The sequence below is a fragment of the Sapajus apella genome, unplaced genomic scaffold, assembly GCF_009761245.1.
Source record: "Sapajus apella isolate SASKATOON/1434 unplaced genomic scaffold, GSC_monkey_1.0 scaffold135, whole genome shotgun sequence".
NCBI classification, from domain to species: domain Eukaryota; kingdom Metazoa; phylum Chordata; class Mammalia; order Primates; family Cebidae; genus Sapajus; species Sapajus apella.
The window spans coordinates 902,241-1,034,740 of NW_022437075.1; the positions used below are offsets into that span (position 1 = coordinate 902,241).

The 132,500-nt window shown below is 44.6% G+C and overlaps 3 protein-coding genes and 2 long non-coding RNA genes across 9 annotated transcripts in view; 1 reads left to right on the forward strand and 4 right to left on the reverse strand.

Annotated features, from left to right (window-relative positions):
• The window catches only part of LOC116539966 (zinc finger protein 211), a 13,480-nt gene extending 7,771 nt beyond the window's left edge, over positions 1 to 5,709 (reverse strand). Inside the window, exons 1-2 of the mRNA XM_032263249.1 lie at positions 5,426 to 5,709; positions 4,121 to 4,247 (exon numbers count right to left, since the gene is read on the reverse strand). Coding sequence (XP_032119140.1) covers positions 4,121 to 4,247; positions 5,426 to 5,584 — 286 coding nt within the window. The 5' untranslated portion in view covers positions 5,585 to 5,709. The remainder of the gene's footprint in view (positions 1 to 4,120; positions 4,248 to 5,425) is intronic.
• A 38,137-nt stretch (positions 5,710 to 43,846) lies between these two features.
• On the reverse strand, positions 43,847 to 110,454 carry ZNF134 (zinc finger protein 134). 4 transcript variants are annotated; one of them, XR_004264244.1, is made up of 5 exons: positions 110,228 to 110,454; positions 88,244 to 88,349; positions 47,940 to 48,041; positions 45,456 to 47,268; positions 43,847 to 44,805 (listed from the first exon to the last, which is right to left on the reverse strand). XR_004264244.1 is itself a non-coding variant. In XM_032263252.1 (3 exons), exons 1-3 carry the CDS (start codon positions 93,580 to 93,582, stop codon positions 86,312 to 86,314), a joined length of 1,671 nt encoding a protein of 556 aa, XP_032119143.1. In that variant the 5' UTR covers positions 93,583 to 93,597; the 3' UTR covers positions 85,792 to 86,311. The 4 variants fall into 4 exon arrangements, 1 of the variants encoding a protein (XP_032119143.1); XR_004264243.1 differs by lacking the exons at positions 88,244 to 88,349; positions 110,228 to 110,454 and adding an exon at positions 93,258 to 93,597; XR_004264242.1 differs by lacking the exons at positions 47,940 to 48,041; positions 110,228 to 110,454 and adding an exon at positions 93,258 to 93,597 and having other exon boundaries at positions 88,244 to 88,345.
• LOC116539988 lies at positions 53,115 to 72,608 on the reverse strand. The gene is made up of 3 exons (XR_004264254.1): positions 71,753 to 72,608; positions 53,801 to 55,150; positions 53,115 to 53,490 (listed from the first exon to the last, which is right to left on the reverse strand). It is a non-coding gene; the product is annotated as an uncharacterized LOC116539988 (long non-coding RNA).
• LOC116539991 lies at positions 100,028 to 100,518 on the forward strand. The gene is made up of 2 exons (XR_004264257.1): positions 100,028 to 100,111; positions 100,445 to 100,518. It is a non-coding gene; the product is annotated as an uncharacterized LOC116539991 (long non-coding RNA).
• A 5,395-nt stretch (positions 110,455 to 115,849) lies between the features above and the next one.
• ZIK1 (zinc finger protein interacting with K protein 1) lies at positions 115,850 to 123,963 on the reverse strand. Of its 2 annotated transcripts, XM_032263277.1 has the most exons (4): positions 123,720 to 123,963; positions 123,109 to 123,147; positions 118,923 to 119,049; positions 115,850 to 117,667 (listed from the first exon to the last, which is right to left on the reverse strand). In XM_032263277.1, the coding sequence occupies exons 1-4, from the start codon at positions 123,750 to 123,752 to the stop codon at positions 116,403 to 116,405; spliced, it is 1,464 nt and encodes a 487-aa protein (XP_032119168.1). In that variant the 5' UTR covers positions 123,753 to 123,963; the 3' UTR covers positions 115,850 to 116,402. The 2 variants fall into 2 exon arrangements, with proteins under 2 accessions (XP_032119168.1, XP_032119169.1); XM_032263278.1 differs by lacking the exons at positions 123,109 to 123,147; positions 123,720 to 123,963 and adding an exon at positions 119,971 to 120,691 and having other exon boundaries at positions 118,923 to 119,659.
• Positions 123,964 to 132,500: the final 8,537 nt, after the last annotated feature.

Sequence of the window (132,500 nt, forward strand, 5' to 3'; positions counted from 1 at the left end):
AAAAAAAAAAAAAAAAAAAAAAAAAAAAAAAAGAAAATAAAGAAAGCTACAGACCAATATCCTTGATGATTATTAACGCAAAAACCATCAATCAGGCTGGGTGCGGTAGCTCATGCCTATAATCCCAGCATTTTGGGAGGCCAAGGTGGGTGGATCACGAGGTCAAGAGATCGAGACCATCCTGGTCAACAAGGTGAAACCCTGTCTCTACTAAAAATACAAAAATTAGCTATGCATGGTGGCGCATGCCTGTAGTCCCAGCTACTCAGGAGGCTGAGGCAGGAGAATTGCTTGAACCCAGGAGACGGAGGTTGCGGTGAGCTGAGATTGCACCATTGCACTCCAGCCTGGGTAACAAGAGCGAAACTCCGTCTCAAAAAAAAAAAAAAAAAAAAAAAAAAAAACCATCAATCAAATATTAGTAAATTGAATTCAACAGCATATTAAAAAGATTTTGTACTAAGAACAACTAGAATTTATTTCTGGAATGCATGGATAGTTCAACAAACAAAAACTGATCAAAGTGGTGGCTTGCACCAGTAATCCCAGCTACTTGAGATTCTGAGGCAGGAGGATCACTTGAGGTCAGGAGCTTAAGACCAACCTGTGTAACACAGCAAGACCCCATCTTTAAAAAAATTAAAACAATCACCTCAGCTGATGCACTAAAAGCATTAGACAATATGCAACACTTTTTTGTGAGGAAAACACTCAGCAAACCAGGAGTAGAGTGAATTTACCTAAACATAATAAAAGTCATATGCAAAAACAAAACAAAACACACAGCTAAAATTACACTCAACAATTAAAGACTGAAAGCTTCTCCTCTAAGATAAGGAACAATATAAGGATGCCCACTTTTAGCACTTCTGTTCAATGTAGCAATTAGGCAAGAAAAAGCAAGAAAAGGGACCAAAATGGGAAAATAGGAGTGAAATTATCCCTGTTCACAGATGATAAACATGAAATACCATAAAGATTCCACCAAAAAACTGTTACAATAAACAAACTCAGCAAATAGGAGAATACAAATACAACACGCAAAAATCAGTTACGTTTTATACATTAATGATGAACAATTTGAAAGTATACAATTCCACTTATAATTATACCAAAAATAATAAAACATTAAAGATTAACTTATCCAAACAAGTAAAAGCCTTGTGCACTGGAAACTACAAAATATTGCTAAAATGAGGGCTGAATGCGGTGCCTCACACCTGTGATCTCAGCACTTTGGGAGGCCAAGGTGGGCAGATCATGAGGTCAGGAGTTCAAGACCAGCCTGACCAGCATGGTGAAACCCTGTCTCTACAAAAAATACAAAAATTAGCTGGGCATGGTGGCACATGCCTCTAATCCCAGCTACTCAGGAGACTGAGGCAGGAGAATTGCTTGAACCCGGGAGGTGGAAGTTGCAAAGAACAGAGATTGTGCCACTGCATTCCAGACTGGGTGACAGAGTGAAATTCCATCTCAAAAATAAAATAAAATAGCTAAAATGAATTAAAGAAAACATTAATAAATGAAAATACATTACGTGCATGTTCATGGACTAGAGGACTCAATATTGTTACGATGTCTATACTAGCCAAAGTAATCTATAGAAAATATGATACCTATCAAAATCCCAATGACATAATTTTGCAGAAATAGAAAAATCCATCCTAAAATTTATGTGAAATATCAAGTAACACAGAATAGCTAAAACAATCTTGAAAAAGATGGAAGTTGGAAGATTCACACTTCATAATTTCAAAACTTATTGCAAAACTATGGAAATTAAAACAGTGTGTTAGTCCCATAAAGATACACACATAGACCAATGAACTAGAAGAAACCCCAGAAATGCCAGGCACGGTGGCTCACACCTGAAATCCTAGCACTATGGGAGGCTGTGGTGGGTGGATCACCTGAGGTCAGGAGTTCAAGACCAGCCTGGCCATCATGGTGAAACCCCATCTTTAAAAAAAAAAAAAAAAAAAAAAAAAAAGAAACCCCAGAAATAAACCCTCAAATATCTGGCCAAATGATTTTTGAACAGGAGGCTAAGACCACTCAATGGGGAAAGAAGACAGATTTTTCTTTTCTTTTTTTTTTTCAGATGGAGTCTTGCTCTGTCACCAGGTTGGTGAACAGTGGTGTGATCTCGGCTCACTGCAACCTCTGCCTCTTGGGTTCAAGCGATTCTCCTGCCTCAACCTTCAGAGTAGTTAGGATTACAGGCGCGCGCCACCATGCCCAGTTAAGTTTTGAATTTTTAGTAGAGATGGGGTTTCACCATGTTGGCCAGGATGGTCTCAATCGCTTGACCTTAATATTCGCCTACCTCAGCCTACCAAAGAGTTGGGTTTACAGGCGTGAACCACTGCACCTGGCGAAGACAGATTTTTCAACATATGCTAGGAAAACTGGGTATCTACATGCGAAAGAATGAAGTTGGACCCTTAGCTGATACCACATATAAAAGTTAAATCAAAAAGAATCAAAGATCTGAACTTAAGCACTAAAACCATAAAACTCTTAAAGAACGCAAAGAAAAAGCTTCATGACCTGTCAACGATTCCTTGGATATGATATAAAAAGCACAGACAATAAAAGTAAAGCAGTAAAACTGAATTCATCTAAATGAGAAATGTGTGCATCGAAGGATCCTATTAACACACTAAAAAGGCAACTCACAGAATAAGAGAAAACATTTGCAAATCATACATCTAATAAAGGAATATGCAGAACACACAGATAACTCTTACAGCTCAATAAAAAGTTATATTTAATACTTCTAATTGATTATAATTAATAAAACCCAATTTAAAAATAGGCAAAGGACTTGAATAAACAACATCATTTGAAGATATACAAACAGCCAATCAGCATATGAACAGATGCTCAGTATCAGTAACCTGCAAATCACAACCACAATGAGATATCACTTCACACCCACTTGGATGACTTATCTGTACACCCATGTTCATAGTAACATTATTCACAACAGCCAGAAGGTGAAAACAACCTGTGTCTACTGATGAAGAAATGGATAAACAAACTGTAATACATATAAAAGAGTATCATTCAGCCTTAAAAAGAAGCAGTTCTGATACATGTTACAACATGGATGAACCCTGAAGATATTATGCTAAGTGAAGTAAGCCAGAAAAAAAAGAACAAATACTGTGTGATCCCACTCATATGAGGTAAATAGACAAATTCATACAGACCAAAAGCAAAATGGTGGTTGCCAGGGGATGGGAGGGGTTATTGTTCAATGGGTACAAAGTTTCAGTTTTATAAGATGAAAAACTTCTATAGAAGGATGGTGATGATGACTGCATAACAATGTAAATGTACTAAATGCTAGTGAACCGTATACTTGAAAATGATTGAAATGGTAAATTTTATTATATATACTTTACAATTAAAAACAAACACCTTGGAGGAGATTTCTATAAGAACAGTCTGTGTGGGCCGGGCGCGGTGGCTCAAGCCTGTAATCCCAGCACTTTGGGAAGCCGAGGCGGGTGGATCACAAGGTCAAGAGATCGAGACCATCCTGGTCAACATGGTGAAACCCCGTCTCTACTAAAACTACAAAAAATTAGCTGGGCATGGTGGCGCGTGCCTGTAGTCCCAGCTACTCAGGAGGCTGAGGCAGGAGAATTGCCTGAACCCAGGAGGCGGAGGTTGCGGTGAGCCGAGATTGCGCCACTGCACTCCAGCCTGGGTAACAAGAGCAAAACTCCGCCTCAAAAAAAAAAAAAAAAAAAAAAAAAACAGTCTGTGTAAACAGTGACAATGACAGTAACTACATTTCATGTCACAGTCAAGCACAAATAAATGTCAGGTACACAAAGCGGGGGAAACCCGGGTGCCATAGACCTAGAAAGTCACCAGACAGGGAGAAGGCAAGTCAGGTGGGATCTATTAGGTTTACTTTAAGACTACTAATCCCAAATCCTTACCCAAGACGCTTTTGGGCTGGGACGATAAGGGAAGTAGGCTTGCACTCAGTCTACAACATCCACCCAGGGAACTGGGGAAAGAAGCAGAGGACAGAGCTGCTCCTGAGGAAAGAAGCACAGATCCTAGTCCAGAGCACAAGGGTTGAGTATGAGGGCCTTACCCATGGAGGACGTAAGTACAAAGTTCTCCAACATCACATCGAAGTACAGGTGTTTCTGAGTCTCATCAAGGAGATCCCATTCCTCCCAGGAGAAGTACACAGCCACATCTTCAAAGGTCACACTTCCCTAGCATAATAGGGATTGATGAAACCATGAACAGTCTCACTTTGAAAGACTCAAAATCCACGTCCCCACACCTTCTCCTCCCAAGCTCCCCAAGTCAGAAGAGACATCAGATCTTGGTGTCATTGATCCCTGCTATCTCTTCACATTCCCATTGGTCATTGTGTTTTCCACTCTGCATCCTACCAACACTTGCATTAGAAAAACTGCCCTCCTCTGATCCCAAACTCCAACTTCCTCACAACAGATGCCAAATTTCACAGAAATAAAGGAAACCTGCAATTCCCTGAACCAGCTCAGCCTTATCTCCAAGGAGTTCCAAAAGCTGGCACCTACCTGTTCCTATCATAAGCTTTCACACCTCTTTCCATGGGCTGCCCCAAATGGAAACACTGGCCTGGACTCAGGACCCTGGGCTCAGATTCTCCAGGGTTCCCAAACCAACGGCTGAGAGAATGGTAGTTAAGTCCCATGACAACACAAATCTAAAGAAAAATATCTGTGTTTGGGGAGGGAGGGACATTCCAGACCAGTGAGGGGGTGAGATACCTCCACTTACCTATGTAGGTTCCGAAAGCACGTCTGTAGCTATGGGAACATGTGGAAAGACGCAAGCTTCAGAGGAATGTGATCATGGCAGTGCTCTACGGACACAGGCCTTCCCTGTACCCTTGTCCCGGCCCAGAGACATGTAACTTTGGGTTGACTGTCTAACCTGTGTGCCTCAGTCCTTAGTGCTGCCTCTTACCAGTTTTTGTGGCCTTAGAAAAATACTCAACCTCCCTCTGCCTCAACGTTCTCATACATCTCTAGTCTTTTCTTCCACTGAAGAGCCCGCAGAGGATTTTTCAAATCCTAACTCAGATGGTATCTCCCATTTGCCCAAGCTCTCTATGGCTCCCGCGGCCTAAGAATAAAGGTAGATCTCTCTCAAACGCTGTTCCCTGCAGTAACGACGTGGAGTCCAGGTCCCTGAATGGCCCCTTCTCGGTCGCCCATCTAAGATCTGGACGCGCTGGTCCTATCCCCTGTCCCCCTGCCCACCACATCGGGTGTCAGAAACAGGGGCCCCACCCGCGAGCCTCAGTGTCCCCGACTCTGAGCTAGAGACATGAACAGATGCCCCTCACTTGGGACTTAAGCATATCGGTCTCGGGAGGCCCGGAGGTCGCTGTGCTCACCGGAGCTGGGTCCGTCAGTGCGGTCGCCATCCGGGTCGGCGGGCGGAACTGGACCGGACGCTGCGGGCGACCGGGCGGGAGCCCGAGCACCGCTATCCCAAGGCCGGCCTCGCGGGCGGCTCTGCCCCCGACTCTCAGACCTGACTCTCGCGCCTTCATTGTCCGTCACTTCGGTCCTGATGCGGCGCACGGCTGACGGAGAGAACGGAACGGAGGGCAGCCAAAATGACTGCTGCGAATACGCCAGCAGTCCCGCTCCGAGGAGTACGCCCACACGGAAAACTCCCCGTCTTGGACTTGCGTTGGATCGTCGTACTGCCGCTCGACGCAAGGCTTTCTGGGTAATGTAGTCTCCTTAAGGCTGCGGCGGAGGGCGCCCTGCGAGCAGACGGCTGGGAATGCTTGGGAAACTGCGTCTCCCGCCCTCCAGGGCGACTGAGGCGCTTCGGGTTTTGAAGTCTTAAGTACGCTGACGTTTGAACAACACAGGTTTGAACTGTGCTTAGGTACAGATCTAACAAAATATGTACAAGATCTATATGAGAAAAACTACAAGACTGATGCAATAAATAAAAAATGAACTAAATAAATGGAGAGACATTCATATTTATACATAGGATGACTTGGTATTGTCATTGTCATTGATCTACAGATTCAATGCAATCCCAATCAAAATCCCAGCAAGTTAGTGAATACTGACAACGTGATTTTAAAATTTACATGGAAAAGCAAAAGATCTAGAAAAGCCAACTCAATACTGAAGATGAACAAAGTCAGACGACTAACACTGCCTGACTTCTAGACTTACTATAAAGTTACAGTAATGAAGACAGTATGGCATTGGAAGAATAGACAAATAGAACCATGAAACAGAATAAAGATCCCAGAAGTAGACCCACAAAAATACAGTCAAATAATCTTTGACAAATAAGCAAAGAAAAAACAATGGAGAAAAGATGATCTTTTTAACAAATGCTACTAGAACAATTAGACATCCACATACAAAAGACTGCATGAGCCTAGACAGATTATATGTCCTTTATAAAAGTTAACTCAAAATGGATCATAAACCTAAATGTAAAATGCAAAACTATAAAACTCAAAAGATAACATAGGAGAAAATTACGATGACCTCAGAAATGGTGATGACTTTTGAGATATAACACCAAAGGCATGATCTATGAAAGAAATAATTGATAAAAAAAAAAAAAAGAAAAAAAAAAAAACAAAAAAAAAAAAAAGAAACAGCCGGGCGCGGTGGCTCAAGCCTGTAATCCCAGCACTTTGGGAGGCCGAGGTGGGTGGATCACGAGGTCAAGAGATCGAGACCATCCTGGTCGACATGGTGAAACCCCATCTCTACTAAAAATACAAAAAAAATCAGCTGGGCATGGTGGCGCGTGCCTGTAATCCCAGCTACTCAGGAGGCTGAGGCAGGAGAATTGCCTGAACCCAGGAGGTGGAGGTTGCGGTGAGCCGAGATCGCGCCATTGCACTCCAGCCTGGGTAACAAGAGCGAAACTCCGTCCCAAAAAAAAAAAAAAAAAAAAAGAAACAAATAATTGATAAGCTTGGCTCAATTAAAATAAAAAACTTCTGTTCCATGAAATACACTGTCAAGATAATGAGAAAACAAGCTGGGAGAAAATATCTGCAAAAGACATATCTGATAACGAACTGTTACCCTAAAGATACAGAAAAAAAAAAAAAACTTTCATAAAACTCAACAATAAGAAAACAACCAAATTTTAAAATGGGCAAAAGATCTGGACCCTTTCCTAACGATATGCAGATGGTAAGTAAGCAGTTGAAAGGATGTTCAACATCACTATACCGTTAAGGTAATGCAAATTAAAGCAATGAGATACCACTACACACCTATTAGAGTGGCCAAAATTTAAAATACTGAAAGCACCACATGCTGCCAAGGATATGGAGCAACAGGAATTCTCCTTCATTGTTGGTGGGAATGTAAAATGGTACAACCACTTTGAAAGACGGTTTAACAGTTTCTCACAAAATGAAACACATATAATCCAGCAATTATGCTCTTGGTATTTATCCAATTGAGTTGAAAATTTATGTTTCACGGAAAACCCTGTAAATGAATTTTACAGCAACTTTGTTCATCATTAGCAGAGCCTGGAGGGAAACCAAATGTCCTTGTAGTAGGTGAATGGGTAAATTAATTATGGTACATCCAGACAATGGAATGTTGTTCAGCACTACAAAGAAAAATCTATCAAGTCATGAAGACATAGTGGAACCTTAAATGCATATACTGAGTGAAAGAAGCCAATTTGAAAAAGCTATATGATGTTTGATTTCTACTATATGGCATTCTGGAAAAGGCAAAAGTATGGAGATAGTAAAATGGTCAGTGGTTGCTCGTGGGTAGGCATAAAGGAGGGATGAATAGGTAGAACTAAGAGGATCTCTAGGGAAGTGAAACTATTCTGTGCATACCGTAATGGATAAGTCATACTTTTGCGAAAACCCATAGAATGTACAGTGAGAGTGAACTTTAATGTAAACTATGGACATTGGGTGATGACAATGTGTCAGTGCAGATTCACTGATTATAACAAATGTGCCACTCTGTTTGGAGATGTTAATAGTGGGGGACGTTGAATGTATTGTGGAGAAATGGGGTATATGGAAACTCTGTTACCTTCTGCTCACTGTTGCTGTGAACCTAAAACTGCTTTTACAAAATACTTTTATTTAATACTGGGAAATTGGTGGCGGGGAGGGAGATGGGTATCTTACCAAATAATTGTGACGGAGGCCTGTAAAGGAATGCATGGGGTAGAACAGGAAGGAAGGGAAAAGGGAAAGAGAGGGAAAGGGGACACAAGAGAGAACCTTGGCTACATGAAGGGATAATAGAACACTCAAGACAGGAAAGGACACTTTCTGAGAGAGCGGCTCCTGCAGCCGCGCAGGCGGTGAATCCCTCAAGCATACCTGCAGGACCTCCCCAGCATGGGCCGGGCGGAGACGACTTTCTGAAAATGTGCCTCTATCCAGAAGGTGACGCGCATTCTTCCTTTGAATGTTCCACAGAAGGGGTCCAGGAGAGCAAGGGGGTGGCAGGGGGCAAGTTTTGGGGGGATTACACCTTCAGGATCTGTAGGGGAGAGAAACTGAGACCTCAGGCCTACAACCATATGGAACTTAATTCTGTCAACAAACCAAATGAGAGGAATCTGATGCCATAGAGCCCCCTGAAAGTAACAGCTTCCCAGCATCGGGAATAGCTGGGGCCACAGGGACTTTCAGGTATGAAGGCGCTGGGGCTGGCCGGACCTAGGTGTCTTGGCGGGGGTCGGGTGCCAAGGGATGGGCACCCAGTTGGTGAGTCTGAGAGAGCTCTGGAGCCACCGGCCCATCCCTATGGGCTTTCTGGCCTCCCGGAGCCAGGTCAGCAGCCCAGCTCCTGGGATATTCACCGCGTAGCTGGCGCCGCCTGGGCGTTCCCTTCGCACCTGGTGGGTTTTCAGAGGTCTCATCCAATTCCCGGGCTGCCCCCACGTCTCACCCAGCCTCCAGCCCTAACCCGCGCATTTGTGGGCACAACCCCAGCAGAGTCCAGGGCTCCTCTGCCCCGTGCGCCTCCCCGCACACTGGCCTGCACCGCATCTCGGGCTCCCGGGCCCCCACGACTCACCTGACGCCGGTGCCCAAAGTTTCTTGGCTGCTCCCCAACCCCGCTGTAAAATTCCCGCCTACCCCGAGGGTACAGGCTGGCGCTGCCCTCCTGAAACGCTTTCCAGTCCGTTTTGAAACCCAGCCTCGGCGGCAGCTTCCGCTGAGCCCATGGGAAAGCGGAGGAGCCCTGAACTCTGCTGGGGCTGCGCCCACAAATGCGCGCGTTGGGGCGTGAGCCACAGCGCCCGGCCCCATCCTGTTATCCTTAAAGTTCCTTTTCTCAAATTGTCACCAACTCTCACATCCTGAGAACATTCTTATGACTGATTCTTTGCTATGTTTGACACACATTCTTGGTGGGACTCCTCCCTCCCACCAGATTGAACCTGCACTTCATCCAAATTTCGCTCTTTTCAGGCTGTTTGTATGGAGCAGAGTATGAGGAAGCACCTTCTGCAGAGAGTGTTTCTGTGGAAGGACTCTCACAGGTCAGGACTCCAAAGGCAAGGCCGTGCACCCGTAAGAGTGACTCCTGTGTGATTTGTATCCCAGTCCTGAGAGATACTTTACACTTTTGCTGAGCTCCAAGCCACATACCCTGGACAGAAATTACACTTGGTTGGGGCATCAGGAAGTTTCTGGTTGAGAGCAAATCTTCATCAGCTTCAGAAGATTGATAGTGGAGAGAAACTCTAAAATAGATGGAGTTCAAGCCTCATTTGTGCCGAACTGCAGATTCCATTTATCAGGAAAGCCCTTCAACGTTGGGGAAGTTGTGAGGGACTTCCCAGCCACCTCAGGGCTTCTCCAGCATCAGGCCACTCCCAGCAGTGAGAGACCACACAGCAGCATACGACACTGCAGAGTTCTCACCGGACAAAGGCCTTTCAAATACATTGAGTCTGGGAAGTATTTTAGCAAGAAATTTCTACTCAATTCAACACCAAAGAGTTTGCTCTGCAGAAAGGCCCTATGAGTGTAGTTAATGTGGGAAATCCTTCAGCCGCGTCGTAACCTCTCACCACAGGAGATCTCACCCTGGAACAAGGTCTTACGAGTACAGTGACTGTGGAAAGTCTTTTAGCCAAAATTTCTGCTTATTTCAACACAGTTGGATGGATACTAGAGCAAGGACTTGTGACCGCAGTGAACGTGGGAAATCATTTAGTGGTAAAACTAAACTCATTCAAGAGTTCACACTGGAGAAAGGCCTTATGAGTACAGTGAATGCAGCAAATACTTTCACCAGGAAGAGTTCACACTGAAAAAGACCTTATGAGTGCACTGAATGTGGGAAATTTTTTAGCTGCTGCAATAACCTTTCTCGTCACAGGAGAACTCACATTAGAACAAGACCTTTTGAGTGCAAAGAATGGGGGAAAGTATTTGGTTGCAATAATGACCTCATTCACCACCAAAGTGTCACACTGGAGAAAGGCCTTATGAGTGCAGTGAATGTGGGAAAGTTTTTAGTTACAGCTCCCGCCTGATTCAACACAGGAAGACTCACACTAGTGTGTGACCTTATGAGCGCACTGAATGTGGGAAATCATTTAGTTGCAAAACTGTTCTCATTTGACACGACAGTTCATAATGAATAAGGCCTTATGGGTGCAACGAATACGGGAAATCCTTTATCTGTAAAATTCACCTTATGCAACACCAGAGAGTTCACACTGGAGAAAGGCCTTATGCGTGCAGCAAATGTGGGACGTCCTTTGGCCAAAGCTCTGCTCTCCTTCAGCACCTGAGAGTTCACACTGGAGAAAGACCTTATGAGTGCAGGAAACGTGGGAAGTCTTTTAGCCAAAGCTCTGCTCTCCTTCAGCATCTGAGAGTGCACAATGGAGAAAGGCCTTATGAGTGCAGTGAATGTGCGAAATCCTTTCGGCAGGTATTAAGTTTTCATTTGACATCAAAGTGTTCACTCTGAGGAAAGGCTTTGTGAGTGCAGTGAATGTGGAAAATCTTTTACTCGCAAATACTCCCTCATTCAGCACAAGACAGTTCACGCTGAAGAAAGGTCTTACAGTTAAGGTGGGAAATGTTTTTACTGTCTTTATTATGTATTTATTTTTGAGACAGGACCTTACCCTTTCACCCAGGCTGCAATGCAGTGGCACAATCTTGGCTCACTGCAGCCTGGATCTCTCAGGCTTAGGAATCCTCCTACATCAGCCTTTCAAGTAGCTGGGACCACAAGTGCACACCACCATACCCAGCCAATTTTTGTATTTTTAGTAGAGACAAGGGTTTCACCGTGTTGCCCAGGCTGGTCTTGAACACCTGGGCTCGAGCAATTCACACACCTTGGTCTCCCAAAGTGCTGGAATTACCGGCATGAGCCACCATATTTAGCCATAAATCTTTTAGCCCAAGCTCTGGCCTCTTTCATCACAGGAAGACTCACGTGCAGTGAATATAGCAGATTCTTTAGTTGCATTTAAAGTGTTTCCATAGGACAAAACCCTTAAATATGCAGCAAATATGCTTTTTCCTTAGTATGATGATGCTAGAAGCTAGTCCTTGAGAAGAGCCTCCTCCCAATTTAAATCTCATGTATACAAACATCTATGGATTTCCCATAAGTTTGAGGTATCTGAGAAGCATGTGCAGCTGTTTTACTCTCTAAACCTGCCCAGGGATCTTACCAGATTGATGTCACTGCCAGTTTCTATAGCTGAAGCCATTTCATCTCTACTACCTGGGTGATCCACAGAGTATGTGTCAGTCACTGTCCCAACGTGTTCAGGGAGGCAGACTTCTATTAGTTGGAAGAAATCACGAGTAGTCTGAGCTCTTAGGGGGTACTCATTCCCTCCTTTCTGATACTTAGGGCATGATTGTACCTCAGTTTTGGCCCTGGGACCTAATCTGAGTTCTGCTAGTGGTTGGTAGAGTAGGCCTGCCTTTTTCAGAGACATTGTTTGCCTCAGGTGATGATTTTCATGAAGTATTTTCAAATTCCAAGTCATCAAATCAGGATTTGCCTATTGTACATTGCATTGCTCTGCAGTGATAAAGTCCTTTTTCTTTAAGTACCTTTAATTTTGTAAGTTCCGTTCACTATGGAGTAGTTTGGAAGCGTAATAGGACTCTGCCAGGTTAAAGGGGTAAGTAACTTTTGTGGGGATCCAAACATTGTATGCCTCAGAGAGGACAGTATGGGGAAAGTATAGCCGTTGTTTCATTTGGGGCCTATTTTGCTACTCTGTGAAAATAGAAAATTAATTTGTATCTCAAATCATGCAGAAAACATTTCATCCCCAAAGCTGCCAATATCTGAGGAATTCCTCTACAGAGAAGAACCAAACAGTTGGCTAAAATCAGGTTCTTGAGAATCCAATCCATGGGCTTTAACCTCCAACCACTGCAAGAAATGAAGACTTAGCAACAGAAGAGCAAGGTGTTGTCCAGTTGATCCCAACTCTTGTCTGAGATAAAGATGATTCCCATTGTCAGGTCTGTGGACAGCATTCAGTCACAGCAATGACATTTTCATTCAGAGTCAGAAAATCCTGGAAATAAAGGCCGGTGGTGTATTTTATCAAGGCAATTTCTCACTGCAATATTCTTTGTATTTGGGCCGGGCGCGGTGGCTCACGCCTGTAATCCCAGCACTTTGGGAGGCCGAGGCGGGTGGATCACGAGGTTAAGAGATCGAGACCATCCTGGTCAACATGGTGAAACCCCGTCTGTACTAACAATACAAAAAATCAGCTGGGCATGGTGGCGCGTGCCTGTAATCCCAGCTGCTCAGGAGGCTGAGGTAGGAGAATTGCCTGAACCCAGGAGGCGGAGGTTGCGGTGAGCCGAGATCGCGCCATTGCACTCCAGCCTGGGTAACAAGAGCGAAACTCCTTACCAAAAAAAAAAAAAAAAAAAAAAAAAAAAAATATATATATATATATATATATATTCTTTGTATTTCTCTAAGGTTCAATTTAAATGTGTGTGTGTGTGTGTGTGTTTGTTTGTTTGTTGTTGTTTAGGGTTTTCTAATTATATGTACCCATATTAACATCCTTATAAAATGTACCATTTTCTAGTCTACCTATGTACCAATATATTTCTGCACAGTGCTCAAATATTTATTTGCCAACTAAGTAATATGCCATAGGGCAGTCTCCTGTTGGTATGAAAATGCAGCAATACAAATTACAGTATGGATAGCCTATAGTAGAATAGAGAACAATTCACCGTGATCAAATTGGATTATTCATTGTAAATGCAGTCCCATGTTAGGATGGTGAAGCCAACGATTCACTTTTATTTCACTTAGGTGCAAATCTACAATGACCACTATCACAGAAAATATTCAAAAACTTTACAGTCTACCCCAAACGATAGAGCATGAAAATTATTTTTTAAGGCTAGTTAAGTGAAGCAGTAGGAATGGAGAGGGAACGAAGAGAGCTGTAACTAATTGTGATCAATTAGTTGTAAACACCACTGCCTGGGCATGAAAATTAAAGTATGAAACACTGTCAAGGAAAAACACAAAATAATTTTATTTATAGAGGATATAATTACCTTTTTTATCTATGTAGAGGATTAATTCAAAATTTAGTAGAATGATACATAAATGAAAGAAAAATGTTTCATGTAAAATCAATGGTTTTCATATGTATCTCAGCAGCCATTAGTATAAAAATGTATTTAAAATACTTACTTCACAACTTCCTTAAATTGCCACGAAACCCTTGAATAATGATTAAGAAGTGTGGATTACAGGAATAGTGAAAATGTAGTTCTAAAGGCATTAACAGAATCCATAAATAAACAGAGACACCCTCTGTCCCTGGGTATGACTGTTGGAAAGAGCTCTAATGTCACATGATGAATCTATAACATCATCACAATTTTGATTAGTTTTCATGGTTTAGAAAACTAACCATTTTCTAAATGTTTATTTTTATATTATTCAAAGGATAATTTGACCAACAAATGTGAACTGGAAAATTATACTAAAATATTGAAAGAGTAATTAGAAAACTAAATGTGAAAAATGATTGTGCTCTACTATTAATCAAATTATTGCATAAAATTTATATATCAAAATTTAGGGGTGGGCGTGGTGGCTCATACCTGTAATCCCAGCACTTTGGAAGGTCGAGGCGGATGGATCACAAGGTCAGGAATTCAAGACTAGCCTGGCCAACACGGCAAAACCCCATCTCTACTAAAAATACAAAAATTTAGCTGGCCGTGGTGGCAGGCACCTGTAATCCCAGCTACTTGTTAGGCTGAGGCAGGAGAATCGCCTGAACCTGGGAGCAGAGGTTGCAGTGAGCTGAGACCATACCACAGCGCTCCAGCCTGGGCAACAGAGTGAGATTCCATCTAAAAAAAAAACAAAAAAACTTGGCATTTATACAAAACATATATTATTATACTAAATAAAGAGTCCCTGAATGGGAGTTACTGTTGTAGCCTTCAAGAAATAAAACAAATTCTGGTTATATTAACCAACACATAATGTAGCAGTGTCCAATCTCAGCAATGTCCCCTTGGAAGTATCATGTCAGATGAGGGCAGGATGTTTTGAGGCTGCTCCAGTAGTGCTACGGAATGTGGCAGAGCTTTGGATTGAGGTAATGACAACTGAAATGTTAAAAGAAACATACATTTTACCAGTTATTCAGAGGAGCATTGTCAAACCCCTCTACATCACAGGTTACTTATGCTGGCATCAAGCTAAGCAGGGCTCACACTCACCCACACAAGTGGCAATTTGATAAACTCTAGACAAAACTATGGAATCTTGTTGTCAAAATATCAGTGAATTGTGTAGGAGTCCCAGTTTATCAACAGTTAGCTGAACAGTCATGTTATGTCAATTTGTATTTTTTCCCTCCTTGCTAAATTGGAGGGTTTAGCTTCCCAGCCTACTCATATCATTAACTGTGGCATGTATCAGTAGATATCTCTCCCCTTCTCTGCTATGAAATTTAAATGTGTCCTCCCTAGCAAGACACATACACACACACACGCACATATGTGCACACGCACATACACATAGACACACACCAAATTCAGCTCTTCACCAAATCAACTGTTAAGAAGATGCTGGGAGGATTTCCTGATAAAAAATGGTACTCATTGTCCCTAAACTGCTTTTGCAGACAGCATAGTTTTTTGCTTTTTTTTTTTTTTTTTTTTTAAGACAGAGTCTCGCTTTGTTGCCCAGGCTGGAGTGCAGTGGCACAGTCTTGGCTCACTGCAAACTCTGCTTTTCAGGTTCAAGCGATTCTCCTGCCTCAGCCTCCCTAGTAGCTGACACTACAGTCTCAGGCTTCCACACTTCACTGATTTTTGTATTTTTTATAGAGATGGGTTTCACCATGTTAGTCAGGCTGGTCTCGAACTCCTGACCTCAAATGATCTGCCCACCTTGGCCTCTAAAATTGTTGGGATTACAGGTGTGAGCCACTGCACCCAGCCTTGCAGACAGCACAGTTTATGCTGAACACCTGTTTTCCTTTTAGGCATCTGGAATTTTGTTATATGCTCGGCAGAGGACACCTAGGTTGTCAGCTCTCAATAAAAACTCTGGGCCCCGAGCATCAGATGACATTCCCTGGTAGACAGCATATCACATGTGTTTTCACAACTTGCTGGAAGAATTAAATGCATACTGTGTGACTCCACTTCGAGAGGATTCTTGGAAGTTTGGCTGCAGGTGCCTTTTCCCTTTGCTGATTGTCCTTATATCCTTTCACTGTAATAAATTAATTATAACTATGTAATAGTTACAATGGTAATTATGACTATATGCTGACTCCTGTGATTACTACTGAATTACTGAACCTGGGTTAGGCTCTGACATCCCACCTTTCCTTGTGGACATCACTGTCCTTCTCACATTGGGGTCATTGAACACTGCCACTTTCCCTGGTTTCCTGGAGTACGTGCTGACTGTGCCAGGGCTGGGGTGTGTGTGCTGGTGTGTGTGCTGTTTCCTCTTCCTCCCAAGAATTTCCCAACACCTGCTGCCCTGCAGCTTCAAATAGACCCACAGAGAGTAGCCTCTTCCTACTTGGCTGGCTTGGTCCACACCATGGCTAGTCTGTGACCAGTATCTACCTCTTTATTCTGACATTTCTTGAGGCCTGACTGTTCAGAATCACAGACACTGACAAGGGTACTACTGGTGGGGACTATAATGCCATTTCTGCAAAACACTACCCCAAGATCTTGTAATGTTTATTGTTTTCCCTGTGATTTGTCATGGAGTGGGTCACCCTGATGGAGTGATGACCACTCACCTGCCCTATCTTTCCTGGAGGATCTTCATCTCCTATGCCCCGTGTAGTTGCCCAATTAGAGATGGGGGACAGTCCTAGCAGCCAGACTTGACGTTAGTCACAGAAAGGATGTTTGGAGGGCCCAAGTCCCCTGTGAGTGGCAGTTGACACTGGGGGTGGGTTCAAATCATACCAGGATTTGTCCTGTGCCCACCATTGTGTGAGGCCAGGGCCAGAGGCTATACCGGATTTCTACCTTCAGCCTCTTCCATTTTCCCTACTTGTTGATTTTCCTCTGATTTCTGGAAAAAGCTACCTCACACCTCGCTGGCCTCCATGTCTCACCATTCCTCTCCACTTGTTCTCTCTGTAGTGCTCTGTGAAATTGCCATACACTTACTATGGCATGAGATGTGAACATATCCTTAGGGTGGCCTTGACCCCACCTACATAGTGCATAGTGATCAGATATTCATTTCATTTCTACCATTGATGGCTCCCTGTCCTATTATCTCATGAAAGTATGTATTTTCTCTCTTCTGACATATCCAATAGTTTGTACAGCATTTAGAATGTAAACAGATTATAATATGTCCCAAATATTTTTTGTACACAAGTCACATGTGAGATACAAAATAAGGTATAAATTTCATAAAGATCCTTTCATTGAAAGGCTTCTATTTTTGAGAAAGCATATAAAAGAACTGATTGATTTGAAAGTACCAATTTTTTTTTTTTTTAAAGATGGGGTTTCACCATGTTGGCCAGGCTGGTCTTGAGCTCCTGACCTCAGGTGATCCACCCACCTCCGCCTCCCAAAGTGCTATGATTACAGGCGTGAGCCACCACGTCCAGCCTAAAGTATCATTTTATGAGTTTTTTTTTTTTTTTTTTAATTAATGAGACATGGTCTCACTCTGTCGCCCAGGCTGGAGTATAATGGTGCAATCATGGCTTACTGAAATCTCGACCAATTTTATGAGCATATTTTAAAGAAAAAAGAAAGAACCGTATCAGGAGAGCTGTGAATGCAAGTGGTCACATGTAACAGAGTAAAGAATATCATAGACAATGTTATGTTAATAAATTTGAAAATTTGAATGAAATGAACATATTTATCTTATAAAGTAGCTGTTCTTCTTGTATGTCTTTTTTTTTTTTTTTTTTTTTTGAGACAGAGTTTCACTCATATTACCCAGGCTGGAGTGCAATGGCGCCATCTCGGCTCACCGCAACCTGCGCCTCCTGGGTTCAGGCAATTCTCCTGCCTCAGCCTCCTGAGTAGCTGGGATTACAGGCACGCACCACCATGCCCAGCTAATTTTTTGTATTTTTAGTAGAGACGGGGTTTCACCATGTTGACCAGGATGGTCTCGATCTCTTGACCTCGTGATCCACCCACCTTGGCCTCCCAAAGTGCTGGGATTACAGGCTTGAGCCACCGCGCCCGGCCTTTTTTTGTTTGTTTGTTTGTTTTAAATTCTATTTTTTATTTTATTTTATTTTATTTATTTTTTATTTTTTTTGAGACAGAGTTTCACTCATGTTACCCAGGCTGGAGTGCAATGGCGTGATCTCGGCTCACTGCAACCTCCGCCTCCTGGGTTCAGGCAATTCTCCTGCCTCAGCCTTGATTACAGGCTTGAGCCACCACGCCCGGCCTTCTTGTATGTCTAATTTTAATATCACTGTTACATTTTTGAGAACCTCTGTCCTGTCAATGTGGTTACTTACCATTGAGATGTTGATTCACATTTCAACCATTACTGGGATTCCCAAGGTCTACTTTTTGAGGGTGATCAACTTCAACCTAATTTTCATACATACTCTATCCTTTGTTCAACAATTACAGACTCTGATACATTCTGTTTGTTAGAGATAAATTTCCCTTCATCGAGTGAAATTATCTAGGAAACCATCACTTCTCCCAGCTACTGTAAGTTAGCAAAATCTGTAGCACTTGAATGATGTTGTTACCAACCATAGGTTCTTAGGGTCTGGATGCAATTGAAATTGTCATGAGGCCAAAGGAGTTTTCCCAGACAAGGCTTTTATTGGAGCTTATGTGTAGCATAAGGGATGGGATACAACAGGAGAGAGAGAGAGAGAGAGAGAGGGAGAGAGAGAGGGAGAGAGATATGACCCTGGTAGGCTGAACTGGGCAAAACATGTGAAGGGTAGGGAATGCAAGTCAGCATCTCTGGTTGTAACAGCTATCCTGAGTACACAGCACAGGCCCAGTGTGCAGAACCAGAGCTTTTGGTTGGGCCCCCATTTCCGATACCTGGTGTGATGGGCGGGGGAACCAGTGAGTGCAGAATTTGCAGTGCGACTGAGCGGGAGGGCGGGAGGATACTCAGGAAACCTGGCGTCTGTCTTGTGTTCACAGGGAACAGGGAGTCTGAGGCTGAGCCACACTAGCACTGGTGGGCTGTGAACTTGTACCTTCATTCTGAGGGCTTTGGGGGCCAGAGATGGTTGTGAACAGAAGAGGGACACGGTCTGAGTTAGGGTTTTCAAAGTTTTCCAAGAGGCACTCGGAGAACAGATTGGAATGGGGTGATGCAGACAGTGAGGCACAGGAACGCTGGGCCCTTATCCAAGACAGAGGCTGGGAAGAGGCAGCAGAGTTTAGTCATTCAGCCCAAGGTCACCTGGCCTCTGGGGCTGGGCAGAAGTACAGGGGAGGTGTGAGCACATTGAAAGAGGTCCCAGCTTCTATGGCCTGCTTCTGCCCACAGGCCCCCATGGCTGAAGAAGCACTCACAGAGCATACACAGGGATCTGGAGGGTGTTCTAGGCTCATACGGGTTCCAGCCCCACCCATGTGGTCTTTGGGACTCTGTGTCCTGGAATTCTTTGCCTGCCATTCTCTCAGCCCTTGGATTTGGGAACCTGGAAGAAACTCCAAGTCCAGAGAGAAATACCCTAGACTCCTCCTGAGTCCAGGCCCAGGGGTTGCATGGAGGGGTTTCTATTTCTAGCAACAAATGGAAGACGTATGGAAGGTTATCTCAATAAAAGGTACCAGCATGTGGAATTACATGGAGATGTAGCTGAGTGGGGAATAGGGTACAGTAGATCTCCATTCTTATTTTATTTATTTATTTATTTTTTGTTTGTTTTTTTTTTTTTTTGAGACGGAGTTTCACTCTTGTTACCCAGGCTGGAGTACAATGGCGCGATCTCGGCTCACCGCAACCTCCGCCTCCTGGGTTCAGGTAATTCTCCTGCCTGAGCCTCCTGAGTAGCTGGGATTACAGGCACGCGCCACCATGCCCAGCTAATTTTTGTATTGTTAGTAGAGACGGGGTTTCACCATGTTGACCAGGATGGTCTCGAGCTCTTGACCTCGTGATCCACCCGCCTCGGCCTCCCACAGTGCTGGGATTACAGGCTTGAGCCACCGCGCCCGGCCCATTCTTCTTTTAAAATCAAAGAACATGGGGCAAGAGTCAGTCCTGGAATGTGACTGCCTGAGAAGTTGGATGTCTATTAGGTTTGGATCAGAGGAAGCAGGTGATCTGAATTAGGTCTAAACAGGTACCACCTGGATTTAGAGTGGAGAACAGACTTTGGGAGTGATAGAGAAAGAAGGATGACCTTGGAGGAAACTACTGCAGTAGTATACGTGAGTGTTGATAGTGTGGACTGGTGTGGTGGGGATAGTGGGGTGAGAAGTGGTTAGATTCTGGATCCATTTTTTTAAGGAGGGCTGCCTGGATTTTCTGATTTTGAGGATGAGAGAAAAGGGGTTAGGAATGACACTAAAGTTTTAATCTTATCGCATGGTAGAAGGGGGAAAATAAATATTTTAATCTTAGTTCCGTCAACTGAGATGGGATAGTCAGTAGTAGGAGTGATTTTCATTGGAGTTATCTGCAGTTTTGGGGTTTTTTGCCATGTTAATAGTCTTACATATTTCAGAGAGCAAAAGATGTGGTGGCATCAAGTGAGCAGATGGACACACAGGCCTGGAAAACTGGAGAGGGGTTCAGGATGGTGTCATCCAGAAGTGGTGGCTATTGTGTGGACAGGGGTGGAGCTGTGGATCACATGTAGAAGGGTGATTCAGGTCATGATGGTGCTACTAGAAAGCCAAAAGAAAGAAGAGATCCAAGGACTAGGTCTCCTGCTTGGGCACCTGGCTGGGGATGGTGGGCATCACAGACATCGATGCAGAAGAGAAGCAGCCGTGAAGGGACTGTGTGTGGGGAAGATGGTCTGGCAGGTGGGAGGCCTTCCAAGGGAAGAGTAGAAAGGTACAGAGATGCTCTTTAGTAGAAAGATCTTATCTTACTTATCTGTCTACTCTTATCTTTCTAGCTTACTAAAGAGTAGAAAGAGTAGACGGATACAAAGGCACAAAAGTAATTGAGACAAGATGACACTCAGATGGTGCGGCTGCTTATTCACTGTTCTACAGATTTGCTGGAATTTTGTAGAGATTTGGTGATGTCTGGGGTGTTTCGTTCTTGCTGGTGGATAAGGTCAGGGGCATTTATGATAGTTATCATGCCTGTCACAGAGACTGATGGGGCTGGGCTTTTAATGAGAATTTAGTGGGAGAGGAAGGGTATGGCTGCTGAGGGGTCAGCAAGTGCAGCACAGAAGTGGAAGAGGGAAGAGTCTTTGAAACTTTTTTTTTTTTTTTTTGAGTGTTTGAAACTTACATGTGGTTCTGGTTAGCTAATGTTGAAACAAGAGTCAGAGATAGGCAGGAAGGCTTTCACAGCAGCATTTGGGGCTGTCCCTGGTGGTGGGATGCATGAGAGGTCTTGGGTAGTACTGAATCCTGTTTGAATTTGCCAGATACCCTCTGGATGCCTTGTGCTGAGTAACATGGAGTAAGTCTAGGGAGATTACTATGATATGGGGCAGGGAGGTGGCAGAGCTGTGGGAGTGCAACTATGGGGTCCAGAGACATGAGAGAGGTGCAGTCTAAGGAATGACGTGCCTGTGGAAAGGGAGTATGAACTGATGGCCCCAGGGCCCCAGTACTGGGGACTTAAGGATGATAGGTGATCCAAGTTGTGTTGTAAGGCTTGATAGGGAGGACCCCAGGGAAGTTGCCTGGCAGGAAGGAGCAAGGCCTTGCAGTACAGTTCCTGAGCCCAGGTGGCATCTATCTGCCACCTGCCTGTAGTTGCTGAGGACCAGGCACAGGGATTAATTGAACCATGAGACAACAGCATCCATGATCTCTCTGTGACATTGGGAGTTTGGGAGGAGGATAGGCACGGAGTAGATGTGTGGGGAGATAGATTGTGGGTCCTTGAAAGACAGACTGTGAGCTGGGTGTGGTGGCTCATGCCTGTAATCCCAGCACTTTGGGAGGCCGAGGCGGATCACAAGGTCAGGAGTTCGAGACCAGCCTGACCAACATGGTGAAACCCTGTATCTACTGAAAATACAAAAGTTAGCCAGGCAGGTGGCACACATCTGTAATCCTAGCTACTCAGGAGGCTGAGGCAGGAGAATCGCTTGAACTTGGGAGGCAGAGGCTGCAGTGAGTCAAGATTGTGCCATTGCACTCCAGCCTGGGCAACAGAACAAGACATGAGATGCCATCAAAAAAGAGAGAGAAAAAGAGAGAAAGAAAGAAAGAAGGAATGAAAGAAAAAAAAAAGGAAAGAAAAGAAAGAAAAAGAAGAGAGAGAAAGACCGTGGTTTCATCTGTCTCCATCATGACAGGGCAATGTAGTCTTTGAGGACGTGGCTGTATAATTCTCCAGGACGAATGGGGTCTCCTTGATGAGGCTTAAGAAACACCTGTACCACAATGTGATGCTGGAGCACTTTGTACTTACATCCTTATTGGGTAAGGCTCTCACACTCACCTCACTGCCATGGGCTTGAATTTATCTTTCTGTTCTTCCCCAGGGCTACTCTGTCTTCCCATCTGAGCTGTGGGTGCTGCTTTCTTCCTCAGTTCCCAGAGCAGGTGCTGTTGATGATAGGGCTGGGTTGTTTGCACTCCCCTCTTTTCTCCTCTACAGCTCCAAAACCTGCTGCCCCAGTCTTGTAGGGAAGAATGGGGGTCAGCACTCTCGTAGTGAGACTAATGGAATCCCTCTTGCTTGCCCTCTTCCTGACTGGGTGACTATGTTGAGGTCACCGTATCTTTGTGTCCCAAGGGTTGCTCTCTTCTTCTAGCTGACAGTTCTTCATGCCTGCCTGTACTAGAATTGCAGTCATTGATGCATATAGGTGCTAGTTATGTGTGCTGAGACAAATTCTTGTGCAACCCTCATCTGAAGTTCTTTTTTGGTAACATCTAGTTTTCTGTGGTTTGTCATGTGATAAGATGTTCTGGCCTAGTGCTGGTCACTTAACCTGTCCTGTCTTTTCCTTAGGACTTGCATTATCCAAGATCCATGTAATTGCAGAACTGGGGTCAAGCAGAGAGTCCTTTGTGCATCACGGGATGGACATAACTCCAGCCATGGCAACATGGGCTCAGAGAGGGCCTGGCCCTGCTGAATGGCAGCCGGGAAAGGGCTGACATCAGGGCTGTGTTCACATCATACTAGGAACCTGTTCAAACAAGTATTTTGATGCTAGTGCTGGTGGCCACACCTAATTTCTGCCTTTCTTCCCCATTCTTGATACTTTGCCAGCTTGTGTTTACTCTTGACTTCTGCCACCTGGCTTTCCTGCCAACTTTCTGCCTCCATGTGCCACCCATGTCTCTCCTAATTCCCCTGGATAAGGTCAGGGGCAAAGGTGGTCATCTGTGAGAGTCACTATGCCTGGCACAGGAACTAATGGGGCTGGGCTTTTAATGAAGATTTAGTGGGGAAACAAGGATATGGTGGCTGTGATCTGCAACTTTGGCCCACACGTCATGTTTCAAATGGTATACAAATATCCTTAAACAGTCCTTGAATACCAGCTACTCATTTGCAATTGGATTTTTCTGCTCTTGGATAAAATCTTCGGCACAGAATTCACGTCACCAACAACTAAGGCCCTGCTGGAAATAACTCTCAGAGGAGTAAGGTGGAAGCCATGTCTGCTTCTTCTCATTTATTTTGCACCCATCCTTATGTACTTCTTTTTTTTGTTTGTTTGTTTGTTTTTAGGTGGAGTCTTGCTCTGTTGCCCAGGCTGGAGTGCAGTGGCGCGATCTCGGCTCATTGCAACCTCCGCCTTCCGGGTTCAAGCGATTCTCCTGCCTCAACCTCCTAAGTGGCTGGGATTACAGATGTGCACCATCATGCCTGGCTAATTTTCGTATTTTTAGTAGAGATGGAGTTTCACCATGTTGGTCAGGCTGGTCTCGAACTTCTGACCTCATGATCCACCCGCCTCAGCCTCCCAAAGTGCTGGGATTACAGGCATGAGCCACCGTGTCTGGCTGTATATCCTCCTTCTTGTGAGGCCTCTTGACTTCTGTGACCTATAAAGTCCCAGTACTGCAAAGCAGCCCCTTCCTCAATCTGATTCCAGCTCCATTCTGAAAACAATTCCATGTACCCATAGTGACCTTATGCAATTCCACGTATACAAGGTTATGGCCTTTGGTGTGTCAGACCCATTTGTGATATGGCTGCCTCCTTCCTACAAAGACAGCATGTACTTCACCAGTATTTGCTTTCAGGTTATTGGGGTGGAGTGTATAATGAGGCACCTTCTCAGCAGTGTGATTCTGTGGACTCCAAAAGCACATTCATCAGCCCACAAGGCTTGTCTCTGTGAGATGTGTGTCCCTATTACGGAAGGTGTTCTATACCAGGCAGAGCACCAAGGAATACATAGTGGGCAGAAAATGTACACATGTGGGGCATGTGAGAAACAATTCTGTTTCAGTACAAATCTTTACCAACACCAGAGAGAGCACAGTGGAGAGAAATTTTACAGCAAAGACATGGACAGGGCCTCCTTTGGGAAGAGCTACAGAATCTATGCATCAGGAAAGCCCTTCACATGTGGAGAGGTTGGGAATGGCTCCCTGGCTTATGAGGGCCTTCCTCAGCACCAGGCCACTGCCAAAGAAGTGAAGCCACACTGTGGTGTACTGAGTGTGAGGAGGCCTTTCAGAGTGACAAATGTGAATGTGGGAAAGCCTTTCACCACAAACATACACTTGTTCAGCACCAGAGAATCCACACTGGAGAAGGGTGGTGTGAGTGCAGTGAATGTGGGAAAGCCTGCAGCTACAAGCACACATTTGTTCAGCACAAGACAGTCCACAATGCTCTGAGAGAGGCCTTTTGAGTGCAGTGAATGTGGGAAGGCCTTTAGATTAAAATATAAATTAGCACCAGTGTACTCACACTGGAGAAAGGCCAAAAGAGTGTATCGAATGTGAGGAAACTTTCAGGTACAAACCCAAACTTGTTTGGCACCAGAGAATTCACATGGAGCAAGATCTTTTTTTTCTTTTTTTACTTTTTTTTTTTTTTAAAGACAGGGTTTCACCATGTTGGTCAGGCTGGTCTTGAACTCCCAACCTCAGGTGATCCACTCGCCTTGGCCTCCAAAGTGCTTGGATTACAGGCGTGAGCCACCATGCCCAGCCGCAAGATCTTATAAATGTGCCAAATGTGGGAAATTCTTTTTTTTTTTTTTTTTTTTTGAGACGGAGTTTCGCTCTTGTTACCCAGGCTGGAGTGCAATGGTGTGATCTCGGCTCACCACAACTTCCACCTTCTGGGTTCAAACAATTCTCCTGCCTCAGCCTCCCAAGTAGGTGGGACTACAGGCATGTGCCACCATGCCCAGCTAATTTTTGTGTTTTTAGTACAGACAGGGTTTCACCTTGTTGACCAGGATGGTCTCGATCTCTTGACCTTGTGATCCACCCACCTTGGCCTCCCAAAATGCTGGGATTATAGGCATGAGCCACAGCGCCCAGCCAAATGTAGGAAACAGAGCTCAAGCTTTGTTCAACACCAGAGAATTCTTACTGCGTCAAGGCCTTACAAATATGAATGTGGGAAATCCTTTAGCCAAAGCTCCATCCTCAGTCAACACCAGAGAGTTTACACTGGAGAAAGGCCTTATGAATGCAGCAAATGTGGGAAATGCTTTAGCCAAACCACGGCCTGATTCAACACCATAAACTACACCAGATAAAGGCTTCATCAATACAGCCAATCCAGTTTGCAGTCTACTCTAATTCAACGCCAAAAACTTTACAACCCAGATATTTTCATGAATTTAGTGAATGCATGAAAGCTTTTAGCCAAAGATCTGGCCTTATTCAACACAAGAAATTCCACACGAGAATGGCTTTAGGCCTTCTGGGAATGTGCGCCGTTTTGTCAATATGACAGCACTAGACAGCCTTTGTGATGGAGTCATCTGCTTGAATTTGAACTTCATACATCTGAACAGCCATTTTCAGGAGATTCTCCATTAATTCCAGGTATGTGAGATGTTTTCAGGAGTTGCATTCTGCACTTCAACCTGTCCAGGAGGACTCTTGCCAGAATCATGTGATTGCTAGGTTCTGTCGCAGAAGCCATCTTACCTGTATCACCTGGCAGGTCTACACATCAGTCACCAGAGCATGCTTAGAGAAGACTAATGTTTGTGTTCTCTCTCCCATTGTCTGGAGGATATCATAGTTTGATCCCTCAGTGGACTCTTACTCTCTTATCTCTCACTAGTTTTGGCCCAAAGGACCTAGTCAAGGTACTCCTGGTGGCTTATAAAATGTTACCTTCTTCATGGTATTGTTTATCTCACATGGTACTTTTTTATGGACTTTCTACCCTCCAAGTCATAGACCAACAAACCGTGCCTCACATTGTTCTGGTCTGTGCAGTAATAAAAATCTTATTAAATCATGTTTAATCTTTTTTTTTTGAGATGGAGTCTCACTCTGACGCCCAGGGCTGGAGTGTGGTGGTGCAATCTTGGCTCACCGTAACCTCTGCCTCCCGGGTTCAAGCAATTTCCTGCCTTACCCTCCCAAGCAGCTGTGATTATGGGTATCTGCCACCACGCCCGGCTAAGTTTTGTATTTTTAGTAGAGACCGGTTTCACCATCTTGGCCAGGCCGGTCATCCAGTCACCTGACCTAAGTCATGTTTAAGAGTTCTTGGCTAGGCGCAGTGGCTCACACCTGTAATCCCAGCACTTTGGGAGGCCGAGGCGGGCGGAACATGAGATCAGGAGATTGAGACCATCCTGGCCAACATGGTGAAACCCTGTCTCTACTGAAAATATAAAAGTTAGCCAGGTGTGATGGTGCACGCCTGTAATCTCAGCTACTAGGGAGGCTGGGGTGGGAGAATCACTTGAACCCGGGAAGTAAAGGTTGCGATGAGCCGAGATAATGCCACTGAACTCCAGCCTTGTGACAGAGTGAGACTGTCTTAGAAAAAAAAAAATCGGTTCTATTCACTGTATGTGATGGGTTGAAAATATAACTAGGTTCCGCCAGTGTGAAGCGGTGAGCAACTTTTTTGAGAGCCTCAACTTTATGTGCCTCTGAGGGAACAATATGATGTCTTTCCAACCTTGGAGTAAGGGAAGGTACTGAAGAGTGAGTTCAACCACCAGTGACCAATTATTTAGCCAGTTAAGTCTACATAAAAAAGCCTGAATTAAAAACCCTTAAACTCATGGTTTGGGAAGCTTCTGGGTTGGTGAGCATATCCATGTACTAGGAGGAGGCTGCATACCAACTGTATGGAAACAAGGGCTTCTAAATATGGGATTCTCCCTGACCTCATCTTCCTCTGGCTGCTTGTTTGTATTCTTTTATAAAAAGCTAATAGTAAAAATGGCAGTTTTGAGTTCTGTGAATTATTCCAACAAATTATTAGACTTGGTGGCGGTGGGGGGTGGATCATGAGAACAATTTGTAGTTCACCTGGCAGAAATGTAGGTAGCATGGAGACCTCATTTGCAGCTGGTATCTGAAGCGAGGACAGTCCTGTGGGATTAAATTCTTAACCTTGTGAGGTCTGTGCTACTGGGTAATTCGTGCCAGAACTGAATTAAATTTGTAGGTTACCCAATTTTGTCAGATAATTGATGTAGAAATGGCAAATTTGGTGTCAGAAAAAAACACATTTGGTGTCAGAAAATGTGGGAATTTGTAGAAGGGCCCTGACTCATATAAACTTGGTTTTGAAAGAGAAAGGATGACAGGGGAAATGAGGAACCTTTAGTTCCTGGATGGCCATCTAATTATCCATGGTATGAAACTGAATCTTCTCTGTGATCAGTTACTAAAGGCAAAAATTACCAGTAGATTTTAGAAATAGTTATAGATCCAACTTTCAAGTAGATGGCTCATTGGATATATAAGGAAATGCAAAGGAAACCTGCCAAACATACAATCCTGTATTTACTGTTACCCAAAATAGCTATTTTTTTTTTTTTTTTTTTGAGACAGTTTCACTCTTGTTGCCCAGGCTGGAGTGCAATGACGCAATCTCAGCTCACTCCAACCTCCACCTCCAGGGTTCAAGTGATTCTCCTGCCTCAGCCTCCTGAGTAGCTGGGATTACAGACATGCACCATCACACCTGGCTAATTTTGTATTTTTAGTAGATGGGGTTTTTCAATGTTGGTCAGGCTGGTCTCAAACTTCTGACCTCAGGTGATCCTCCCACCTTGGGCTCCCAAAGTGCTGGGATTACAGGCATGAGTCACTGTGCCCAGCCAAAATAGCTAAAATTTAAACAGAGTGCCAAGTCAGACCATGATGCTTGACCAGGCTCAGATTTTCATTTGTCTGAGCTTTGGCTACTAGGTTCAGAGCCACCCACAAAGGGAAAAAATATACTGGGATAACAGACTACCTCTAAGACCTAACTGATAACAAGAAGGTAGTCCACGTGAAGGAAGAACAAAACCAAGAAACCACTGAAACCAGAGGGTATAATGAGAAGGGGTTGTCTTGTTTTTTGGAACAGTATTATCAGTTTGAAGAACCTTTACTAAAATGAAGTGTGAGAGTGACTAAATTAGGAATGGTATCTTTGGCTTTGAATGCTGCAGAATGGAAAAACAGGTTTGGTTTGATATTGGACCCACTGCTAGCTTGAACAATCACAGGGAGCTTCACATCACACTGCAAATGGCTATACATGATCCACACATACAGTGGTTTATTTATGTGGCAATGACCTGCTGATGAACTGGATAAAGTCACTGTCAAGTATGTTTACTCTGAGAAGGGACACTTCAGACTCCCCTATAAATGCCAAAGTGGAATACCCCAGTGCAAGCAGCTGATACACTTTCTATGCAGGGCCTGTAGGACTGGCTTTATGATAACCAGGACATTCACCCATTGAAAATGTCTGTTTCTCAGATTATAGCAAATGCTGTGATGAAAGAGGTCCCCTTTGCCTGGGTACCCATTGTAATCTTAATTGCTACAAAACTGACCAGTCTGAGAAGCCTCATTGGGTTTGTCTCAGGTTCCCTGTGTGTGTCTTATGGATATCAACACCACTAATTAACATAATAGGGAGAGAAGGGGGCAGGGTAGGGGGAGCAAAGTCAAGAGACGTGACTTTCAAGTGCAGCAGGATTTCAGTAGTTTCTTGGGTTTGTCCTCCTCTCACATGGACTACCTTTTTATTGACCAGAGAGGTCTTAGACTTGCTCTCTGTTGAACCCAGGATATTTTTTTCCCTTTGCAGGTGGCTTTAAATCTAGTAGGTTTCAACAGCGAAAAGTCTTTTATTTTGATTTCTTTTCTTTTTTTTTGGGTGGGGACACAGCCAAAGCGAAAAGTCTTTAGAAGATTATTGGGTAATGGAATGTATATAGTAAAAATTGATGGGATTTAAACAAAGATTTGATCCGGAACTGCTGATATAGGTTGGGTGGACCTATATGGGCTCTGTGCTAACTGAGTAGTGTCAGAATTGAATCTTAGGACACCCACTTAGTTTGGAAAATTGAATTGGTGTTGTAACAACATATGGGGTATCAGAAGCAGTCACACTCTGCAGATGGCTTTGTAGGAAAGACTGCAGGGGTTTGTGGTCCTACTTAAAGGCCTTGATACCAGGATTTTTTTGTCGTCCCAAAGATCACCCTGAGGAGGGTATAATTGTTCTGACAACCTACAGTGATTCTGGGAGAAGCATGCATTGGTTTGTTTTCATAGGATGTCACATAATGCCCAACATTGTTAAAAAGAAGCTATTTCTCACGTCCTGCAACAGAGACATGTGTCCTGATTTCCAGAATTCAGTTGGCCATTTTTTTTTTTTTTTTTTTTTTTTTTTTAGGCAGAGTCTTGCTCTGTCACCCAGGATGGAGTGCAGTGGTGTGATCTCAGCTCACTCTGACCTCCGCCTCCTGGGTTCAAGTGATTCTCCTGCCTCAGCCTCCCGAGTAGCTGGGACTATAGGCACCTGCCACCACACCCAGCTACTTTTTGTATTTTTAGTAGAGACAGGGTTTCACCATGTTGGCCAGGCTGGTCTTGAACTCCTGTCCTTGTGATCTACCCGACTCAGCCTCCAAAAGTGCTGGGATTACAGGCATGGGCCACCGCGCCCAGCCCAGTTGGCTATTTCTAAGACTACAGGTGCCAAAGGAAACTGTAATATCTACAGATACTTTGCATTAATAAGCAGTGGAGGAGACTGGAGGAGACTGCAGTAAACTAGACGGAACATCGCTCTTCCAAAAGTGCATCCACAAATATTTCAGTGACTATGGCTGTGCAGGAGGAGCAAGCAGAGACGTTCTTAGGACCTCTGTACCTGCATTTTCTACAGCTGAGGTAACTGTCAGAGCTAATGAACTGAAAGTTTTGTGGACTCCTATAACCTCTGCATTTCACCGTAAGGTCATTGCTACATTGTCAAGAAAATGATGGCAGATGCCTTTAGTTTAGGAATATGGGTTTTGTGACCAACCAGCATTCCTGTTGACTGAGAAATGATCATCTTTGGTCACCAGTATTTTCTGCTACTGATGCAGGACTGCTCTTTCTAGGGCAACAAGAGAGAGATAATGGAGTAAATATAGGGTTGTCAAACTTTCTGGTTTTCTGAAGAGTGGGATAATCTAGACTTATTTTAAACCACCTGCATTTTAAAAAACTTTGAGGTTCAATTAGCCTGCAAAAAACTGCACATAAAGTGCAAAAACTCATGAAACTACTACGATAATGAACAAGTTCATCGTCTTCATAATTATCCTGTACCCTTCTATAATCTATCCTGTCTCTGACCTTCCCAGCCCTCCAGGTATTTATTTACTTTCACTTTGTTTGCATTTCCTCTTTTTTTTTTCTTTCTATTCTTCTTTTAATATAATATAAACAATTGTTTGCATTTCCTAAATTTTTTTTTTTTTTGAGACGGAGTTTCGCTCTTGTTACCCAGGCTGGAGTGCAATGGCGCGATCTCGGCTCACCGCAACCTCCGCCTCCTGGGTTCAGGCAATTCTCCTGCCTCAGCCTCCCGAGTAGCTGGGATTACAGGCACACGCCACCATGCCCAGCTCATTTTTTGTATTTTTAGTAGAGACGGGGTTTCACCATGTTGACCAGGATGGTCTCGATCTCTTGACCTCGTGATCCACCCGCCTCGGCCTCCCAAAGTGCTGGGATTACAGGCTTGAGCCACCGCGCCCGGCCAAGAAAACATATTTAATTAAATAACAGATGAAAAATTCTCAGGTCTAGCAAGAGATTCAGATAACCAGATATAGGAGGCCCAGAGATTCCTAAAAAGATACAGTGCAAAAAAAAGTCTTCACCACAGCACACTATAAGCCCTCTAAAGTCAAAGACAGAGAAAACTCCAAACACAGCAGGAGAATGGTGCCTAGTCATCCAGGAAGGAATTCCTGTGAGACTAACAGCAAATTTCTCAACAGAGAACTTACAGGCCAAGAAAGAATAGGATGATATATTCAAAGTGCTGGAAGGGAAAAAAACCTACCAGGCAAGGATATTATATCCAGCAAAAATTATCCTTCATAAAAGAAGGAGAAAATCATCCCCAGACAGGCAAAAGCTGAGGGAATTCATTACTACTGCACCAATCCAACAAAAAATGCTCAAGGGAGTCCTAAACCTGGAAACAAAAGGTTGACATTTCCCATGATGAAAACACTGGACTCACTGATAAAGCAAATACACAAATGAGGAAGAGAAAAGACACAAATGGTAGCATTACAGAAAACTACCAAACCACAATGACAAACAATAAGAGAGAAAGGAAAAAAGAATATACAAAATAATAAAACGGGAGCAAAAACTCACGTATCAGTCATAATGTTGAATGTAAATAAATTATGCACTTAAATGACAGAGACTGGCTGAATTGATTTTTTTAATGATCAAACTATATGCTGCTTACAAGAAAAACTTAACCTGTGAAGATACATATAGACAGAGTAAAGGGATGTAAAAAGATATTCTACACAAAGAGAAACCAAAAGCAAGCAGGAGTAACTATACTTAATAAAAGAGACTTTAAGTAAGTAAAGAACAATTTATTTTTTATTTTTTATTTTTTTTGAGACGGAGTTTCGCTCTTGTTACCCAGGCTGGAGTGCAATGGCGCGATCTCGGCTCACTGCAACCTCCGCCTCCTGGGTTCAGGCAATTCTCCTGCCTCAGCCTCCTGAGTAGCTGGGAATACAGGCATGCGCCACCATGCCCAGCTGATTTTTTGTATTTTTAGTAGAGACAGGGTTTCACCGTGTTGACCAGGATGGGCTCAATCTCTTGACCTCGTGATCCACCCGCCTCAGCCTCCCAAAGTGCTGGGATTACAGGCGTGAGCCACTGCGCCCGGCCCCAAGAACAATTTAAAAAGGACAAGGAAGGTCATTATACATAACGAAAAAATAGCAAGAGAATATAAGAATTCTAAATATATATGCATCCAACACTGAAACATTCAGATTCATACAACAATATTACTAAATTTAAAGAGAGACACAGACTCCCAATACAATAGTAATGGGAACTTCAACACCCTAATCTCAGCATTAAAACAGATCATCTAGATGGAAATATCAATAAAACATTAGATTTACACAGCACTTTAGACCAAGGTGATTTAACATAAATTTATAGAACATTTTATCCAATCATTGCAGAATAGATGTTCTTCCTCTCAGCACAGGGAACGTTCTCCTGGATAGATCATATTTTAGGCCACAAACCAGTCCTCAAAAAATGTAAAAATATAAAAATCTTATCAAACATTTCAGACCACAATGGAGTAAAACTGGAAATCAATACCAAGAACAACTTTGGAAACTATATAAATAAATGCAAATTAAACATGCTTCTAAACAACCATTGGGTCAATAAATAAATTAAGGTGGAAATGAAAAAAATTATTAAATGAAAATGGAAACATAACATACCCAAACCTATGGGTTCAGCAAAAGCAAGGCTAACAGGGATGTTTACAGCAATAAACACATCAAAAAAAAAATTAAAAGATCTCAAGACAAACCCACAAAATAATGATGCACCTCAAGGAACTCAAAGAGCATTTTAAAAACCCAAAAATTAGAAGAAAAAAAGAAATAATCAGAGCAGAACTAAATGAAATGGAGACTTTATTTGTTCTTGTTTTTTTTTTTTTTTTTAAGAGATGGGGTTTCACCATGTTGGCCAGGCTGGTCTCAAACTCCTGACCTCAAGTGATCCACCAGCCTTAACCTCCCAAAGTGCGGGGATTACAGGCATGAACCACCGCACCTGGCCGAAATGGGGACTTTAAAAAGCAAAACAAAGGATAAGAAAAATGAAAAACTGGTTATTTGAAAAGCTAAACAAAGTTGTTAAACCACTAGCAAGACCAGCCAAAAGAAGAGAGAAGACCCAAATTTAAAAATCCAAAATAAAAAAGGAAACATTAAAACTAATACCAAAGTTTATAAAAAACTATTATGAACAACTATATGCTCACAAACTGGTAAACAGAGGAAATGGATGAATTCCTGGACACATACAACCTATCAAGATTGAATCAGGTAGAAAAAGAAAACCTAAAAAGATGAATAAGTAGTATGCAGATTGAATCAGTAATTTAAAAATTACCTAATAAAGAAAAACCCAGAACTAGAGAGCTTTACTACTGAATTTTATCAAACTTATAAAGAAGAACTAATACCAATTTTTCTCAAACTATTTCAAAAACTTGAAGAGGAGGGAATGCTTCCTAACATTCTACCAAATTACTCTGATACCAAAACCAGAGAAGAAAAACGACGACAACAAAACAAAACAAAAACTACAGGCCAATATCCCTGATGAACATACATGCAAAAATTCTAAAAAAAAAAAAAAGAAAGAAACCACACAAGTTAACTGATGAATTCATCAACAACACATCAAAAGATAATACACTATGATCAAATGGGATCTATTCCAAAGATGCAAGAATGTTTCAATATATGCAAATTAATAAACATGACACAGTGCATCAACAGAATAAAAGATAACCATATGAGCTTCTCAATGTACACAGAAAAGCATCTGATAAAGTTCACCATCCCTTTATGATAAAATATCCCAACAAATTAGGTACAGGAGGGACATACCTCAAAATAATAAAGGCCATTTAATGACAAATCCACAGCTAATATACTAAATGGGGAATAGCTGAAAGCCTTTCCTCTTAAGCCCTGGAACAAGATAAAGATTTTCACTTTCACTACTCCTATTCAAGACAATACTGAAAGTCATAGCTACAGCAATCAGGAGACAGAGAATGAAAAGGCATACAAATTGAAAAATAAAAAAATTAAATAGCCTCTCTTTGCAAAAACTCTTAGATTTTATAAAGAAATTCAGCAAAGTTGCAGGATACAAAGTTATAAAAAATTCTGCAATGTTTCACACATCAATAATGACATAGCTAAAAAAGAAATCAAGAAAGCAATCTCATTTACAATAGCTACAAAACTAATAGGATAAAAATTTAACCAATGATTTTAAAAAAATAAAATCTCTGCAAAGAAAACTACAAAACACTGATGAAAGAAGAGGACACAAACAAATAGAAAGATACCCACACTCATGAATTGGAAGAATTAATATTCCTAAAATATCTGTACTACACAAAGTGGTCTACAGATTCAATACAATCTCTATCAAATTCTAATGTCATTTTTCACAAAAATGGAAAAAGAAATCATAAAATTTCTATGGAAACCAAACAGACCCTGAATAGCGAATGCAATCCTGAACAAAAAGAACAAACATGGAGGCATCACATTAACTGATTTTAAAATATATTACAAAGCCACAGTAACCACAACAACGTGGTATTGATATGATACACAGAACAGACACATAAAACAATGGAGCCCAGAAAAAAATCCATATTTACAGATGACTGATTTTGAACACAACCATAAAGAATGTACATTGGGGAAATGACATTTCCTCAATAAATGGGCTGGAAAAACTAGATAACCACATGCAGAAGAAAGAACCTGGACTTCTATGTCTCCCTGCACACAAAAATCAACTCAAGATTGATTAAAGACTTAAACAATAGACCCAAAATTATTAAACCACTAGGATAAACATAAAGAAAACTCTTCTGAACATTATTCTAGGCAAATATTTTATGACTAAGACCTCAAAAGCAAGGGCAACAAAAACAAAAAATAGACAAATGAGACCACATGAAACTTGAAAGCTTCTGCACAGCAAAAGAAACAAGAGAGTGAATGGAGAGAGCCTCTTGAATGAGAGAAAATGTTTGGAAACTACTCATCCAGCAGGGGATAGTCCTAGAATATATAAGAACTCAAACATCTCAACAGCAAAAAAAAACACACAAACTATCTCATTTAAAAATGGGTATTGACATGAACAGGTATTTCTCAATTCAAGACAAACAAATAGCCAACAAGTATATGAAGAATGCCAACATCACTAATTATCAGAGAGAAATATAAATGAAAACCAGGAGATATTATCTTACCCTAGTTAGAATGGTTTTTATTTAAAATGACAAAAATTAACAGATGTTGGTGAAGATGTGAAAAAAGGGAACTCCTGTACACTGTTAATCAGTACAATCACTTTGGGAAACATTATAAAGACTTCCCAATAAACTAAAAATATAATTCTCATCTGATCGGGCAATCCCACTACTGCATATTTACCCAAAGCAAAATAAATCACTGTATCAAAATGATACATGATTCTTATGTTTATTGCAATGCTATTCACAATAGCCAAGATATGGAATCAATCTAAGTGTCCATCATCAGATGAATGGATAAAGAAAATGAGGTATATATATACAATGGGATACTACTCGGCCACAAAAAGAATGAAATTATGTCACCTGCAGCAACATAAATGGAACTGGAGGTAATTAAGCCCGGCAAAGAAAGACAAATATCACATATTCTCATTCATATGTGGGAACTAATAACACAGATCACATGGCGATAGAGAGTGGAATGACAGATACCAAAGACTGGGAAGGCCATATTGGGGAAGGTAGGAGAGGATGAAAGGACAGTTAATGGGTATAAACACATAGTTAGATAAAAAGAAAAATTTTAATATTTGATAGCAGAGTACAGTAACTATAGTTAACAATGTAGTGTATTTTTAAAAAATACTAGGAAACCCGAAATATACCCAACCCATCAAAATAATAAATATTTAGGAGATGATACTCTAAATACCTTATCATTACACATTCTGTGCATGTAACAAAATTTCACAGGTACCCCATAAATATGTAAAAATATAATGTATAAAAAATATTTTTATAATTTAAAAAATGACAAAGTTTTTTTTGGACAATTGTTCTGTTCTTTTTTTTTGAGATGGAGTTTCACTCTTGTTACCCAGGCTGGAGTGCAATGGCGTGATCTCAGCTCACCGCTACCCCTGTCTCCTAGGTTCAAGCAATTCTCCTGCCTCAGCCTCCTGAGTAGCTGGGACTACAGGCGTGCGCCACCATGCTCAGCTAATTTTTGTATTTTTAGTAGAGACGGGGTTTCACCATGTTGACCAGGATGGTCTCGATCTCTTGACCTCGTGATCCACCCGTCTCGGCCTCCCAAAGTGCTGGGATTATAGGCGTGAGCCACCGCACCCGGCCAATGGTTCTGTTCTTAATAGATAGTAAAATGTTTTCTTTTTTACCTTTTAAATAATATATCTAGAAAACAAAGATTCTGCATCTTACCGGAATAATTTCCTGTTTTATGTTAACCTTAACTATGTCATTGGTCATTTAAGAAAATGTGACATCTTACTTTAAAAAAAGATAAAATTGTTTTGTTTTTACATTTTTGATAATTTTGCCTTCCCCAAATCAACATCTAAATAAAAATCCCGTTCTCAAACTGACCCTAAGATTTCCCAAAGCACCCCTGGAAAATCTCAAAAAGATTTATTCATTCACCCTGTAAAAAGAAAAATGTTAAACAAAAAGCTTTGATTATTTCTTCCCCATGTTCAGTTGTATGGGAACTATTGTGAAATAAATGATGCTTAACCTCTCCTAGGTTATATTTGTATAAGTAAATGTTGTTATTATAAATATTTCAGAAATTATATGAAATTCTTAGAAAGTTTTCAATGTCCTTGTTGTCCATGACCAATGTTGGTATGATGTTGTATCATAAATCTATTTTTAAAATATTGTATGTCAAAGAAACAACCAAATTTTCTTGTCAAATGAACTCTCATCAGATCTTTAACTTCAACCATTTAAAGCCTTTTATCATTCAGTTATTGTTTTACCTGATGCTTTCCTAAAAGTTCTTGCAATCAGCTACAGGCCAGAATGCTTCATAATGGCTTTGCTTAAGAAACTTTTGGGACAATACCACTGACTTGAGTAAGGATTTCCAGAATTCTAGTGCATAATTTGAGCACCTAATGGGTTCATGAAATGACAAACACAAGATTCGTCTGAACAAAAATAAATTACATAGATGTAATGACTTGACCAAATATAATTATTGTTTTTGTTTGGAACATTAGTGGTTCTTTAGTGTTCTATTTTTCAGATATAAGTAAACCCTTTCCATTCTCTTATCTACACTCATGACATTTGGTAGATTATACTTTTCTAAACAGAAATGAAACATTTATTTTTCCTTCTTGCCTGATTCCCCCAAAATTTGGAACTCCTGTTGAATATATATTTTTCAAGACAGGGTCTTGCTCTGTCACCCAGGCTGGAGTGCAGTGGCACCATCTTGGCTCACTGCAACCTCTGCTTCCCGGGTTCAAACAATTTTCCTGCCTCAGCCTCCAGGTAGCTGGGATTACAGGAACATGCCACCACACCCAGCTAATTTTTGCATTTTTAGTAGAGACAGGTTTCACCATGTTGGCCAGGCTGGTCTTGAACTCCTGACCTAAGGTGATCTGCCTGCATCAGCCTCCCAAAATGCTGGGATTACAGGTGTGAGCCACAGTGTCTAGCCTAAATATTGTTATTTTCACAGCAGTATGAACATTTGTGTAAGTTGAAAAAGAATCTGTTCTCCTTGTGACAGGACATAATGGGAAATATTGGTTATACTGCCAAGGCTTTGAATAGAATGTCATTTTTGAAAATGATGACCAGTTTTAATGAATTAAGGTGAGTTTATGGAGCCAATGCTTAGAAATGTCTCTTGGAAAACTGGCCTGGTTCCTGGCTTACAGGGTTACCAGTCCTACAGGTAAGAAAGGGGATTTTTCTGGCAGGCTGGTGATGTGCTTTAGCTCTGTGTTCCCACCCAAATCTCACCTTGAATTGTAATAATTCCCATGTGTCAAGGGCGGGACTAGGTGGAGATAACTGAGTCACAGGGGCAGTTTCCCCCATACTGTTCTCCTGACAGTGAGTGAGTTCTCATAAGATCTGGTATCTTGAGAGAATCCCTCTCTCCTGCTGCCCTGTGAAGAGGTGCCTTTTGCTGTGATTATAAGTTTCCTGAGGCTTCTCCAGTCTTTGCAACTCAGTCTTAGGTATTTCCTTATACCAATGTCTGAATGAACGAATACACCAGGAAACGTAGAGTATTTGGAGGATCTTGAGAATAGAGGAATCCACCCAAATCTACAGACACTGAAGGCAACATCTGGTGGCAAGTTCTTGGCTCAGCTTCCAAGCCTTGAGAGTCTTAAAAAGTCTAATCTGAGATTCTTTATCAAACATTCTAGCAAAGCAAACTTTAAAAGGCCTATGTAGTTAATAATCATTCTTGCTGCACTAATGTAAATAACTCAACCAAACATAATGAAGCCAGACAAATTTTACAAACAAGAATCAAAAGTTGGTAATTGTAGATAAAAATTGTATGTTTAAATAGAAAACTATACTGGACCCCTGTGGGTTCTCAATTCTTATTTCTCCAGTATCTGGCTATGACTCTCCAAACTAACACTTCCAATTTTGTCCCACCCTTCGGAACTGGCATCACTGATCATTAAAACTGACCTTTCCCTGAAGCCCTGGAAGTGAAAGCGGAACAACTTGATAGAAACTTAAAAGAAATTATTTCAACAGTCCATGTATGATAAGCCTTCATACCTACTGTGTGGGTCATGGCCATAGGGTCATTAGGAAAGTTTATCAGAACACCTGATGCCATAACATAAAACATCCGACAACTTTGATATTAGGTTGACTTCAATATCTAATCAAATTATTGAGCCCTGACCATCCTGCAGGTGATGGCTGACCAACCTCGCAAACCTTCAGCAGGAATCCTATTAGATCCTTTTATAAGAATTTCCCAGCCAGGCGAGGTGGCTCATGCCTGTACTCCCAGCACTTTGGAAGGTCGAGGCGGGCGGATTACAAGGTCAAGAGTTCCAGATGAGCCTGGCCAACATGGTGAAACCCCACCTCTACTAAAAATACAAAATTTAGCCGGGTTTAGTGGCCGGTGCCTGGAATCCCAGCTACTTGGGAGGCTGAGGCTGGAGAATTGCTTGAACCCGAATGCAGGAGGCGGAGGTTGCAGTGAGCCAAGACCACCACTGCACTCCAGCCCGGGCAACAGAGAGAGACTCTGTCTCAAAAACACCAAAAACAACAAAAAAGAATTTCCTGAGCAGGCTTACTCCTGTAATCCCAGCCCTTTGGGAGGTTGCGGTGGACGGATCATTTGAGATCAGGAGTTCTAACCAGCCTGGCCAACATTGTGAAACACTGCCTCTACTAAAATACAAAAATGGTCTGGGTGTGTTGGTGGGCGCCTGTAATCCCAGCTACTCGGGAGGCTGAGGCAAGAGAATTGCTTGAGCCTGGGTGGGGGAGGTTGCAGTGAGCAGTGAGAGAGACAGACTTTTTTTAAAAATAAGAATCTCCCTTGGCCGGGCGCAGTGGCTCAAGCCTGTAATCCCAGCACTTTGGGAGGCCGAGGCGGGTGGATCACGAGGTCAAGAGATCGAGACCATCCTGGTCAACACGGTGAAACCCCGTCTCTACTAAAAATACAAAAAATTAGCTGGGCATGGTGGCACGTGCCTGTAATCCCAGCTACTCAGGAGGCTGAGGCAGGAGAATTGCCTGAACCCAGGAGGCGGAGGTTGCGGTGAGCCGAGATCGAGCCATTGCACTCCAGCCTGGGTAACATGAGTGAAACTCCGTCTCAAAAAAAAAAAAAAAAAAAAAAAAAAAAAATCTTCCTTTAGCTCTGCTGTTTCCTCTTAGTAATTAACCATGAGCTGACTATATACTCAGTCTGTTTACTGGCTAGAAATTCCCTGTTGTCTATGCTGTATTCAGAATTGAGCCTAGTTTCATGAGGTCGCTTTCTCTCTATTCCAATAGGTCCTAATTGAAATCGCTTTTACCACTTTAGATAGTATCCAGTGCTGGTTTCTTGAAATACATCTTAGAAACTGTCATTTTAAAAAATAAAAGTAACTTTTAGAACATGTGGCAGTCATTGTCACTTAAAGATAACTTTAAGGGTTTCATTTTCATTCACCTTTGTTCAATTTTAAAGAAATCATTTAATTTGGTTGCCACTTATTTATTTTTATTTTCTGAGACAGAGTCTCACTCTGTTGCCCAGGCTGGAGTGCAATGGTGTGATCTTGGTTCACTGCAAACTCCGCCTCCCAGGTTCAAGAGATGCTCCTGTCTCAGCCTCCTGAGTACTTGGGATTACAGGTGTCCGCCACCACACCCAGCTAATTTTTCTGTTTTTTTTTTTTTTTTTTTGAGACGGAGTTTCGCTCGTTACCCAGGCTGGAGTGCAATGGCGCGATCTCGGCTCACCGCAACCTCCACCTCCTGGGTTCAGGCAATTCTCCTGCCTCAGCCTCCTTAGTAGCTGGGATTACAGGCACGTGCCACCATGCCCAGCTAATTTTTTGTATTTTTTTAGTAGAGACGGGGTTTCACCATGTTGACTAGGATGGTCTCGATCTCTTGACCTTGTGATCCACCCACCTCGGCCTCCCAAAGTGCTGGGATTACAGGCTTGAGCCACCGCGCCCGGCCTAATTTTTCTGTTTTTAGTAGAGACGAGGTTTCACCATGTTGTCCAGGATGGTCTTGATCTCTTGATCTTGTGATCTGCCCGCCTCAGCCTCCCAAAGTGCTGGGATTACAAGCATGAGCTACTGCGCCCGGTCGCCACTTATTTTTTGAGACAGAGATTTGCTCCTGTTGTCCAGGCTGGAGTGTAATGGCGTGATCTCCCGGATTCAAGCCATTCTCCTGCCTTAGCACCTCAAGTAGCTAGGATTACAGGAATGCGCCCCCACGCCTGGCTAATATTTTATATTCTTACTAGAGATGGGATTTCACCATGTTGGGCAGGCTGGTCTTGAACTCTGCACCTCAGGTGCTCCAACCACCTCCGCCTCCCAAAGTGCTGGGATTACAGGAGTGAGCCACTACACCCAGCCTTGCCAGTAATTTTATGGCCATAATTCTTGGTCCTTAAAAAATATATGTTGCTGGCCAGGCAAACTGGCTCATTCCTGTAATCCCAGCACTTTCGGAAGCTGAGGCGGGCAGACTGTCTGAGGTGAGGAGTTTGAGACTAGCCCGGCTAACATGGTAAAACTCCATCTATACTAAAATCACAAAAATTAGCTGGATGCGATGGCAGGCACCTGTAATCCCAGCTACTCAGGAGGCTGAGGCAGGAGAAGCTTTGCAGGCTCTTATGTGATGTTCATGTAATCAAAATTGTATTGAAAAATTATCTTTTGTTATTTAAAAAAATTGAATCATATAAAATACTGTTTAATGTATATAAATATAAAATCTGTATCTAAATTCTCTAATATAATTTAAATTCGATGCATTTCGGAAAAGTGATTGCTATAAATGATAAATTAATGATGAAGAAATACATAAATTGCTGGCTTCTAATAAACTCAAAACATATCTCATAGAAAGAGCCTTTTTGGCCAGGCGCAGTGGCTCACGCCTGTAATCCTAGCACTTTGGGAGGCTGCGGTGGGTGGATCACCTGAGGTCAGGAATTCAAGACCAGCCTGGCCACCATGGTGAAACCCGCTCTTTAAAAAAAAAAAAAAAAAAAAGCTTTTTTTTCCCCCCAATTGTTTAATTGAAAATCTGTCTGTTTAAGGGGTTTAACTGGTGTTAATATTTGTCAAGGGTCTGGAGTTTTTACATAAGCACTCAGTGACTTACCATGGATGAGGCTCTATAATATAGGATTGAGAGTCATTTAAATGCTTCCTGAACAAAATTCTGAGCTTAAAACCTTGCCTAAATCAGTAGCCCCTAAATTCAATGTGCACATCTTATAATTTCCAAGAACACACATATTAACTAATATTTTTATATCCATAATTGTGGAACGGTCTGTTCAGGGCCCTCATTCCTCAACCTTTTTTTTTCAACCACTATGTCATTAAGGAAGCTTATGTATTAATCATGGTTTTTCTTTTTTGTATTTTATGTCTTGACATCTTAAAATTCTTGCTGGCTATGGGGGGACTTTCCCTACCAGAGACAGCTACTTTCTAAAAATAGTAAACGATGATTTGGGAGCAAGCAAGCCAACCACCCTCTTTATCTAACTCTTACCAAGCCAATTCTTTCCCCGCACTAAATCATCCCAGTGTTACTGCCAGTGAGTTTGCAGCAGTCTGCAGCAACTTTGGTCATTGCCTCCTCAGAAGAAAGAATTAAACTGCGGCAGAGTTAGGTTTAAGGCAGAGGACGAGACCAAGGCAGGTTTTTTAGCAGGAGCGAGAGTTTATTAAAATGTTTTAGAGTAGGAGTGAAAGGAATCAAAGTACACTTGGAAAAGGGCCAAGTAGATGACTTGAGAGGTCAAGTGCCCCACTTGATCTTTGACTTGGGACTTTATAACTTTGCTCATTTCCCAGGCTCTTTTTTCTCCTCTGGATTCCTCCCTTGGGTAGGCTGTTGCTTGACCACTGCATGCACAGTAGTCTGCCAGCACTTGGGAGGGGCCGCATGCACTGTTTGTTTACTGAAGTCAGGCACGTACTCATTTGGGGTGATTTTCCCTTATGAGTCAAGCACCCCCAGAGGAAGGTCAAATACCAGTCAAATTCTGCCATCTTGCCACATTTTGTGCATGCTTGCCCCATTTTGTGCAGGGATTGCGGGTGACTGGTTCCAGGTGTCTTTTATCTGTTGAAAAACTCTTTTCCCTCCCAGTACCAATCGTGGCCACTTAGCATCTCAGAGGGATAGTTTTATGCTCTCCTGTCCTTCAGCCAATGAGAGCTGGACATCTCTGGGGTTCCTCTCTTGTTATGTTTATTATCTCAGAGGAAAAGATTTATGATTGCCTGTCCTTGACTCCAAAATTGCCTGACAGGGCTGGGCGCGGTGGCTCACGCCTGTAATCCCAGCACTTTGGGAGGCCGAGGCGGGTGGATCACGAGGTCAAGAGATTGAGACCATCCTGGTCAACATGGTGAAACCCCGTCTCTACTAAAAATACAAAAACTTAGCTGGGCATGGTGGTGCATGCCTGTAATCCCAGCTACTCAGGAGGCTGAGGCAGGAGAATTGCCTGAACCCAGGAGGCCGAGGTTGCAGTGAGCCGAGATAGTGCCATTGCACTCCAGCCTGGGCAACAAGAGCGAAGCTCCGTCTCAAAAAAAGAAAAGAAAATTGCCTGACATTCCTGGGGTCCCTCTCTCCTGCCCTATTCATATCTAACTACCTACTGTAACACCAGGGCCAGGTAGGAGGCAACTAGAGAACACTCCTGTAAATCAAAGCCAACCAGAATTATTCAGACTAGCCAGTACTCAGATGTTGGCTCTGATCTGCCTTGCCTTTCCCATGGAAAACACAATAAAGGATCTGGTCTAGGCTTTCCCCTAGCTCTTGCCTCTTCTTTCACACTAAAACCTGTTCCTCCTGTGGCCCTGCATGGCATACTGTAGTTCTGATTTCTAGGGAAATTTTGAAAAACGCTGAACTTTAATTTCAGTGGCATTGAGCTCTCCATGTCCTTTTCCAATAAAGATCCATCCACAAATTGGCCTTTCTTGGCTATGATATGTAATGATATTACATATCATTCCAGCATGTCTCAGTGCCTTCACCTTCTCTTTTATCCATTATGCCTGCCACATTCAAAGACTCCATATAATTCAGGATTTTTTTTTCATATTTCCTCCTCTTTCTTGAGTACAATGTAAGCTACTGGGGTCTGTCTCTTGTTTTGCAAATGTTTCATGCAGTAAAGACAGTGCCTGAAATACAGCAGGTGTTTATTGAACATCTGTTAGAACTATGAATAAGCATGAATACTACAGCATCCCTGTTCACCTTCACATTCTGATAGCGCTTTCTAAATGTTTTCTTTAGTTGTCCCTCCAGGTATTACTCACAGTCACCAGAAACTCTAGCTGGTCACAAAAGGTACTTCCTTGGCCCATCACACCTCTTTACCCCCAGGGTTAGTGAATGTGCAGCAAAGGCCCTAAAGTAGCAAAGACATTAGGTATAGAGCCTAGGGAGGTACAGGAATCCAGGAAAACTACATTCATTGCTGCTCCAGGGACCTTGTCCGTAACAGTAACACAGTACGGGAGATCCTGAGATTTCTGAATACCCTGATCCCATTCAGCCATAGTGCCTGGGCTGTCTGTGGTGTTTTTACAATGGTCACTCCCCCTCTAGTTTGCCTCGATCTCCCCAAGCCCAATCATTCACACCTAATATTTATCAATTTTGTTTCCATACTGGATGCTTTAGATCTTACCAAGTGGCCTGTGTACCAGATTCCGGTTTTCAGAAAACATGGCCACTCAGCAGGTCCTAAGGAATAGGTTTACCTCAATAGTGTTGGGGAACATGAGACATATGCTAGAAACAAGACGCCCAATCCATGCTGTTTCAAAACACTACAGACTGTCACAGCAGCAGCGCCCTCCTGAAAGTGACATATGGGCTCTCAAATAACTCTAAAATCCGGACAAATCAGGCCTACAAAGAATTGTTACTTAACAAGCTTTGTCAGCTATGGAAGTTCAGTTAGTCTAGTCCAAAACTGGACTAAGAACTGTTCTCCCTCAACCCACTGCCCCATTTGAGGCACACAAAGTTGGAGGCCCTTAAATTAGTTCAACCATTGTGGAAGACAGTGTGGCGATTCCTCAAGGACCTAGAAATAGAAATTCCATTTGACCCAGCAATCCCATTACTGGGTATATATCCAAAGGATTATAAATCATTCTACTATAAGGACACGTGTACACGAATGTTCATTGCGGCACTGTTTACAATAGCAAAGACCAGGAACCAACCCAAATGCCCATCGATGATAGACTGGACAGGGAAAATGTGGCACATATACACCATGGAATATTATGCAGCCATCAAAAATGATGAGTTTGTGTCCTTTGTAGGGACATGGATGAACCTGGAAACCATCATTCTCAGCAAACTGACAGAAGAGCAGAAGATCAAACACCGCATGTTCTCACTCATAGGCGGGTGTTGAACAATGAGAACACATGGACACAGGGAGGGGAGCACTACACACTGGGGTCAGTTGGGGGGAAATAGGGGAGGGACGGTGGGGGGTGGGAAGCTGGGGAGAGATAGCAAGGGGAGAAATGCCAGATGTAGGTGATGGGGAGGAAGGCAGCAAATCACACTGCCACGTGTGTACCTATGCAACAATCTTGCATGTTCTTCACATGTACCCCAAAACCTAAAATGCAATAAAATAAATGGAAAAAAAAAAAAAAGTTGGAGGACCCCACAAAGGCTGTCTTCTGTTTCGCAGGGCCTGTTCTCAATCTAATCCAGTGAAAAGAACCCCCAAGATTAAAAGTGGCTTAAACTGTAAGGCCTTTATTATCGCAAACCAGAGCAACTTGAGGCAAGTACTTTCCCAGATCAGGTGACTTGGAGGCTGGAAAAATTCATTACAAGTATGTGAGACCAAGACTATCCATGAAGAAAGTAAACCTTTTGTATAAGCCACCAACAGATATAGCTCAGACCTTCTTGGCTAATGATGGGTCATGTCCATATCTATACCTGTCACACAGAAGGGAATGAGGACCCCCAATGAACTCAGGCATTTCATGATTTTCTCCAGGGACTGGAGAATATAAAACCCTGCCTTCCCTGATGCTGGGGTATGTAAGCTGGTAGAGTTAAGATGGTTTTGGCCACAGGTACTGACAGGCAAAAAACCTGAGCAGGTCAGAAAGTGCAACACATCCCTAGAAGCTTCCCACATACCTGGCACCATAAGGTATCTCCCTTGAGTCAATGTTCAGATATATGAAGTTCAATATCTGACTGATGAGTTCTGTTGTATTCAGAGCAGTCCTAGAGCCTGCCTGCAGTGTGAACTTTCTGGTGCCGATTCGAGGTGAAGGCTTAAGCGGTAGGCCTTCCCACATTCACTGCCTTTCTCCAGTGTGAAGTCTTTGGTGCCGAACAAGGTGGGAGGTTCTGATAAAATCTTTCCCACATGTACTGCATACAAAAGGCCTTTCACCAGTGTGAACCCTCTGGTGTGCAATAAACTCAAAACTTCGACTAAAGAATTTCCCACATTCAATGCACTCAAAACGCTTTGACTCAGTGTGAATACTCTCATGTTGAACAAGTGTAGATTGGTGTCTGAAGACTTTCCCACAATCACTGCACTTATAAGGCCTTGCTCCAGTGTGAACTCTCTGGTGTACAATTAGATTGGAGTGATGGCTAAAATATTTCCCACATTCATTGCACTTATAAGGCATTTCTCCAGTGTGGATTCTCTTGTGCTGAGTAAGGTTGTCTTTTTGACTGAAGGTTTTTCCACATTCGCTGCACTCATAAGGCCTTTCTCCACTATGGATTCTCTTGTGCTGGACAAGTGTAGCTTTGCGGCTGAAGGTTTTTCGACATTCACTGCACTCATAAGGCCTTTCTCCAGTATGGATTGTCTGGTGCTGGACAAGTGTAGCTTTGCGGCAGAAGGCTTTTCCACATTCATTGCATTCATAAGGTTTCTCTCCACTATGGATTCTCTGGTGTTGGACCAGTGTGTCTTTGCGGCGGAAAGCCTTCTCACATTCACTGCACTTGTAATGCATTTGTTCACCATGAAATGCATCCTTATTCTCAGTGCTTCTGTGTGTCTTCCTCTTGCTTTGGGTGGCCTTTTGTTGGCAAGCACCCAAAGTAGCCTGGAAGTTTTTCTGCTCCTCCTTACAGGCAAAGGGCTTTTCTGATGGGTGAGGTTCTTTGCTAACTGTGCAGTTATTCACAAATGAGGCCTCACCTTCATCTCTTCTTAAGGGTTTCTCTATACTGTAACACTTCTGGTTCTGGTGAAGGTTTACACTGAACCCAAATTGTCTCCCACAAGCCTCACATGTGTGAAGTTTTAGTCCAAGGTGTTTACCCTGGTGTTCATCCAGGTGCAAAATATCTTTCAAGATAGGGTAACATATGTCACAAAAGTGAGCCGCCTGTGTGGGTGAACCTGCCTTGGAAGTATTAATATGTGACATATTAGTATGGCTCTGTTCAGAAGATGCCTCTTCATCCTTCACTCCATGCCAACAACCTGAAGGCAGAAAAGTACTATTGAAGTACATGGTGACTATGGTGAGTGGGGCAACTCCATCACAAATGAGAATCTGGTGTACCCAGGACTGAGCACCTAAGTTTCCTGGTGGAACAGAACTATGATCAGGTTGAAGAAAGGGCTGCTATACAGTACTAGAATCTAAGGTCACCCAGAATGGAGATGGCCTCACAAGAAACAAAGACACATGGATGGGGTGTAGTGCAGGGAGAAGTGCAAGGTCTCCAACTTCATCCTCTGCAATGACTTTTAGCTGGACCTTGGCTGACTGTGGGTGACAGGCGAGTGCTATGCAGAAATGCATGTCCAGGCCCATGAAAATGTGATTAAAAGTGAGTAATGTGTTCAGGGACTATTTCAGAATATGTACGTGTCTTACGACACATTAGTGTTTAAGTATAGTCCAATATTGGACAGCACTGAAGAGAGTCCTATTGCTCTACTAGAGCCCCTCTGGTAGAGAGTAGGAGAGAACAGCCCTGGGTGAGAAGTCAGATTACAAATGACAAGCGTGTACAGAACATGAAGACAGGTAAATATAAGTTAGGGCCTCTGGCCTTGGCACCAGTGACGGGTACAACATAGGTTTCTGGAACTATAGGAACCCAGCCCTGAGGTTATGCCCTCCCTCAGCCTCAGCTCCCACTCACCAGGGCCTGCCCAAGCCTCTCCTGCTGTGACTAGAGTCATGCCCTCTTCATTTAGGCACCTGGAGTTCTCTCTCTTGTTACAGTTCAGCAACGACAGAGGACCTGGAAGATACAAAGCATAGACAGGGGAAAGATGAAACAGGCTCAGTGAGAAAGCACTAGCTCAGGGTAGCCCACCCATGCAAAGTCACAAGAAAACAAACTACAAAATGAACCCCAGAAAACTGTCCTGCAGGAACAGTCCAGTGGGCCCACAAGTGGTGACCATGATGACTGAAACTGATGACATGGGCAGACTCAAGGAAAATGCAATTAGAGGAAGGGAGTGGAGTCTGGAGGTGTCATGAGTGTGGACAGTCACCTGGCCAGGGAGAGGCTAAGCAGGATTCAGTGGTTTACCTTAGGACCCCTGACCCCTAAACCATTCCTGGCAAGGCTTCAGGGCAGCAGGAGCTGAGGGACACAGGGAACAGAGGCGGCAATGCATCTAGCTGAGCCTTGACACCAGAGGACCTACGTGAGGGAATCAGGGAAGACAGCAGTGACGATGCGCTAGCCATGGAAAGGCAAGAGCCATCCCTAGGGCAGAAAGGAAGAGCAGAGCCCAGCCCACAAAAATGGGACACTGGGGCCTTACCTAGGGAGACTGTAAATGCAAAGCACAGAAACCATTATTTCATCATAGAAGTCTCTCTGAGCCTTATCAAGCAGCTCCCATTCCTCCTAAGAGAAGCACACAAGTAAGTCCTCAAAGGTCACACACTCCTGCACGAGGTGGTGGACAACTGAGCCTAAGGTCAGCCTCTCTCCCCAGGATTCCTTGTCGCATCTAACTATAATGAGATAACAGGCCCTAGTTTGACTGATGCCTGTTCTCTCCTCGTATTCCATTGTTCATTTTGACCAGCGCATAACAGGCAAGTGGACAGATAAAACACCATGGCCTGGCTTCTCCTATCAGCCTTCTCCTATCAGCCAGCTCCCCTAGGATCAACCGATTATGCCTCATACAGAACCTGAGCTCAGCATTCTCTCAGAAACCCTCAGTAGCAAAGCTCTGGGCCCATGAATTCACACTCCATCTACATGTGCACACCACCCTTTTGGCCATATCTCCTTTACATCTATGGACACCCACTACGTAGGTACCACCCTGGCTTCCCCATATGCAAATCTACATACAGCATCCAGAGAATGCTTGGATAATGCATTGAGGACCACATCTGTTCCTGGTGAATGGCTCCACTGCCATGGATTCACCTGAATCCAGCTATTAAATCCTCCACTCCTGGTTCTATTTCATGGGTCAATTCAGCAATTGAGAACCACATGCAGATCTCAGATAAACTCAGCATTTTTCTCCTTTGCTGTTGTACTACTGAGTTCAGTCACAGACTTCATCTCAACATTTTTTTTTTTTTTTTGAGACGGAGTTTTATTCATGTTACCCAGGCTGGAGTGCAATGGCGCGATCTCGGCTCACTGCAACCTCCGCCTCCTGGGTTCAGGCAATTCTCTTGCCTCAGCCTCCTGAGTAGCTGGGATTACAGGCACGCACCACCATGCCCAGCTAATTTTTTGTATTTTTAGTAGAGACGGGGTTTCACCATGTTGACCAGGATGGTCTCGATCTCTTGACCTCGTGATCCACCCGCCTCAGCCTCCCAAAGTGCTGGGATTACAGGCTTGAGCCACCGCGCCCGGAAACCATCTCAACATTTAACTCATTCAAAACCCACACCCGCTGAGCACCTACCCCAAGCACAGTGATTCTGCCTACTGACTCAATCTGTCCCTGGGCTAATTCACTAGCTTAAAACTCCACAGGGGCCACCACGGAAGCCTTAGGACACATAAAGAGCTGAATAAGCACTGGCTCTGGTCTCACTGCCACCTCACTTCTATTACTACAGTACTTCACCTCACATCCACTCTCTCCCTGAAACTTTGCCACCTGCCTGAACCTATTATTCCCCTTCCTCCCAAGAACACTTCCCTCCCTCTTCTAGCCTCTAAGATGGCCCCTACCCCCACCCTGCTGTGCCTGCCCTTACATTGTGCTCTCTGATGGCACTGCCACCATGACCTAAAGATTCTCCCTCTAAACTAAAAGCAAAACTCTATCCTGATCCACATGTCAGCTGCCACCCTGTGGATAGCTCCAACCTGAGTCCCTTCTCTGAACTTCAGATCTCTGTGTCCAGCTGTCTACTTGACACCTGCACTCAAGTGTCTTTGGAACATGGCAGATTCCACGTAGCCAAACTACACTGGTGATATAACCTCTGAAAGGTACTCCTACCACCAACTTTGTCCCCCTCAGATGATGGCATCCTTGTATCTTCTCAGAATAAAAAAAATGCAGGATCATCCTTTACCCCTCCCCTTTTCTATCTCATCTTCCAAAATCTGGTTGGTCCCTCCTTTTTTTTTTTTTTTTTTTTAAATACAGATGGGGTTTCACCATGTTAGCCAGGCTGGTCTTGAACTCCTGACCTCAGGTGATCCACCCACTTCGGCCTCCGAAAGTGTTAGGATTACAGGCGTGAGCCACCACACCCAGCCTGGTTGGTCCCTCTTTAAGGAAAATGATTCAGAATCCATCCACATCTCCCACCTCTACAGCCACCACTCTGGTCCAACTTAAACTGTTACGTTAAGCTCCTCAGTGGTATTCCTTCCCTCATCCTCACTCCCACAGTCTTTTCTTCACTGGACAGTGAAGAGAAAGCTGGTTAAGACCAAAGTCAGATCATTCCCTCCTAGATCCAAACCTGCAGTGGCTCCTACCTCTCTCAGCATGGAAACCCAGATCCTCAGGCTGCCTACCACTCCTGGGCTGAATCCTGTCCCTGCTGTCTGATCCCACCAGACATAATGGAGACCTGAGGCCAAACACTCCTAGTTTAGCCTCAAGTCAAGTAATTGCATGTGCTGGTTCCTGTGCCTGAGACAGTGTTCCACACTTCATTCTACTGCTTGCCAGAAATGGAAACCCTTCCACATAATTCCAAAACAGAATTTACAACACAGGGCTTTGGGTGACTGCAGGACCTCTCCAAACGGTAGGTAGAAGGGACACTGAAGAGTCCCAGAACATTCTAATTTCCTATACTGAGTTGCTGAGATAATGGGGGTGTGTTGGGATAAGTGAGTGCCTGAGACAATCTGGACTCATTCTAGGTAGGAATCACAAGCTTCTGCCACTATGGCAACCTCACAAGAAGAGGGAAGCTGAGAGTGGCAGGTTCCCACAGTCGGATCTCATGGACTGAACTGTTTCCCTAACCCCTGCCAACCCTGCCCTTTGGCAGGGATGATTTTGGGTTACCTCTCTAACTTCAGATACTCAGACCTCAGTGCTGGCTCCTGCCAGCTGTGTGGACATAAAGAAAGACTGGTGTCTCAGTGTCCTCATCTTAAAAGTGGGGATAATAATGGCACCCACCTCACAGAGCTACTGTTTCTATCAGTCTTGTCTGTACACGTCAAGTGCCTCTGAAACAGCTACTACTATCCATGCAAATGAACTGATAAGTTTTTGAAAAATTAGGTTTGTTTTGCTTGCTTTAAAAATTTTTCAGAAAATTTGGTAAGATTTCCCATTGTAATAAAATACTTTAGGCAAATTAATATTTTGACCAATCATTAAGTGCTGGTATCAATTTAACTTATATTATATACACATTTTTTAGTTCCCTACTTCTGTGTACTTGCAAGGTATACGCTAGCCTTTGCACTAAACCAGCCTACCTGATACATATTCCTCTGAAGGGGAGCTGCATGATCCTTCATTAGAGACGTTCATCATTTCTGCTTACTCGAGGGTTTGCGTAACTGAGACACCAGTGCACTGGCTGGGGATGGGACTGTTCCACAGGCAGTGCCCGTGAGAGCGTGGTGAGACTTTCGGGTGGCAAATCTACTGCATCCCATACCTTGGTCTCCAGTGCAGGCCACACTACTTATGCTCTGCAGCCCTCTCCACTTACTGACACCATACAGAATCCTCCCTGCAAGATTCTTTGAACTGGCTGCACCATGGACTATACCATGGTTACTCCTGTGATCCACACGTACACCTCCAGAAGGCCTCCTGGAGCCAGAAATTCTGAAGTAAAGGGAAAACCACAGAAGAAGAAGCATGGCTAGTTCCTGCAGTGCCTAATTAACCAACCTTCCATTTTGCCATTGTTCTTGCCTCAACCATTCCTGCCTTACATGATAACTCAACCTTGTGAAACTAGACCTTGCGACACTACCCTCTCCTCCCAGCAAACCCAGTGCCCCCCCCACAGGCTTCCAGCTTGCAAAAAGCACACTGAATTGTAACTTTCCACTGCCTACCCCAACCTATAAAACCAACTCTTATTCCACCACCCTCCACTGACTCTCTTTCAGACTCAGCGCACTTGCACCTGAGTGAATAAACAGCTTTGTTGCTCACACAAAGCCTGTTTTGGTGGTCTCATTCAGAGCACGCCTAACATCTGGTGTTGAAACCCAGGACAGGGATACTCCTGTGGGAGACCAGCCCCTGGCCCTGCTCTTCCTCTGTGAAGAAACCCACCTGTCACCTCAGCACATCAGACCAGCCTGACAACCTTCTCACCACCTTCAGATCAGGTAAGCAGTCTCTCCCTCTCTCTTTTCCTTTAAATCCTTCTCCTTTTAAGTACAGAAAAGGAGACACGTCTCAGGGACAAGTCTTCCCCCCAACCCCCTTGGCTCCCCCACTCTTTTCCTTTAACTCCTTCTGCTTCTTCTTTTTTTTTTTTTAATTTTTATTTATTTTATTTTATTTTATTTTTTTTTTTGAGACGGAGTTTCACTCATGTTACCCAGGCTGGAGTGCAATGGCGCGATCTCGGCTCACCGCAACCTCCGCCTCCTGGGTTCAGGCAATTCTCCTGCCTCAGCCTCCTGAGTAACTGGGATTACAGGCACGCACCACCATGCCCAGCTAATTTTTTGTATTTTTAGTAGAGACGGGGTTTCACCATGTTGACCAGGATGGTCTCAATCTCTTGACCTCGTGATCCACCCACCTCGGCCTCCCAAAGTGCTGGGATTACAGGCTTGAGCCACCGCACCCGGCCCTTTTTAAATTTTTATTTATTTATTTATTTATTTAAAAGACGGGGTGGTTTCACCACTGGTCTTGAACTCCCGACCTCAGGTGATCCACCTGCCTTGGCCTCCGAAGTGCTTGGATTACAGACGTGAGCCACCACGCCTGGCCTAACTCCTTCTGCTTCTTAGAGGCAAAGGAGACACTCTTTATCCGCAACGTTAGTTATGAACTCCACTAGGTCAGACGGTCTTCCCTTGGTGTCTGGTCACTCGAAGGGATGCCTGCTTTGATCACTAACCCATGTTACAGCCCAGGACTCTGTCAGGAATGCCTACTGAAAATCCTGGTAGCTGCTCACTCCATCTCCTTGTCTCTTCTCTAGTTCTTTCTTTAAAACTTATCGCCTTTGCTATAAGCAGTGTTCTGCCCTCTTTTCCTCAGTCTTCGCCTCTAGTCTGCATCCTAAAAACCTAAAACCTCTTCTTTTTTTTTTTTTTTGGGACGGAGTTTTGCTCTTGTTACCCAGGCTGGAGTGCAATGGCGCGATCTCGGCTCACCGCAACCTCCGCCTCCTGGGTTCAGGCAATTCTCCTGCCTCAGCCTCCTGAGTAGCTGGGATTACAGGCACACGCCACCATGCCCAGCTAATTTTTTGTATTTTCAGTAGAGACGGGTTTTCACTGTGTTGACCAGGATGGTCTCGATCTCTTGACCTCGTGATCCACCCGCCTTGGCCTCCCAAAGTGCTGGGATTACAGGCTTGAGCCACCGCGCCCGGCCTTAAAACCTCTTCAACTACAGCCCAATCTGAAACTTAAACGTCTTTTTTTCTGCAATACAGCCTGATCCCAGTACATATTAGACAACGGTTCCAAATGGTCAGAAAACAACACTTTCAATTTTTCTATTCTGTGAGACCTAGGCAATTTTCACAAATGAATGGGGAAATGCTTAAGGTGCCTGACGTCCAAGCATTTTTTTACACCCCAATCCCTCCCTAATTTCTGCTTTCAATGCAACCAATCCCAAATTTTCTTCTCTCTCCTCTGTCCACCACTCTTGCCTCCGCCAGTAACTCAGAATCTTCCTTGTCCATCAACCCTTCCAATCTTTCTCCTCCTCACCTGTCCAAACCAGGCCCTAACCCCCCCCCCCCCAAAGCCTCCCTCCTCTTCCTCTGCCCACAACCCACCTCCTTATACCTCCCGTCACCTCCCCACCTCATATCTGGTCCAGCTTACAGTTTAGTCCCAAGGCTAACTCCTCTGCCTTTGCCCAACAATTCCCCCTTCCAAAGATGACTGGAGCCAAAGGCAAAGTTAGGGTGCACATTTCTTTCTTTATCCAATCTTTCCCAAATCGGCCAATGGTTAGAATCATTTTCATCAGATTCTCCAATACTTAACCTAGTCCTATAATCTCACGTGGAGTGGCTTAAATATCATCCTTACTTCTACTCTCCCAAAAAATGTTTATCACTCAGTCAGCCCCCGACATTACAAAAAAGCTACAGAAATTTAAATCTGGCCCTCAAATGCCACAACAGGAATTAACCAACCCAGTCTTCAAGGTGTTCAATAATAGGGAAGAAGCTGCTGCCCACTGATGCTTGCCTCTGCCATAAGACAAACCTCAGCCACATTACCAGCTCACAAAGACTTCAAAGTGCCGGGGATGCAGCATCCACTGCCCCTCCCAGATCATGCTTCAAGTGTCGGAAACCTGGCGACTGGGCCAAGGAATGTCCGAAGCCAGGGATTCCTCCTAAGCCCTGCCCTGTCTGTGGAGCGCCCCCACTGGAAGTCGGACTGACTCACATTGCTGCTCCTCGGCTTGGCAGCTAAAGACTGATGCTGCCTGAACATCTTGGAGGACCCCTGGACCGTCATGGATGCCGAGCTTTGGTTAACTCTTACAGTGGAGGTTAAGTCCATCCCCTTCTTAATCAATACAGGGGCCACCCACTCCATGCTGCCTTCTTTTCAAGGTCGTCTCCTTGGCCTCCGTAACTGTTGTGGGAGTTGACGGCAAGGCTTCCAAAACTCCCGAAGTCTGGTGTCAATTAGGCCAGCAATCATTTCCACATTCTTTCCTGATCATCCCCACTTGTCCAGTTCCCCTGTTAGGCCAAGATATCCTAAAAAAATTGTCTGCCTGAACTATTTGTGGACTACAGCCACACCTCATTACCGCCCTCCTCCCCAAACCCGCACCTCCCTCAATAGCTCCCCTTATGTCCCCCTACCTTCACCCTATGGTGTCCCTTCCAATCCCTTGCTCACTCATCGATTGTCATCCCCTTAGAACCTGACCACCCTTATCCTGCCCAGCACTAGTACCCCATCCCAGCACAAGCCTTAAAAGGCCTAAAACCTGTTATAACTCACTTACTAAAACATGGCCTTTTAGTTCTCACTAACTCTCCCTATAAGACCCCCATCCTACCCGTCCAAAATACCAGACAAATCCTACAGGCCAGTCCAAAACCTTCACCTTATTAATCAGCTAGTGCTCCCCAACCATCCTGTAGTACCAAACCCCGATATGCTCCCCAACTTCTCTAAAACTCACCCGCATTCCTAAGGAAACTTAAATGCCCTGCTCCTGTCTGTCTTGCCGCTTCACCCTCTTCCTCCATTCTGTGTGCCAAAACATTTCCTGGTTCGACCTCTGGCTGCCACCCTTAACTCTCTTCTAAAGTGAATAACCTTCATTTCCAAGGTACCCCATGTGACTTCTCCCCCAATGAAGTACAACTACTTACTTTCCTCTCCATTCGTTGTCTGCCTGTTCCTCCTGCTCCCTTGGCTGCCCCACATAATTGCACCTATTATTTCCATTACCTCAACAAAACCCTTAACTTAACCCATCCTTTGCTAAACCAATCCAACCCAACCCTAAGAAAAGGTTGCTGGCTTTGCATCTCTCTATCAGCTACAACTTATATTGCCACTCCCATCTCTGCAAAAACATAGGTTCTTACTTGCCTAACTTATCATCCTCGCTACGAAGGAAAAAGCCCCTTTCAACTCTTAAATATGCAGTCATTAGCTGAGTTCTCCATCACTGACATAACCGAACACACCCTAACAGGACACGCAGTACAGCTTCTGCACGCCTGCATTTCCAGCCTCACTCCATATACAGGTAATAAACCCACTCAAACCCTACCTCTCACTTCAGAGACCACATAAAATAACACGGTTCTGTAACCACAGATACTGTGTAAAGGTCTTCTGCAAACAGCAGTGTTAGGAAAAAGATGTCAGTCTCCTTTATGCTTCCAACGCAACCTAGCCTCCAGCCTATCTCTTGGCCACCTACTCCCCCATGAATGCAACTTTACCTTACAACTCCAAGCCCCAAGAGACTATCAAAACTTTCTAGTTACCCAAACTGCTTCATTTAGCCTTCCTGTCCGCTTTACAGGACCCCCAAAAGTCAGCACCACCTCTTTGCTTAACAGTCAGGGTTTTGTGTTGGCAGACATACCCCTTGCATGACTATTCACCCCTGGAACCATTATAATAACACAGCTCCCACTTCTCTTAAAACTCGCCCACAACTGCGAAGTGGAATCATCTTTTTCTTAACATTACTATTTGTGAAAGGCCTTTACACAGTCGCCCCCGTTACTTAAACCACACCTCAGAAAGTCTCTGTTTCCGTAATTTTCTGTCTAACTGTGCTCAGATTCACTGTACTCATTTAATTTTACATGCCCTGCTTTTGTTTAAGTTTCCTCCAGGCAACTACAGCTAATATTTCACGGTTTTACCCTCAAGCTGCCAACCTTAACTCTCTCTTAGAGTGAATAGATAACCTTCAGTGGCAGGGAACTCTCCAACTCTTCCACCCCAATAGTTATTTTCTTTTCTTTTATACTCACTCTTAACCTCACTCCTGTTCTCCTGCTATCCTCTACCCCTCCCTAATTACCTCCAACAGACCATCAATCTAACCCATTCTCTCCTATTTCAAATCCTTCCTTAGCCAGTGATTGTTGGCTACCTATATCCCTCTCCCTCCTACACAGCCATCCCTGCCCTACCAGCAGCCTGGGCAAACTCTCCCATCTCTTTGTATCTCCAAACTTCCTTCAACAACCCCTACCTGTACCCACCCCCAAAGAACTCCTCTACTTCTTAGATTCAACAGAAACACTCCAGGTATCTCATACCAACAGGCCACTGCTCTTCTTTGCACCTACCTATGTAACCTCTCACTATATACCAACTCCACAACGCCTGTTTTTGGACCACTAACCACACAACTATCCCTATCACCTCCCTCATGTATTTCCTGACAATCAACCTACTACAATTCCCCTAGGAAACCTCCCACCCTCTTTGTGCTCCTTTACACTCCACCTTGAAAGCCTTGCCACCCACATTAACCAAGAAACAGAATCAGGCCAGCTTCACTTCGCATTACAAAAGGGCCCTCCCTCATTACTAGCACTCTTAAAAATGTCAATAGCAAGTTGTGCCTAGGTAGGCATTTACCACTCTCTCACTCTACCCTTGGCTGCCCTCTCCTTGTTCATCAGACTCTCCTCCAGACCCTTCTTCCTGTCTGCTCATACCTAGCTTTGTTAACAAAAGCAGATGATTACTTACAGATACCAAACACTTTCTCATACACCATGAAAATAAAACCTCTCCCTCCAACCAGTTACCTTATGAAACCCCACTACAACCTCTAACAGCTGCAGCCCTTGCTGGTTCCCTTGGTATCTGGATGAAAAATCCTAACTCCTCTGTAAGTAAGCAGCCGTGTTATAAGTAAAAAAAGAAAAAAAAAAAAAAAAAAACCCAGCTCCTTCAGAACACTTTCTCACCTTTTTAGTCTACACTTCCAGTTCTGCCTGAGCCAAGGACTTTTCTTTCTCTGTGGCTCTTCCACCTACATCTGCCTTCCTACCAACTGGACAGGCACTTGTACCTTAATATTCCTTACTCCCAAAATCCAGTTTGTCAACGGAAATAAGCATCTCCCTGTCCCCCTTGTAATCCCCACACGGCCAAAAAGAGTCATTCCATTAATTCCCTTACTTGTAGGATTGGGTATAGCAGGTCTCACTACTTCTATTGCCACATTTCGCAGTCTCTCTAATGATTTCTCCGCCAGCATTACAGACATAACTCAAACACTATCTGTCTTCAAGCCCAATTCCCTGGCTGCAGGTGTCCTGCAAAATCACCAAGGCCTCGATCTACTAACTGCTAAAAAAAGGAGGACTCTGCCTATTCCTAAATGAAGAATGCTGCTTTCATCTAAACCAATCCGCCCTTGTATATGACACCATCAAAAGACTTAAAGACAGGGTCCAAAAGCTCACTAATCAGGCAAATAATTATTCTGGACCTAGCTGGCCACTCTCTAGCTGGGTATCATGGCTCCTTCCATTAGCAGGCCCCCTCATACCCATTTTTCTCCTTCTCTTATTTGGATCTTGCCTCTTCCGACTAGTCTTTCAATTCCTACGAAACCATATCCAGGCTATAACAGATCAGTCAACGTGGCAAATGCTCCTCCTAACAAACCCACAGTATCAACCTTTGCCTCAAAACTTCTTGGCAGTCTAAATTCTCTCCCATTTTTAGGCTTCCATGCCATCTCCAATCTTGCTCGAAGATGCCCTGAGAAACATCACCCACTACCCCTCTATACTGCCCCCAAAATATTCACTGCCTCCTGTTTTCTAGTTTTTACTTTTCTCCTTTATGTTATTAATATAAAAAAGACAGGAATGAAAGATTTTTGAACTGGCTGCACCATGGACTACACCATGGTGACCCGTGACCCACACGTACACCTCCAGAAGGCCTCCCAGAGCCAGAAAGTCTGCAGTAATAGAAAAGCCACAGAAGAATGGCTAGTTCCTGCAGTGCCTAATTAACTGACCTTGCAACATTTTGCCATTGTTCTTGCCACAGCTGTTCCTGCCTTAACAGATAACCCGACCTCGTGACACCGGACCTTGTGACACCCCCTTATCCCCCAGCAAACCCCGCTCCCGGCTTGCAGCTTGCAAAAAACTGCCTTGAACTGTAACTTTCCACTGCCTACCCCAAACCTATAAAACCAACTTCGATCCCACCGCCCTCTGCTGACTCTCTTTTCGGACTCAGCCCACTTGCACCCAGGTCAATAAACAGCTTTGTTGCTTAGACAAAGCCTGTTTAGGTGGTCTCTTCATTCAGAGCATGCCTAAGACTTTCACCTGTCAGGACCCCTCCTTTCTGGAAGGAATCTTAAGTGTCCACCCCTTCTTCCCTGGCCTCCCACTCTAACCCTACCTCTCACTTCAGAGACCACATAAAATGACATCCTTAATATCCCACCCTCTAAATCTCATCTACAGGCTTTGACCTTATGCCTCACCCATTGAAGGTCTCTAGCACCACTCCCTCTCCAGAACTACAGGCCTGCATGTTCAGGTACCCATGTGAACCTCCAATGCAGAACACCTTAGATTCACCAGGTCCAAAACCCAATTCCTGATCCCCCTGAAAGGTGCTCCCTGCTCTGACTTACCAATTTCCATTCTTCCACATGTTCAAGAAGGAAAACAAACCAACAAAAAAGAAACCCTGGATAGCCTTCCCTCCGTACATTCACTCACAACCACATCTGATGCAGCAGATCTGTTGGTTCCATCTTTTAAAATCTATCCAGAAGCTAACGACTTCCTCTCCCCAGTCAGACCTCCAAGTCCAAGCCTGGCCCTTAGATGCTTGATGACCTGCACATACACCTCCAAATGGTCTCCAGGAGCCAGAAAGTCTGAAGCAACTGGATGGTCATAAAGAGAAGTGAAACAACTAGTCCTTGCCTCAACTTATTGCTCTCCCCCTGCAATATCTGACCATTGTTCCTGCTCAGTCTTGCGAAATTTCCTCTTAGACATTAGGTTTCTCAAGACCCCCATCCCTATAACTATGTAATTTACCACACTCTCCCCTCTATTTGCAACCAATAACCCCCACCCTTGTGACCATGCATCCTGTGATGCCCTTCCCCTCCCTAAAATAGATTTTCACCTTTAAATGATCATTTGCCCCAACCTATATAATCAGTCCCCTTTCCTACTCCACTTGCCTAACTCCTTTCTTGGACTTGGCTCACTTGCACCAAAGTGCTAAATAAAACGGCCTTGTTGCCCACACGAAGCCTGCCTGGTGATCTCTTTTTGTGAGCGATGCGCTCAACATTTGGTGCTGAAACCCAGAACACGGGAACTCTTACGGGAGCTGAAACCCTGTCCCTGCTCTCCTGTGCTCCCTCCAGGAAGAGGATAGGCCCATCAGACAAGCCCACGGATCCACACAGCATTTTCAGATCAGGTAAGCCGTTTGCCTCAACTCTCTTCTTTAGCCCTTCTCTCTGTAACTGTAACAGCCTTCTCCTTTCAGTTTCATTTTCCTCTCCCTTTCGGCAGAGACAAGAGAGATAGGACTTTCCGTGAGTTTCATGACCAGAAAAAAATCCTACATAGGTCATGGAACCAGGAAGACAGTCTTCCCTTGGTGGCTGATCATTGCAGAGACGTCTGTTCCAGTCACTTACTCGCACTCGTAGGTGATGGATTAATGCAGAGGATGCCCCTTTCCACCAATTCACCCCAGGTACAGACCAAGGTTTAGTCTGGGATGTCTGTTAAACTGCTTGGTCGTGCACTCACTTTCCTCGTGTCCACCGCTCTTCTTAAACTATAGCCAGCCTCCCCTGCTCCATTCCTCCCTCTTCTCCCTTAGCCTGTGTTCTAAAAAAATCTCAAACCCTTCAACTATCACCTGACCTAAAACCTAAGTGTCTTATTTTCTTCTGCAATACCACTTGGCCACAATATAAAGTGGACAATGGCTCTAGACGGCCAGAGAACGGAACCTTCGATTTTTCTATCCTGTAGGATCTAGGCACTTTTGTCATAAAATGGGCAAATGATCTGAAATTCCCTAAGTCCAGGCATTTTTCACACTTCGCTCCCTTCCCAGCCTCTGTTCCCAATGTGACCCCTTTCAAATTCTCCTTCTTCCTCTACCATCTGCATCCCCTGTTCCTACCACCGATGCAGATTCTTCACTCTCAATAGACCCTTCTAACCTTCCCCTCCGCCCCCCTACCCCGTCGAGCTATCCCTCATCAGGCCGAACCCAACCCTAACCTCCCCACTGCCCCATCCCCTCCCTCTTATACCTCTTCTGTCACTTCTCCATCCCACACCTGCTCCAGGGCACAATTCAGTCTTAAAACTAGCTCTCCCTCCCCAATCCAACAGTTTCCCCTTCAAGAGGTGGTTGGAGCCAAGGGCATAGTCAGGGTGTATGTTCCTTGTTCTCCATCCAATCTGTCCCAAATTGGTCAGTGCTTAGGATCCTTCTCATCAGATTCCACTAAATATATCCAAGAGTTCCAATACTTAACTCAGTCCTACAATTTAACCTGAATGACTTAAATGTCATTCTGACCTCTACTCTCTTCCCAGATGAAGGAAATAGGGTATATACTGTGGCTCAATATTATGCTGATACCCACAGATGCCACGAGCCAGCCCTCCAAGAGGGCATCAGGGCAGTGCCTAGCGAAGAACCCCAATGGCAATACCAGGTGGGCTTGCCTGATGTCACCAAGCGTTACTATGTGGTCTCTTGCTTAGTTGAACTTGAGCAGGCATCTTACAAAACCGTGAATTATGACAAACTTAAACAATCCAGGGCAAACATGAAAATCCTGCCCAATTGATGGCCCACCTAGCAGAAACTCTTAGACGCTTCACAGTGCTAGATCCAGAGGGGCAGAGTCACCTTATTCTCAATATGCAAGTTTTATTACCCAATATGCCCCAGACAATAGGAAGAAACTTCAAAAACCAGACTCAGGCCCTCAAACTCCACAACAGGTTCTAATTAATCTCACCTTTAAGGTGTTTAACAATAGGAAGGAAGCAGCCAAGCAGCAACGCATTTCAGAACTGCAACTGCTTGCCTCTGCCGTAAGACAAACCCCAGCTATGGTTTCAATGACAAGAAACTTCCAGGGACCAAGGTGACCACCATCGGGTGCTCTGTCAAGCTGTCCTCCTCCACAGCCTTGCTTCAAATGCCAAAAAACCGGCCACTGGGCCAGGGAATGCCCACAGCCTGGGGCTCCATCTTGCTTCAAATGCCAAAAACTTGGACACTGGGCTAACGAATCCTCCCAGCCCAAGGCCCCCTCTAAGCCATGTACTGTCTGTGTGGGACCTCACTGGAAATCGGACTGGTGTGGCCACTCCCAAGGCTTCTGGAGTTCAAAGCCAATACTTTCCAGCTGACTCCTTTCCAGAACCTCTAGGTTTAGCAACTGAAGATTGACGCTGCCCGACTGCTTCAGAAGCCCTCTGGACCAACACAGACACCGAGCTTTGGGTAACTTGCCATGAAGGGTAAGTCCATCCCCTTTTTAGTCGATATGGGGGCAACCTACTCCACTTTGCCTTCTTCCCATGAGCCTGTTTCCTTAGCTCCTATAACTGTTTTGGGAATTGACGTCCAGGCTTCAAAGCCTCTCAAAAGCCCCCCAACTCTGGTGTCAGCTCAGGGAACACTCCTTTACTCACTTCTTCCTAGTCATCCCCATGTGGCCCATCCCCTGACTGTGTGAGGTTTTTTAACTAAATTATCTACTACCCTGACTATTCCAGGACTACAGCTACATCTCACAGCTGCCCTCTTACCTGACCCAAAGCCTACTGCACAGCCTCCCACCACATCTCCTTATCTTAACCCACAGGTGTGGAAAACCTCTCCCCTGTCCTTAGCAGCCAACCAAGCACCTATCACTATCCCCCAAAACCCAATCATCCCCACTCTGCCCAGTGCCAATATCCCATTCCCCAATATGCTCTAAAAGGACTAAAACCTGTTATCATCTGCTTGTTACAACACGGTCTCCTAAAGCCCACCTATCTTGCCTGTCCAGAAATCAGAGAAATCTTCCCGGCTGGTCCAAGACCTTCACCTTATCAATCAAATTGTCCTTCCTATACATCCTGTAGTGCCAAACCCATATACTCTCCTGTCCTCAAGTCCTCCCTCCACAAACCCACTATTCGGTACTTGATCTCAAAGATGCCTTTTTTACCACCCCCTTACAACCCTCCTCCCAACCTCTATTTGCCTTCACTTGGACTGACCCTGACATCCACCACTCACGACAATTAACCTAGACTATCTTGCCTCAGGGCTTCAGGAACAGCCCATACTACTTCACTGAGGCCCTCACTCAAAACCTGCTCTCTTTTTGTCCTTCTGCTTCTTACGTTATTCAATATGTGGATGACTTCCTCCTGTGCAGCCCCTCTTATAAAGCTTTTCAGCAAGATACCCTCCTGCTTCTTAATCACCTATCCTTTTTTTTTTTTTTTTTTTTTTTTTTTTTCTGAGACAGTGTCTCGCTCTGTTGCCAGGCACCAGGCTGGAGTGCAGTGGCACAATCTCGGCTCACTGCAACCTCCACCTCCTGGGTTCAAGCAATTCTCCTGCCTCAGCCTCCCAAGCAGCTGGGAATACAGGCGAGCGTCACCATGCCCAGCTCATTTTTGTATTTTTAGTAGAGACGAGGTTTCACCATGTTGGCTAGGATGGTCTCGATCTCTTGACCTCGTGATCCGCCTGCCTCGGCCTCCCAAAGCACTGGGATTACAGGCATGAGCCACCACTCCTGGCCAGCACCTATTCTTAAAGGGGTATTTTGCTTATAGCCATTACTGGAAGTAGTGAGAAAAAAAAAAAAAAAGGGATATTGTGTGTCTACTTCTAAGGCTCAGACTTCTTCTCCATCTGTCACCTATCTGGGCATCATCCTCCAATAAAACACCAACGCTCTCCCCACTGTATCCAGTTAATCTCTTCAACCCCAACTCCCTCTACAAAACAACAGCTCCTTTCCTTCCTAGGTGTAGTCAGATACTTTTGTCTTTGGATACCAGGTTTTGCCATTCTGACCAAACCACTACATAAGCTCACCAAGGGAAACTTACTCAATCCCAAAGATTCTAAATCCTTTTCTCATTCCTGCTTTCACTCTTTAAAAACAGCTCTAGATACTGAAGGCCAGGTAGTACAAAACAAACAAACAAACAAACAAAAAACAGCTCTGGAAACCGCTCGCACACTGGCCTGCCCCAACTTGCCCCAACCCTTTTCCTTATACACTGCTGAAATTCAGGATTGTGCATTTGGAGTTCCTACACAAGAGCCAGGCCCACGTCCTGTTGCCTTCCTCTCTAAACAACTTGACTTCACTTCTTAGGATGGCTCTTGTGGCCACGTGCAGCAGCTGCCTCTGATCTACTTCTTGAGGCTTTCAAAATCACAAGCTATGCCTCACTCTATACAGCTCTCACAATCTTCAACCTTTAGTATCCTCTTCGCTTCTTCCACATCTGTTATCTGCCCTACATCTTACTCAACTCTATTCTCTCTTTATTGAAACTCCAACTGTGACTACTGCACATGATCCCAATTTTAATCCAGCCTCTCATCTAATACCAAACACAAATGCAAAACCCATACCACACGACTATATCTCCCTCATCCACATTGCTATCTCCCCTTTTTCCCACATCTCTCTTTTCCCTATCCGAGACTGATCACACATGCTTTATTAATAGCAGTTCTTCAAAACCTAACCAGTCCTCTCTAGGACAGGCTGGCTGTGCTGCTGTCTCCCACAATTCTATCATTGATGTTGCCATCCTTCCTCTGTCTACTATTTCTCAACAAGCTGAACGGATAGCACTCACATGTGCCCTCACCCTGGCAAAAGGGCTAAAAGTCAACATCTACATGACTCCAAATATGCTTTCCACATCTTCCATCACCATGCTGTCATCTGGGCAGAAAGGTGCTTTCTCACTACACAGTGATCTTCCATTATCAATTCTTCTTTAATAAGAACTCTCCTTAAAGCTGCCCTTCTCCCAGCCAAGGCCGGAGTCGTCCACTGTAAAGGACACCAAAAAACTTTAGATCCCATTGCCCAAGGAAATGCTTATGCCAATGAGACAGCCAAGAAGGCAGCAAACACACCAATGTCCCCCCTAGCGGACAATATTTTTCTTTTTCCTCAATTACTCCTACTTACTCTCCTTCTGAATCCTTAACCCACCAGTTGCTGCTCCCCACTCAAGATAGTTGGTTTTTCGATCAAGGAAAATTCATTCTTTCTGCCTTGCAAGCCCAGTCTATCTTCTTTTCCTTTCATAACCACTTTCATGTAGGATATAAGCCTTTGGCCCATCTCTTAGAACCTCTTAACTCCTTCCCTTCGTGGAAATCCATCCATAAAACAATTACATCTCGTGTTCCATCTGCCACTCTACCAAACCCCAGGGACTTTTAAGACCTCCCTTCCTTTCCCATTCACCAAGCCCGGGGATTTATCCACATGCAAGATTGGCAAATTGACTTTATTCATATGCCTTGCGTCCAAAAATTCAAATATCTTCTTGTATGGGTAGATATCTTTAGAGAGTGGATTGAAGCCTTCCCTTCTGGAACAAAAAAAGCCACTGCTGTTATTTCTTGTCTGTTAAATGATATCATTCCCCTATTTGGCCTGCTGACTTCCATATAATTTGACAATGGTCCCATTTTCATTAGCCAAATCACCCAAGCAGTCTCTCCAGGCCCTTAGCATTCAATGGAATCTCCATGCCCCTTAGCACCCTCAGTCATCAGGAAAAGTAGAAAAAGCTAATCGCCTACTAAAAACAAATCTTAGCGGCCGGGCGCGGTGGCTCAAGCCTGTAATCCCAGCACTTTGGGAGGCCGAGGCGGGTGGATCACGAGGTCAAGAGATCGAGACCATCCTGGTCAACATGGTGAAACCCCGTCTCTACTAAAAATACAAAAAATTAGCTGGGCATGGTGGTGCGTGCCTGTAATCCCAGCTACTCAGGAGGCTGAGGCAGGAGAATTGCCTGAACCCAGGAGGTGGAGGTTGCGGTGAGCCGAGATCGCGCCATTGCACTCCAGCCTGGGTAACATGAGTGAAACTCCATCTCAAAAAAAAAAAAAAAAAAACAAGATACAGCCCCTTGGAACTCTTTTTTTTTCTTTTTTGAGATGGAGTCTTGCTCTGTCACCAGGCTGGAATGCAATGGCGCAATCTTGGCTCACTGCAACCTCCGACTCCTGGGTTCAAGCAATTCTTCCGCCTCAGCCTCCCGAGTAGCTGGGACCACAGGTGCATGCGACCACACCCGGCTAATTTTTGTATTTTTAGTAGAGACGGGGTTTCACCATGTTAGCCAGGATGGTCTCGATCTCTTGACCTTGTGATTTGCCCACCTCCGCCTCCCAAAGTGCTGGGATTACAGGCGTGAGCCACCACGCCCAGCCTCCCTTCGAACTCTTACATGGCTGCACCTTTTTGCTTGGGCCTAACCTTCTCCCAGACTCTAGCCCTCCTGGAGACTATCTTCCCATTTTACAACAAAATAGGCAGGAAATTCATCAAGCTGCTAACCTCCTCCCTACTCCAGATACACGGCCTTATAAGGACACCTTAACTGGATGATAAATGCTGGTCAACGATCTAACCTTTCCAGCTCTACAGCCTCAGTGGAAGGGCCCCTACCTGGTTGTCTACAGTACTCCAACTGCTGTTCATCTACAAAACCCTCCCCACTGGGTTCACCGGTTCAGGATTAAACTGTGCCCATCAGACAACCAGCCTAGCCCATCCACCTCCTCTTGAAAGTCACAAGTACTCTCTCCTGCTTCTCTTAAGCTTACTCAAATTCCTGAAGAGTAGACACAAACCACACGAGTTTAGTTTATATTTCAACATCAACAGGAATCCTTCTCTTAATTTGCAGCAGGACTCTACACAGTCACCCCTGAAGCTTGGTCTATACCTCACAAGCTCTCTATTTCTGTTGCTTTCTGTCTAACTATACTTCTTTTTTTTTTTTTTTTTTTTTTTTTGAGACGGAGTTTCGCTCTTGTTACCCAGGCTGGAGTGCAATGGCACGATCTCGGCTCACCGCAACCTCCGCCTCCTGGGTTCAGGCAATTCTCCTGCCTCAGCCTCCTGAGTAGCTGGGATTACAGGCACGCACCACCATGCCCAGCTAATTTTTTGTATTTTTTAGTAGAGACGGGGTTTCACCATGTTGACCAGGATGGTCTCGATCTCTTGACCTCGTGATCCACCCGCCTCGGCCTCCCAAAGTGCTGGGATTACAGGCTTGAGCCACCGCGCCCGGCGTCTAACTATACTTCTAATCACCCTTCTCATCTACATTTAAATGCCCTATGCCTGCTTGCCTTGCTGGTTTACTGTTTTCCTCGAGAGCATTTTAGCTGACATCTCCTGATTCTACCCATAAACTCTCACCCTTGACTCCTTCCTTGAATGGATAGATAACCTTATGTGGCAAGGGACACTCCAATTCTTTTCCCCTAATGAAGTCCTCTTCTTTACTCTTCTACTCACTCTTATTCTCAGTCCCATTCTGTAACTCCCTATCCCTTCCTAATTACCTTCAACACACCATCAATCTAACCCATTTCCTTCTCACTAATTTCAACCCATTGTTGGCGAAAAATTGCTGGCTCTTCATCTCCCTTTGTTCTTCCTCTTATCCCGCTATTCCTGCCCTGCAGCCGACTGGGCTACCTCTTCCATCTCCCTATACCTCTGCATCTCTTTTAACAGTCCCCATCTCTACCCTCCCAGGGAGCCTCTCTTTTTCTTAGACAAGTTTAGGAAAACCTCCTCAGACATTTCATACCAACAAGCTGCCATACTTGTCCTCAACTATCTACAGCAACTCTTACCTCATATGAACTCCACTCCGCCCATATTAGGAACCCTTACTACACAGACACGAATCCCCACTCTTGCTCCTCTAAGCATTTCCCATCAACGAACCATTGTAATTCCCTTGTGTAACCTTCCCCTTTCCAAGTGCTCCTTTACTCTCCATCTCCAAGGCCCTGACTCACATGGTAATATGGCTGCAGGAGCATACTCACTTCACTTTACTGACAAACCCTTTATCACTAATAACCTCAAAAATGTTAACAGTCATTACTGTCCAGGTCAGCACCTTCCTTGTCTCTCACTCCATCCTTGGATACTGTCTCCTTGTTCCTCAGATTCTCCTCTTAGACCCTTTTTATGCTTACTCATACATGGCCCTACAAATGTTAGTAGCAGACTATTTGTTGATACTACGTGCTTCCTCATACATTATGAAAATCAGACCACTCCCACTACACGATTCCCCCATCAATCTCCCTTTCAACCTCTAAAGGCTACTGTCCTTACTGGATCTTTAGGACTTTGAGTATATCTGACTCCCCTTTCAAAGCTCCCTCCCACCGTTTCACCCTACATTTTCAATTCTGCCTTGCCCCAGGCCTCTTCTTATATGGATCCTCCACCTATATGTGTTTACCTACTAACTGTACAGGCACCTGTGCCTTAGTCTTCCTTATTCCTAAAATATAATTTGCCAGTGGTAATAAACAACTGCCTGTCCCCCTAATGACACCCACTAGACAAAAAAGATTCATCCAGCTAATTCCATTACTCCTAGGAACAGGGTTTGCAACCTCCATTGTGGGCCTCAGAACTGGCATAGTGGGGGTCACCCCCTCTGTCACAACATTCTGTAGTCTATTGATTTCTCTGCTAGCATTACTGACATATATAATACTTTATCTGTCCTTCAGGCTCAAATTAATTCTTTAGCTGCAGCTGTCCTCCAGAACCTTCATGGCCTCGACTTACTTACTTCAGAAAAGAAAGGATTCTGTATATTTCTAAATGAGGAATGCTGCTTTTACTTAAATCAGTCCAGCTTAGTTTATGGTAATATCAGAAGGCTCAAAGACAGAGCCCAGAAATTTACTAACCCGGCAAATAACTATGCCAAACCCACCTGGCTGTTTTCTTGCTGGATGTCATGGCTTTCTCCGATCCTTACTCTCCTAATAACCATCTTCCTTCACCTCCTATTCAAACCTTGCATTTTCCACTTAGTCTCTCAATTCCTACAAAACCATATCCAGGCCATTACTAATCACTCCATATGGCAAATGCTACTTTTAACAACCCGACAATATCAACCCCTGTCCCAGGACCTCTCAGCAGCTTAAGACAAGACGCCTTACCAATCCTTCTGGCTCATTTGCCTGCCTTGTCTCCAGTCCTATTTCATAGCCTTCACTCTTCTAGGATCAACCACAAACACCAGTTCACCACTCATGAATTCCTGGCAGCTGGGCGCGGTGGCTCATGCCTGTAATCCTAGCACTTTGGAAGGCCAAGGTGGATGGATCACCTGAGGTCAGGAGTTCAAGACTAGCCTGGCCATCATGGTGAAACCCCATCTTTTTTTAAAAAAATAATAATAATAAATAATAAAAAATAAATTAAAAAAGAATTCCAGGCAACACCTGGCTAAGGTCAAGATGCAGTTTAATACCTCTCCAGAACCCACACATATCCCTTTCAATCCAAGTCTTCTAGGATCAACTCCCCATAATAGTATTCTATTCTCAAGAATCTTCCCTACCCATGAATTGAAAAGCCTCTGAGAAAAAAATCCTAAGACGTAATGGGGTGGCAGCCATCAGACACTTGCCCATGGTGTCCCCAGGCCCAAGCTTATGAAGATAAACTGCAGTACACATATACAGAGCCTGCACCCCACATTTGGCAGCCAAACCAACATCCAGGTCACCACAAAGTGTACCAATGGCTATTAGAGGGCTTGGGACACTTTTCCTTTTGCCAGCCTCAGCTCAACTCAGGAGATAAAGAGTATTACTTATCTCTCTTGCATAGGGTCAGCAATCAGAACTATTGAACTCCTCCATTCAGAACACCACTTAAACTTATGGGAAAAGGGTAATATAACAGATTACTGGCTTGACGACAAGCAGCCTTATTCATATGATTGAAAATGGGGACAAAAAGCATTGGTAGACTGGACACTATTCCAACCTTGGCCCAAGGCTTCATCACTACCCCCTTAAAACTATTATGTTTAAAGGCTATTTTTAGAAAATTCAACCTATTAGGAAAATTTCAAGCTCAAAAATATGATAATTGGCACCTTGTTAAATACATAAAATGGTGCCCTAAACCAAAGACTTAACTAAACACTTACTAAACTACAAAAATCAAAGACTTTTATTTTATATACGCAGGTATACACGCAGCCCCCTGTCATGCTTAAAGAAGCCTTGAGAGACATCGCCCCTACTCCCTTCTCTTTTTTTTTTTTTTTTGAGACGGAGTTTCGCTCTTGTTACCCAGGCTGGAGTGCAATGGCACGATCTCGGCTCACCGCAACCTCCGCCTCCTGGGTTCAGGCAATTCTCCTGCCTCAGCCTCCTGAGTAGCTGGGATTACAGGCACGCACCACCATGCCCAGCTAATTTTTTTGTATTTTTAGTAGAGACGGAGTTTCACCATGTTGACCAGGATGGTCTCGATCTCTTGACCTCGTGATCCACCCGCCTCGGCCTCCCAAAGTGCTGGGATTACAGGCTTGAGCCACCGCGCCCGGCCTCCCCTCTCTTTTTAAACCTTTTCTTTATACATATATAAGAAGACAGGAATGTCAGGCCTCCATGTCCAAGCCTGGCCATTATATCCTTGGTGACCTGCACATACACCTCCAAATGGTCTCCAAGAGCCAGAAAGTCTGAAGCAACCGGATGGCCATAAAGAGAAGTGAAACGAGTTCTTGCCTCAACTGATTGCTCTCCCCCTACAATGTCTGACCCTTGTTCCTGCTCAGCCTTGCGAAATTTTCCCCTAGACATCAGGTTTCTCAAGATCGCCACCACTGTTTGTAATTTACCACATCCTCCCCTCTGCTAGCAACAGACAACCCCCACCCTTATGACTATGCCAGCTAGTAATAGATAACCCCCACCCTTGTGACCATGCATCCCGTGACGCCCTTCCCCTCCCTAAAATAAATTACCATCTTTGACCATTTGCACCAACCTATAAAATCAGTCCCCTTTCCTACTCCCCTTGCCTAACTCCTATCTTGGACTTGGCCCGCTTGCACCCAAGCGCTAAATAAAACAGCCTCGTGGCGGACACGAAGCCTGCCTGGGGGTCTCTTTACCAAGCAACGCGCTAAACAACCCCAACCCCAACCCCTCCTGTCACTACTCAGGCCCAGCCACCACCGCAACACTCCTGGAGTTTGTTGCAGGGCCTTTCTTAAAGGTCTCCCTGCCTCCATCCTCACCGTTTCTTTTTCAATTTATTTATTTTTATTTTTTTACAGTCCCTTTCCCCCAATCCCATCCTCACCGTTTCTAACTCACTCTAGTCTGTTTCCTCCTTAGTGAACCTATGAATACTTTAAAAATGCTTTATCGGACTTCCCTCCACCCTTCAAAACGCGCCGTGACGCCTATCGTCCTCACAATGAAGGCGCAACTTCTCCCCGCGCTACTGCAGGCGTGACTACCGCTCACACACGCTCCCGACTGCTCTGGGGTCAGTCCGGCTCCGAGCCTCTGCTCAGCCTGCCCCTCTATCCGTCACAATCGCCCCCACCTTAAACGCCGGATTTAGGAAGGGGGCCCCACCAGCGCCCCGCTGCCCCGGACACTAGCGCCTGCGGCTGCAGCGACTCAGATGTCCGCTCCTGAATTGGGACTTCAGGATTCCCCGCGGGCGAAAGTCTGGGGAACACAGCACCCACCTGCACCAGGCCCATCACCGCGGCTGCCGCCATTAGGTTCGTAGGCCGCTATAACCCGGCCCCGGGGGGCGGAGGCGGGGTCTTCGCTGGCGAGCCACTCTGCAGGGCGAACAGCGCCTCCTCCCCACCCTCCCGCTTCCGTTTCCGTCACCTCGAAACCCCGCAACAACCCAAGCCTTCTAGTCGAATGCTTCTATCTCAGAGCCCGCAAAATTACCGAGGCGAGGAAGATGCCGGAAGTCCCGCCCAGAGAGCTTTCGCTCGCAGGGAAACGCCCGCATCATTGCCGCCACCACGCGGCACAGAGGTTTCTGGGCAATGTAGTTCCCATGTGCACTTGGCCGAGACGACTTCTAACTCCACTGCGCGCTGGGCAAAGGCTAAATGGTATTGTGAGGGGCGCTGGGAAATTATGCCCTGAGACTCTGATGGCAGGGCGTAGCTTCGCTCCTCTTAAAGGACCTTCATTCAGATCCTGTGAAGTCTCTAGGGATCCCCGAAATATTGAGAGGTATATTCTTACAGATGTTCCCCAAAGCCACAAAACCAGATGGACGCACAACATCCAATGTCACTCTGAGTCCACTCATAGTTCACTTGGATTGCCTTCATTTCAAAAATATGTGTACTGTAAAGAAAAGTTTTGGATTTTGTGAGCCTCAGTTGTGTCAGGATTCACCAAGAATTGTCCCCAGGCAGGGCCATGGAGTGGAAGAAGAATGGTCTCCAGACAGTGGCTATGGAGGGACGCTGGAGCTCCCTGAAGCAAGTGGACTAATGTAGTTAGTTCCTCTGGTTTCCTCAGAAACAGATACCTGGGAGAACCAAGGCAGGCAAAAGAAGGTGGTCAAGAAAGGTACCTTTCCTGCCTATATAGTCACTAATGTCCAAACAAAGGAACAATACTGTTATCAAAATGAGAGTTCCTAGTCCACAAGTTTAGATATATGTATTTCCTTTTGGGAATGTTTCTTATCTGAAAAGAAGAACCATTATAAATGCCTTTATGTGCCAAAACAGGGGCTGACGTAGTGCTAATGAAAAGGTGGTATCTGTACCAAGAAATAAAGATTTGGAAAACTGGAATCACATTTCTTGGCTGGGAGATGATTCTCATTTCACCTGCAATTACAGGGACAGTGTCTCAATCAAAACTTGAGATTTATCTGTGGTTAGAAAAATGAAAGATGGGGTCAAAATGTATGGAAAAAGAAAGAAAAAAACATTTGCAAATTGTTTAAATTACTGATAATAATAATTCTGTAGTTATTCATAGGTACATGAAGAAATGGATCTGGACAAACATCTGTGATAAGTGAAAACAATTGACAGCAAAATTCAAGCAGGAGATACTGAAGTCTGAGAAGTGGGCAAATGAAGCTGAGCACACAGCTGTGATAGAACTACACAGGGTATACTCTCCAAAATGTAATTTTATTTATTTATTTAATTTTGGAAGACAGAATCTTGCTATGTTGCACAGGCTGAAGAGTAGTGACATGATCATGGCTTGCTGCAGCCTCAAACTCTTGGGCTCAAGGGATCCTCCCACCTCAACCTCCCAAAAAGTTGGGATTACAGATGTGAGCCATCATGCCACACTTCCTTTCATTCTTGAAAACACTAATATCTGGAAAGAAAACTAAAGAAAACATTTAGAAAGCACTATCGGAATGTGAAAGTGAACAGGGATGCTGTAGTATTCATGCTTATTCATAGTTCTAACAAATGTTGAATAAACACCTACTGTATTTCAGGCACTATCTTAACTGCATGAAGCATTTACAAAACAAGAGAGAGACCCCAGTAGCTTACACTGTACTCAAGAAAGACAGAGGAGGAAATATGAAAAAAAAAATGCTGAATTATATGGAATGTTAGAATGTGGCAGGCATAATGGATAAAAGAGAAGGTGAAGGCACCGAGACGTGCTGGAATGATATGTAATATTACATAGCCAAGAAAGGCCAATTTGTGGATGGATCTTTATTAGAAAAGGACATGGAGAGCTCAATGCCACTGAAATAAAAGTTCAACATTACTCAGAATTTCCCTAGAAATCAGAAGTACAGTATGCCATGCAGGGCCACAGGAGGAACAGGTTTTAGTGTGAAGGAAGAGGCAAGAGCTAGGGGAAAGCCTAGACCAGATCCATTATTGTGTTTTCCATGGGAAAGGCAAGGCAGATCAGAGCCGACATCTGAGTACTGACTAGTCTGAATAATTCTGGTTGGCTTTGATTTACAGGAGTAGTCTCTAGCTGCCTCCCATTTGGCCCTGGTGTTACAGTAGGTAGTTGGATATGAGTAGGACAGGAGAGAGGGACCCTAGGAATGTCAGGCAAATTTGGAGTCAAGGACAGGCAATCATAAATCTTTTCCTCTGAGATAATAAACATAACAAGAGAGGAACCCCAGAGATGTCCAGCTCTCATTGGCTGAAGGACAGGAGAGCATAAAACTATCCCTCTGAGATGCTAAGTGGCCATGATTGGTACTGAGAGGGAAAAGAGTTTTCCAACAGATAAAAAACACCTGGAGCCAGTGACCCACTATCCCTGCACAAAATGGGGCAAGCATGCACAAAATGGGGCAAGATGGCAGAATTTGACTGGTATTTGACCTTCCTCTGGGGGTGCTTGACTCATAAGGGAAAATCACCCCAAATGAGTATGTGCCTGACGTCAGTAAACAAACAGTGCATGCGGCCCCTCCCAAGTGCTGGCAGACTACTGTGCATGCAGTGGTCAAGCAACAGCCTACCCAAGGGAGGAATCCAGAGGAGAAAAAAGAGCCTGGGAAATGAGCAAATGTAGTCATCTACTTGGCCCTTTTCCAAGTGTACTTTGATTCCTTTCACTCATACTCTAAAACCAAAAATGAAAAACCATGATTAATACATAAGCCTCCTTAATGAGAAGGTGGTTGAAAAAAAAAGGTTGAGGAATGAGGGCCCTGAACAGACCGTTCCACAAACATAGACATAAAAATATTCACTTAATGTGCGTGTTCTTGGAAATTATAAGATGGCACATTGAATTTAGGGGCTACTGATTTAGGCAAGGTTTTAAGCTCAGAATTTTGTTCAGGAAGCATTTAAATGACTCTCAATCCTCTATTATAGAGCCTCATCCATGGTAAGTCACTGAGCGCTTATGTAAAAACTCCAGACCCTTTACAAATACTAACACCAGTTAAACCCCTTAAACAGGCAGATTTTCCATTACACAATTAGGGAAAAAACCCGGCTCTTACTATGAGACATATTTCTCTTGAGTTTATTAGAAGCCAGAAATTTATGTATTTCATCATGATTTATCATTTATAGCAATCACTTTTCCCAAATTTAAATTATATTAGAGAATTTAGATACAGATTTTATATTTATACACATTAAATAATATTTTATACAATTCAGCTTTTTAAAATAAAATTTTTCAATACAAATTTGATTAAATAGACATCATATAAGAGCAGAATTGTACATTTAGCCACATATATATATATGTATCTTTTTTTTTCCCTTCTTTCTTCTCTCTAGACCACCAGGGATTCTTGGTTTTTTCTTTGCTCTGTCACCCAGGCTGGAGTGCAGTGGCGCGATCTCAGCTCACTGCGACCTTTTCTTCCCGGGTTCAAGCATTTCTTCTGCCTCAGCCTCCTGAGTAGCTGGGATTACAAGTGCCGGCCAACATGTCCAGCTAATTTGTGTGTTTTTAGTAGAGACAGGGTTTCACCATGTTGGCCAGGCTGGTCTCAAACTCCTGTCCTGAGATGATCCACCAGCCTCAACTTCCTAAAGTGCTGGGATTATAGAAGTTGGTCAACACACCAGGCCAGCCACATATATATATACATATATATATATATATATATATACACACACACACACACACACACACACATATATATATATATTTTTTTTTTTTTTTCACAGAAGTGCTCAAACACACTTATGTTTTAAGATCCAAGAATTGGCCGGGTGCTGTGGCTCATGCCTGTAATCCTAGCACTTTGGGAGGCTGAGGTGGGTGGATCACCTGAGGTCAGGAGTTCAAGACTAGCCTGGCCATCACGGTGAAACCCCACCTTAAGAAAAAAAAAAGGCCGGGCGCGGTGGCTCACGCCTGTAATCCCAGCACTTTGGGAGGCCGAGGTGGGCGGATCACAAGGTCAAGAGATCAAGACCATCCTGGCCAACATAGTGAAACTCCGTCTCTACTAAAATATAAAAAATTAGCTGGGCATGGTGGTGTGCGTCTGTAGTCCCAGCTACTCGGGAGGCTAAGGCAGGAGAATTGCTTGAACCCGGGAGGTGGAGGTTGCAGTGAGCGGAAGGTCGCGCCACTGCACTCCAGCCTGGCGCCTGGTGACAGAACAAGACACTGTCTCCAAAAAAAAAAAAAAAAAAAAAGGTCTTCCACCAAGATGGCTAGATGGCCGAATAGGAACAGCTCCAGTGCACAGTTCCCAGCAAGAGTGATGCAGAAGGCGAGTGATCTCTGAACCAACTGAGGTACCAGGTTCCCAGGTTCACCTCAATGAGACTGGTTGGAAAGAGAATGAAACTAAGTTGAAAAACATTCTTCAGAATATTATCCAGGAGAACCTTCCCAATCCATCACGGCAGGCCAACATTCAAATCCAGGAAATACAGAGAATACCACAAAGATATTCCTCAAGAAGAGCAACCCCAAGGCACATAATTGTCAGATTCACCAAGGTTGAAATAAAGGAAAAAATGCTAAGGGCAGCCAGAGAGAAAGGTCAAGTTACCCATAAAGGGAATCCCCTCAGACTCACAGCAGATCTCCTGGCAGAAACCCTACATGACAGAAGAGACTGGGGGCCAATATTCAACATCCTTAAAGAAAAGAACTTTCAATCCAGAATTTCATATCCAGCCAAACTAAGCTTCATAAGTGACGGAGAAATAAAATCCTTTACAGACAAGCAATTGCTGAGAGATTTCATCTCCACCAGGCCTGCCTTACAAGAGCTCCTGAAGGAATCACTAAAAATGGAAAGTAACAACACAACCAGTACCAGGCATTGCAAAAACATACCAAATGGTAAAGACCATCAACACAATGAAGAAACTGCATCAACTAATGGGCAAAACAACCAGTTAGTATCAAAATGGCAGAATCAAATTCACACATAACAGTATTAACCTTAAATGTAAATGGGCTAAATGCCCCAATCAAAAGACACAGAGTGGCAAATTGGACAGAGTCAAGACCCACTGATGCGCTGTATTCAGGAGACCCATCTCATGTGTAGACACACATAGGCTCAAAATAAAGGGATGGAGAAAGATTTACCAAGTGAATGGAGAGCAAAAAAAAAAAAAAAAAAGTAGGGGTTGCAATCATAGTCTCGGATAAAACAGACTTTAACAAAGATCAAAAGAGACAAAGAAGGGAAGAAGGGCATTACATAATGGTAAAGGGATCAATGCAACAAGAAGAACTAACTATTTTAAATATGTATGCACCCAATTCAGGAGCACCCAGATACATAAGGCAAGTTCTTAATGACTTACAAAGAGACTTAGACTCCCACAAAGTAATAGTGGGAGACTTTAACTCTCCACTGTCAATATTAGACAGATTAACAAGACAGATAATTAACAAGGATATCCAGGACTTGAACTCAGATCTGGTCCAAGCGGACCTAATAGACATCTACAGAACTCTCCACCCCAAATCCACAGAATATACATTCTTCTCAGCACCACATCACACTTGCTCTAAAATTGACCACATAATTGGAAGTAAATCACTCCTCAGCAAATGCAAAAGAATGGAAATCATAACAGTCTCTCAGACCACATTGCAAATTAGAACTTGGGATTAAGAAACTCACTCAAAATCGCACAACTACATGGTGACTGAACAACCTGCTCCTGAATGACTACAGGATAAATAATGAAATGAAGGCAGAAATAAAGCTGTTCTTTGAAACCAATGAGAACAAAAACAAGACATACCAGAACCTCTGAGACACATTTAAAGCAGTGTCTAGAGGGAGATTTATAGCACTAAATGCCCACATGAGAAGCGAGGAAAGATTTAAAATTGACACCCTATTGTCACAATTAAAAGAACTAGAGGAGTGGCTGGGCACGGTGACTCACGCCTATAATTCCAGCACTTTGGGAGGCTGAGGCAGGTGGATCATGAGGTCAGGAGATTGAGACAATCCTGGCCTTGGTGAAACCCCTTCACTACTAAAACACAAAAACTTAGCCGGGTATGATGGTGCATGCCTGTAGTCCCAGCTACTCAGGAGGCTGAGGCAGGGGAATCACTTGAATCCAGGAGACAGAGGTTGCAGTGAGCTGAGATTGTGCTGCTGCACTCCAGCCTGGCAAAAAGACCAAGACTCTGTCTCAAAAAAAAAAAAAAAAAACCTGCCTCAACCTAACTAGAGGAGCAAGATCAAACAAATTCAAATGCTAGCAGAAGACAAGAAATAACTGAAATCAGAGCAGAACTGAAGGAGACAGAGACACAAAAAACTCTTAAAAAAAAAAATCAATGAATCCAGGAGCTGGTTTTTTGAAAAGATCAACAAAATAGATAGACCGCTAGCCAGACTAATAAAAAAGAAAAGAGAGAAGAATCCAATAGATGCAATAAAATAATGATAAAGGGGATATCACCACCGATCCCAGAGAAATACAAGCTACCAGCAGAGATTACTGTAAATACCTCTATGCACATAAACCAGTAAATCTAGAGGAAACTGATAAATTCTTGGACACTTACACCCTCCTAAGACTAAGCCAGGAAGAAGTTAAATCCCTGAATAGACCAATAACAAGGTCTGAAGTTGAGGCAGCAATTAATAGCCTACCAACCAAAAACAGTCCAGGTCCAGATGGGTTCACAGCTGAATTATATCAGAGGTACAAAGAGGAGCTGGTTTCATTGCTTGTGAAACTATTCCAAACAATACAAAAAGAGGGAATCCTCCCTAACTCATTTTATGAGACGAACATCATCCTGATACCAAAACCTGGCAGAGATACAACTAAAAAAGAAAATTTCAGGCCAATATCCATGATGAACATTGATGTAAAAATATTCAATGAAATACTGGCAAACTGAATCCAACAGCACATCAAAAAGCTTATCCATCATAACCAAGTCAGCTTCATCCCGGAGATTCAATGCTAGTTCAACAAATGCAAATCTATAAGTGTAATCCATCACATAAACAGAAACCAAAGCCAAAAACCACATGATTATATCTCAACAGATGGAGAAGGCCTTCCACAAAACTCAACAGCCCTTTATGCTAAAAACTCTCAATAAACTAGGTATTGATGGAACATATATCTCAAAAGAGTAAAAGCTATTTATGACAAACCCACAGCCAATATCATACTGGATGAGCAAAAACTGGAGGATGCCCTCTCTTCCCACTCCTATACAACATAGTATTGGAAGTTCTGGCCAGAGCAATCAGGCAAGAAAAAGAAATAAAGAGTATTCAGTAGGAAAAGAGGAAGACAAATTACAACTAGTGCTTGACTTACGACCACGGTCGGGACTGCGGACCGGTCATAACACGATTTGGTCGTAAGTTGAGTAGGCTATATGTACAGTTGAAATGGTGCACAGGGAAATGGTAGTGCTGCCGGAAGCTGGTCCGCACTGTCGTACGCCCAGCTGGGCAACGTTTGCGCTCCAAGACGTGGAGCAGTCATGGCTAGCAACTGTGGTCGTAAAGTCGAATGGTCGTAAGTTGCATAGGTGGTAAGTCGATCAATACCTGTATCTCTGTTTGCAGATGACATGATTGTATATTTAGAAGACCCCACTGTCTCAGCCCCAAATCTGCTTAAGATGATAAGCAACTTCAGCAAAGTCTCAGGATGCAAAATCAATGTGCAAACATCACAGGCATTCCTATATACCAATAACAGACAAACAGAGCCAAATTATGAGCGAACTCCCATTCACAACTGCTACAAAGAGAATAAAATACCTAGGAATAGAATTAACAAGGGACGTGAAGGGCCTCTTCAGGAGAACTACAAACCACTGCTCAAGGAAATGAGAGAGGACACAAAGAGATGGAAAAACATTCCATGCTCATGGTTAGGAAGAATCAGTATTGTGAAAACGGCCATACTGCCCAAAATAATTTATAGATTCAGTGCTATCCCCATCAAGCTACCACTGACCTTCTTCACAGAACTGGAAAAAACCACCTTAAACTTCAAATGGAATCAAAAAAGAGCCCACATAGCCAACACAATCCTAAGCAAAAAAACGAAAACAAAAACAAAGCTGGAGGCATAACAATACTTGACTTCAACCTATACTACAAGGCTACAGTAATTAAAACAGCATGGTACTGGTACCCAAAACAGAGATATAGACCAATGGAACAGAACAGAAGCCTTGGAAGTAATGCCACACATCTACAACCTTCTGGTTTTTGACAAACCTGACAAAAAGAAGCAATAGGGAAAGGATTTCCTGTTTAATAAATGGTGTTGGAAAAACTGGCTAGCCATGTGTAGAAAGCTGAAACTGGACCCCTTCCTTACACCCTTTACAAAAATTAACTCCATACTTCTCTGGCTGTGTTGATGAATTTGAAAAAAAAAAAGAAAATAAAATTAACTCCAGATGGATTAAAAATTTAAACATAAGATCTAACACCATAAAAACTATAGAAGAAAACCTAGTAATACCACTCAGGACATAGGCATAGGCAAGGACTTCATGACTAAAACACTAAAAGCAATGACAACAAAAGCCAAAATAGGTAAATGGGATCTAATGCAACTTAAGAGCTTTTGCACAGCAAAAGACACAATCATTACAGTCAACCAGCAACCAACAGAATGGGAAAAAATTTTGCAATCTACACATCTGACAAAGGGCTAATATCCAGATCTACAAAGAACTTAAACAAATTTACAAGAAAAAAACAAAGAACTTCATCAAAAAGTGGGCAAAGTATATGAACAGACACTTCTCAAAAGAAGACATTTATGCAGCCAACAAACATATGAAAAAATGCTCATCATCACTGGTCATTAGAGAAATGCAAATCAAAACCACATTGAGCCAGAGGTGCGGTGCAGGCTGGAGTGCGCGGAGGCATGAAGGGCGGAGGAGCCCTGGGACTCTGCCGTGGCGGCTATGCCCACAAATGCATAGGTTGGGGCTGGAGGCTGGGTGAGGCACAGTGGCAGCCTGGGAATTGGATGAAGCTCCTGAAAACCCATCAGGTGCAGAGGGAACACTCAGCAGATGCCAGCTACACCCATGGATATCCCAGAAGCTGGGCTGCTTGGCGCCACAGGGGTCAGGGCAACAGGACCTGGGGCCTGGAGGCCAGAAAGCCCATAGAGGCGGGCTGATAGCTCCAGAGCTGTCTTCAGACTCACCAACTGGGTGCCCACCTCCTTGGTACCCAACCCCGCAGAGGCAGCCAGGCCTGGCCAGCCCCAGGGCCTTTATACCTACAAAGTCCCCATGGCCCCAGCTATTCCCAATGCTGGCAAGTTGTTACTTTCAGGGGGCTCTATGGCATCAGATTCCTCTCATTTGGCTTGTTGACAGAATTAAGTTCCATGTGGTTGTACGCCTGAGGTCTGTTTCCTTGATGTGAGATGTGTGCTCCCCTTACCTCCTAGGGGCCCCTCTCCAGTCCTGGATAGCCCGTATTTCCCCGTTCCATCTCTCTGACTCCTTTGTCCTTGCATCTTTCTCCTTGCAGCTGGGAAAGGTTGGACCCTGTGATTAGATTACACCCATCTGAAGTGTCTTGCAACACTAATCACATCTGCAAAGTCCCATTGGCTGTGTAAGGTAACATACCTACAGGTAGGGATTAGGGCATAGACATCTTTCAGAAGCATTATTCTTCCTACAAGTTTTCCCTCTGGACTCTCGAAATTCACATCTGTTCTGAATGTAAAATATATTCATCCCATCTCAGGTTCCCAAAAGGTCTCATCCCATTATACTATCAGCCCAAAATCCAAATATCAAAACCTAATTAGCTCAAAAGTCCCCATTCTCATCTAAATTGTCTAAGTCCAATATTGATGAGGCTCTGGGTATAATCCATCTTGGGGCACGATTCCTCTCTGTGTTGCTGGGGGGCTCAGGAGGGTCTCTGGACATTGTCAGTGAGATCCAGGTTTTTAACAACATTGAAAGAATTCAGTGATGAGTCAGAATGAAGCAAAGGCAAGCAGCTTTTATTGCAAAGCAGAAGTACACACACAGAAATGAGGGCAGGCCCCTGATAGTGAGTCATGCACAATGGAGTTTGGGTTTCTAATTGTACGGATGTTCCTTTAATCAAGGGATAACCATTCAGTATTCTGAAAAGGGAGTGGATTTCAAGGACCCCCAATACTACCCCCTTCCCTTATTTGGGTTTGCCTTGAAGAGTCATGGACACATCACCCTGACTGGGTTTCTAGCTGTTTTCCCTTTTATTTTTGGTTTTCTCTTATCCTGTGTTTTCTTCACCTAGTTTCTGTTTTAGCTGTTGTTTGGGTTTTTCTTTTTTTACTTTTTTTCACCCACACCAAAACCAGGGTGGTGTTTGAGATTTTCTTATTTATTTACTTATTTATAAAGACAGGGTTTCACCATGTTGGTCAGGCTGGTCTTGAACTCCTGACCTCAGGTGATCCGCCCGCTTTGGCCTCCAAAGTGCTTGGATTACAGGCGTCAGCCACCACACCCACCCTTTGTGTTTGAGATTTTCAATCCTCCTGTGACCACCCAGTGCTATTCCTGTCTCATTTAGAGCCATAAAACTAGAAAACTAGTTATCTGCTCCCAAACAAAAGGGTAGGAAAGACCCAGGATAACAGTTATATATACATATGCATTGCTTAAAAGCAGGAGGAAATGGAAGTGGGAAAACAAAACAATGGGATCGCCAGTCCCAAGAAATCTTGAAATCTAGTTTGGCAAATGTCACTGGGAGTCAAGACATGGGATATCAGGTGGTTCAGGGCTCTGCCCACTGGATTCTCCTCTGCTCTGAGTCATCCTTCCTTTCTCATAAAAGACAGCAAGGGCTTGCACCTGTTTCCTCAGCCAGTCCCACGTATGGAATATTACACCCGTTAACTTCATATTGACAAGGTTCCTTTAGACCCAAGGTGAGCATTCTCACTGGTGTGAAATTTTCAAGAACTTCCTGAGTCTCCTGTATGTCACTGAAATTCACACCATCAGAAAAGAGGTTTACACAGATTATTTTCCCTAGGGAATCCCCTATCTATTTTAGGCTTTTGTTGATATGACTGATAGTTTAAACTTCTTACAAGCTCTCTGCTCATACTGAGATCTGCAAGCTGCATTTAATCTTTTCAAATAGCTTTTTGTGTGACAATGTTCTTATGTATGTTTTGATCTTGATCATAGCAAGCATTCCTGGCTATCTCTCTAAACCATTCTTTCCTGACAACGAATCTCTTAATTTCAATTTTTTTTTTTTTCAATTAAGATGGGCTGAGCATTTCCCAAAGCATCAAATCTCGGGTCTTTTCTTTTGTAGTTCTTCCCTATAATCAGTAAAAAACATGGCCACACTTTGAAAACTTCTGCTTAAAAATGTTCTCAGCTAAATGTCCATATACTCATGCATCAATATTTGTAGCAGCTTAATATTTTAATATTAAAAATGGAGGTTGATGGCCGGGCGCGGTGGCTCACGCCTGTAATCCCAGCACTTTGGGAGGCCGAGGCGGGTGGACCACGAGGTCAAGAGATCGAGACCATCCTGGTCAACATGGTGAAACCCCGTCTCTACTAAAAATACAAAACATTAGCTGGGCATGTTGGTGCGTGCCTGTAGTCCCAGCTACTCAGGAGGCTGAGGCAGGAGAATTGCCTGAACCCAGGAGGCGGAGGTTGCGGTGAGCCGAGATCGCGCCGTTGCACTCCAGCTTGGGTAACAAGAGCGAAACTCCATCTCAAAAAAAAAAAAAAAAAAAGGAGGTTGCTCAGTCTAACAGGCTGAAAAAAAAAAAAAAAATGGAGGTTGCAGGGCAGACAGCAATTAAGATAAATGGATAAACTGTGTTATATCCATAGTGAATATGACTAATTTTAAAATGGGTTTTCATACCATGGACAAATTTCAAATTATGTTGCATCAAAGACAGGAGACAAAATTAACTTTATAGACTTACATAAAATTCTAGGAAAGACAAATTTACCTATAGTGAAAACTACTCAGTGGTTGCCTAGGGATTTGGGGGGAAGGAGAGCACTGACAGAAAGGTTAAGTAAGGGCTTGAGGCTAACTTCAGGGGTGACAGGTATGTCCAATACCATTGATAGGGTGATAGTTCCAAAAGAGAGAGAGAGAGAGAGAGAGAGAGAGAGAGAGAGTGTGTGTGTGTGTGTGTGTATTACGACTTACTGGTACACCTTAAATATGTGCAGTATATTGCATGTTGATTACATCTGAATGAACCTATACAAAGTTATTCCATTTAAAAATCTGGGTCTCCCGGACGGACACGGTGGCTCACGCCTGTAATCCCACCACTTTGGGAGGCTGAGGTAGGCGGATGACGAGATCAAGAGATTGAGACCATCCTGGCCAACATGGTGAAACCCCATCTCTACTAAAAAATACAAAAATTAGCTGGGCATGGTGGTGCGTACCTGTAATCCCAGCTACTCGGGAGGCAGAGGCAATAGAATCACTTGAACCTGGGAGGCAGAGGTTGCAGTGAGCTGAGATGGTGCCACTGCATTCCAGCCTGGCGAGACTGTCTCAAAAAAAAAAAAAAAAAAAAAAATGTGGGTCTCCCACTTCTATTGAAAACCGGACAACTGGACATCACTGAGTGACTCTACCTCACTACGGTGACTCTTATCACTCCAAATGCCTTGGGAAGACAATTTCTTCCTGAGTAATAAGAAAAACTGGCAAACAATGAGGACCACTGCCAAGAGAGTCACCAGAATCTCTAGCTGGTCACAAAAGCTACCACCTTGGATCCCCACACTTCTTTACTCCCAGGATTACTGAATGTGCAGCAAAGACATTAGGTAAAGAGCCCAGGGAAGTACAGGAATCTAGGAAAACTACATTTGTTGCTGCACCAGTGACCCTGGCCATAACAACATGGCCCTGGAGATACTGAGATTTTTAGATACCCTGATCCCATTCAGCCATAGTGCCTGGACTGTTTGGATTTTTTCTGGGGTGAGATGGAGTCTCTCCCATCCGTCAGGCTGGAGTGCAGTGGCTGATCTCGGCTCACTGCAATCTCCACTTCCCGGGTTCCGGCGATTCTCCTGCCTCAGCCTCTCATGTAGCTGGGACTACAGGTGTGCACCACCACGCCCAGCTAATTTTTGTATTTTTTAGTAGAGATAGGGTTTCACCCTATTGGCCAGGCTGTTCTCAAAACTCCTGACTTCGTGATCCACCTGCCTTGACCTCCCAAAGTACTGGGATTACAGGCATGAGCCACTGTGCCCAACCAGATACTTTTATAAGGGGCACTTCTCCTCTAGTTTGCCACAAATCACCCAATCCCAATTATTCACACCAAATATTTATCAGTTTTATTTCCATACTGGATGCTTTAGTTCTTACTAAGAGTGGCCTGTGTACCAGATTTTGGCCTTCAGGGAATATGACCACTCAGCAGGGTCTGAGGAACAGCTTTCCCTCAACAGTGTTGGGGAACATGGGACATATGCTAGAAACAAGACACCTAAGCCATGCTGTTTCAAAACACTGAAGGCTGTCAGCAGCAGCACCCTCCTCAAGGTGACATACGGGCTCTCAAATAAGTCTAAAATCCGGACAAATCAGGCCTACAATGATCTGAATTGTTACTTAACAAGCTTTGTCAGCTATGGAAGTTAACTTAGTCCAGTCCAAAACTGGACTAAGAACTGTTCTCCCTCAACCCACTGTCCCATTTGAGGCACACAAAGCTGGAGGCCCCCCACAAAGGCTGTCTTCAGTTTGGCAGAGCCTGTTTTCAGTCCACTCCAGTGAAAAGAACCCCCAAGATTAAAGGTGGCTTCAACTGTAAGGCCTTTATTATCACAAACCAGAGCAACATGAGGCAAATACTTTCCCAGGCCAAGGGACTTGGAGGCTGGAAAAATTCATTACAAGTATGTGAGACCAGGACTATCCATGAAGAAAGTAAACCTTCTGCATAAGCCACCAGCAGATATAGCTCAGATCTTCTTGGCTAAAGATGGGTCATGTCCATATCTATACCTGTCACACAGAAGGGAATGAGCACCCCCAACGAACTCAGGCATTTCATGATTTTCTCCAGGGACTGGAGAATATAAAACACTGCCTTCCCCAATGCTGGGGTATCTAAGCTGATACAGACGGTTTTGGCCACAGGCATTGACAGTGATGTAACTCTGGCAAAAAACCTGAGCAGGTCAGGAAGTGCAACATATCTCTAGATGCTTCCTACATACCTGACACCATAAGGTGTCTCCCTTGTGTTAATGTTCAGATATATGAAGTTCAACATCTGACTGATGAGTTCTGTTGTATTCAAAGACTCCTAGAGCCTGCCTGCAGTGTGAACTTTCTGGTGCCGATTAAGGTGGGAGCTTAAGCTGTAGGCCTTCCCACATTCACTGCACTCATATGGCCTTTCTCCAGTGTGAACTCTTTGGTGCCGAACAAGGTGGGAGGTTCTGATAAAATCTTTCCCACATTTACTGCATACAAAAGGCCTTTCACCAGTGTGAACCCTCTGGTGTGCAATAAAGTCAGAACTTCGACTAAAGAATTTCCCGCATTCAATGCACTCAAAAGGCTTTGACTCAGTGTGAATTCGCTGATGTTTAATGAGGGTGTATTTGTGGCCAAAGGATTTCCCACAATCACTGCAATCATAAGGATTTTCTCCAGTGTGAATACTCTCATGCTGAACAAGTGTAGATTTGTGTCTAAAGACTTTCCCACAATCACTACACTTATAAGGCCTTGCTCCATTGTGAACTCTCTGGTGTACAATTAGATTGGAGTGATGGCTAAAATATTTCCCACATTCATTGCACTTATAAGGCATTTCTCCAGTGTGGATTCTCTTGTGCTGAGTAAGGTTGTCTTTTCGACTGAAGGTTTTTCCACATTCACTGCACTCATAAGGTCTTTCTCCAGTATGGATTCTCTGGTGCTGGACAAGTGTAGCTTTGCGGCTGAAGGCTTTTCCACATTCGCTGCACTCGTAAGGCTTCTCTCCACTATGGATTCTCTGGTGCTGGACAAGTGTGTCTTTGCGGCTGAAAGCCTTTCCACATTCACTGCACTCGTAATTCATTTGTTCACCATGAAGTGCATCCCCACTCTCTGTGCTCCTGTGTGTCTTCCTCTTGCTTCGGGTGGCCTTTTGTTGGCAAGCACCCAAAGCAGCCTGGAAGTTTTTCTTCTCCTCCTTACAGGCAAAGGGCTTTTCTGAAGGGTGAGGTTCTTTGCTAACTGTGCAGTTATTCACAAATGAAGCCTCACCTTCATCTCTTCTTAAGGGTTTCTCTATACTGTAACACTTTGGGTGCTGGTGAAGGTTTGCACTGACCCAGAATTGTCTCTCACATGCCTCACATGTGTGAAGTTTCAGTCCATGGTGTGTACCCTGGTGTTCATCCAGGTGCAAAATATCTTTCAAGATGGGACCACATATATCACAACGGTGAGCTGTCTGTGTGGGCAACCCTGCCTTGGAAGTATTAACATGTGACACTGCTATAGAAACGCTCTGTTCAGAAGATGCCTCCTCATCCTTCACTCCATGCCAACAACCTGAAGGCAGAAAAATACCACTGATCTACATGGTGACTTTGATGAGTGGGGTAACTCCATCACAAAAGTCTGTCTGGTGTACCCAGGACTGAGTACATACCTAAATTTCCTGGTGGAAAAGAGCTAGGATCAGGTTGCAGTACAGTACTGACGTACAGGGCTGCTGTACAGTATTGGAATCTACGAGTCACAGAATGGAGATGGCCTCACAAGAAACAAAGACACAAGGATGGGGTGTAGTGCAAGGAGAAGTGCAAGGTCTCCAACTTCATCCTCTGTAATGACTTTTAGCTGGACCTTGGCTAACTGTGGGTGACAGGAGACTGCTATGCAGAAATGCATGTCTAGGCCCATAAAAATGTGATTAAAAGTGAGTAATGTGTTCAGGGACTATTTCAGAATATGTACGCATCTTACGACACATTAGTGTTTAAGTATAGTCCAATATTGGACAGCACGGAAGAGAGTCCTATTGCTCTACTAGAGCCCCTCTGGTAGAGAGTAGGAGAGAACAGCCCTGGGTGAGAAGTCAGATTACAAATGACAAGAGTGTACAGAACACGAAAAAAGGTAAAAATAAGTTAGGGCCTCTGGCCTTGGCACCAGTGACGGGCACAACATAGGTTTCTGGAACTATAGGAACCCAGCCCTGAGGTTATGCTCTCCCTCAGCCTCAGCTCCCACTCACCAGGGCCTGCCCAAGCCCCTCCTGCTGTGACTAGAGTCATGCCCTCTTCAGTTAGGCACCTGGAGTTCTCTCTCTTGTTACAGTTCATCAACGACAGAGGACCTGGAAGATACAAAGCATAGGGGAAAGATGAAACCCATGCAAAATCACAAGAAAACAAATAATACAAAATGAACCTCAGAAAACTGTCCTACAGGAACAGTCCAGTGGTCCCACAAGTAGTGACCATGATGGCTGAAACTGATGACACACAAGCAGACTCAAAGAAATTGCAATTAGAGAAAGGGGGTGAAGTCTGGAGTCCAGGGGTTTCACGAATATGGACAGTCACCTGGCCAGGGAGAGGCCAAGCAGGATTCAGTGGTTTACCTTAGGACCCCTGACCCCTAAACAATTCCTGGCAAGGCTTCAGGGCATCAGGAGTTGAGGAACACAGGAAACAGAGGACACAATGCATCTAGCTGAGTCTTGGTACCAGAGGACATATGTGAGGGAATCAGAGAAGACAGCAGTGCCCATGCTCTTCATTTCTGCCCTATTGCTCTTGTCTTTCCATAGTACATGCAAGAGCAACCTCTAGGGCAAAAAGAGCAGAGCAGAGAAGAGCCCAGCCCACAAAAATGGGATACTGGGGCCTTACCTAGGGAGACTATAAATGCAAAGCACAAAAACCATTATTTCATCATAGAAGAGTCTCTGAGCCTCATCAATCAGCTTCCATTCCTCCTCAGAGAAGCACATTAGTAAGTCCTCAGAGGTCACATAGTCCCGTGTGAGGTGGTGAACAACTGAGCTTAAGGGCAGCCCCTCTCTCCAGGAGTCACATCTAACTCAAATGAGACAACAGGCCCTGATGTGATTGGTGTCTGTTGTCTCCTCATATTCCATTAATCCTTTTGTCCAGCCTAGAACAGGCAAGTGGACAGACAAAACACCACGGCCTGGCTTCTCCTATCAGCCTGCTCCCCTGGGAACAACTGATTATGCCTCATATACAAACCTGAGCTCAGCATTCTCTCAGAAACCCTCAGTAGCAAAGCTCTGGGCCCATGAATTCACACTCCATCTATATGTGTACATCACCCTTTTTGGCCATACCTACCTCACGTCTATGGACACCTACTACATAGGTACCTCCCTGGCTTCCCCAAATGCAAATCACACAGCATCCAGAGAATGCTTGCATAATGTATTCAGGATTACATCTGGTCCTAGTCAATGGCCCCACTGCCATGGTATCCTGAATCCAGCTATTAAATCCTCCTCTCCTGGCTCTATTTCATGGGTCAGTTCAGCAATCCAGAAACATGGGTAGAGCTCAGTTGAACACAGCACTTTTTTGCTTTGCTGCTGTACTACTGAGGTCAGTCTCCGGCTTTTGCTCAACATTTAACTCATTCAAAACCCACACCCACTGAGCACCTACCCCAAGCACAGTGATTCTGCCTACTGACCCAATCTGTCCCTGGACTAATTCACTAGCTTGAAACTCCACAGGGGCCACCACGGAAGCCTGAGGACACATAAAGAGCTGAATAAGCACTGGCTCTGGTCTCACTGCCACCTCACTTCTATTACTACAGTACTTCACCTCACATCCACTCTCTCCCTGAAACTTTGCCACCTGCCTGAACCTATTATTCCCCTTCCTCCCAAGGACACTTCCCTCCCTCTTCTAGCCTCTAAGATGGCCCCTACCCCCACCCTGCTGTGCCTGCCCTTACATTGTGCTCTCTGATGGCACTGCCACCATGACCTAAAGATTCTCCTTCTAAACTAAAAGCAAAACTCTATCCTGATCCAGATGCTAGCTGCCACCCTGTGGATAGCTCCAACCTGAGTCCCTTCTCTGAACTTCAGATCTCTGTGTCCAGCTGTCTACTTGACACCTGCACTCAAGTGTCTTTGGAACATGGCAGATTCCACATAGCCAAACTACACTCGTGATATAACCTCTGAAAGGTACTCCTACCACCAACTTTGTCCCCCTCAGATGATGGCATCCTTGTATCTTCTCAGAATAAAAAAAATGCAGGATCATCCTTTACCCCTCCCCTTTTCTATCTCATCTTCCAAAATCTGGTTGGTCCCTCTTTAAGGAAAATGATTCAGAATCTATCCACATTTCCCACCTCTACAGCCACCACTCAGGTCCAACCTAAACTGTTACATTAAGCTCCTCAGTGGTATTCCTTCCCTCATCCTCACTCCCACAGTCTTTTCTTCACTGGACAGTGAAGAGAAAGCTGGTTAAGACCAAAGTCAGATCATTCCCTCCTAGATCCAAACCTGCAGTGGCTCCTACCAATCTCAGCATGGAAACCCAGATCCTCAGGCGGCCTACCGTTCCTGGGCTGAATCCTTTTCCTGCTGTCTGATCCCACCGGTCATAATGGAGACCTGAGGCCAAACACTCCTAGTTTAGCCTCAAGTGAAGTATTTGCATGTGCTGGTTCCTGTGCCTGAGATAATGCTCCACACTCCATCCCACTGCTTGCCAGAAATGGAAACCCTTCCACATAATTCCAAAACACAGAGCTTTGGGTGACTGCAGGACCTCCCCAGACGGTAGGCAGAATGATCACTGAAGAGTCTCAAAACACTCTTAATTCTCTATACTGAGTTGCTGGGATAATGGGGGTGTGTTGGGCTAAGTGAGGGCCTGAGACAATCTGGACTCATCTAGGTAGGAATCACAAGCTTCTGTCACCATGGCAACCTCACAAGAAGAGGGAAGCTGGGAGTGGCAGGTTCCCACAGTGGGATCTCATGGACTGAACTGTTTCCCTAACCCCTGCCAACCCTGCTCTTTGGCAGGAATGATTTTGGGTCTTTTTTTTTTTTTTTTTTTCTTTTAAAAAAAACGGGGTTTCACCATGTTGGTCAGGCTGGTCTTGAACTCCCGACCTCAGGTGATCCACCCGCCTTGGCCTCCAAAGTGCTTGGATTACAGGCGTGAGCTACCACACCAGGCCAATTTTGGGTTACCTCTCTAACTTCAGATACTCAGACCTCAGTGCTGACTCCTGCCAGCTGTGTGAACATAAATAAAGACTCGTGTCTCAGTTTCCTCAACTTACAAGTGGCGATAATAATGGCACCCACCTCATAGGGCTATTGTTTGTATCAGGCTTGCCTGTACATGTGAAGTGCCTCTGCAACAGCTACTAATATCCATGCAAATGAACTGATGAGTTTTTGAAAAATTAAGTTTGTTTTGCTTGCTTTAAAAGCTTTTCAGAAAATTTGGTAAGATTTCCCATTGTAAGAAAATACTTTAGACAAATTAATATTTTGACCAATCATTAAGTGCTGGTATAAATTTAACTTATATGTACATTTTTTGGTTCCTTACTTCTGTGTACTTGCAAAGTATACACTGGCCCTTGCACTAAACCAGCCTACCTGATACATACTCCTATAAAGGGGAGCTGCATGATCCTTCATTAGAGATGTTCACCATTTTTGCTTACCTGTTTGGGTAACTGAGGCACCAGTGCACAGGTTGGGGATGGGACTGCTCCACAGGCAGTGCCCATGAGGGCGTGCTGAGCCTGTAGAGTGGCAAATCTACTGTATCTCAGGCCTTGGTCTCCAGTGCATGCCACGCTACTTAATGCTCTACAGCCCTCTCCTCTTGCTGACACCATAAAGAATCCTTTTACATGCCAGGACCCCTCCTTTCTGGAAGGAATTTTTTTTTTAACAATTTTTTTTTTTTTTTTTTTTTTGGGACGGAGTTTCGCTCTTGTTACCCCCCAGGCTGGAGTGCAATGGCGCGATCTCGGCTCACCGCAACCTCCGCCTCCTGGGTTCAGGCAATTCTCCTGCCTCAGCCTCCTGAGTAGCTGGGATTACAGGCACGTGCCACCATGCCCAGCTAATGTTTTGTAGTTTTAGTAGAGACGGGGTTTCACCATGTTGACCAGGATGGTCTCGATCTCTTGACCTCGTGATCCACCCGCCTCGGCCTCCCAAAGTGCTGGGATTACAGGCTTGAGCCACCGCGCCCGGCTTCTGGAAGGAATCTTAAGTGTCCACACCTTCTTCCCTGGTCTGCCACCCTAACCCTACCTCTCACTTCAGAGACCATATAAAATAACATCCTTAACATCCCACCCTCTAAATCTCATCTACAGGCTTTGACCTTATGCCTCACGCATTGAAAGTCTTTAGCACAACTCCCTCTCTCCAACTCCAGACCTGCAAGTTCAGCTACCCATGAGAAGCTCCAATGCAGAACACCTGAGATTCACCAAGTCCAAAATCCAATTGCTGATCCCCCTGAAAGGTGTTCCCTGATCTGACTTACCAATTTCCATTCTTTCACACGTTCAAGAAGGCAAACAAACCGGCAATAAAAAAAAAACCTGAAGAGCCCTTCCCATCTGATGCAGCAGGCAACCCTGTTGGTTCCATCTTTAAAAATCCATCCAGAATCTCATGACTTCCCTACCCCAACTCCTCCTGCCAGTGCTCGGGCCCAGCCATCAGACAACACTCCTGGAGTTTGTTGCAGGGGTCTCCTCAAAAGTCTCCCTGCCTCTATCCTCACCGTTTCTACCTCACTCTTGTCTGTTTCCTCCTCAGCGAACGCTGGAATACTTTAAAATGCTTTATCAGATTCCGTCCCTTCACTCTTGTATTTTTTTTTAATACAATTTCAACTTTTTTTGTGAAAGGACCCTCCACCCTTATAAGCTCACCATGGCTCCTACCGTCCTCACAATGAAGGTACAACTTTTCCCCGCGACACTGCAGGCGTGACTGCCGCTCACACACGCTCGCGACTGCTCCGGGCTCAGTCCAGCTCCACGCCTAAGCTCAGGCTGCCCGGCCCTTCTGCCCGTCACGCTCGCTCCTAACTTACACGCTGGTTTTGGGAACGGGCCCCACCCACCAGCGCCCCGCTGCCCCGGACACTGGGACCTGCGCTGCAGGGACTCAGGCAGGCGCTCCTCATTCAGGACTTCAGGATTCCCGGCGGGCAAAGTCTGGGGATCGCAGCACCCACCTGCGCCAGGCCCAACACCACGGCCGCCGCCATCACAGTTCGTAGACCGCACCAAGCCGCGAGGTACACCCAGGTCGCGGAACCCTGGGACCGCGATGGTGCGACCCCGGGGGCGGAGGCGGGGGGTCTTCGCTGGCGAGCCACTCTGCAGGGCGAACAGCGTCTCTTCCCGCACCCTCCCGCTTCCGCCACCTAGGAACCGTTCAGCAACCCCGAGCTTTTGCTCAGATGATCCCACCGGAGAGCCGACAATATGTCTGCCGCGAGAAAGATGCCGGAACTCCCGCCCAGAGACCTTCAGGCCACAGGGAAACGCCCGTAACATTGCCGCCGCCGTGGGGCGCAGAGGTTTCTGGACAATGTAGTTCCCATGTGCACTGGGCCAGACCAGGGCTAACTCCCCTGCGCGCCGGGCGAAGGCTAAATGATACTGCGAGGGGTGCAGGGAAATTATGCCCTAAGACTCTGATGCCAGGGCGTAGCTTCGCTCCACTTAAAGGACCCTCATCCATTTCCTGTGAAGTCTCTAGGGATCCCCGAAATATTGAGAGATACCTTCTTACATCTGTTCCCCAAAGCCACAAAACCAAATGGACACACAACAACCAATGTCACTCTGAGTCCACTCATGGTTCACTATTTTTTTTATAATGGCAAGAGGCTTAATTGCCTCACAATTCCAATAACTAGAGAGGCCTCAGGAAAAGTAATCACGGCAAAAGTCATCCCTTCACAGGGCAGCAGGGGAAAGCTCCATATAAAACCACCAGATCTGGTGGGAACTCACTCAATATCACGAGAACAATATGGGGGAAACCGTCCCTGTGATTCAGTTATCTCCACCTGGTCCCGCCCTTGACACGTGGGGATTACTGCAATTTACAGTCAGAAGCCGGGCGCGGTGGCTCAAGCCTGTAATCCCAGCACTTTGGGAGGCTGATGTGGGCATATCACCTGAGGTCAGGCGTTCGAGACCAACCATGGCCAACATGGTGAAACCTGTCTCTACTAAAAATGCAAAAATTAGCTGGGTTTGGTGGCATGTTCCTGTAATCCCAGCTACCTGGAGGCTGAGGCCGGAAAATTGTTTGAACAAGGGAGGCAGAGGTTGCAGTTAGCCAAGATTGCGCCACTGCACTCCACCCTGTGTGACAGAGCAAGACCCTGTCTCAAAAAATATATATTCCAGCCGGGCGCGGTGGCTCAAGCCTGTAATCCCAGCACTTTGGGAGGCCGAGGCGGGTGGATCACGAGGTCAAGAGATCGAGACCATCCTGGTCAACATGGTGAAACCCCGTCTCTACTAAAAATACAAAAAATTAGCTGGGCATGGTGGCGCGTGCCTGTAATCCCGGCTACTTAGGAGGCTGAGGCAGGAGAATTGCCTGAACCCAGGAGGCGGAGGTTGCGGTGAGCCGAGATCGCGCCATTGCACTCCAGCCTGGGTAACAAGAGCGAAACTCCGTCTCAAAAAAAAAAAAAAAAAAAAATATATATATATATATATATATTCCAAATTTTGGAGGGATCAGGCAAGAAGGAAAATTAAATGTTTCATTTCTATTTAGAAAAGTACAATCTACCAATGTCATGAGTATAAATAACTGAAGAGAATGGAAAGGGTTTACTTATATCTGGAAAATAGAACCACTAATGTTCCAAACAAAACCATAATTATATTTGATCAGATCATTACATCCATGTAATTCATTTTTGTTAGAATTGATCTGGTGTTAGTCATTTCATGAATCCATTAGGTGCTCAGATTATCCGCTAGATTTCTGGAAATCCTTACTCAGGTTAGTGGTATAGTCTCAGAGTTATGTAAGCAAAGCCATCATGAAGCATTTTGGCCTGTAGCTGATTGCAAGAACATTTAGGAAAGCATCAGGGTAAAACAATAATTATCTGTGAATGATAAAAGGCTTTAAATGATTGAAGTTAAAGATCTGATGAGAGTTCATTTGACAAGAAAATTTGGTTATTTCTTTGACATACAATATTTTAACAATAGCTAGATTTATGACACAACATTATACCAACATTGATCATGGACAACAAGGACATTGAAAACTTTCTAAGAATTTCATATAATTTCTGAAATATTTATATTAACAATATTTACTTATACCAGTATAACCTAGGAGAGGTTAAGCATCATTTATTTCACAATAGTTCCTATACAACTCAACATGGGGAAGAAATAATCAAAACTTTTTAACATTTTTCTTTTTACAAGGTGAATCAATAAATCTTTTGAGATTTTCCAGGGGTGCTTTGGGAAATCTCAGGGTTAGTTTGAGAACGAGATTTTTATTTAGATATTGATTTTGGGAAGGCAAAATTATCAAAAATGTAAAAACAAAACAAAACAAATTTAGCTTTTTTTTTTTTTTTGAGACAGAGTCTTGTTCTGTCACCAGGCTGGAGTGTAGTGGTGTGATTGAGGCTCCCTGCAACCTCTGACTCCCTGGTTCAAGCAATTCTCCTGCCTCAGCCTCCCAAGTAGCTGGTGTGTGCCACCACACTCAGCTAATTTTTGTATTTTCAATAGAGACGGGCTTTCACCATGTTGGCCAGGATGGTCTTGATCTCTTGACCTCACCATCTGCCTGCCTAAGCCTCCCAAAGTGCTAGGATTACAGGTGTGACCCATCGTGCCTGGCCAATTTGAGCTATTTTTAAAGTGCGATGTCATTTTCTTAAATAGCCAATGAGATAATTAAGGTTAACATAAAACAGAAAATTATTCTGGTAAGGTGCAGAATCTTTGTTTTCTAGGTATACTACTTAAAAATTAAAAAAGAAAACCTTTTACTATCTCTTATTAAGAACAGAATAATTATCCAAAAAAAGTTGTCATTTTTTAAAATTGTAAAAATATTTTTTATACATTATATTTTTACATTTATGTGGTACATATGAAATTTTTTTACATGCACAGTATGTGTAATAATTAAGTCAAGCAATTTAGTGTCCACCTCCCAAATATTTATTATTTCTATGTGTTGGGTGTATTTCAGGTCTCCTAGTTTTTTTAAGAAATACAGGATGGATGCCTGTAACCTCAGCACTTTGTGAAGCCGAGATGGGTGGATCATAAGGTCAGGAGATCAACCATCCTCGCCAACATGGTGAAACCCCATCTCTACTAAAATTACAAAAATCAGCTGGGCATAGGGGCGTGCTTGTAGTCCCATCTACTTAGGAGGCTGAGGCAGGAAAATTGCTTGAACCCAAGGGGCAGAGGTCGCAGTGGGCTGAGATCATGCCACTGCACTCCAGCCTGTCGACAGAGCAAGACTCCTTTTCAAAAACAAACAACACGTTGTTAATTGTAGTTACTGTTCTCTATGAAATATTAAAATTTTTTCTTTTAATATAACTATGTTTATACTCATTAACTGTCCTCTCTTCATCCTCTCCCATCCTTCTTAACATGGCCTTCCCAGTCTCTGCTATCTACCATTCCACTTCCTATCTCCAAGTGATCTATGTTATTAGTACCCACATATGAGTCAGAGTATGTGATATTTGTCTTTCTGTGCCGGGCTTAATTACCTCCAGTTCCATTCATGTTGCTGGAAGTGATACGATTTCATACTTTTTTTGTGTGGCCAAATAGTATCCTATTGTGTATATATACTACATATTCTTTATCTATTCATTTGATGATGAAGACATCATATCTTGGTTATGGTGAATAGTATTGCAATAAACATGGTAAGCATGTATCACTTTGATATGACTGTACTGATTTACATCCCCATCAACAGTGTACAAGAGTTTCCTTTTCTCCACATCCTCACCAACATGTTAATTTTTGTCATTTTAAATAAAAGCCATTCTAACTATGGTAAGATGATATCTTGTGGTTTTTATATGTATTTCTCTGATAATTAGTGATTCTGGCATTCTTCATATATCTGTTGGCCATTTGTATGTCTTGAATTGAGAAATACCTGTTTATGTCCTTTGCCCATTTTTAAATGAGATAGTTTGCGTGTTTGCTCTTTGCTGTTGAGATGTTTTGAGGTCCTTGTATATTTTAGGAATATCCCTTCTGGATGAGTAGTTTGCAAATATTTTCTCTCATTCAAGAGGCTATCTCTTCACTCTGTTGTTTCTTTTGCTGTGCAGAAGCTTTCAAGTTTCATGTGGTCTTATTTGCCTATTTTGTGTTTTTGTTGCCTGTGCTTTTGAGGTCTTACTCATAAAATATTTGCCTAGAATAATGTCCAGAAGAGTTTTCCCTATGTTTGTCCTAGTGGTTTAATAGTTTTGGGTCTTATGTTGAAGTATTTAATGAATCTTGAGTTGACTTTGTATACAAGGAGGGACAGAAGTCCAGGTTCATTCTTTTGCATGTGGTTATCCAGTTTTTCCAGCACCATTTATTGAGGAAATGTCATTTCCCCAATGTACATTCTTGTTGGCTGTGTTCAAAATCAGTCAGTTGTAAATATGGATTTTTCTCTGGGTTCCACTGGTCTATGTATGTGTTTTCATATCAATACCATGCTGTTGGGTTACTGTGGCTTTGTAATATATTTTAAAATCAGTTAGTGTGATGTCTCTATGTTTGTTCTTTTTTTTTATTTAATTATTTTATTTTTAATTTTTTTTTAAAGATGGGGTTTCACCATGTTGGCCAGGCTGGTCTTGAACTCCTGACCTCAGGTGATCCATTCACCTCGGTCTCCCAAAGTGCTAGGATTACAGGTGTGAGCCACCACGCCCAGCCAAGAATTTTTTTTTTTTTTTTTAAGAGATGGGGTTTTACCATCTTGGCCAGGCTGTTCTTGAACTCCTGAACTCATGATCCACCAGCCTCAGCCTCCCCAAGTGCTGGGACTACAGGTGAGAGCCACCATGCCTGGTCATATTTGTTCTTTTTGTTCAGGATTGCATTGGCTATTCAGGGTCTCTTTAAAGGGGTTCCACAGAAATTTTAGACTTTTTTTTTTCTAGTTTTGTGAAAAATGACATTAAAATTTGATAGAAGGCCAGGCGCGGTGGCTCACGCCTTGAATCCTAGCACTTTGGGAGGCCAAGGTGGGTGGATCACCTGAGGTCAGGAGTTCAAGACCAGCCTAGCCATCATGGTGAAACCCCATCTTTTAAAAAAATTAAAAAAATTTGATAGGGATTGCATTGAATCTATAGACTTCTTTGTTTAGTACAGATATATTACGAACATTAATTTTTCCAATTCATGAGCATGGAATGTCCTTGTATCCTTTTCTTGTTCTTTCATCAGTGTTTTGTAGTTTTCTTTGCAGTGATTATTTTTTACCTCATTGGTTAAATTTATTCCTAGTTTATTATTTTTGTAGCTATTGTAAATGAGATTGCCCTACTATTTTAGGCGTTTCATTATTGATGTATGAAACATACAGAGTTTTGTATGGCTCTGTATCCTGCAACTTTAATGAATGTTTATAAAACTTGAGTTTTTTCAGAGAGAGGCTATATTTTTAATTTTTCAATTTGTATGCCTTTTATTTATTTATTTCTTTTTTTTAAAGACGGGGTTTCATACCATGTTGGTCAGGTTGATCTTGAACACCTAACCTTAGGTGATCCGCCCGCCTTGGCCTCCAAAGTGCTTGGATTACAGGCGTGAGCCACCACACCCAGTCTGTACGTCTTTTATTTTTCTCTCTTCTGACTGCTCTAGCTACGACTTCCAGGATTATGTTGAATAGGAGCAGTGAAAATGGGAATACTTGTCTTGTTCTGGTTTTTAGAGAAAAAGGCTTTCAGCTATTCCTAATTTAGTGTGATGTTAGCCGCGGATTTGTCATAAATGGCCTTTATTATTTTACAGTTACGTCCCTCCTGTGCCTAGTTCGTTGGAATATTTTATCATAAAGAGATGGTGAACTTTATCAGATGCCTTTCTGTGTATATTGAGAAACTCATATGGTTTTTATCTTTAATTCTGTTGATGCAGTGTCATGTTTATTAATTTGCATATATTGAACCATTCTTGCATCTTTAGAACATATCCCATTTGATCATAGTGTATTATCTTTTGATGTGTTAGTGATGAATTCATCAGTTAACTTTTGTGTGTTTGTGGTTTTTTTTTTTTTTTTTTGAGCCGGAGCTTTGCTCCTTACCCAGACTGGAGTGCAATGGCGCGATCTCGGCTCACCGCAACCTCCGCCTCCTGGGTTCAAGCAATTCTCCTGCCTCAGCCTCCCGAGTAGCTGGGACTACAGGCACGCACCAACATGCCCGGCTGATTTTTGTATTTTTAGTAGAGACGGGGTTTCACCTTGTTGACCAGTATGGTCTCGATCTCTTGACCTCGTGATCCACCCGCCTCGGCCTCCCAAAGTGCTGGGATTACAGGTGTGAGCCACCGTGCCCGGCCTGTGGTTTTTATTCAGAATTTTTACATTTGTGTTCATCAGGGATATTGGCCTGTAGTTTTGTTTACACTTACTATTTTTAAAAAGTCTTTGAAAAACTTAGTAATATTCAGCACTAATAACATATTTTAAATTTTTATATTTTCTAAAATATTAATCAGTTATATGAAAATCCCATACACTTCAGAAAATCATTCTAAAGAAGCCTTGTATTAAATTACATGTCTGGGTTTAACAGTAAAATTACCCATTAATGTGGGTAAGAATGCATGCAACAAGAACAATCATAAATAATAATGGAATTCTGAGGCGGAGATCATGGAGACAAACAAAATTTGAATACTTACAAATGTGATTTACCCCTTTAAGCTGACAGAGTCCTATTATCTTTCCAAACTACTCCACAGTTAATACAACTTACAAGATCAAAGGTACTTAAACAAATCCTTTATCATTGCACAAGCCAGTTAACAGGTAGTTCAGGTCAGGCGCAGTGGCTCATGCCTGTAATCCCAGCACTTTGGGAGGCCGAGGTGGGTGGATCACAAGGTCAGGAGTTCGAGACCAGTCTGGCCAAACTGTTGAAACCCTGTCTCTACTAAAAATACAAAAATTAGCTGGGCACGGTGGCATGTGCCTGTTAATCCCAGCCACTAAGGGGGCTGAGGCAGGAGAATTGCTTGAACCTCGGAGGCGGAGGTTGCAGTGAGCCGAGATCGCGCCATTGCACTCCAGCCCGTGTGACAGAGTGAGACTCTGTCTCAAACAAAAAACAATAAAAACAAAAACAACAACAACAAAAAACAGGTAGTTCATGGTATGTGGTAGAAGCTAAAGAAAACTTCATCACAAGCATCACCTGAGATCAACAATGTCCTCAACAAAAGCAGTCCTCTGAAAGTTGCCAACAATACTCACATCAGGTCCTGGGGCCAGTGCTGGGGTAGTTATATGCACTATGTGTTAGGACAAACTGCCTCAGAACACCCGCTCCGTGTAAGCTGACCCTTTCCACTCTGATTGCTCTGCAGCTCTGATTGCTCTGCAGTTGCATTCCTTTTTTATTTATTTATTTTTCTTTTTTAAAGACGGGGTTTCACCATGTTGGTCAGGCTGGTCTTGAACTCCCGACCTCAGGTGATCTGCCCGCCTTGGCCTCCAAAGTGCTTGGATTACAGGCGTGAGCCACTACGCCCGGCCTGCAGTTGCATTCCTAAACCCTTACCTAGGCGCCACAATCAAGGCTGCCAGACGTGCTCCAATTAAGCAAAGCCTGATTACAGTCATCTGGGCAGCTCAGGCAGCTCGAGGGAGGACAGGGAAAATAAATTTTGTTATCCATATTTGTAAATTCCTGTTTGGCACATATCTGCAAAAAATCCTGGTTTCTCTTTTAAAAAACTGCTGCCACAAAAGTCACAGGATGATGTATTGTAAGTCTGTTACAAGTTAACAAACTATCTCTGTGCCTGCTACCAGCAGATAAATTACCTCAGTCCTGAAACTCCCTTATGCCCCTCTCACCCCATATAAATCCCTTGGTTTGTAAGCCTGGGGCTGCCTCCTCTGATTGTTACGGAGCAGCTCAGCAGGTTAATAAAACTTGCTTTCCTAACTTTAGGTCTTTTCTCCTTTCTCTGGGCTACCCTTACACTATGTAGCCAAAAGAGGAAACAAGAAACCCCTCTAAGAGCTTAGACTACTCATGCTTTCCTCCAGCTAATGGAAGAAGTTTGCCTCCCTGAGATGCATACTCTGTGTGTCTCCCAGGTGGAATGAAAAAGCTTCAGCTGCAGAAACTGGTAGTGATGTGAATCTTGTAAGGTCTCTGGGCAGGTTGAGGGAGTACAACATAGCTACACATGTTTCCCACATACCTCAAACTTATGGGGAATCCATGGATGTTTGGCTATATGAGTCAAATCAGGAGAAGGCTCTTCTCAAAGGCTAGCCTCCAGTGCCATCACACCAAGTTTTAAAAAAAAAAAAAAAAGCACACTCACAGCATATATAAGGCCTTTCTCCTTTGGGAAATCTTCAGTGTTAAATGTGACAAAACAGGCTGGGTGCGGTGGCTGACACCTGTAATCCCAGCACTTTGGGAGGCTGAGGTGGGTGGATCACCTGAGGTCAGGAGTTCAAAACTAACTTGACCAACATGGTGAAACCCCGTTTCTGCTAAAAAAACAAAAATTAGCTGGGCATGGCAGCAGGCGCCTGTAATCTCGGCTACCTGGTAGGCTGAGGCAGGGGAATCACTTGAACCCAGGAGGTTGCAGTGAGCGGAGATCCTGCCATTGCACTCCAGACTGGGTGACAAAAAAGCGAAACTCCTGTCTCAAAAACAAACAAAAAAAGTAACAAAATAATTTCCCACATTCACTGCACATGAGCTCTTTTGTGTCTTAAGAGGCCAGAGCTTTGGCTAAAGTATTTCCCACATTCACTGCATTCGTAAGGCCTTTCTCCAGTGTGAACTGTCTTGTGTTGAATTAGGTGATTTTTGCGGGTAAAAGATTTCCGACATTCACTGCACTCATAAGGCCTTTCTCCAGTGTGAACTATCCTATGCTGAAGGAGGGCAGAACTTTGGCTAAAAACTTTCCCACATTCACTGCACTCATAAGGCCTTTCTCCAGTGTGAACTCTTCGGTGTTGAATGAGGACAGATTTCTGGCTAAATGATTTCCCACATTCAGTACACACATAAGGTCTTTCTCCACTGTGAAATTTTTGGTGGTGAATAAGGTAGATACTGTAACTAAATGATTTCCCACATTCACTACACTCATAAGGCCTTGCTCCAGTGTGAACTCTCCAGTGTCGAAAGAGGTTAGTGCTATGGCTAAAGGACTTTCCACATTCACTGCACTCATAAGGCCTTGAGCTAGTGTGGGCACTACTGTAACGATAGAGGTTAGTGCTGTGGCTAAAAGATTTCCCACATTCACTGCACTGATAAGGCATTTCTCCAGTGTGAACTCGTTGATGTCGAATGAGGACAGATATCTGCCTAAAGGATTTGCCACATTCACTGCAGTCATAAGGCTTTTCTCCAGTGTGAACTCTTTGGTGTTGAGTTAGGTGACTTTTGCAACTAAATAATTTCCCACATTCACTACATTCATGTGTCCTAGTTCTATTGTGTGCTTTCCTGTGTCGAAGAAAGCCAGAACTTTGACTAAAGGATTTTCCACATTCACTACACTCATAAGGCCTTTCTCCAGAGTGAATTCTTTGGTGTTGAATGAATACAGATTTCTCCCTAAAAGATTTGCTGGATTCAATGTATTTGAAAGGCTTTTGTCCAGTGGGAACTCGGAAGTGTAGAATGCTGCCATGTGGTCTCTCACTGCTGGGAGTCACCTGATGCTGGAGAAGTCCTGAGGTGGCTGAAAAGTTCCTCCCAACTTCCCCAAATGTGAAGGGTTTTCCTGCCACATGGAATCTGCAGTTCAACATAAATGAGGCCTGGTCCCCATCCATTTTAAAGAGCTTCTCTCCATTATCAAGCTTCTGGATCTGAAGAAGGTTTGAACTCAACTGGAAATCTCCTGATGCCCTACCCAAGTGTAATTTCTGTCCAGAGAGTGAGGCTTGGAGCTCAATTATTTGTAAAATGTTTCTCAGGACTAGGGTACAAATCTCACATGGGTGACTCTTATGGGTGGATGGATCTGCCTTTGGAGTCCTGCCCTGTGACAGTTCTTCTTCAGAAATGCTGTCTGCAGAAGGTGCCTCCTTATCTTCTGCTCCACGCCAACAACCTGAAAAAGAAATGGTGAGAAAATGTAGGTTCATTATGGTGTGAGAAGTTACATGAAAAATGTGTGTCAGACAGAAAACAATGAGTTGAAGAAAATGTTCTTAGGATATGAGAGCTGGTGGCAATTTGGGGAAAAAAGCATCTAAAAGTCACAGAACAAGGGAGACTTTATGAGATGAAAGACACAAAGATGGGGCACAATTCAGAGAGAAGAGGCAGGGTCTCTGACTCATATTCTGCCAAAAGCTTTTATCAGGATCTCCTCTCCTGATGACTTGGATACACTGCACAGAAGATTACTGGTGTTCAGGCCCAATAGAAACCCATGGGAACTGAATACTAGTTGTGGAAGGACTATTTAAAAACATGTGCATTATAACTTGATCAAGACAGTTGAAGATGAGAAAAAAAAAAATGTGTACGTCTGACAACATATTATCTGTGGGTCAGTGTGTCAGTGTTGGAGAACCCTCTAAAAGTTGCACTGGAAGGGAACAGGTGACACATGGAGGCCAGAAATTGGGAGCAGCTAAGGGCTGGATGTCATGGAAGAAATAAAAATTAGAACATGTGTAGATAAGAAAAAAAGATAGAAATGATATATATCCTATGTAATTGGCCCCCAATCACTGAGAACTCAGGACAGGTTTATGGGGTGATTAGAAACAGCCCTAGCATCTTGCCCTCCCTTAGTTGTCACTCATCAGGGCCAGGCCTCTTCTGAGAGTATCTTGCTATGTGCACCCTGTAAAGCAACCAGAGCCATCCCCAATCCCAGTTGTGCAAATATACCGGATCTGTAAGATTCAAGCCCTAAAGGGAAGACCAGAGAGGAGCACAGCCAGCACTGGCGCAGAGCAACTTTACACATGACAAACTACAGCAGAGAAAAATAATTTTACAAGAAAATCTTTTAGGTGCGTCTTTATGAAAAGCCTATGGACCAATCAAGTGGTTACCATGATGATGCCTGTAATTCCTGAAACAGGTGGCTTGAGATTTCAGTTAGAAGTAAAAGGCATAGGCTGGGTAAGGTGGCTCATGCCTGTAATCCCGGCACTTTGGGGGGCCGAAAGGGGTGGATCATTTGAGGTTAGAAGTTCAAGACCAGCCTGGCCAACATGATGAAACGCCATATCTAGTAAAAATATAAAAATTAGCTGGGTAGTTCAGAGGCTGAGGCAGGAGAATCCCTTAAACCCAGGAGGCGGAAGTTGTGGTGAGCCAAGATTGTGCCACCACACTCCAGTCTGAGTGACAGAGTGAGATCATGCCCCCCTGCCCCCACCAAAGAAAAGAAGCAAAGGCAGATGATGGAACAAAGAGCACCCTAGAAGTAGACAAAGCCATCCTGTCATGGAGAAGGCAAGAACAAATCCTTTAGGTTAAAAGGAAGATCCTGTCTCCCAGACCCTTCACTGCATGCCTAGAGGCAACAGGTATTAGGACAGTCTTGAGGGTGCATTGCCTGGCGATGTCCCCCATAACACTATGCCAAGAAAGTAGCAAAGTCTGTAGAGCTCAGGGTCTGACTGAAGAAAGGCAGAACTGCCTCAGGAACAGGGGAAAAGCAGAGACCCACAAAGGACACTGGAGAAATGAGGGCCTTACCTAGGGATGCCATAACTGCAAAGTTCTCCAGCATCATGTCACAGTACAGGAGCCTCTGAGTCTCACTGAGGAGCTCCCACTCCTCCTGGGAGAAGTAAATGGCCACATCCTCAAAGGTTACAAAACCCTGCTATGATGGGGCACAGTTCATTCCATGATCAGCATCTCTCTAGGACCCCAAGTTGATTCCCCAACATATCCATCCCAGCTCACCCTCCTCCCCATCTCAGGGAATACAACAGGCCCTGATGCCACTGATGCCCACTCTCTCCTCATGTTCCCATTGGTCACTGTACTCTCCCACAGCAACAACAGGAAGGTGGACAAATAGAAACCACATTCTCGTGTCTATAAATTCTCCTGGAATCCCTCAGACCATGGCTTCCAAACACAACTGAAGGTCTTGATTTCACCCTCATGTCCTCAATGTTCAGACTCATGAAACAAAAGCTCACACTCCCTCTTCATGTGTGCATCACTCTTTCCACCACACCTCTCTTACCCAACTCACTCCCTCAGCCACCTCCACCCCGATCCCACAACACAGGCATCTCTCCTGCCTTCCTATATGTTACTCGGCACAAGACATCTAGAGAGTGCTTGCAAATTCAAACAGGTTCCAGGACTACCCAGACCTCTGATGGTCCCCACTACCACAGGCAGCCCTATATCCTGCTCTGAAGGCATCTCTACCTAAGCCTATTCCTTTCATCAATCTCAGCCACCCAGAACCACATACATATCTCAGATACACATGGCCCTTTCCAACTTGTCCTGCACTATACGGTAACTGCCTTCTTCTCTTGCTACCCTTCATTCAAAACCTTGCCCAGTGGCCCTCCACCCAAGGTTAAGTGATGCTCCCAGATGACCACCTCTGTCCCTAAACTGATCCACCAGGCTATATGAAACTCCCTAGGCATAGGAGCAGTCACAAGATACTGGTAAGGCCACAGAGCAGCAAAGCACTACGTCTGGCTTCAGCCTCATCATGTCTGAAATCCCACTAGGTCTCTAATATTGTTTGGCTGTGTCCCCACCCAAATTTCATCTTGAATTGTAACTCCCACAGCTCCTACGTGTCATGGGAAGGATCCAGTAGGAGGTAATTGAATCATATTTCTTGTGCTGTTCTCACAACAGTGAATAAGTCTCACAAGAACTGATGGTTTTAGGCCGAGTTTAGTGGCTCACACTTCTAATCCCAGCACTTTGGGAGGGCAAGGTGGACGGGTCACTTGAAGTCAGGAGTTTGAGACCAGCCTGGCCAACATGGTGAAACCCTGTCTCTACTAAAAATACAAAAAGTGAGGCTGGGCACAGTGGTTCACATCTATACTCACAACACTCTGGGAGGCTGAGGTGGGTGGATCATGAGGTCAGGAGTTCGAGACCAGCCTGACCAACATGGTAAAACCCAGTCTCTACTGAAAAACAAAACAAAACAAAACATTAACAGGGTGTGGTGCTGAACACCTGTAATCCCAGCTACTCGGGAGGCTGAGGCAGGAGAATCCCTTGAAAACGGGAGGTGGAGGTTGTGGTGAGCCAAGAGTGCACCATTGCACTCCAGCTGAGGGACACAGTGCTGTCTCAAAAAAAAAAAAAAAAAATTAGCTGGGTGTGGAGGGGCACGCCTGTAATCCCAGCTATTTAGGAGGCTGGGATAGGAGAATCCCTTGAGTCTGGGAGGCAGAGGCTATAGTGAGATAAGATCTCACCAGTGCCCTCCAGCCTGGGCAACAGAGCAAGATTCCATCTCTCAAAAAAAAGGAATTGATGGTTTTAAAAAGAGGAGTTCTTGCCGGGCGTGGTGGCTCAAGCCTGTAATCCCAGCACTTTGGGAGGCCGAGGCGGGTGGATCACGAGGTCAAGAGATCGAGACCATCCTGGTCAACATGGTGAAACCCCGTCTCTACTAAAACTACAAAACATTAGCTGGGCATGGTGGCACGTGCCTGTAATCCCAGCTACTCAGGAGGCTGAGGCAGGAGAATTGCCTGAACCCAGGAGGCGGAGGTTGCGGTGAGCCGAGATCGCGCCATTGCACTCCAGCCTGGGTAACAAGAGCGAAACTCCGTCTCAAAAAAAAAATAAAATAAAAAGAGGAGTTCCCCTGCACAAACTTTCTTTTTGTCTGCTGCCATTCATGAAGATGTGACTTGCTCCTTTTTTCCTTCTCCCAAGATTGTGAGGCCTCCCCAGCCATGTGAACTGTAAGTCCACTAAACCTCTTTGTCTTCCCAGTAGGTATGTGTCTATCAGCAACATGAAAACGCACTAATACAGCTTCCACAACCATCTCATGTTCACTCATCCTTCATAACCTTTGGCCACCTGCCTGGTATCCCTGTCTATATTATTCCTAGGGTCATAACCTATGTTCGTGATTTCCGCAACATCCACCCGGATACCCAAGTATGGTACCTTCCTGTGGCTCCCACCCCTCCCCTTCCTGGTCTGCTGTTAATATTATCATCATGAGCCGGGCGCGGTGGCTCACGCCTGTAATCCCAGCACTTTGGGAGGCCGAGGCGGGTGGATCACGAGGTCAAGAGATCGAGACCATCCTGGTCAACACAGTGAAACCCCGTCTCTACTAAAACTACAAAAAATCAGCTGGGCATGGTGGCGCGTGCCTGTAATCCCAGCTACTCAGGAGGCTGAGGCAGGAGAATTGCCTGAACCCAGGAGGCGGAGGTTGCGGTGAGCCGAGATCGCGCCATTGCACTCCAGCCTGGGTAACAAGAGTGAAACTCCGTCTCAAAAAAAAAAAAAAAAATATATATATATATATATATATGTTATCATCATGACAAGGAATCCCACTACTAAATGGGATCTGTGATGTTATGGGCTCAATGTTTCTGTCGCAAGCCCACCCACAAAATGCCTATGGTGAAGCACTAACACAATGAAGCCTAGTAAAATGTGATAGTATTTGGAGATGGTATCTTTGGGTGGTGATTAGATTTAGATCAGGTCAAAAGAGTGGGGCCGTCATGATGAAATTGATGCTTTTATAAGAGTAGAAAGAAAGAGATTCCTTGCTTTCTTCACATACTTCCTTCCAAGAAAGGCCATGTGAGGACAAAGCAAGAAGGCAGCCACTGCAAGCAAAGAGGCAGGCCATCTAAAAGAAGTGAATCTATAAGCACCCTGATGTAGAATTTCCTAGCCTGCAGAACTGTGAAAAATAAATTTTTGTTAGTTAAGCCACCAATATAGGCTATCTCATTATCAGCCCAAGGTAAGACACTGATATCTGGATGTTTGTCCCCTTCAAATCTCACATGGAAGTGTAATCCCACAAGTTGGAAGTGGGGCCTAGTGAGAGGTTATCTGGGTCATGGAGATGGATCCCTCATGAATGGCACAGTGTCCTCCCCACAGTAATAAATTCACATGGGACCTGGTTGCTAAAAAGAGACTTTTGCCTCCGTCCTGTTTCGCTTGCTCCCTTTTTGCCTTCTGCAATGACTGGAAGCTTCCTGAGGCCCTCACCAGAAGTGGACACTAGCACTAGACCTACTTGTGTCTATTCCTTTCATCAACCTCAGCTCATCAGCCTTCCTGTATAGCCTGCAGAACTATGAGCTGTAATAAACCTTGTTTCTTTATAAACTACCCAGCCTCAGGTATTTCTTTATAGTAATGCAAAAGGCCTAATACAGACACCGGGCTCCATCCTAGTTCAATACTATCTGCCACTCTTTGTATGTCTCTATCCTGCATCCCTCCTCAGAGTTCAAGACCTGTGTGTCCACCTAGCCACTTGATACAGCTACTTATTTATTCTCTAAAACATCTCATATTTTTAACATGGACGAAACACATTCCTGATATCTGAGCGAAAAATAATCTTACTATCTACTTGGCACTCCAGCTGCTAAACCCAAAAAGCCTTGAGTCATTCTTTCTTTTTTAATTTGGAAAAGGCAAGAGTCACCCCTTCTTCTCTCTTAGTCCCAACACCAGAAAATCAGAGCTGACCTACAAGCCAAAATTCAACCATTTCTGTCACACTGTGGCCACACTCTTCCCTGGCCCACATCATCTACACTCACTTGGACTATTGCAGTAGTCTCCTCTTCCCTCTCTGGTATTGTTACCACCTTCCTTAAACTCACAGTCTATTGTCTGTGCTCAGCTACAGGAGTCTCATGAGGCCTGGGGAAGATCACCTCCCTCTTCTGCTCCAAACCTTCGTTGCTGCCATCAACTCCACAGTGGACACATCTGAGACAGCCATTTAGTTTCTAACTCCTCTACCCCTGCTCTCTGTTCCCATGAGAAGGAAACGAGGCTTGAGGTTTTCTGAACCAGCTCAGCCTCACCTCCAGGCAGCTCCAAACACCTGCACTTATCTCTGGGACAAACTTCTACATTCATCTTATTATATGCCAGCAACAGGCACCACCTCATATAACACCCACCCTGGACATAGGATCTGTTCAGAGTCCCTAGGTTCAAAGTCTGGAATAGTGGTAAATAAAGGATCCCAGGTCACCACAGTCCCAGAGATCTCATTGCTGGAATCAGTGAGGTTCTGGATTTCCTTTATTCACCCTTGCAGGATCTGTAAGTGCTTCTTACAGACCTCTAAGGACTAGTGGCAATCTGTGGGACGAGAGATATTATGAGAGGCAGGTGACCACAGTGTGGCTCCATGGGCTTCTGGTTCCCCAGTGCAACACTCGAGTCAGGTGTTTTGGGACGACTGCTTTCTATCTGGGTGTCAGTCCTTGGTACTTTTACCAGCCATGTGTCCTTGTAAAAGGACTAAGTTCTCCCACGCCTATCATCATTGTCCTTCCAGAGCATTCCCGTGAACAGCTTTTGTGAAACTTTTAGACGCGTAACTGGGGCCGTGTCCCTCTTCTGTCCACAGAGAGCTGTGGCCCTGAGGGTGCTGGTCAAAGTCAGTGAGGCCAACGCAGGGTGGCGCTGTCCCACCCTCTGCTCCCCGCACACGCGAAACCGGCCTGGGTCTCCCGAGTCTCCCGGCTCAGGCGGAGCTCCAAGCCGTTGCCCGCGCGGCCTCCGGCCCGTCTCATGCTCCCAGCTACCCGCCACACTGCCAGAAACGAGGCCCAGCACGAGCGCGTCACTGTGCTGGACAGTGCGGCCCGGGCTGCAGAAAACTCTCCACGCGCCGCTCAGTTTCGGCTGGGGAGGGCGGAGGAGGCCGGGAGGACGCAGCGCCCAGCTGGGTTGGGGCCCTCAGCGCCGAAGCCATCGGACTCTGGGCGGAGCAATGGACGATCCAAGCGGAGACGCGAGCAAAGCTGTTACCACCGTCAGCGACGGTCAGGCCCCAGCGTGCAGCCAGGAAAACGACTCCCTTCGCGCCTTCTAGCTCTCAGCAGCGTTGTCAGACCCGGCGCCCGCGGACGGAACTGACGCAAGGCAAAGCGCCCGCCACTGGGAGGACGCCGGAAGTCCCCCCCGACAAGTTGGGCAGAGCAGAAACGTGTCTCTCCCCTGGGCCTCATTGGCTCTATGACAAACGCCTGGCGCACAGACCTCTGGGTACTGTAGTTCTCAAAGCTCCCTGGGCTGGCAGAGGTCTCCCTTCTGCGGGACCTCAGGGAGAAAAGGCCACGTGCTGTGGAGAAGAGTGGAGGGGAAGCCTGAGAGAGAGGTGGTGTCTCCAGCCTCCTAGTACTAGGGAGGAGGTTCGCTGTTTTTTTAAGGTCCCATACAGAGATTTTTGGAGGGTATTGTGTACAACTAGTCACGTACGTAGTCAGCGTCATTCAGACACAAAATGCTTCTACCCTTGGCGAGAACCTACTAAACATTACTTTCTTTCTCCTCACATTTACGTAGAGTAGAACGTTAGAGTCAGCTTTGTGAGTTTCATTATACTCAGTGAGGAATAAGAGAAATAGGGTTCACATACAGCCATGACAGGATCGATGAAACATCCGTTAGATGGCACCAAAGGAGGACAAAAGTGGAATTGTGTCTCTGGTTCTCACAGAAAATGCTTCTCATGCCTGTGTAATTAGTGAGTGTGTCTAACCCTGTAAGGAACAGTGTTTTATTCAAGTAATATTTCTTCCTCCATATTGTTAGATATGCTTCTTTTAGGATTGTAGCAACTTCTAAAAAGAGCCACTTAGCATATGTTGGTTTTGTTTGTTTGTTTGTGATGGAGTCGCGCTCTGTTGACCAGGCTGGAGTGCAGTGGCGCAATCTCTGCTTACTGCAATCTCCACCTCCCGGGTTGAAGCGATTCTCCTGCTTCAGCCTCCTGAGTAGCTGGGAGGGACTACAGACACGCACCACCACGCCCAGCTAATTTTTGTATTTTTAGTAGAGACAGGGTTTCACCATGTTGGCCAGAATGGTGTCAATCTCTTGATCTTGTGATCCCCCCGCCTCCATCTTCCAAAGTGCTGGAATTACAGGCGTGAGCCACCGCACCCGGCCGCATATGTCATTTTAAAGTAGAGCCGTCTCTCTAGTGCTCAGAGCAAGAGCACTTCTGCAAAGGGGACACCAGAATGCCGGAATAAAGGTTTGGGACACCTAGCTCTCATCTCTTTGATGGGAAATTTTGATCATTGATACTGTTACTGCAGGGGCAGTGCCTGCATGGGGAGTTATCTCAGAAAAACAGCTGTGAAATGAAAATTACTGAAAGCTATTGTATTAGTCAGGATTCTCCAGAAAACACAGAACCAGAAGGGTACATAGATGTGCAGGAGGGGATTGATTATGGGAATTGGCTCATCCAGTTATGAAAGCTAAGAAGTCCCAGGATATGCGTTTTGCAGTCTTGTTAAACATGAAGGTAGGTGTTATCATTCAGTCTGCATCTGAAAGCCTGAAAACCAAGGGAGCCTATGATGAAATTCTCAGTTGGAGACGGAACGCCTGACGACTGGGTGAGGGTCGAGTAGGCCCAAGATCCGAGAACTTTAATGTTGGAAAGCAGGAGAAGGTGGATGACCCAGGTCAAGAAGAGCATAAACTTGCTCTTTCTCTCCTTTTTTGTTCTATCTGGGCTCTCAATGCATTAGATGTTGCCCCCTAATACTGATGAGGCCAGATCTCCCTTACATTTTCTGCAGGCTCAAATGTCAGTATCTTCCATAAACATTCTCACAGACACATCCTGTAATAAGGTTTTCCCAACTATTTGGGTATCCATTAATGCAGGTAAGTTGACACAAAACATTAAACATCACAACTATTAATAATTATGTGGCTATTAAGAAATAGTGGAAGTAATGCCTCTGGGAAAACCATAGTCAATGGTTAAAAAAAAAAAAAGCTGGCCGGGCGCGGTGGCTCAAGCCTGTAATCCCAGCACTTTGGGAGGCCGAGGCGGGTGGATCACGAGGTCAAGAGATCGAAACCATCCTGGTCAACATGGTGAAACCCTGTCTCTACTAAAAATACAAAAATTAGCTGGGCGTGGTGGCGCGTGCCTGTAATCCCAGCTACTCAGGAGGCTAAGGCAGGAGAATTGCCTGAACCCAGGAGGCGGAGGTTGCGGTGAGCCAAGATTGCGCCATTGCACTCCAGCCTGGGTAACGTGAGTGAAACTCCGTCGCAAAAAAAAAAAAAAAAAAAGAAAAAAAAAGCTAAAATCTCAAGAAAATTGAATGAGAGACAATAGAATCCAAATGAGTTAAAAATTAAGTTAAACTGTGTTGAAATCTTTGGCCAGTCTGAGGGTTTTGTATTATTAAAAAGTTGATTTTTTCATTCATGAATACATTTTTTTTTCATACGGAGTCTCATTTTGTCACCAGGCTGGAGTGTAGTGGTGCGATCTTGGCTCACTGCAATCTCTGCCTCCCGGGTTCAAGTGATTCTCCTACCCCAGACTCCCAAGTACCTGGGATCACAGGTACCCGCCACCACATCCAGCTAATTTTTGTATTTTCACTGGAGACGGGGTTTCACCATGTTGGCCAGGATGGTGTCGATCTCCTGACCTTGTGGTCCTCCCGCCTCGGCCTCCCAAAGTGCTGGGATTTCAGATGTGAGCCACTGCGCCTGGCCTGGAGTTTTTACGGTAAAACGTGTAGCTGCTCATGTCTTCAGACTTTCTTGCCAAGACTTGTGACCACTGGGGGAGATAAGCATTTTTATGAAGTGATACCTATGCTACTGCTTCAGAACATAGGTCACCATGACAGTTTCACTTCAAGATGGCATCAGTCTTGCCACACCACATGCTGTATGTTCCTACATAATTGTTCTTGATGTCATCTGTCGCTATTATATCAGCATGGTGAAAATAGAATACAATGGTGCGATGCTATCCACCTCTTCTCAATTCATGTTTGGTGACATTACTTTGACAACTTGTAATTGGCCATGAAGGGATTATTTTACCAGGGAAATTTACAAATATTAAAAGCCAGGGCTTGTTTTGTTGAATGGTTAGACCTAAGAAATTGATGTAGAATTTGTCAATCAAAGTAGTGTTTCAAGTATACAGTGTCTGTGGTTGTTACGCTGTGAATATACCAAAAAACTGAGAAAATATTTTCCCAGCATTTGAAAGCAATTTTTATCATTTAGCAAAGAAGTGCATCACATTACTGAAGACTGAGTGAAGTTCCAACGTAAGTCTTTGTTATACATGTCTATTTATTAATGAAAAATGAAATATCACCAACATCCACTTAAAAATAAGCAAAAGACATTAATAAACATTTTTCCAAAGACGGTATACAGGTGGCAACTATACGCAAGAAAAATGTTCACTATCATAAAATACCAGAAAAATGCAATAAAATTACAGAGAGATGCTATTATACAGCTATTAAAACAACTAAAGTTAAAAAGACTAACCAAACCAAGTATTGGCAAGAATGTAGAGAAACAGGAAGGCTCAGGCCGGGTGTGGTGGGCTCACGCCTGTAATCCTAGCACTTTGGGAGGCCGAGGTGGGTGGATTACCTGAGGTTAGGAGTTCAAGTCCAGCCTGGCCATCATGGTGAAACCCCATCTTAAAAAAAAAAAAAAAAAGAGAAACAGGAAGGCTCACATAGTGTAGATGGGAATGCAAATGGTGAAGTTAGGTTATAGTCTGGTCATTTCTATAAATGTGAAGCATTCACATACTGTACTACTGGCACAGGAGGAATAAAGCATTTCTGCCTATTAAGAATTATATGCCAGCCAGGCGTGGTGGCTCACACCTGTAATCCCAGCACTTTGGGGGGCCAAGGTGGGCGGATCACGAGGTCAAGAGATCTAGACCATCCTGGCCATGGTGAAACCCTGTCTCTACTAAAAATACAAAAATTAGCTGGGCGTGGTGGCACACGCCTGTGGTCCCAGCTACTCGTGAGGCTGAGGCGGAAGAATCGCTTGAACCCAGGAGGCAGAGTTTGCAGTGAGCCAAGATTGCGCCACTGTACTCCAGCCTGGCAACAGAGCAAGACCCCATCTTAAAAAAAAAAAAAAAATTATATGCCTATGTTCATAGTAGCATTATTTGTAACAGCTTCAAACTGTAAAGCATCCAACTGTTTATCCAAATTGTGACATATCCACAATACTGCTGTGGATATTTCTCAGCAATATTGCTGTGAATATTTCTGTGAATATTTCTCAGCAATACAAATGAAGTATTCACATATGGATAAATCTTAAAAATTATTGTGCATCATGAAAAACAACAGTAAACATGGAGTATTTTATGATTCACTTCATGTAAAATCCTAGAAAACACACACTATTCTCCTGTAAGGAGAGTAAATGACTGGACTCTTGAAGGCCTGGAAAGTGCAGGCAGAGACTGTAAAACAGCATGAGGTGAATCATGAATATGTTCATGATCATGATTATGATGGTTTCACAGGCTTATATGACAAACTCTTCAAAATATACAATATATAAACTATGGCAGGTCACTTATACATCAAGAAAGTTTGTAAAGCATGTTTCAAATAAAATATCTGATCTTCCATCTTTCAGAAACCAGAATGCCTGTCAATCTCATGTTGACTGTATTCTCTCTTCAGGCCTGGGAAGGGCAACTATGCATCCCTCAGTGCAGGAAATATTGGCAAGCAATGCTGTGGCAATTTGAGACAACAGCAACACTGATAGAAATCACAAGAGCTATTAATACTTCCTTGGCCTGTAGGACTTCTATTATCTTTATTCTCCTTTTTCTGCCTCTACAGCAATGAACTTGAGGTGAACACCCAGAAAGCCAACAATAAAAATATATATATATATATTTTAAAAACCTTACTTTTTGTGACAATAACCTCAATTATTGGACATACACAAATTTCTAGGTTCTATGACTGCTCAAAGCCACAGTTATGGGAAGATTTCTAAATCCAATGTTACAAGAGGCACATTCCAACTAGTTTGCTGCAGGCTCCACCATACCCAGTATTTTTGTACCAATTGCAGTGCACTCGTGACTCCCATTGTCTTCTGAGCGACATCAGCCTATGGAATGTTTGCTATCAGGCCATGTTTCCTTATAAAACCTCATCAAAAGCTTCTCAACAGCACTGGGCATCATAGGACAGCCTCTGGAAGCAATGGAATAAAATTGTCCTATTCCCTGAAACAAAGGTGCTTATCAAAACAGCTGGCCTCTCCTCAACATGATCTCCAGTCCCACAGAAAGAATAGGGATCCAGGCCACAAATTAGAATAACCAAAACCTTGCATTTTTCCTAGATTTTAGGTAGCAAAGCAAATATGACCAAAACAAGAATGAGAATTACTCCTTCATCTTACTTTTCCTGCAGAGGCCCATAAAAGCTGTCCATTCCTTCATATAGAGTTGAGTCTGTTTCCCAGCCACCCCACAGTAAACAAAACCCCAAGACTACAGGTAGATTCAAATATAAGGCCTTTATTAGTGTTCAAACTGGAGCAATGTGAGGCAGCCATTCACCAGGTAGTGACTTGGAGGCTAGAAGAATGACCAAGTGTCCTGTGAGACCAAGAATTTCCATGAAGGGAATCCTTGCACATAAGTGTCCAGCAGAACCATGGCTGGGCCCTCCTGACCAAAACTGGGTCACATGTATGCTGTGATCAGTCAGAAAAGAGAATGAATTTTCTTTAAAGGCTCAGATTACTCAAGATTTCCTCCAAAGACTAAGAGAACACACAGATGTCAGCCTTGCTTTAGCACATCAGGGTGACCAATCCCCACAGTGCAAGGTGGTAGAGGGGAGATGGTTTCTACCAGAGAAGCAAGGTAGAATGAGATTCAACTTCAGGCAGATGGCTCCCTCACAAAGGCTCTCTACTGCTACAATACCACAGAGACAGAACATTCCTTGTAGGCCTAAGGCTCTACTGAAGTGTGGACTTTCAGGAGTTAATGATGATAGATCTTGAGTTAAAGGCGCTTCCACTTTTGCTGCATTCATGGGGCCTCTACGTGTTATGACATTTTTGGTGATGAATGAGGCTGGAGCATTGGCTAAAGGAATTCCCACATTTGTCACACTCATAAGGCCTTTCTCCAGTGTGAACCACTTGGTGTTGAATGAGACCAGACTTTTGGCTAAAGGACTTTCCACACTGGCCACACTCATAAGGCCTTGCTCCAGTATGAATTCTCCGGTGTTGAATAAGAATGGAGCTTTGACTAAAGGATTTCCCACATTCACCACACTTATAAGGCCTTTCTCCAGTGTGAACTCTCTGGTGTTTAATGAGGGTAGCTTTTTGACTAAAGGATTTCCCACACTGGCCACACTCATAAGGCTTTGCTCCAGTGTGAATTCTTCGGTGTTGATTAAGAATGGCACTTTGACTAAAGGAATTCCCACATTCACTACACTTATAAGGCCTTTCTCCAGTGTGAACTCTTTGGTGTTTAACAAGGGTGGCTTTTTGGCTAAAAGATTTCCCACACTGGCTACACTCATAAGGCCTTGCTCCAGTGTGTATTTTCTGGTGGTCAACAAGGCTGGAGTTTTGTCTAAATAATTTCCCACATTCGCTGCACTCATAAGGCCTTTCTCCAGTGTGGATTCTCCGATGGTCATTAAGGTGGGAGGTTTGGCTAAAGAATTTTCCACATTCACTGCACTCCCAAGGTCTTTCTCCAGTATGTACTCTCTGGTGCTGAACAAGTGAGTACTTGCCACGGAAGGCTTTCCCACATTTGCTACACTCATAAAGCTTTTTTCCTGTGTAAACTCTTGGATGGTGAACAGGTGTGTGTTTGTGGCTGGAAGCCTTCCCACATTCACCTGACCTGTAATGACTTTCTTGACTGTGAATGTCTTCCTCACATTCAGTAACTGTGTTGGGCTTCCTGCCTCCAGGAAAGACCAGGGACCTCAGAAGCCCCAACATGGCTGGTAGGTCCTTCCCAACTTCCAATTTGCAAAAGGGCTTCAATGACATACGGAATAGGCAGCGCTTCACACATGAGGCTCTGTCCATATCCCTCTTGAAGGATTTCTTTGCACTGTGATGCTTCTGGGGCTCATGACGGTTTGTACATTCTCCAACCAAGTATGGTTTCTGCCCAGGGAGATCAGCCAGATGCAAAATATCTTTCAGGACAGGGACACACATCTCACAGGGTTGAGTATTCTGTGTGGATGAACCTGCCTTTGACTGTGACACTCCTATAGAAACATTCTGCTCAGAAGGTGTCTTTTTATCCTCTGTTCCATGGCCACAACCTAAAAGCAGATGAAATATATATTGGCTATGCTGGGAACAGGAAGCTCCATTACATACATACCAAAGGAACGATTCACCAGGTTTGTTTTGAGGATAATGGAGCTGGGGGCAGGCTGAGAAAGGGGTTGCTTTGCAATACTGGATCTCTAAAGATCACAGAATGAGGGAGCCCTCGCCAAATAAAGGACATATGGATGGGATGGAGGACAGGGAATGGCATAGTCTGCAAACCATTCCTCTACCAATGGCCTCAAAAGTTATCTTTGAGTAGCCTTCAAATTCCCAAAACTCACCACACAGTCTTGAGGAGGACCTTGTCTGCTCACCTGCATGATGTACAGAAGGTTGATTGTGCCCAAGCCCAGGAAAATCCAATTGAAACTGAGTAGCAAGTGATATGATCACATATCTTCATGTGATCAGATATGCATACTTCATGAGACATTATGTATGCATCAATGTCGGAAAACATTGAGGGAGCAGTGCAAAGGAGCAGATAATGCATGAAGACCAGAAAGGCAAAGGTAGCCAGGTACTAGAAGTCATAGATGAAAATAAGAAGACAGAAAAGTGTCAAGTATAGGGAAGAAAATATAGAAATGCAGTTTGGCTAGTGGCATGTGCACCCAAACAGTGGTGAAGACAGGACAGGCTCCTTATATGATCTGAAAACAGCCTGGATATCGTGCCCCCCCCCACCAGTTGCCACTCAACAAGCCCAGGCCTTCTCTGAGACCATGTTCACCCTATAAAGCAACCAGGTTTCTCTGCACACCCTCAGTTGTCTAGAGATGTGGGACCTTCATGAAGCCAAGTCCTACCAGAAACACAGAACATGTAAGTGATCAGGACTCAAAGAGGGAAAGAAAGTTAGTATCATTAAAAAAAAAAACCCAAAAAACTAGAGCAGTAAGAAGAGCCCATTGTCCCCATAAGTATAGACCATGACAACGACTATAATCATGATACAGGTAGCCACAAGAAAATATCAGCTAGCAGATGGGGGTGCGGGGAACTTGGGACACAAAGTGTCATGGATCTGAACATAGTCACCCAGCCAAGAAGAGGGCAGGCAATAGAGATTCATTTGGCTGACTGCAGAACACCTGCTTCCCAGACCACTGGGCAGCAGGTGTTAGGGCTGCTCAGGCAGTGCACAGTGCTGGCACCCATAGCACATATCCCAAGAAAGTGGGGAAGTCAGCAAAAGAGCATATACAGATCAGGAAACTGGAGTTGGTGTGAGGGCCTTACCCAGTGAGGCTACAAGGGCAAAGTTCTCCAGCATCACTTCAAGGTACAGGATTCTCTGAGCCTCATCAAGAAGTCCCCACTCTTCCTGTGAGAAGTAAATGGCGATGTCCTCAAAGGTCACACAGCCCTGTCATGATGGGGACAGGTCACTCCACAATCAAGTTCATCCACCCGCTCATTCATCCCCACCTTAAAGGAAATACAGGCCCTGGTGACACAGATGCCCACTCTCTCCTCATGGTCCCAGTAATCACTGTGTCCTTCTACAGCACCAACCAGGATGTGAGCAGGATGTACCACATCTAAACTTTGGGCCCAGTATGTAGGGTTGCATCCCTTCTTGTCAGGCAGTTCCCCAAGAGTCTTTCAGATGATGCTTCCTAGACACAATGAAATGTGAGTTCACCTTTCACCCTTAAGTCCTCAATGCCAGGGCCTTGGGTCCTTCAGTTCACACTCCCTCTCCATGTGCACATCATTCTTTGAACCATACTCGCTCAGTCTCACTCCCACAGCCACCTTCACCCCTCTGCCTGGCAAACTGAGACAGCTACACAGATCTCTGATGGTTTCTACTGTCATAGACAGCCTCTATCCTGCTTGGAAGGCCTATCTTCCTGACTCTGTTCCTTGCTTCAACCTCAGCCACCAAGAATCACCTGATGCCAGACAGTGATGGCTGCCCTCCACTTGTGCTGCACTTGATGTCCCCTCTTCAGTCATAAACTTCCTCTCACCTTTTTTTTTTTTTTTTTTTTTTTTTGAGACGGAGTTTCACTCATGTTACCCAGGCTGGAGTGCAATGGCGCGATCTCGGCTCACCGCAATCTCCGCCTCCCGGGTTCAGGCAATTCTCCTGCCTCAGCCTCCTGAGTAGCTGGGATTACAGGCACACGCCACCATGCCCAGCTAATGTTTTGTATTTTTAGTAGAGACAGGGTTTCACCATGTTGACCAGGATGGTCTCGATCTCTTGACCTCGTGATCCACCCGCCTCGGCCTCCCAAAGTGCTGGGATTACAGGCTTGAGCCACCGCGCCCGGCTAACCTCTTAACCCTCATTCAAAATCAGTGGCCTCAGTGGCACAGACTCTCAGAGGCTCTCTACCCCCAACCTAATGACTCATACAGATGAACACTTGTACTCCTAAACTTATCCAACTGCTTGACTGACACCCTCCCCAGACACGCCAAGGGTCACAACAAATTCCTGGCGAGTTTTTACCATGTGAATAAGCACTAGTCCTAGTGTTATAGTCAGTTTGGGCTGCTAGCATAATATCATAAACTGGGTGGCTTATCAGTAACAGAAATTTATTTCTCACAGATCTGCAGGTAGATGCCTGAGATTAGAGTGCCAGCATGGCCAGGTTCTGGTGGGGGCTCTTTCCAGGTTGCAGACTGCTGACCACTTGTATCCTCACAAGGTGGAAAGAGCACCGGGTAGTTCTCTAGCCTCTTAGTTTAAGAGTACTCACTAATCCTATTCATTAGGGTTCCACCCTCATGACCTAATTACCCCCAAAGGCCCAACCTGCAAATACCATCACACTGGAATTAGGGTTTAAGAATATGAAGTTTGCAGGGACACAGACCACTATACCTGGCCTCAGTGTTATCTTCTACCAATTATTTCTTTGTCTCCATGTCTGTCTTATGTCCCTAATGCCTTGGAAGCCTTGACTACTTGTCAGATAATATGATTTGGCTGTGTCCCCACCCAAATCTCATATTGAATTGTAGCTCCCACAGTTCCCACGTCATGGGAGGGACCTAGTGGGAGGTAATTGAATCATAGGGGTGGGTCTTTCCCATTGGTCTCATGATAGTAAATAAGTCTCACGAGAACTGATGGTTTTATAAGGGGGAGTTCCCCTGAACAAGTTCTTTCTTGTCTGCTGCCATGCAAGACATGCCTTTTGTCCTCTGCCATGATTGTGAGGCCTCCCCAGCCACGTGGAACCATGAGTCTATTAAACCTCTTTTTCCTTATAAATTACCTAGTCTTGAGCACATCTTTCTCAGCAGCACGAAAATGCACTAATACAGTAAATTGGTATCAGTAAAGTGGGGCTCTGCTGTAAAGATACCAGAAAATGTGGAAGCGATTTTGGAACTAGGTAGCAGGCAGAGGTTGGAACAGTTTGGAAGGCTCAGAAGAAGACAGGAAAATGTGGGAAAGTCTGGAACTTCCTAGAGACTTGTCTTTATCAGCAGTGTGAAAACAGACTAATACACTAGATCATCCTCTTTCCTACAACCTTCCCATGATCACTTCTCTCCCACAACTGTTTGTGATGCTCACCACCTCTACCAAGTGTCCAAGCACGAGATATAGTCATAGCCCCCAACTTTCCTTTCCTGGGTTATTAATAGCATTATCTTCATGACAAGGATTACCCACTCCTAATTGTAACCCATAGTTACCCTGGGCCAAACACTGGCCGCCACCTTTTAGATGTCTTCATCTTAAACCACTTCCAGAATTCCAGATGTGCTGGACAGCTACTCACTTGATGTCTCTATATATCATTCTTTGGAACATCTCAGACTATGGTAACAGCTGAAAAACAAAACTCCTGATATCCTTAATGAAAATTAATCGGCTGGGTGAGGTGGCTCATGCCTGTAATCCCAGCACTTTGGGAGGCTGAGGCAGGTGGATCACCTGAGGTCAGGAATTTGAGACCAGCCTGGCCAACATGATGAAACCCTGTCTCTACTAAAAATGGTGGTGGCATATGCCTAGAGTCCCAGCCACTTGGGAGGCTGAGGCAGGAGAGGAGGATTGCTTGAACCCGGGAGGTGGAGACTGCAATGAGCCAAGATCAAGTCACTGTACTCTAGCCTAAGTGACAGAGTGAGACTCTGTCTAAAAAAAATAAAAATTAAAAAAAAACAGCAGGGCATGGTGGCTCATGGCTGTAATCCCAGCACTTTGGGAGGCCAAGGCAGGTGGATCATGAGGTCAGGAGATCAAGACCATCCTGGCTAACATGGTGAAACCTCCATCTCTACAAAAATACAAAAAATCAGCCAGGCATGGTGGCACTCACCTGTAGTCCCAGCTACAGAGATCCAGCCAGGATCCAGCCACTGTACTCCAGCCTGAGCGACAGAGTAAGGCTTTGTCTAAAAAAAAAAAAAAAAAAAAAAAAAAAGAGAAAAGAAAATTAATCCCATTACATGCTAGCTGATAGAGTTTCCATCCTCCCAGATGCTAAATTCAAAAGGCCTGGAGTAATGCTTGACTACTCTTACCGTAAAAATCTGAAAATGCAGGCAGGCCTAATTAAAAATCCAGGCACTTCTTCTACCTCCACAGCCACAACACTGGTGAAGCCACTATCAAAACTCACCTTGGCCACTGCAGTAGCCTCCTCCCTGGTCTTTCTATTGCCTCCTTCACACCCACAGAGTATTCTCTATGCTTTGTTAACAGTGAACCTGGCCGGGCGCGGTGGCTCAAGCCTGTAATCCCAGCACTTTGGGAGGCCGAGGCGGGTGGATCACGAGGTCAAGAGATCGAGACCATCCTGGTCAACATGGTGAAACCCCGTCTCTACTAAAAATACAAAAAATTAGCTGGGCATGGTGGCGTGTGCCTGTAATCCCAGCTACTCAGGAGGCTGAGGCAGGAGAATTGCCTGAACCCAGGAGGCGGAGGTTGCGGTGAGCCGAGATAGTGCCATTGCACTCCAGCCTGGGTAACAAGAGCGAAACTCCGTCTCAAAAAAAAAAAAAAAACAAAAAACAAACAGTGAACCTGATGAGACCAGTGTCAGATAACCTTCCTCATCTTCTCTAAACCTCCCATTACTCCCATCATCTCCAGAAAAAACACCCAATTTCTCAGAGCCATTCCAGGCCTGAAACCTGCCCTGATGCTCTCAGTTCCTATGAGAAAGAAAAAAGAGTTGGGTTTCTCTGAACCAGCTCAGCTTCACTGGCGACATTACACATTATTCTAAGTGGGGGGAACAACCTTTTACATCTCATTCCACTGTCTGCCACCGATAAAAGCTTCTACAAGTAACCGTCAGTCTAGAATCGGGAAGTCAAGCTTGGGGTTTGTAAAGTGTCCTTAAGTCAAAAAAGTGGATAAGTGGCAAAAGAAAAAAAAATTCATGAAAAAACCCCAGGATGGGGTCAGGACCAGTGAGGGCCTGGGACACACTCCACTCACCTTTGTGAGGTCCATATGTGTTTCTGGAGTCACGGTAACCTGTGGAAAGCCAAAGATCATGAGAGGCAGGTGACCAGAGCAGGTCTCTACTGATTCAGGCTTCCTTGTATTCCTGTCCAGGCCAGAGCCCGGTGGACTGAGGATGTCTGCATTGTTTCTGAACCTCAGTGTTGCAGTCCCTGCTCCTAGCAACTGTGGGACCTTGCACAAGAACTCAACCTTCCTATGCCTCCGTGTTATTCCATTCTTTTCTAGTCTAACTCCATGTGGCTTCTGGAAAACTTCGAAACACCTAACTCAGACCATATGCCTCTTCTGTACACAACCCTCCACGGCTCCTAGCATCCTTAAGAATTAAGGGAAAACTCCCCACCTTGACACTCCAGGTATCAACGGTCTTCACTCAATCTCTAAGAGTTTACAAACGCCGGCCCGTCACTCTCTTCCATGCCTCATCATCCAAGTTCTGGAAATTGGGACCCCACCCACGAGTCCCCACTGTACTGGACACGAGGATCTAGACCGTAGGGACTCAGGAAGGCACCCCTTACTGGGCCTTAGAATTTGAATGGGGATGAAGGAGGGTGAGGCCCAGTGGAGGCGGCGCTCACCTGAGTCGGGGCCCTCAGCGCGGCCGCAGCCATCGGAGCCTGTGGGCAGAGTGGGGGCGGGACCCGAGAGCGACGGTCGAGGGGACCTGCGCAAAACCGTCAACCTGCCGCCGCTGTCCCTTAGACCTGCCACTGTTCAGCGGAAGGAACCCTCCCCTAGCGCCTTTGGGCTTTCTCGCCAAACAAAGCGCTCCCAAAGCTCTCAAGGACTGCATGCACTCAAGGGCTGCTAAAATGACCGCCACTGAAGCGATACCGGAAGTCCCGCCCAGACCCGTTGGCCTAAATGCGGAAACGACGCTTTTCTCAGCGCTGATTGGCTCAGCTTCCTTGCAGCTGGAGACAGAGCCTTGTGGGTAATGTAGTCGTCCCTGGTTCCCAGGGGTTGGGAAGGATGCTGCGGCCCAGAGTGACCCTGAACAAAGGCCAAGCGGCCGCGCTGGGGGCGCTGGGAAACGGCGTCGCCAGCCCAGGAGAGGGCTGGGCCTTGTCGCTCCTTAACGGGGCTGCTGGTCGATTTCTGTGGTCCCGTCGCGGCTGAGCGCCCAGGTGATTACAGGCGCTGATTCAGGCTCAGGGAGCCGAAGCCCGATTCACAAGGACGCGTACTCCACAGGGCAGCCCTGCGGGAGCGAAGAAGCCTCGTCCCCCCTCACGTGCAGGGTCGAGGCGTTCAGTCCGTGCGGGCCGAGGCGGTTCCGTGAAAGGCAGGAGCCACCTAGGTGTCGCGCTCTGCCAGGTGTTCCAGAAGGCCACGTGGCGGCCTCGCCCCTTGCCGCACCTGCTCAGACCTGAGCCTCCGACTGTCCCAGATGCGGAAGGCGGGGCCGAGATGTCCCAGGGGCAGAGGTGCTGAGCGGCTCTACCCCGGGGGAGGTCTGGGGACCGGACAGCTGGGGAGGTCCCGGAGCGGCGGAGGAAAGCGCCTCTGCTTCCCTGAGTCCCCTCCTGGGGGGCCTGGGAGCCGCTCCTGCGTTTTCCGACGCCCACGCCACCGCCCCTCGGCTGAAAACTGGGTCCAGATGAGCCTTGAGCCCCGCTGAGGAAGTCTCCTACTTCGCCTCCCACACGGGCTGGGACCATCTCCAACCGCCCTCAGGGCAATAGGGAAGCAGGCGGGTTCCCAGGGCGCCCCACGCGGTGGCGTAGTAGGAGCGAGGCTTCTGGAGCCCACAGATGGGATTTAGTCCCCCCAGGGGAAGTCCATGCTCTGCCTTACAGCAGCTGGTACAGGCTTCCGGGGGCACCCTGAGACCGGGCCTGTAGGGATACTCATAATGGCCTCCGCGAAGGTGCAGGTATAACCGCTGGACCAGTCTCATCGGGCCATGCTCTGTTGGTAACAGAATGTTCAGTTCTTCTGCAGGCACAGAGCTAAAGAGTTGCAAGTTACACAGCTAGAGAATGTGGAGGAAAGGAAATGTCAGGCCGGCGCGGTGGCTCACGCCTGTAATCCAAGCACTAGGAGGCTGAGATGGAAGGATCTCTTGGGCAGCACAGCCAGACCCCCCTCCACAAAAAATAAAAATTATCTGGGTGTGGTGGTGCACCTGTAATCCTAGCTACTCAGGAGGCTCAGGCAGGAGGATTACTTAAGTCCAGGAGTATGAAGATCTGGTGTCCACACTAAGTTCAGCATCAATAAGGTGACCTCTGGGAAGTAGGGGACCACCACGTTGCCTAAAGAGGAGTGAACTGGCCCAGGTTAGAAATGGAGCAGATAAAAACTCCCATGCTGCTCAGTAGTAGGATCACACCTGTGAATAGCCACTGCACTCTCACCTGGTCTTATTTTTTAAAAAGATAATTTAAAATGTATTTTTTTTTTTTTTGAGACGGAGTTTCGCTCTTGTTACCCAGGCTGGAGTGCAATGGCGCGATCTCGGCTCACCGCAACCTCCGCCTCCTGGGTTCAGGCAATTCTCCTGCCTCAGCCTCCTGAGTAGCTGGGATTATAGGCACGTGCCACCGTGCCCAGCTAATTTTTTGTATTTTTAGTAGAGACTGGGTTTCACCATGTTGACTAGGATGGTCTCGATCTCTTGACCTCGTGATCCACCCGCCTCGGCCTCCCAAAGTGCTGGGATTACAGGCTTGAGCCACCGCGCCCGGCTAAAATGTATTTTTAAATTTAAAAACAAAAGTGAAATATTCAATTCCTTGGTTATTATTATTTGTAACCCCAAAAATAAAGTAAAAGAGGGTGCTGGGACAGACTTTAGTGCTAGGTGAGGTTACCAAGAAGGTAGCCAGAGTAACTAATTTGGGGGCAGTATGTAGTTTTCTTTCGTTTTGTTTTTTGAGACAGAATCTCCCTCTGTTGCCTAGGCTACAGTGCAGTGGCACGATCTCGGCTCACTGCAACCTCCATCTCCTAGGTTCAAGCGATTCTCCTGCCTCAGCCTCCTGAGTTGCTGGGGTTACAGGCACTCGCCATCACGCATGGCTAATTTTTTTGTATTTTTAGTAGAGATGGTGTTTCACCATGTTAGCCAGGCTGATTTTGAACTCCTGACATCAAGTGATCAGCCCACCTGGATTTCCCAAAGTGCTAGGATTACAGGCATGAGCCACCATGCCTGGCCAGCAGTATCTAGTCTCCAATGCTGCAGAGTGGAGAGCCTGTTTGGATTGATGCAGGACCCATAGCTCACTATTGAACAATAGCAGATGGGTATATATAATTATTGAGGGAACAGCCAGCCTGGTGGACTAGATAAAAGGCACTATAATATCGGTGTACCCTGAGAAAGGGTCTAACTCCACCTATAAATGCTAAGTGGGGCCCTCAGCGAAACAGAGTCTCAGGGAAGCAGAGTCGCTTTCCTCGGCGGCTCCTGAGGTGACGTCCCCCGTGGTGGAGTTGCCCAGCACCTCGGCTCTGGGACATCTCGGCCCTGCCTCCCGCATCTGGGGACAGTCAAGGGGCTCAGGTCTCAGCAGGAGCGGCAAGGGGCGAGGCTGCCACGTGGCCTTCCAGAACACCTGCGCAGAGCGGGATACCTAGGTGGCCCCTGTCTTTCACAGAACCTCCTCGGCCCGCAAGGCCTTGAAGGCCTCGACCCTGAACGTGAGGGGGAGGAGGCTTCTGCGCTCCCGCAGGGCGGCCCTGTGGAGTACGCGTCCGTGTGGATCTGGCCTCGGCTTCCTGAGCCTGAATCAATGCCTCTAATCAACGCCCTGAGCTTCCTGAGCCTCTGAATCAACACCCCATATGATGCAGCTGATATACTTTATGTGCTAGCTTTGTGGGACTGGCTTATGACTACTGAGATATTTATTTTTTAAATATTCTCATTACCTAGATCATGTTAAATGCTGTGATTAAGGAGGTCCATCTACATGGGCACCCCATGTGATGTTATTTCTGCAGAATCAAACAACAGTTTGAGAAGCCTTATCAAATTTGCCGTTTCAGCTTCCTCTCCTGATATTTCAGATCCTAATAAAAACATCAGGTTAATTAACCAGATAATTGGGGAAAGGCAAAAAACAGAGTGAAAGTATTCATCCCAGGAGGGTGAAAGTTTTTAAATGGTTATTAAGAAATAAGGTGAATAAAGAGAATATTGATGGGTTGAAACTAAGAGGAAAAACAAAGGGGAAAGTCATGGGACTCATCTCAGCAGGGTGAAAATATTTAGTTGCTAAGAAATGGAATGGACAGGCACGGTGTCTCATGCCTATAATGCCAGCACTTTGGGAGGTCAAGGTAGGAGGATTTCTTGAGTCCAGGAGTTAAAGATCAGGCTGAGCAACACAATGAGACCTTGGCTCTACAAAATAAATAAAAATTAGCTGGGTGTGGTGGCACATACCTGTGGTCCCAGCTACTTAGGAAGCTGAGGCGGGAGGATCACTTGAGCTCAGGAGTTCAAAGCTGTAGTGAGCTATGATTACACTACTGCATTTCAGCCTGGGTGATAGAGCGAGGCCCTATCTAAAAATAAATAAATAAAAATAAGAAATGGAATGAATAAAATGGATATTGATGAGGTGAAAACAAAGATCTTAACAGAACACCGTCGAAGGTTGGGTGGACCAAAGGAAGCCCTTGCTGTAACAAGTAAAGGGCCTCAAACCGGTTTACTGTATTTTCCACAATTAGGAAAAATTTTTAAAAGCTGGAAGGCAGAGACTACCATGAGAAATCTCATCTGAAGTTGCCTGGACCAATAGTTACACAGATTAATCAAGATAAAGATTGACAAAAGAGCCGGGTCCTTTGGCTCAGCCTTTGGCTAGGGACCCAAAGCCTTGTGCACAACAGAGGGTAAAATGGTCTTGGGGAGAAGAAAATAAGTTCTTCGAACTAGAACATAAAATGTGAGGGCTGATTGGATAATGAAAATTGGTATATTTGAAACATTTCTTGTGAAGTGGTTGTATCTCTTTTACTGATCTTACCATGGAAATGAACATTGTATCTGACTAGTGCCATAAAACAGAAAGTACATAAATCTGCTCTTTAAACAATGTTAAACAATGTTAATTGGACATGCTAAATAGGAGCCAGTAAGAGTCCTCAAGCCCACACAATGCATAGTGGAAACAATAGTGCTGGTAGGGACAAATTCTTCATTTAAAAGCCTTTTACGGAGTATTTACTGGGGCTTATGGCAAAGGCCTAGGCAAGCCTCCCAGCAACAACTACTGAGATTTTGGTCTAGAGAATTTCCACTTCAGGGGCATTTACAACCTTGCTATTGGACATTAATTGAACCTACCCCTATGAATGAAGGACATAAAACGATGTCAAAACCTGAAATACTTGGTTTTGGGTGATGTCAGAGAAATGCTGAAATGGGGATGGCAGTGCCGAGAAATGGTCCATAATAAAATGAAAATGGTTTCTACAGGATGGTGGTAGTTGAGAAATGAAAGGAGGGAGCCTCTTTACCTCAGAACTGATTCTGGAACTGTGTGAGATGCTGCTGGATTCTACTGACACTTGGACAGTGTACTATGAATAGCTTTCAACTGACCAAGAAAGAGCTACTTGATTTACAGACTTTCCTTTCTTTCTTTTTCCTTCTAGGGCTGATAGCAGGAGAAGATATTAGTTTCAAAGTGAATGTACAACATCCTGTTTGGAAGACTGCTACATTGATCAAAGAAGGTAAAAACCGATCAGCTGGGTGGGCCGAATTGTATGCTGTTTTTCTAATAGTAATGGAAGAACTGAATAGTGGTGGAAGTCCCTGTGTTTGGGTTTTTCCTGACTCATGGGCAATGCCCAGTGGCCTAGCCACTTAGTCAGAAGGGCAATGAAAATATGGACACTTAAAGGGATGCCTATATGGAACACAGCGCTATGGAGATTTGGGAGCTGCATTAAAGTAGAACAAATGAATGCTCATCAGAAGAACTCTCTCCTGTGGCGTCCTAATTAGGGAAAAGGAGTCAGGCTAATGAGCCCAAGATAAAGTCAAGAGATAAAGCAAATAAGCTATAAATCTGTTTTTCTTTGTGGTCCAGGACATATGGCCCAAGACATATATGGCCGTCCTGCTCAGATAACATACATAACTCACAAACTTCCTGCTTACCATCAAATGCCTCAATTCATCAAACACTCCAGCTGACTAAAGAAAGCAAATTAAGCTCCCTGCTGCCTTGGCATTACCAAGCTGCCCAAGTTCCATTCTATAAAATCTCCAGCAAGCCCTTGTTTCTCTGCAGTCTGCTTCTCTCTTGTAGGCTGCCCATTGCCTCCTCATAAGTATTTTTCTACTTTCTCTAATAAAACTGCTTTTCTCTGCCTACACCTGTCTTGGTAAATACTTTTACCCCTGTGCCACTGGCCCAGAGAATCATTGCTCCCCTATGACAGTTTCCAGGTTCAGAAGGTAACTGACATCAACAAGCAGATATCCTTGTGTGCTCCCTTGAGGTGGCCACCTGAGTGCATAAAATGAGTGGGTATGGGGAGACTGCAGTAGTGCAGAGATGGGCTGAATCTAGACATTTTCCTCTTGCATTCTTTCAGGCATATAATATCAGTAAAAACTGGTTTCTCAGCAAGAGAGACAGAGACTGCTGATGGCTGTGGGGCAGATTCCCTTATGGTAAGGCCCTGAACACATCTGTCAAGTGAGACTGATGCTGGTAGCTCTGAGGGACTAAAAATGAGTCTTGACAAAAATAGACACTGACTCTGGAGTGGGCTTTCTTTTCTTTTTTAAAAATGGGTTTCACCATATTGGCCAGGCTGGTCTCAAACTTCTGACCTCAAATGATCCACCCACCTCAGCCTCCCAAAGTACTGGGATTAAAGGCGTGAGCCACCACGCCCGGCTGGAGTGGGCTTTCTTACCCGATGGAAGATGAAAATGCCCAATGTGCCACAAAGAAAAAAAAAACAAAACAGAATCCAAAATATTGCATAGATTTGGATGGCCAACCATCATTTCTTCAGACCAAGAAACACACTTCATAGCCCAAAATATCCAATAATGGGCAGAGATAGCTTCCTCAGAGTAATAGTTTGATAAAGTATAACAGATAATTGATACATTGGTTGTCTAAGCAAAAAGGGGTCATACACCTTCACAGTTGTGGGCTCACACTAGAGCATTCTTTCATGCATTTCCACTGATCAGAAAACCCACACCACTATCTCACTGAGGCCATAATGTTTAACCATGCCTTTTACTTAAAGAATTCTAGGCCTCAGGAAACCCAATTATCAAACCAAGGCTGCAGAGTGTTCTGCCTCAAGAAGGAATGCTGAACAATTGACTTTAAGCCTTCTTGCCACTGGCCAGACCACCAGGTGGTCCAGTACTCAAGATAACATTACAACCAGATATGCTGACGTGCATTGACTGCCTCTCATGTGCTTTGCCCAGCCAAACCTGCTAACCTTACCTCTGATGTCAACCCCTGTGCTTTGCCTAATAAAAAATCCCACCGGCTTTTTCAGGCAGTCAGCTGGAGGATCCCTGTGACTATACTGTTTTCCATGCACTGGAGCATAAGCCCCCAAATAAAAGCCTTGTCTGGGAAATCTCTTTGACCATACATTAATTTTAATTACATGGGAAGCCAAAGAGCATGTGGTCTGTGACAGTATGACTGTGCAATTCTTGCCAAGGGAAGAGTACAATGGAAATAACAACTATATATATATATATTTTTTATTTTTTATTTTTTTCTCAAAGAACCTCAAAAAATTTTTTTTGCCCTTCCCTACTTGATGTAGTAGAACTTGGACCAGGGATGCAACTACAAGTACTGGACGCAAGGACGGTTTATAAGCAAGAAATTGTAACTGTGTTTGTAAATCTTATGTTACAATTCCTAAAGGCCTGATGGGGTGGGTTTTGCCTTCACCCCATCTAGCAATATTGGGGCTAAGGGTAAATGCAGCTAAATTGCCTGATGTTAAAAATGGTTGTGTAACCCCCCACCATGTGAAAGGGAATGCACTGAGGGGGAGAAACTTGCTATCAACAATCTGGACCAGCGCCGGGCGCAGTGGCTCAAGCCTGTAATCCCAGCACTTTGGGAGGCCGAGGCGGGTGGATCACGAGGTCAAGAGATCGAGACCATCCTGGTCAACACAGTGAAACCCCGTCTCTACTAAAAATACAAAAAAAAATTAGCTGGGCATGGTGGTGCGTGCCTGTAATCCCAGCTACTCAGGAGGCTGAGGCAGGAGAATTGCCTGAACCCAGGAGGCGGAGGTTGCGGTGAGCTGAGATTGCGCCATTGCACTCCAGCCTGGGTAACAAGAGCGAAACTCCGTCAAAAAGAAAACAAAAAACAAACAAAAAAAAAACCAATCTGGCCCAGTTTAGTGGCTGAACTCTTGGCTTAATTATACCAGATGCCTGAAAGGATAAAGCTGTATATTTGTCGAGACTACTTCTGCTTTTGGAAACTGACAAGACTGAAAGGAATCCTGAGAACTTGAGTGACTTCAGCCTGCACCTTAGACACTGCTTAAATGGTTGTGACCAAAATCCTGATATCACATGATATGGACGGGGACATCCAGGATGATGACGTCTCAGATGGAAATGAGAAATGTATTGGGAACTGGAGCAGTAGCTGGGACTACAGGTGCATACCACCATGCCCGGTTAACTTTTTTTTTCTGTAGAGACAGGATTTTGCTATGTTGCCTAGGCTGTTGGTGAACTCCAGGGCTCAAGTTGTCCTCCCAAAGTGCTAGTATTACAGGGATGAGCCACCACACCTGGTCTTTTGTAACCTTTAAAAGTGCTTTATGGGGCCGGGCATGGTGGCTCGCGCCTGTAATCCCAGCACTTTGGGAGGCCGAGGCGGGTGGATCACGAGGTCAAAAGATCGAGACCATCCTGGTCAACATGGTGAAACCCCACCTCTACTAAAAATACGAAAAATTAGCTGGGCATGGTGGTACGTGCCTGTAATCCCAGCTACTCAGGAGGCTGAGGTAGGAGAATTGCCTGAACCCAGGAGGCGGGGGTTGCGGTGATCGTGCCATTGCACTCCAGCCTAGGTAACAAGAGCGAAACTCCGTCTCAAAAAAGAAAAAAATAAATAAAAAAAAGTGGTTTATGTTGTAAACAAAATTTAGATACTAAAATAATTTACGTAATAAAAAGATAAAAAGAGCTTTTACAAATCTACAACATAGGCTCTAAATTAACTTTGACATTTTCTAAAATGCACAAATTGACTGAACTTCATGGACTTAATACTGAACCTGAATTATACACATACCTGGGTATCCCCCTAAATTTAAACATTGTAGGCTATAATCTTAAGAAGAGGCCGGGCGCGGTGGCTCAA

Bases quoted from the DNA above. Each gene is read 5' to 3' on its own strand.
- ZIK1 (XM_032263277.1), bottom strand. From the start codon at position 123,752: ATGGCTGCGGCCGCGCTGAGGGCCCCGACTCAG. The intron at 123,148-123,719 runs GTGAGCGCCGCC...GGCTTTCCACAG, and splicing joins CGCTGAGGGCCCCGACTCAG to GTTACCGTGACTCCAGAAAC. The intron at 119,050-123,108 runs GTGAGTGGAGTG...CCATCATGACAG, and splicing joins CACATATGGACCTCACAAAG to GGCTGTGTGACCTTTGAGGA.
- ZNF134 (XM_032263252.1), bottom strand. From the start codon at position 93,582: ATGTTACGGGCGTTTCCCTGTGGCCTGAAGGTCTCTGGGCGGGAGTTC. The intron at 88,346-93,257 runs GTGGGTGCTGCG...TGTATCTTCCAG, and splicing joins TGGTGTTGGGCCTGGCGCAG to GTCCTCTGTCGTTGATGAAC. The intron at 87,556-88,243 runs GTGAGTGGGAGC...TTCTGCCTTCAG, and splicing joins AGGGGCTTGGGCAGGCCCTG to GTTGTTGGCATGGAGTGAAG.